The sequence below is a fragment of the Fistularia commersonii genome, chromosome 1, assembly GCF_037954325.1.
Source record: "Fistularia commersonii isolate RoL2024-O1a breed Wild chromosome 1, RoL_Fcom_v1.0, whole genome shotgun sequence".
NCBI classification, from domain to species: domain Eukaryota; kingdom Metazoa; phylum Chordata; class Actinopteri; order Syngnathiformes; family Fistulariidae; genus Fistularia; species Fistularia commersonii.
The window spans coordinates 24,970,700-25,114,878 of NC_141284.1; the positions used below are offsets into that span (position 1 = coordinate 24,970,700).

Below are 144,179 nucleotides of genomic sequence, written 5' to 3' on the forward strand. Positions count from 1 at the left end.
TTCTCCCTCCCGCCGGACAGAACCATTCTCGGAGGTCACGCGGATGCCAGCATCGACCTCTCCGACCCCATCAGTGACCGCTTCTACAAGGAGGTGTGGATGACCACGGCCGGGCGCAATGCCACTATTTATGAGAAGGTACTTTAAACATGCCTGTTAGAAATATAAAAGCCGGAAGCTGACATTTGGAGAGATTTAAATAGTGGATTTCCTCACAGGAAACATCAGCACAGCCGCAGACACCAGCCAGACCACCACCTTTAAATATCCATCATCATTTATTGGAAACGGGTGTGTTGGGGCAGCGGTTAGCGCTTTCATTTGCATGGGTTCCGTAATCTAAAAACATGCGTCAGGTTCAGTGACCCTAAAGAGACGCTGAGTTGTGTTTCTGAATGATATAGTGAACAGTTGTGTTATTGCATGTGAATGAGAGAATGAATTGCTGTATGTCGCTACGGCGACCGGTCCAAAATGTATCGTACCTCTCGCCCAATAACAACTGGGATGGGCGACCCTGAATGCAGGATAAGTGGTAGCTAATGGTTGAATGAATGAATGTGAATGGTTTGCATGTGATTATAGCTGGAGGCGCATGAAATGGTAACACGCACATCCAATTGGTTCATTGCCGTTCTTGCTCAAGATGAGCACTCCACTGAGAGATTTTTGAAGTAACCGGAGAACCTCAAGTGTTTGCGTTTGATACAGGGGCGGCGTGGCGCGAGGGGGGGGCGCGATCTTACTTGGAACCGAACATTCCTGCTTCGAGTCCCGGCTCCTCCTAGTGTGTCGAAGTGTTGTTGAGCAAGACTGAATCCGTAACGGCTTCCCTGGTGCCACTAGATGGTAGCCAACTGCTCATGGTTCACCCATGATGGGTTAAATGCTAAGAACAAATTTCCCGCAAAGGGATTAATAAAGTATAAATTATTATTATTATCTATCTGTTATTGTCTAACCTGGTGCATAGTTTTGGATAGAGCTCTAGAAAAAACAGGATGACGGGGCTTTGGTTCGCAGCACACAAAGGGTCACTGAAAGGACCGGCGAGAATGGAAAGGATGTGACTCATATGCCATCGCAGTCACCAGATCTCAACAACATTGAAAACAGGGGTTTGGATTTCCAGGGGCGTTTCATTCACTTTAGAACCTGGCCTACCAATCAAGGAGAATTTTTTTTTTTTTTTTTTGCAAAAACAGCTACCAAGATAACATCCAGGAAGTACAAGAAACAGCCTAAAAATTGAGCACTGCTTTGGACGCACCTTTTGAAAACTCCATTGAAAGTACTCAAATTTTAAAAAAATTAAAAAAAAATTCAGTTGTAGAAACCACATCCCTGAGAGCTCGACACTCTGGAAAAACATTTTTGTTTTTATTTTACCTTTTGAGATAAATATGTAGCAAACTACATTCAGACCTGACTGTCAGGGTTGCATTTCCATCCCGGGATATTTTTGAATAGAATTTGCGTTTATGTAAAAAGGACAGCTCTCTGAATTTGATACGTTTATTTGTTTGTTTCACGCAGGTGTTTCGCTGCCTCCCCTCCTCCTTGGTGCGGAACACGTCTGAGCTCGAGCAGTATCAGACCAGACCGGGTTTCGCCCAGACCGACCCGGCCCGCGCTCAGGAGGAGCTGCGCAAAATCCGAGGCTTCCTGGTTCAGTTTCCCCTGGACTTCCTGTCCGAGCAAAACCTCATGCCCTCCGTTGGAACAAAGGAGGCCATGGTTCCCACCGAGATCTGGACATGAAGGGGAAGTCACGTCCACTTAGTTCCATATCCGAACCGAGCACTTTTTTTTTCCAAGTATTGTGAGTCTCTGGGTTTTGACTGTCAGCAGACGTGTAATATTGACGACCCTTGCTGACAGTAATTCAGGGACGATAGGTGTGTTCGCGGCATTCAGCTGGATTGATAAAACTGCTGGGAATTGATAAATCTATCAAGTCTTTTAGAACAGAAGATAGTCAGAAGTTACAGCATGGCTAGGCGAGCACTTTTCAAAAAAAAAAAAAGAAAAAAACGGTGTATATTTAAGGACGACACAGTAAATGACTTTGACTATAACCCAACTCCAGGGACGGACTCCAACTCAGCAGTTTCAAGATAAAACACCTGATGTTTGTTTTTTGTTTTTTTTTGGGGTGGATCTGTGAAAGGAAAAAACAATCCACATATTAAACCCTGAAGGATTTTAAAGGGACCAGGAACATGCAGCCTTGAGATGTTCAGCTAAGGTGCTCATAAGTTAGTAAAGGATTTACACGGATATTGTAACGCGTGTAGTAGACGAAGTATATGACGTACACTCATGAGGCTATGAGGTCTTTAGCCTGCTTTTGTGCCACTTTGGATGATTTCCTCTAGTTTCAAAGCCGGTTATGTAAAATATCTCTAGTTGTCAGGTAAAAAAAAAGAAAATTAGTGTTTTAAGTCTTCCCTGTGGGGGTCCATGCAGACACTATCATTGTACTTGTTCGGTAGTGGTGAACGACGTGCTAACAAAGCTCAAATCTCCTTGACCCGATCGTCCCCCCCGTGCTCTTTTCCAGGGGGCCGACTCTGCATTTCCTCTCAAATGTGCTTTGTGACAATTTTTGACGTTATAATGCACTGGAATACCTAAACCCGGATACAGCTATATAGCTTATTTTTAATAAAACTGTGTATTCCTCTCAGTTTGGGCAGACACGAGCTCTGAATATTTGCAGAGTTGGATAAAAAGACAGTTAAAAAATTCAAAGGCCGGATGAGACAATCTGCCTTTGGATTTCAACAAGTAATTTTCATTATGAACAACAGGTGGTGCTAGTTACTTAGAAATTCAGTTTGTACTCAAGCTAGTGTAAGACTAGTCAATGAGGCTCAATCTTGGGCCTTTTCCAGTGCAGAGCCAACCTCTTGGGATTGAAATACCCTTTTATCTAGTTTATTTTTTAAATATCTTTATATACTGCACCCTTTGAATTACAGCTTCCCCTTTATACCATAGAATTTTATTCGAATAGTCGATGTACATAATATGTATATATGTGAATCTGTTTTCGTTTTGCAACCGAACCCCTACATTATGTGAAATTTGAAGCCCATCATCCTCCCGAGTTAGTGGTTCACCCGAGTGTCTAATCGACGCCATCAAACAATAACAGTACTGTGCTCGTCTGCAGTGTAAAAGTGTAAAACTGGTTTGTCGAACGGGACCAAGAAGCCGATGTATATAAAGCGAAGTGTTAAAGACTCAAGTTTCACCGTCTTTGTTGCTCTAAATGATGAAGGTTTTATATGTCTTGTTTTTTTTTTTTTTTTTTTTTTTTTTGACGTCACAGTCTGGCCTGTTTCCTCTTGCTCAATCCATTATTATAATATTTTTTTCAATGAAAAGCTAACACTTTAATATTCTTCAAAAATACAGAAAGAAAAAAAACACATATATATCTTTTAAATGTATGTTATTTTCTGTATTTAAAGCCATGTCTTCACTTCAGCAGGATTCACCTGCTTAGGTAGAATATATTTTTGTACAGATTGGTAATTCATGATTTAAATGTCTAATTTTTTTTTTTTCCTGTCCCATGAGCTCACTTCAATCCATCTGATATTAGCAAAAATAAATTAATACATAATAATAAACATATGATAACAATACACGAAAATGTCATATGTGTTATTTTCCTTTGCCGTTTTCAGTGACGAGCCTCTTGCCCTTTATAAACAATTTCTGACAATAAATCTCTAAACTTTTAATTTGGTTTGTATTTTTTAATGCTTAAGAAAGATACAACCAAAGAGCTGAGGTATAGGGTTAGAACAAGTTTTGAGCAGTCACACCTCTTTTAATCACATTTAGATGGAAAAGGCAGAGGTCTGTACCGTTAATATAACCCTAGGTCTATCAAAACCCTCAGTGACAGCATAAAAAGCTTTTTGTTCTTGCAGAAAATGAAATGGATTTTCTATTTTTGGTCGATGGATATTTTTTATTGAATACACCTTGACCGATTTACTGGGCCGTACCATCCGGCCAGATTGCCGGTCCAACCCCAAATAGGATCTCGGTGATGAATGACTCCCTCATATTGTCTGCCTTTGAATTGAACCCCCTGCACATTTTGATGGATTTTAATTGGCTGCCGGTACCTTTGTCATTTCTGGAGTTACGCAAAAAAGTGATCTTAATGATACGGCCTGACGATATTTCGGTCTTTTTAAAATCTCTACCACTGATATCCTTGTTTTTTTTTTTAAATCCGTTTTGAGGAAAAATGTAAACAGATGGAAAGTCAATAGGTAAAGCATAACCTGCCTGTTGTTAATTGACGTTTAACATTTTCATTTGAACATTTTTATTCATCATCCGTATTGTTTACCCTGCAGTCGGTTGAGGGGCGGAGCCTGTTGCCAGGCGATCACTGTGTAGAGTATGTCGAGAGATACAACCGTTCACTCTCATTCACACATCTTTGCAACTTAGGGTCTCCAATGAACCTACTGCATGTTTTTGGAAAGGTGGCGCAGTGGTTAAGGCTTCCGCCAAACAGCAAAAAGGTCTCGGGTTCGATTCTGACGGGGGGCTCTTCTTTGCTGACTCTCCGTGTTCTTCCTGTGTCCACGTGGGTTTCATCCCACAGTCCAAAAACATGGTGGATAGAGAATGGATGAATGTTTTTGGACTGTGGCAGGAAACCGAGGAAACCCCTTTGTGGAGCTCGAGTATTCTCCAGACTGAAAATCCCCTCCATTCGCAATTGAACCTGGAATCTTCTCTCTGTGGGGTGGAGGCGCTAACCGCCACGCCACCTCATTTGAAAATAACCTGAGCATAATCCTCCGAGGTTTCACCACATTTCAATAAATGCACACGAATCATGAATGAATCATTTGATTAAGTATTGTTTACTTTCTCCACATGCACAACTCGCTTGTATAAATTGGTGAATTCACAGAGGTGCTTTGTGTTTCTTCTCATCATAGTCTGATCATTTGAATAATGCATCAGTAAGAGGTATTTTGCGGTAGAAAAAAAAAACATAAAAAGATTCAAACTGGTTATTAAGTCTTCGAATCGTGGTCCTCGGGGGCCGCTGCCCTGCATCTTTTATACCTTGGTGAGTACATTGTGTTATGTCTGCAGTCATTCCCAGCACAGCAGCGGTATCCATGGAACCCATCATCAGCTAAATCTTTTTCTTTTCTACTCGAACGGACATATTACTTTTCACCGTCAGGTGCCCTGGTTTCTATGACACGATCTAGCGAGCTTCCATCTATCCGCTATCCCAATGGTCTGAACGCACCCTGTGGTCTGGAATTGCTTGTTTGGTGTTCAGTCAGACTTGGAGGCGTTGATGGCCTAAATATGAGAGGTAAAAATGTGAGCGCGGTGTCGACCGACGACCGATAAAGCTAGAGGCATAGATGATAAGAGTGAAGCGCTCCGTCTAAATATAGTTCTTCTCTTCAGCAGAAGTCCAAAGAATCCGCTAAAGGTTAGGCTAAGTGCTTTTCGTGGCTGTCTTTTCCATTCATGGAAATTGCAAGTTTAGATATATTTTTAGATGTACTTTTTTCACATGCTTTGAACATGATGACTTAAACAACGATGTGGCAAAATGATGGATTTTTTGGGGCTCAAGAGTTTCATGCCACCTAAACATTTAGCTTCATCACATCAGACCAGCGAGGCCGTTCAATTCCGACACCGAAGAAGACGACTTTAACGGTTTTAGTGCGCGGGAGGAAGACGAAGATAGCGATCAGCTGGAGTCGGATAAAGCGGGGATAGAAAATGGATGGATGGATGGACTTTTCATCGCGTTATTTATTAATTTTTTTCATCAGCCGTGTTACAGGCACTGTTTGGGAAAAAGCATTTCCAGTACGTATTTGTGTATGTATTTAATTGAAGTTTTTAACATTTAATTTAAATGTATTTAATAAACGTTTAAAAAATGTTTCTGTGTAAATACCTCATGTTACAACGTGGATACCTGTGGCTTATACTGCAGATCAGTCTGGCCTATATATGGACACATATATCTATTCATTTAGCTTATTTTCAGCTGCGCTCAATGGTCTGGAAATGACGATATTTACAGAAGGGATTCTTTCATAGTTTATTAAAAAAAAAAACATAATTCCTTTGCCATGCTAAGAACCCTTTCAACCAACATGACCCATATTATCTTGCAGCTGTCTGAGGACCTTTTCTGCCTTGTCATTGTTTCAATTCCAGGAACTGGCAGGCGCTCCCTGCCAGGGCCTAGAGTACCTCACCTCATGTCCAACACTGTAACCCTGAGGAGAATTATCAGCCTCTTTGTGAACCTCCTTTGTGCACCCTGCAACCTCCGGTGAGCAACCGGAGAGCCTGTCCCAAGTCCCTCTTGGTAAATGTAATTCCTAAAAGCTGATAAATCCTCATGTCTGTGGACCAGGTTACGACCTTTTACCGTCAATGGGGTTATATTTGTATTTACAGTAAAGTGTTGTTCAAAGAAAATGTAGTTCTTGGCCTTAAACCGCAACACCTGTATGACAGCGAGGACTTCCAGTCTCCTGGAGGGAGGCCAGCGCCCATTGTACAGACTCTCAGGTATCAACGCAACGGCTCTTTGCTTCTCTTTTCACAGTTGGAAATAAATAGCTCACAAACTATCCTGGAGAATCCTTGTAAAACCTGAAAAGTGAGTTACAACTTGGTTTGACAGAGCTCCTCGGGTTGGTCCTTTCACTTAAGTTTTTTTTGCTGAACGTTCACAGTCTTTCACTCGCAGGTTGGTTACATTTTGGTTCCCGACATCAGTGATATCAGTCACCCAAACTAACGCACCTGCTCACATCGAGTTTGGCCAAGCTTGGCTACATCTTCCATCAATGCGGAGAAGAAATCTGGTGAAATCTGGTCCCTTATAATAAACTGTTCTTCTTGTTCACGGATAAGAATGCTAAGCATGAACGATGCCCTCTTCTTTTCAATGAAAAAAACAGGGAGTGTTTCTACCAGGTACCACGGTTTCCTCCCACAGTTCAAAAACATGAAGTGGGTTCACTGGGAATCTTGAATTTGCCCATATCTGTGGATGGAAGAGTGAATGGGTGGATGTCTTTTATATGTTGGCTTGCGGAAGACTGGTCCAGGATGAACGGTGAATCCCCCACCCTTTCCCCTCTCGCCTGAAGATAGCTGGGATCGGCTCCAGAACTCTTGCGACCTTGAGAGCAGGGTAAACGGTACAGATAATGGATGAATGAATGAATGAATTATAATAAAACACATTTTTGGGTGTGTTTAAAGTGAGAAAAAGTGTAGTCGATCTGAGTTAGCTGTCTCCGAGTATGATAAACGAGATGGATTGAAATATCACATCAGTTAGATTTCTTGTAGTGATAAAAAAATGAATATGGCGCTGGCAATAATTCAAACTGGTACCACAGAAGTATCTGAAAGAGAATAAATATTGGTACTGGTACACATATTTGTCTTATTTAAGTTATTGATCAGCTCAATGTGATATTTTACTGAGATTGTAGTACTACTACTAAGTGCCCACAAAGTCATTTCAATACAGAAGTTTGATCCTTCACACCTTTGAGGCATCCTTTTCCAGGAAACATTTTTGGAATCGCTTCCGGGGATCATCAAGGTTCAGTCTGTAGGTCAACTGAGGAGAACCATTCTTGGCAATACCTTGAAATCCTCATCGACCGTTCCAATGTCATTTTGCCCATAAACTGTCGAAGCTGTGACATTTGAGATGGCAGCACTTTCCTCAATGCGTTGTTCCCGTTCTTCAGCGTTCTCCGTGTGTCGAGCGGGATTCGGTCACTCAAAGAGATTGTAAGCGCAATAAGAGTTTCCGTTTTGAAGAAAGACCCCGTGTGTTGGCTGTATACAGCAGCTGAGATTTGGTTTATTTTATATTTTCTTCTTGTTTTGAAGGACTTCTCAACCAACGTCACAGTTCACAGACCGAAATGGACTGCCCTGACCTTGACCCTGAACAAAACACACACGGTGTTGAATGTCAGCGAGCAGCCATGGCTTATCCGGACCGACCCCGCAAGGCTTCGTTCATTTAATATCCTCAGGCTGGTATTAGAAGGAGCTGCTTAGTTCAGCCAGGGTTCATAATGCATGTAACAGGAGCAACTCAGAGTCCACTCCACTGTTGAATTTTTATTTTTGACTTTACCCTGTCGGTTTTGCTTTATTTTATTTTTACAAATCATTCATTCATTGTTGTCTGTATCCTGGGGGTTAGAACCTACCCCGGCTGTCAAGGGGCGAGAGGCAGGGGTCACCAGTTGATCACTGGGCCACATACAGACATACAACCATTCACTCGATCACTTACGACCATTCGCGCCCTCCTTCACAAATCATAAAGAGACATACAATCGGTCGACATTTCATTCACATGCCACACGGGGGCATGTGTTTTAACATTCACTCTTTCATTCACATGTCCATGCAGTTTACGGTCTAGTTGCTCACTCAGTCATTCGGAGCAATTTTCCTAATTTTTTGCAATTAGTCTGTTTTTGGAGTGTAGGAGGAAACTGGAGAACCCGGAGAACCCGGCCGTATTTCTATTCCTTCATCTCCAACATCTGACAAGAGAAGATAAACTTTATTGATCCCCTCGTGGGAAATAATAATAAAAAATTATCCTTTATTAATCCTCGTGGGGAAATTCGTTCTCTGTAATTAACCATCATGGCTGTCATCCACCAGCGCCAGGGGAGCAGTTAGAGGTTCAATGTGTTGCTCAACACTCTTTGACACACTAGGAAAAGCCATGAATAGAACCAGAGATGTTTGGTTCCAAAGACGAATGCTCTACCTCCCGCGCCACGCTGCCCCAAAAGTCTTTTGTCACAGCAGCGTAACAGATTATAAGTGTCAAATAAATATGAATATAAATATGGAGACAATCAATAAAAACAAAGGCATCCACAAATAACTAGACACCAGAGAGAACAACAGCAACGACATCAAGGAAGACAGTATAGATGAAAGTAGACAACCAAACGTAACTGACAACATAAACAGAGCGATAATGGCAATGATAAGAATAAATAAAAACATGAATGCATGAATAAAAATGGCAGGACGTGAGTGGGCTGAGACCAACAGGATAAAAAAAGAGACTTGGGGCATGACACATAGGTGAGGAAGTGAATGGGGTGAGGTAGTGAAACGATCTCCGCTCCCTGCGGTCTCACCTCTCCTTTCATTCACAGTTTTTAAGTCATTGATCTTTGTGTATTATATTATATTATATTACTACTTGCCAAATTTTTGCGCTTTAGATGTCTGTTTATGTTCCAACTCCTGGGGGAGGAGGAGTCCCGACAATCCCCGCCCCGAAAAGGGGCGTGGTCTGCAGACGCTCCGCAGACCTCACCCCAAAAGTGGGCGTGGTTTGTAGAGGCTCCGCCCCCGAGCGCCTCCGCCGGCTGTCACAGCCGCGGTACGGAGCCCCGCCCACCTCCTCCTCCTCCTCCACCTCCCCCGCATCCCGCAGACATGCATCCGCTCCGACGGACCCGCACGGCGCCTTCGCTCCTCATCCTCCCCGCGCTCTAGCCGTGCGCTCCCCGCAAAAGGGACCGGTGTTTTATTAGTATTATTTTTATTTTTTTCCCCCTGCAGTGGGGCGGGGGGAGGGAGAGGAGGGGGGGAGAAGAGAAGGAGTCCCCCGTCCCCCCCCCACGACAGTCGTGATCCCGTGCGCGCCGCGTCCTCCCATCATGGCGAGCGACTCCCCGGCCCGGAGTTTGGACGAGATCGACCTGTCCGCCCTGAGGGTGAGCAACACACACACACACACACACACACACACACACACACACACACACACACACACACACACACACACACACACACACACAAGTGAAAGTGGCGCGGGTGTCTCCTTCGCCCGCACCTGATGGCGTTCCGTGATCAGCGTTTTTTTTCTTTATGCGGTGCGTGGAAGACGGTGTGGCGAGTAATAGGGCAAATTAAATATAGACACTCGCTGAACCTGTGTGTGTGTGTGTGTGTGTGTGTGTGTGTGTGTGTGTGTGTGTGTGTGTGTGTGTGTGTGTGTGTGTGTGTTAGACATTGAATTGAGATGGTAGCTGGGATTCCGCTGACCTGAATGTGCACGTGTGTGTGTGTGTGTGTGTGTGTGTGTGTGTGTGTGTGTGTGTGTGTGTGTGAGCGCTTTGTTTTTTTCCACTGGACCAGCCTATTATAGGCCCATCAGCACTGATGCAGACAGTGGTGGAATTTAACCTATTTCTCCCACACAGTTAAGCCACTCCAGTGTGTGTGTTTTCAAACACACACACTTCCAAAAAAAAAGTCCCCAAAATATTATCTCGCCTGCTCACGACCAACGGCAGTAAAGTCATTTCCTCTGGTGTTTTTTCTTTTTCCTTTTTTTTTCCCTCATCTGGTGCAATTTGCCTTTAGCGTGTAAGTGTGACTGCTAAGCTACCTGTAGTCAGCGAAGCCTCCTCCTCATCAAAGCTGAAGCCTTGCATGCTGCAATGGCAACACTCTTTTGTTCACCCAGTGTGTGAGGGACAAACAAATCACACACACACATGAAAAAACATGCACAGGCTTGCACGAATGCCCCCCTGCACTTGTGTTATGGTGTAACTGATTTCACTTTTATGGGCATGGGGTTCAGCTGTGTGTGTGTGTGTGTGTGTGTGTGTGTGTGTGTGTGTGTGTGTGTGTGTGTGTGTGTGTGTGTGTGTGTGTGTGTTTGCAGGGGTTGTCCACTGCATATGAGATGCTGCGAATAGGATAGGAGGGTTGCTTTAACGACAGACCTGTTTAATGCTATTTAGCCACAAAGAACCATCACTCTCTCAACCCTTCAGTTCGGCTGCTGTGTTTTGATGTTTTGATCTTTTTCTTGCCGCTAACCTCACGTCTGCACGTCCTATCTCATACCCACGTCCGGAACTGCTTTATATTTCTTCACCCCCCCAATTTTATGTTTGTTTGCCTGTGCGTTCGTCACCACAGCACATCCATCTTCCTCCTTTTTTTTTTTTTTTTACTCGCAAGCCCGACTCGATGTATCCGCTTTCCGTATCTCCCCCATTGCCGTGCGTCTTTTGGCCTTATCACCCGGCAAGCATCTAGACAAGGGAACGTCACAGCCGAATGTCGTGCAGCCACGACTTTATAAGGTTCATACAGATGTGGCACGTCTCCCCCCCCGGTAGAAGGGATTGCGGGGTTTAAAAAAGGACGAGCACATGTAGAGCCTTGTATGTGAGCGCCGTCTCTCAGATGTGCCGTGTCAAACTATTGGCCTTCATCCCGATAACTCGATTATCTGATTCAAGGGAATCTTAAAAAGGAAGATGTGCAGGCATGCGCGGTAGAAGCTACTTTGTTGCTTTCCGTGTCCCCGTTGTGTTGAAGTACATATCCAGTTTGTATCCATATTCAACCAATATGTAACACTTATGTTGAATTAATTCCAAGCCTGCTTGGAAGGGCCAAAGACTTCAGGATACGTATCAGATAGTGATAAACGTTTAAGTTGGAACATTAAATATCTTATCGCCATGTATTGCAGTCGGATCAGAGGTAAGACGGTCGCTGTTCAGTTAGGTTTATGACGTGGCGGTTTGTCTCTGCATCAGAGAGCCCCAATTTGTCAATTCGTTACTGTCTTGGAGAAAACAGGTTATGTGTCATTCCACCATTGCGCGGTGGCCTAGCCAGATCAGATATACGGTTTTCCTCAGACATAAAAAATGTCAGTTTTTCCTCAGGTTTTATTTATACGTTTAACTTTTAGAGTAGTTTCAATAATTAAAAAGCATGAAATAGTTCAGTCACCAGACACTTTTCCTGTTGAAGGATCAGCGCAGCTGCATCTAGGACGTCATGTATGTTTCATGTAGTCGAGGCTCCCTTCTGAAAGTCTGTGTCTGACGTGGTGCCAGGTCACCCGTCGGGTTCAGCGCTGCGCCGGGCCCTCCCACGCCGACCCCTCCCACGCCGACCCCCAGGAAGCGAGTGGTGAACATTCTTGTGGCCGCAGACACCAAACCCCGACGGTCCAACATTTCACAACCGTAGCTGTCATTCGTAACTCTGATTCAACGGAAACTGTAAAAGCCCCCATAAAAAGTAGAATATAATCTTGAGCACCCCGTCTTCATCCTCCTTTTTTTCCCTTTATAATGCTTTTATAATCAGATCCGCGCAGTGGTTTTATTTTGACAACGAAATGGCCGATCCCGTTTCCTTCATCTCGGACTTTTTCCCCTTTATTTTTTTTTAACACAATTTCTAAGTGACATCTGTTTAACATGGATGTGTGTTTGTACTCCCCGGGAGTATTTGATCTGTAATTACAAGCTTTGTTTTAAATCCGCATAACACCCCCCACTGACCCCAGACGCACACAGACACACTTTGGCTGTATGACTTTACAGTCATCCAGACAGGAAGTAGGTCAACTGGGTCTGACGTGGTGTGTGTATGTGTGTGTGTGTGTGTGTGCGTGTGTGTGTGTGTGTGTGTGTGTGTGTGCGCTAGACTGACCCTGGTGGTCATGATTAGGGATTGTATTTTTGTGCTTTGTGTGTATGAGTATTGTAACAACACAAATCACACAATTATAAAGAGACTGAAAGAGAAAGGCAAATTTTGATGTTTGCTGTGTCAGCACTTTTATTTGTTTCATCTGTTTGTCTCTTAAACCCTACTTCTTACGGCGCGTCAACTCTTTGCGACACTCGCTGGCGTCAACCCGGACCGCGCCCGTGTGGACGCCGCACGTCTCGCTTGACCGACGTGGGGGGTTAAAGGCAACCTCGGAGTCCTCATATTTACCTTTTTGCAACAGGCACAAGTAGAGCTTGAAATATTGCTTTTATACAGACAGCTTACGTCCAATGTGATTTCTTTTTTTTTTTTTGAACATTCTCACACTTGCAGGTCAGAGGCTTTTTAGTGCGCCGGTTCATTCAGTCAGCTGACGACAGCAACAGATGGTAAAACAGCAGGAAGTACAGACACAAGCCCCGCTTGCATACGAATACATTGGCAGGGAGACGAATGCGCAGCGTCGGGCCTCAGGTGTGAGATCTAGAATGAAAGAGCCGGAGCAGGTGAAGATGAAGGGATAGTAGTCCCTGCCAAGGTGGTGGGAGAGAGCCGGAGTGATGGATTGCGTGCAGAGATGAATGGCGCTTCGCGAGACTTTTGGTGCCGATGGGATGCAGGGAGAGAAACAAGAGACTGACTGAGGGTGTGATCGGGCTAAAGGTGGAGATGTGACCAGTGACTAAAGTAGTCCGAGGCAAAGAGCCCTCTCTAGATTTCCTCCCTCCCTTTTCATTCCTGTTGCCCAGTAAGGCCACATTCCTCGGCCCTTCACCATGGACGCCATAGTAACGGGGCCACAGCAGTGCCCAAGGCTTACACAGAGCTTATTCATGAATAGTCTATATACTGTATGGCAGTCTGTCCATGAGAAATGCCCCTGTCCCCTCCCACCCTCCGTTCCACTCTGCCTGCCTCCTTCTACTTGACCTATTTTCCCCCCCAAGTCACTGATAAAACGGCATCAAGTCTGTAATTCTGTGCTTAACCAGCACTAACATCTTCAACTTTGGTAGAAAAGGGGGGGGTGTATCTCACCACATTTTGAAATACGAAGTCGCTCTAATATGCAATCAATTATTGATCGCTGACTTTCATCAGGTCTGGTAAAGTTTTTTTTTTTCCTAAAAACGTGTGCTTCGGATGGGTTTCCTTGAGGTTAACGTGTCCTGATCTGATCCCTGGGATTTGGGGACAAGTCAGCGCCCAGTTGTTTTGATTAACTTGGACTTTTTTGTTTTTTCTTTTTCTCAAATCTGGTTCAAAAAATGTGGATTTGGAATCCAGTGGTTTATTTATTTGTTTACAAATGACATGCGAAAAAGGAACCAAAAACGAGTGCAGTATTAGTACATTTTCACCGATGCGTCTGAAAAGCTTCTCATGAAAAACGAGCAGCGCGGTTGAGAATTTTTCACTTTTACACCCGGGGCGGTTTATAGAGTCCATCCGAATCATGTGGAGTCGCTACCGTTGCCTCACCTCAACACAATGAGGTGCAAATGAACAGATTTGCAGTTTATTTGAACAAAATGCTGCACTGACTACTGATATAAACTGTAGTTTGATGTTTCGTATCTTTAGAGCTCAGTGATACTGAACAAACGTGATATTAATCTATGTAGAAAGTCAGGTTTAAATGACTTACCTTTTAGAAAACCTTAAAGTATTAGCTTTATTCTACAATTTTCCTGTGAATTCTAGAAATCCTGAGTAGAATAAAAAAAAATTTTTGATAAAGATATTCCAGGATGAAGGATGACCACAATGGTCCGTCTGATTATAATCGCCGCGTTTATGTAAATTTGTCATTTAGCCTTAATCTGGCAATAAAAGCACATTAGCTATGTATCACATCTTCTTTCTGTCTTCCACACACACACACACACACACACACACACACACACACACACACACACACACAAGCACGTTTGATTGCAAGTGCCCGAAGGAATTATCTCCACGTAAACATGTCCATAGTAGGAGCTGAATCCTTCAGTTGTTTTTGATTCGACGGTGCGGGTCTGAGCCAGGAAAAATGGATCGAAAGCACAGAGGGACGGAGCTGGAGGGGGAAAAAAAAAAAAAAGAGCTGAGAAGATGAATGATGAAGGAAATGGAGGGCTGGACAGAGAGATGACAGGAGAAGGCGTGAAATGACAAGTTGGCAGATATGGATGGGAGGCGAGTGGCGAGGAGCGGACGGCCTCATTAGCGTCGAAGAACAAACTCCGCGGCGTGTATCGGATTCAGGAGGCTGTAAAGTTGTGATGAAGAGTTGACTCCCGTTAATGTACTTTGGAGGCCTGGGTGAGATGTACTGGGAATTAGGCTACCACAGCATGTTATTAAGTGTAAGTGCTTTTAGAAGAGGCAGGCTCAATCCCGGCATGACTCCTATCATCCTCTTAGGGTCTCTAATTCAATCCACCTCACTTTTTTCTGTAATTCACCTTCTACAGAGGCTAATAGCACTCACCTGCAAGACAAAATGCGACAAAACAGACAGGGTTGATAAATTCTTTTGCTGCAGTTAGCGCCTACAGTTTAGGTTAAAAATCAAAAAAACAGCATGCGTTTGTCTGTACGAGAAGCAATGTGATACTGAGTAGATGTCTGACTTAAAGCCAGGATTCAGGAACTAATCCTAGATCATTAAATTTTGAACAAAAATCATTTCTTAATCCTGTCTTACACATATGTGCCTACACGAAACACAACAAGGTCATGTGTGCAGCCAACATACATATTAGACACTCATTTTTTATTCTACCATGTAGTATATTTATCTCTGAAGTACTCACATGAGCACTTATGAGATTTCGCGCCTTTGCATTGTTTGTTTGCCTTATTTTCTGCGGTGCCTCAGTGCAAACTTAATGCACCTTCAGTGTTTTTATCTCAGAGAAAATGTATTTGTTAAGCCAGTGTTTATCCCCGTTTGATAGAAATGTGGCTCGAACTGCCAAGTGAAACCTTAACAGATGGGCTTCCATCAACGCTGCATCCCGGAGGCCCCGGTGGTGAAGATCTTTAATGTCACCAATCAGAAAACCTTTTATTGTTTTTCAGCTAGTGCTACTCTCTCATTTTTTTTTTTTTGCCCCCCATTTTCACGATTGCATTTACCAAGACGAGCCGACAGTACGACATATTTCAAGGTAAAGGGAGGCGGAGAGTTCTGTGTTTACTTTGGATAAATCCATGAGCGCTAATGTGAATAAGGGGGGGATCAATTGATTTTGCACTAGTTGAGTCGTAACCAGGGTACACTCTCAGATTCAAGACTTTCACTGACTCACACTGGGCTTTTCTTTCAACGACAGCGATCATGACACAGCCAACGTCTGATGAGGGTGTCAGCAGTGGGAGAGGCTTAAGAAACGCAAGAAGAACGACAAAATCGAGTCGCATCCAATGATAACAACATTGGAAAAACACCCTCCAGCGATGTTTGGATGTGATGTTGTGAACGTTGGCCCCAAAAAATTCAAATAGAAATGATATAACATTGTACTTGCAGCTATGCCTTCCTGATGAATAGCAATTTAAACAGTTATATAGACTTTCAGTTTAGGGCTTCAGGTTAATGCTGATAGTTCTTGTCGCTGGACTCCTTAGACAATTGGGGTTGGGGGTGGATAGCCGATTAAAATCCCGTGACTCATCCAGCAGGGAAGAAACGCCAACTGTAATTACATCTATTTTACCTCCAAGTGTTGCTTCTGCTTAATATCCTGTTTTTTGAGGGCATTGAAAGCAGCAATACCTCACCACCATGCAAGCCCAATTGTGAAATACATGTCACTCCTATCCAAGATAGCATGACTTGCAGAGGAATGTTCAAAACAAAGCACCGATCAAAAACATTGTTTAGGAAATTCTGTGATCGAAGATGAATTTTCCAGGACATGTAGCCACGTGTAGTCAAATATACTTCAGTTTTTTGGGGGGAAATTCTTTTAGTTATGTATTTTATTCAGGTATTGCGTAAAGATTTATTAATTCGTTCATCATCTATACCGCTTATCCTGGATTCAGGGTTGTGCGGGGGTGGGGAGGGGGGGCGTCATTGGGGCCCAACATTATATTAATGAAAGTCATACAGTTGCATTATCAGGATGTAAACAAATAACAAGAATGTATATTTATAGGAAGGCAGGACTGACCCACTGCAAAGAGAGAAAAACAAAACAACCCTTAATACACTGGTTAAAAGCGGTGCTGGTTCATCATAAGCCATTGTTCGAGATGAGTTTTAAAGTCAGCATATGTAGGACACTCCCTTATCCTAAGCAATATGCCATATGTTGCAGCTATATATGGCCATATAACCATGTATGACGGTTTCTGACGGAAGATTTGCATACAATACAAGGATGGCTTTGTTTGCCTGTCCGCTCGCAGTCCGGGGGCCAGGCCAAGTGCTGGAACCCGGCCTGAAGGCTGAACTGAAAGGGGTGAACCCAAATCAAGACTCAGCATAATTATGAAAGAAGACCCCCTTTTTCTGTCCTAGATTTCTCTGAAAAGTAAAATCAACATTTGCAAAAAAAAAAAAACAACCTTTAGTTAAAAAAAAAAAATAAAAAAAAAAAATAAAAAAAAAAAAATATATATATATATATATATATATATATATATATATATAACACATAAAAATAATGAAATAAATTTAATAAATGAAAATTCGCTCGACTCTGGGAGATTTTTATTTTATTCATGGATTGATGCCTCTGACAAGGGTTTGCGGAATCCTTGTTATGTGTTCCACTGACTTGGAAGAATTCCGGAGACTTCCCCCGATGAAAGATTAATTCAGGAATCATCGCAGTGTCATTGCGCTGCATTACAAAACTATGATTTACAATCTTAGAAAAAAAAAAATGTTCTCCCTGTGTCAGCGTGGGTTTCCTCCGAGTTTCCTCAATCCAAACCAAGCAGGAGGTCCAACCAAGACCCTAAATTGCCCAAAATGTGTGGTTGCGTGTCCTTCTATGTGAGCCTGTGTTCAGCCGGCGACCGGTCAAGGGTGAACCCCGCCTCTCGCCCAGTGGCAGCTGGTATAGGCTTCCAGCCCAAACAGCCCAAACACCCCATCACCCCGACCCCCCGGGACCTATAGTGAATGAATAAGTATTAAATAAATGTTAACATTATAATCAATTTCAAATGTACAACAATTAGCTTCTGTGTGTTGATGGAAACACCGCCTATACACTTTTTGGTTTTGGAGACATTCAAGTTCCTAAGTAGCAGATGGGGTTCTGTGTTGTTGATTATCACATTGATAATCTCTGATCCCTTTTTAAAATTTTGTTGAATCTTTATTTTCAACATGATCACATCACCCGAGATGGATTTTTTTTTTTTTTCCAAAGAAGACTACAACTAAGATTAGACCCCGGTTAGGAAAGAGTTAGGCACAGGAATGTATTGAAGAGGATTAAGGTGCGGGGAGGAATGAAAGAAGAAACGTAGTCAGTAAAAGTCCTCACACATAAAGTGGCTTTCACAAGAAATACAGCCTGGCACTCTAAAACCCATTATTTGTAATGGCCTATGGCTCATAGACCAATATCCCCTACACGGAGGACAGAGGGATTTGAGCGCTGCAGCCAGTCATTGTCCAAAGCCTGGCCATTTCATCTCACTGCTCGCTTAGAAGGACAAACCATGTCTTGAATCTTATAAGTGTATTATGCCCTTCATAAACATCATCACTGTCGTGGTTTTGCCCTGCCCAATCTCCGAAGTCCTCCATGGGTTCGAAGACGGACGGTCATCCGTACCGTTGTGAGATAGGTGTGATAAAAAAGGTAAAAAAAAAAATAAAAAAAAACTGCAGAGGTTTACATAATTTTCGGTATGTTTACACTCACTTACTTCCCAAATGTCTGGTATCGGATTCAGCGCTTCCCTTTCCAGCTCTGTAAAATTAGCATCGTGATGTCGGGTTGCGGTCGCACTGTGATTCATCGTCCACCAGTGAGGTCACGTGGGAGTCATGTGATAGCGGTGAAAATCCAACAAAAGAAAGGAGAACTCATCAAGGGCTGAGATGCTTGCACCCGTGCAGTCACACACACACACACACACACCCGGCACATACAGAGAGCTCATTCTGCAAGTGGCCTATAAAATATGAATGATACCGTGCTATATTTTTATCAGCAAGCCTAAGGACATGTATGAACTGGAGCAGCAAAAATGTTCTGTTTCTCTAGCCACAGCACTCATTTGCTATGCCGTCTAAAGAGGAGTGGAAAGCTCCACATGCACGCCTAAATGATATCTCCTGCAGTGCTCGTGAAGTCTATATGCATATTCATATGGCTAGCCGACGCTCGTCTGTTTGCGCTTGCTTCGCTCTTCTTTTCCTTTTCTTACCGTCTCTGCGGTTCTGTTGTGTAGGAACAGAGTGTTCGTGTGTCAGTGTGTCTTGGGATTTCCTGTCAGAACTTTGCACGCAGCTGGTATTCTTAATTAACACCTTGGCTAACACACACACACACACACACCCACACATGCACGCTCAAAGAAAGCATAAAGGGAGAAAAATACTATTTCTGCCATTTCTGCTACTATTTTCTTCTTTGTTATGCAGTAGTGTGAGTGCTGATTAACAGTTTGCGATAACCTAACTCACCATGTGCGTATATAAGGAATATAAGGAAATAAAATTTTCAACATTTGATTGAGAATTGATGGTGTTAAAAAAAAAAATGAAGTCAAAATTTGGGGAAAAAATTGATGTAATGAATTATTCTTAAGATCAAATTTCTGTGTTCTAAAGTCAAGTGACACCTTGATAAGATCTGTTGCCACTTTTTTGTATCAGATTTTCTGTCAGCTTGTTTTGGTTTCCACTGCACTTGCAGAAGCTCATTGCACGATAGCCGTGCACGTCAATCGCACTGGTGAGATGCCGCTGTCTGCACACAACGCAGAAACAGGCACACACACACTCTCTCTCTCTCTCACACACACTTGTACAAGCATTTAGTTAGAGACACATTTTGTGCCCACTCATACTCATTGGAACATTTGAACACTAGCCCTTGTGTGGGAGTGCACTTCTGGCACAGTGTGTGTGTGTGTGTGTGTGTGTGTGTGTGTTTGGTTCTAAGTGTGTGAAAGAGCGAGACAGCAGGAGGAGGTACTTGAGACAATGTGTGAGTTTTGTCTCCTTTCCATACATGTGTTTATTACGCGGGGAGGAAGGTGGGGGGTGGTATCCGCGTATCTGTGTCTGCTGTGCATGATGGCGAAAGAGAGTCGAGAAAAAAAGAATAAAACAGCAAAAAAGGAAGAAGACAACAAGAAAAGCACAAGGCCCCGTCTGCAGAAGCAGCTGACAGGCTGACAGCTCTGCTGAGTCGTGCAAAAAACGGAAACTGAGTTAAAGAGACAGGGCGAAACCGAGACGGGAGGGACTCATCAGAAATCCTCATAAAGAAGAAAATCTAAATTTGAATTTGTCTACAGCGGTATGCACCTGATCACATTAAACATGTGCTTTATAGAACGCGTGTTAGACCTGTTCATTGTAAGAGAGAGCACAATCGGGGACAAGAAAGGGAACTACATGAAAGAAAAGCAACGGCAGAAAGGGAAGTGCCGAGGTTTGACAGCAGAAGGAATATAAATAATACATTCATGGCTTTTCTGAACATAGAGGGGGAAACTGCGCTTTATGAAAGTTTTTGTAAATTGGACATCAGGCAGTGTCTCCTCTACCTCCTCGCATTCAGCTGTACAGTTTATACCACCGGGTGCGTCCCGAAACCCGTCAAAAACCTAGATTTCATTCAAAATGAATGTCAGTAACACTAAGTGGACTCAATTTCTGTGTATTGGGATAGAATTTATATTGAATTGGACGTTACTGCTGCTTAAACCCATCAACTGTGATTGTATCAGATCTGAGTTAACTGGTCAAATCTCCATCCGGTGACCTTTTATTCATTGTTGTTCATAACCTATTGAAAATCCAATTGACAAAACCTTAAGCTAAAAGTCATCCGAAGAGTAACTACAAGCAGTAAGATGTTAGCTGGAAATGAGCTAGAATTAAAATAAAGTTGATGTTCATCGGATGCATGCATTTTTTTTTTTTTTGCAATTAATCTGAATCAATTAATTAATCGATTAATTAATTAATTCAGATTAATCAATCACAAGCCTATTCCCTGGTAAATTGAGGGAAATGCTCCCATTAAACACTAAAAATCAACACTAAATGAATGTTCCTCATAGCGTAAAGTATGGCGTTTTGATAGAGACACACGGAAAGTGATTAAAGCTTTGCAGTTGTTCAGGGAGTCCGTTGGAATGGGAGCAGAAAGGACGGGTCCTGGCCAACCCCAGTAATAACAAAGGCCAGAAAGGAATGTGAGCCAATAGAATAAGGGGAGAGATATAGATGGAGCTCAGTCGGTTTTGGAGCGGAGAGAGAGCGAGAAAGCGAGATGAGGTAGAGGATGAATACCAGCTATTGTTGGAATGCCGTAGCAACATAGGGGAGAACGAAAGGGGGAGGCCGTGTGTGTGCGTGCGTGTGTGTGTGTGTGTGTGTGTGTGTGTGTGTGTGTGTTCACGTGTCTTGGCAACCCTGTGAATGTGGGTTTAAAGGTGGTCTGGATACCAATCTAAAACAACACTCATACATCAGCACTGCTGAGAGGATTGCCTCTGACAGGTTTTCTCTCCCGAGTTAGTTAATTACTTGGTTATTTACACTGCCTGCTACATTAAACTCCAAAACATACTAATAAATACTTCCAGAGACTTTGCCACCTATCCCAGATGGACTGAGCAACATCTCCCCATATGCAAAACAATTAATATAAAGCATTGGAAAAAAATTATCTTGCAAAACCATGACTGAGTTAGTTCCGCTAACACCGGTTAGTTCGCAGTCTCCAAACAAGACTTGCACTTTCTACATCCGTGTTAGAAGCTCTGTGAAGATGCACAAAAAAGTGATATTTTTGCCAAAAAGGAAATTAGTCTATAGATATCTAGATACGAATAATGTACGCGAAACCTCCGACATTTGTTTAGCTTGTCGGGTCTGGAGACTGGAAGAAATTCAGTGGCTCAGCAAAGTCACCAAAGCAGAAAACAGACAATGAGCGGGATTTATCTGGCATACGGAGAGACGTTCCCCCGGATCAGACAAGATTTTTGTCTGAAATTGATTGTACAGGAGCATTGACTTGGACTTGGACTCAACTGGAGTTTCACCAGATGTTCGATCCTTCCAGGCCGCATCAGTTTAGGGCTTATAACTGCTGCTCAATTGTTCTTTGTTGAGTCAAATCAAGTTACAACTTATTTGTGAGGCGCCGTATCACAATAGAAGTGTTTGACAACACTAGAATAAAAGAAATAACAATGGCGGATGCCTGGCAGGACCGCTGTAGCGAATCACCTGCGAAAACATGGGAGCCCAAGGATGCAGGAGATGTGAGGTTACTGCTGTGAACATGAAGGAATTGTTTCGGAGTCACTATCCACTTGGTCTCTCGGATCGAGAGACGCACAGGAAGTTGTCGTCTTGCTAGCTGTCAACACACACACACAGTTTTTTCCAATCGGTCTCTTTATATTTACAGTTTTTAAAAAATCCGAATCCCGCGCATCCTAATTCTCGACTCTTTCTCTCTCTAGGATCCTGCCGGCATATTCGAGTTGGTTGAACTCGTCGGAAACGGCACCTACGGGCAGGTCTACAAGGTAAGACACGACCAAAAAAACAGACTTTGATTCACATCGAAGTTTCCGTTGGCGCTCCTTCATCCGATTCGGCTCTGCAGTTTGACTAGAAAACTGGAAACGTGCTGCGAGTGAAGAAAAGAGAGCGGCTGTTAGAAGCACGGAGGGGGAAAAGCATAAAACTGAGGCGTATTAGAGTGTTTACTCAAACATCCAATACTTCCATTTTTTGTTTTGCTCGCGCAAGGGTTTTGCAAGGCTAGATTAGCCCTGATTAGGATTATTACGGGGAAGTGTTTCTCTTGGCACGGCGATCACGCCTGTCGGTCCGGTGTTGTAACATCACAGTGGTTTTGGTGTCAGCTGGACTCGCCTGTTTCCCCGCCGTCTCACTATCTCTCCGTCCATTTTGTCGCCTTCAACTTCCCCTTCCCTCCACGACGACCCGCCGTTCCGTCGTCCTGTCCCGGCTTCCCTTTCCTGATATTGTTGTCTCCTGCCGCAACGCTGCAGGATGCGCCATGAACCGTTGGCACTTTGTTGAATCAACTGTGGGTAGAAGAATCTTTTATTTTTTTTCCTGCAAGTAGCTAAAGGTGCAGACACGTGAAGGCCGTTGAGGGCGCATGTGTCTCGCGCACGATAGTGCCTTCTCTAATGGAGCAGCGTGTCAAGGTCAGTCGGTGATGGAGAGGAACTCTTTCTTACAACAGATTGGACCTGATGAAAGGTCAGGCGGAGGTCCGACATGCCTTTTTGGTTCTCGTTTGTGTGTCTGAGAGAGCGAGAGAGATAGAAGGGATGAGAAAACACAAAAGGAACGGGGAGCAGGAGAGTTATGTGTATCCGTTTATTGCTGACTGCGCTGTCTTGGTGAAAGTCACAGCTCATTTACTGGCTGACATTCAGCCAGTCTGTTTCTATATGCATTACCGGGCCGCATGTGCAAGTGCCTATGGCAACAGCGCCGGTCTGTTGGGTCTGTAGGATCTCCTCTGGCATGTGATTGGCTGTCTGACGGTGCATTATGCTAAATAGAGTTGAGATTACCTCCTACGACGTTTGATAACGATAAATATCATCGTCGTCTTCGGTTCGATGATTTCTTTGGCGCTTTCCCCGCTTTAAGGGAGATTAGCTTGTGATAGCATACTTGATTAGCTTAGCGGATGCAACCATTGATTCAGAATGTGCTGTTGATCGTCTTACCATGAGGAAAATGGGGTTTCAGCAAAACAAAACCAGGAGCCTCCGACGGAATCCGACATCAAGCGTGAAAGATCACCATCTCTGACGCGGACGCCGACCTGAAGTACAACACTCGGTTATTGTGGTTATTTGTGAATCGGAATTGCTATCGATCTCCCCCGAACTCCGTCAGACACTTGTTGCGAAAGGAATAAATGAAGTGCGGTGAGACGGTGGGAATCAATGAAGAGTTGCGATGGTGGTGTGGAGTAAACCGGGGGGGTATATTAGGATTAAAGCACGCAGAGTGTAAATGTGTGTTTTTTTATTTTTGTTTATTTTTTTTCTCTCTGCTGTGATTTCAAAACAGAAAATCCAAATTTGCTCCGTGCCCAGGGGCCAGTTTTCCTCTGTGATCACAGACTGAATCTTAACAGGCTAGATATTTTCTACTCGTGCCAAGTGTTTGCTGTGTGTAAAACCGACATTGAAAAGAAAGCGGAGGAATAGGAAAAAAAAGAAAGATACAATTTTAGATAGATAGATTCCCAACCTTTTGTTTCTAGAATAGCACATTATCTGATCAGGCAAAAATACATTTTTGATATGCGACAGTCACACTTCATTTTATGGCAGAATCATTTGGAGCAATTTTAAAAAAATCAATGTTGTTGGAATGACTTGAAAATACTTACTTGATTTTTTTTTTGCAGACTTTTAACTAATTTCTGTCTAATTTTCAACTACATGTAAGGGTTCTGATTACTTTATATAAAACACACAGCAGAATAAATATGACATGCAGTATTTTATTCATATATTATATATATATATATAATATATATATATGATTTATATATACATATAATATATAATATATTATATATATATATGATTTATATATACATATATATATATAATCATATTATAGTGATGTGTTATTTATGATAGATCATTGATATATTTAAACACACATACATAAACATACACACATCTAATGAATTAATGAATCTGTTTGATATCCCAAAGGATTGATCTGTACAAACAGGGTTTCACATGAAAAAAAATCATGTTTTTTTTTTTTTTTGTGGGTTCCGAATAAACCTAAATCATCTAATGTCATCTAAAGGTTCCGCCACATCAAAACATATTGATATGTTGACAACAACGTAACAATAACCTGACTTTCGACAGCTACTAAATTCAGCTGCTATGAATCGGAAGCACCTGCGCTGCTTCCACAATTCCACAATCTCACTACCTTACCCCTTTTTTGTCCCGTTCTAACTCTGCTGTCTCTCTATCCTTGTTTGTCCCAGCCCGCACACATCCTGCTTATTTTTGTTTATCTATTTTATTTATTTTTGTCACTGTATTTATATCGTTGTTTAGTTCATTTTTTGTCTTTCTGTCTTCTGCCTTTCTATTTGTATTCATATTTATGTCCTTTTTTAACAAAACTGTCACGCTGCTGTGTCAAATGAATTTCCCATTTGCGGATCAATAAAGTCTATCTTATCATATCTTATCTTAACTTCAAACTTTAGGTCCTCCTGCAGTTAAAATATAACTTTTATATCAAGGGTTTTTTCTCACATGATGACTGCTCACAAATAAGGCATTTTGCTCAAATGAGCTAAACTGCAAACCAGATTTAAACACGGCTCAGCAGCGTGTTATTGATAGTCAATTTAGCAATTGTTTACACCCCTAAAAGAAGCATCAGCTAAAATATCCCAGTGTTTCTTGAGCTATGTCTGGATACAAAAAGACAGACTGTCTGCGCAGGAGATTTAAATTCAAATAGGGTACAATAAAGAATAAGAACGTTCATTATCTATACCGCTTATCCTGTACTCAGGGTTACGGGGTGGCAGTCATTGGGCGAGTGGTTCAGCCTTGCTAGTTGATCACAGGGTCCCATGCAGAGACAAACAACCATTCACTCTCATTCACGCGTCACATAGTGACATACAACCATTCACTCTCATTCAAAGGTCATCTAGAAACAACAAAAAAAAAAACATTATCACATTATATAGAGACTCACAAGCATTTGCACATCATACGAAGAGGTAGAACGATTCACACGTCGAGGCAATTTTGGGGGTCTCCAATTAACCTACTTTTTTTGGAAACCCGTGCAGACACAGAGGGAACATGCAAACTCCACACAGATGTAAAAATTGAACCTAGGATGTTTTTTGTCGTGAGGTCCAGGTGCAAACCGCTGCGCCACCATGCGGCGTGCATCAGAACATATGAACCGAGTGACGAAGAAAAAGAGACGGCCTTCGTTGGATACGGTACTATTTTATTTCCTGCAGCAAAACATGACTTTGAAAGCGGAGCGCGCTGCTGCAGTAGACTTTAACCCAGCGGACTGAGCATAATGGAACCAAAGATACAGGGGTTTATGTGTAACCATGCATGCATCTTTGTGCGCGCATGTATACGTGCGACAGTAATGGCCGGCACAGTTTTATGTGATTGGTGATGAAAGAGCCGGCTTCTGGGAGCGTGAGATAACGTTTTTTTCTTTTTTATTTTATTGTTTATCAACCATTCAATTACCCCCATCTAGCCGCATGATACAGATCTCTCTCTCTCTCTCGCTCTCTCTTTTAGTCTCACATCTCATCACAAATGAAAAAAAAAATTAGAAATAAATCCAGCCATCTCGAAAAGTTCCTCTAGCGAGATGAGCACCCGTGGCCGGGAGGCTCGTTTCAAGCTCGACCACAGTTTTCTCTCCCTCGGCCTCCCTTTCTCGTGTTTTTCTCTTTTCTCGCCTTACATCTCTGTGGCACGGCCGTGCTCGTGTTTTTCCCAGATCCGTCAATTCACCCGCTCCGCTTCTCTCACACTCCTCTCTGTGCATTTCTCTTATCAATATGTAATCAGGTTTTTTTTTCCTTGGTTCTCTGTTTTTTTATTTTTTTTATTTTTTTTTTGGACTGAAACCTCCCCAGTGAGATATACAGGAGGGAGCAACCTGTGTGCCTTCAGAATGTGTGTGTGAGTGTGTATATATAACTTTTATTGGCTGCTCTAAGAGGTCCATAAATAGAGAACACGGGTAATGTTGAATAATTAAACACTTTCTTTCTCCACTTTTCTCTCGCTCAATCTTTCGCTCTTTCTTAGGTTTCTCTCCCTTTTCTCTCTCCTGCTACTGTCTTTCTCATCACCTCACTCCTCATTTCCTTCCTCCCACCCTTGCAATTATATTTCCTCCCCTTACCTTTTTTTTTTTTCTTTTTTTTTCTCATTGCATTCCGCCTTATTTTTCTCTATTGTCTTCCCCTCTTTTCTTTTTTTTTTTTTTTTTTTTTTTTTTAGGGCCGTGAATGTTCGATGCCGCTTATGGGAATTGTAGTTCTCAGGATGGAGGAAGCACTCATACGTTGCTGCGGCGGGGCGAGCAAAGGCGGTATCCCGTTGGCCAGTTAATGGTCTGAACACTTAGTGCGACTCAATGGCAGGATGACTTATTGACGGACAGACTTACTGACTGGCAGATCTATTGATTGACTAATTGATTAATCAGAGCTTGTGGCCATTCCCAGAGGAAAAGTCATTTTTCTCCCTGATAGATGCAAGGACAAGTTGAGAGGACGGCTCATCATCTCGATCACGCGAACACAAACGTAGCACTGACACACACGTGAAGGATGTCACAAATATCGCTGCCTCCTCCGCTTTGGCCGTCACAAAGCATTTCTTGTGTGTGTGTGTGTGTGTGTGTGTGTGGTTGCTTCCATGAGTGTGTGTTTGCACAGTACCTCTCCATGACTGTGCTGTCTCCATGCAGCGAAGGAGCAAGAGAGACAGAAGAGGAAAAGAGGCGACCAATCTTTCTCTCCCTGATGACAGAACACATCCACTCTGCTCTTCCTCAGGCGAAGTGCTCCGCACACTTTAAATATTCACCAGTCGCTCTGAGAGATACACTCTCTCTCTCTCTCAAACACACACACACACACACACACACACACACAAAGTGAAGCAAAAGTGACGGTTGGAGACCTGGGCCCTATGGTCTTTATATGTTCACCCAGTCTGACAGCGACACAGTACAAAGAGCAGCTGTGTGGTGTCTGTTTACTACACCGTTGTGTGTGTGTGTGTGTGTGTGTGCGCGCGTGCGAAGGAACTGAGAACTTGTAACGGACATGTTCTCCTGTTACTGTTTGCTTCCGTGCGTGTCGATGTATTTCACGTACCTACGGTTTGGATCGGAGTATGTAATTACTTCTGCTAAGGAGGTAAATGTGATTGATTTGTTTTGTCTGTTAGTGGGACTTAACCAAAAAAAAAAAAAAAATGCATGGCTAATTTATATGAAATGTGGAGGAAGGGGCAGGCCCTCAGCCAAGGAAGGAGCCAATAAATTGTCAGGAATACCCAGGTCCTGGAGAAGATCCAGGATTTCCTTCTTTCATTTTTTCTCCATCAGTTTCTTTACATTTCTAAATGACATTGCATTGCAGTCAGGGTGTATTACACAGACCTCAGGCTGGATGTCTGTATATGTCAAATATCATCAACATTGACATTTTAATGGGGATTGTCCTGCTATCTTAATTGTCATTTGCAATTTTCCCATCTACTGTACATTCAAGCGTGTCTCCTTTTACTCCATTGCGTCAGCAGGTTCACCTGATTGTCTTCAAATAGGGATGAAAGTTGAGATACATTAAATCAAATTCTTTCTTTGCTTTGCTTGTTTAAAAAAATCTCCAGTATATTGTCTAAAAATCAGCAAGAAATTTGGTGATAATATAAAAAAATGATGTGAAAGTCAGAGATCTTTATTTTGCATTCATCATAGTGGAAGTTAATCTCATGGGATTAAAATATTCATGTTAATGGAATCATGAGTTATCGCTCATCATCAACCAGCAGGAAACTCTACGCTTGGTGAGTTAATGGAGCTATCATGTAGAAATATATTGAAATAAAAGAAGTTTATGTTGTATTTTATTTATGAGCTCATCATGATGTGATTGTGACCTGATGTTTACTTCCATGATGTTACGTGTCATCGCTTTTAAACAGCAATTTCGTTGTCTACGCACACACACTCACACACAAAAACCCATGCAGGGCTTCAATCTCCTGAGTCCTCATGAATGAACTGTGAACCGTGACTGAGGTGGATGTTGCTTGTTACCGTGGGAACAGCAGATGTGATCGTTCTGCCTGTGTGCAGCGACAAATGCGTACGCTCGCGCACACGCGCTCACACCTGGCGGTGTGTTCATTAGCCTACATCCACGCTCTGACTTCCCCAAGGCCACACGCCCCACTTACCCACAATGCACTCCCGCCACCCAGACCAGGGTCAATTAGCCGTGCCTGATGTCAATAACAGCCTCTCATTCTCTATTCGTCTTTCGCTCTCCGCCTCTCCGGTGAGACCCCTCGCTCATTAATTGATAACAGCCACCGTAAAGGGCTAGTTAGTGCTGGATTATCCCCATTTGAGTTATCGCTCATCCACAGTAATATCAATACAGTAATCTGTACGGATCCGAAATTTCTATTTGTCATTATTGTATATAGGGCTGGCGAGTTTGTAAATGTATAGAGAACAACATCACAACAGTCAGTGGATATCACAGCTCTATAAAATCATGAAACATTACTTTTCTGGCTCAACCGCACATATGTTGATATGTCTAATAATTGATAATAGGCCGGACTGATGTCTTGTTTCTTTTATTTTGACATTTAGGGGCTCAGGATTAATGCACGTCTTAAATTTCTCAGCAGTTTATGTTGTGTGGAGGCAATGTCTTACACACCCAATCAAAAATTGTGGAAAAATTGCGGGAAAAAATAAATAAATTAAAAAAGATATATATATGTGTGTAGATATATATATATTCATGTATGTGTATATATGTATGGGTATATATATGGGTATATATCCTCAAAGGGGAAATATATATATATATATATATATATATATATATATATGTATAAATGTTTGTGTGTGAGTGTGTGAGTGTGTATATATATATATGTATATATATATATATACACTCTCTACATATATATGTGTATGTATATATATATATATATTTACGTGTGTATGTATGTGTGTGTATGTATATAAATATGTGTGTATATATATATGTTTGTGTGTGTGTGAGTGTGTATATATATATGTATATATATACATTCTCTCTACATATATATGTGTGTGTGTATGTGTGTGTGTATGTATGTATATATATATATATATATATATATACTCTCTTCCTGTGTGTGTGTGTGTGTGTGTGTGTGTGTGTGTGTTCATTCATTTACATACACAACAAAAATAGCCTCTAAAATAGCTTCCCTTTTCCTATCAATTCCCTCTGCTCTTGTGTTGTGTAGCTTCACATCCTTTGGCTCAGCATTTTCATTTTCCCTCTCCCTGCTGCACCTTCACCCAGCTGTTTCGTTCTCTCTCTCTCTCTCTCCCTCCTTCCCTCTCCCTCTCACCTCCGGCCTACACAGTAAATCAGCTCGGCTGTTCGTTTGACCTCCAGAGCTGCTGGAGCGTAATGCCAATGTGCTAAACCTGCCACTTTGCTTCATCGCCGCAACCCTCCTCCTCCTCCCGTGTAGTGTTCCCTCACTCGTGGGCACTCTTCAGCTGCCGCACTCTCTCGTCCGTCCCGCTGCATGTGTCTGTTTGGTCTGCAGATGTGATGACGCGGAGAGTTTCTGTTGTGCCCTGATTCTGGCGGCGTTTCGGCGCTTTGATTTGGAATGAGAGATAAGTGGATAAGCGCGTGCTGAATGAATCAGGCTGCAAGTGCGTGTGTGAGCTAACCTGCCTAAACTGGCGAGTGATTCAGTGATTCTATATGCTTGTTTGTGGTATATATACCGATCGTATCTATTATTGGAAAAAATAAAATAAAAATTTTCACATGCAAATGTTCAGAGTATTGATATATGTCTCAATATACTCATTGGTAGATGAATTGGTATATCGGATACACCACACCAATGTATTACATTTGTCTCCAACATGACAACCTATATTTACATGATATTGGACTATGTCCAGTATAGGGTGTGTGAATGTATATGTAGGTGTGTGTGTGTGTGTGTGTGTGTGGGGGGGGGGGGGGGGTTCCTTCAAAATAACAAATTCATTTCTTTTCCTGTTTCTTTTTGTATCATTCTTTTAGACAGTTGTGGTTAAAAGTGACCACTCAACCACCAGAAAGCCGTTTTTATTCATTTTCAGAGGATTCAAAGATTTTTTGAATCAATACAGTATACAATATACAATATAATAAGTGTGATATAATATCACAATTTTTGATCTGATTTTAAACCAAAACCAAAATGCAAACTGTTCAGTGTATGTTTCAAGTATCGATGACAAAAAAAAAAAAAAATATATATTTATATATATATATATAAGTGTGTTTGTGTGTATATGTACATATGTATGTATGAATGTATATAAATGTATGTATGTGTATATTTATAAATGTGTGTATAATTATTATTAGCTACAAGACATATGATTTTATACATCTTGGGTTGCTTTGGCTAAATCTGGGTCAGCCTTTTTCGCCCACCATAAATAAGCTTTCTGTACGTGAACATGCACACACGAACACACACACACACCCACCCTCACACACACACAGAATTATCCAGTTAGTGGTTATCCTGTTAGGGTTGATTTACTTCCATCACATCAAAGGATATATTATGATGAGCACAAGCTTTTAGTGTTTTCTGGCCCTACATACATGTGTATACATGCACATCTAAACACGTGCACAAAAGCCAACGAGCCTTTTACATGAATAGCATAAAATTGAATTATATCTCATGTCTTCCTCTGCTTATCTATCCTGTCTTTCCTATCTCCATCACACTACCAAATAGGGATAGAGAGCTGTATAAAGCCCGGGCAATGTTTTTTTTTTCCTAAAATGATAAATTGTGATTAAAAATAATAAATGAAAAAAATTAAATAAAGATTTAAATAAATCCACGATATAAAAAAGCCTTGAAATAAAAGATTACTCCTAAAAATGACATATATATATATATATAAACATATATATATATATATATATACACACACATATATATATATACATGTGTGTATATATATACATACATACATACAAACACACACACACACACACACACACACACACACACACACATATATATATATATATATATATATATATATATATATATATATATATATACACACATACACACACTATATGGCCAAAAGCGTTCGCTCACCCATCCAAATAATCGGAATCAGGTGTTCCAAAAACTTCGATGGCCACAGGTGTATAAAACCAAGCAAATCAAGCATGCAGAGTGTTTTTACAAACATTTGAGAAAGAATGGGCCGCTCTCAGGTGCTCAGTGAATTCCAGTGTGGAAGTGTGATGGGATGCCACCTGTGCAACAAATTCAGTCATGACATTTTCTCACTCCAAAATATTCCACAGTCAACTGACAGCTATATTATAAGAACATGGAAGTGTTTGGGAATGACAGAAACTCAGTCACGAAGTGGTAGGCCAGGTAGACTGATGGAGTAGGGTCAGCGGATGTGCATAGTGGGAAGAGGTTGCCAGCTTTCTGCAAAGTCAACCACTACAGCCCTCAAAACTGCATCCAAGCTACACATGACAAAGTGTAATGCAAAGCGTCGGATGCAGCGGTGTAAAACTCGCTGCCATTGGAGCAGTGGAGACGCGTTCTCTGGAGTGACGAATCGCGCTTCACCATCTGGCAATCTGATGGAAGAGTCTGGGTTTGGCGGTTGCCGGGAGAACGCTACTTGTCTGACTGTATTGTGTCAAGTGTGAAGTCTGGTGGAGGGGGAATTATAGTGTGGGGTTGTTTTTCAGGAGCTGGGTTTGGTCCCTTAGTTCCAGTGAAAGGAACTCTGAAAGCTTCAGCACACCAAGACATTTTGGATACTTCCATGCTCTCAACTTTGAGGGAGTTTGGAGCTGGACCCTTCTTTTTGCAACATGAAGCAAGGCCCATAAAGACATGGATGACAAAGTCAGGTCAGGATAAACTTAACTGGCCTGCACAGAGTCCCGACCAAATAGAACACCTTTGAGATGATTTTAGAGCAGAGACCGAGAGCCAGGTCTTCTCGTCCAACATCAGTGTGTGACCTGATGTACTTCTGGAAGAATGGTCAAAAATTCCCATAAACACAATCCTGAACCTTGTAGACAGCCTGATATACCGACAACATATTGAACCCTATGGATTAGGAATGGTATCACTTAAGTTCATATGCAAGTCAGGGCAGGTGAGCGAATACTTTTGGCCATATTTTGTGTGTATATATGTGTGTGTGTGTGTGTGTATAAAATTTTATTGTGCTGCTGTTGACAATCCCAGCTGTGTATTTGCAGGGTGTCCGATCTTTTCCCAGACCTTAGATTAGTGTGTTTATCTCCGGGTCCTGAGTCCACTGGCCTGTTAATTGGCCTGTTTTATAGGATTAAAAGCAGCTGTAGTTTAGACTGTTGAAAGATTATTGCCTCACTCAGGCCTTAAGTGATAACTCCAGCCCGGCCAAAGCGGAAGTAAGGCTGCTGTGAAACTCTCTGCTCCCCACTTCCTACCTGCACACATTAATACCTGCCCTCCGGATTGTTCTATACATCATTGCCTTCATCTCCTGCATCTTTCTTTTGTTTTTATTTTTTTTCCCCAACACTTCTCACACTCCTCTTCCTAGCTTCACTTGCTCTCCTTATATCTTCTTTTGATTTTTTTTTTTTCTCTCTCTCCAATCCGTGTCTGTATGAGACAGAGAGAGAGAGAGAGAGAGAGAGCATCCTTGGGGCGTTTTTGAATTTTCCAGATATCTCATAGTAGATTGGAATGGAGCTTTTTCCCCTCTTATTTACTGCCTCACTGATTTCAAAAGCATCTGCGCGTGTTTGCTGGAACGTGTGAGCGAGCGTGTGTGTGTGTGTGTGTGTGTGTGAGTGCATGAGCGCTGCTCTGTTATATAGTACATCTGAATGTGGAAAAATTGCAGGTTTCAACTGCAGTGACATGTGACTGGGAATACTCTTTGTGGTCCTCCAAGCAGAACTGTGTTTTTATGTCCCCATTTGTTTGCTAAAAGTAGCTTTAATTATGCATGGCATCTGCAGCCCCGCACTCTTATTGTAATTCTACAGGTTATTCATACAAGGGTACGATGCTGAAACATTGGTTCTCTGAAATCCTTCAACCCTGACACAGCTTAGCTACAGATGTGTTTGTGTGTGTGTGTGTGTGTGTGTGTGTGTGTTTGTGAGGGCAGTGTGTAATCTCCCTGTAGGATTTGCTTGTCATAGACTGACAGGCAGGGAGAGAAATGTATACCCTGATAGTCCAAGGGGGGCATCCCATAGCCCACCTCTCTTCCCTAAAATAATGCGACCGTGCCAACGTGCTATGTTGAGTGTTTGGGACTTCAAATTGAAGATTTTACCTCGATTTATTGGATATATATTGCTACGTGGTATATCAGATGACTAATTCTTCAATTAGAAGTTGCAATTGGTAATAAATGATCAATTCCCATTTATTTATGTCAAATTACAAAAAAAGTGATACAAAACCAATATTTAAACAAACGAACATGAAAATAATGAATAATACTTTGATTCTGTTATTGTTCAAACAGTGACAAAGACAACTTTCCAACACGCGTGTGTATCGGTTACAGTGTATTGTCCATGTTTTTATCAATACAGTAATTCTTGTGTATGCAATTGATGTATGTAATGCTTCGATGCCATTCAGCAATTTCTGGTGTAATGTTGTTGTATGTTTGTGTGTGGATTACCATGATGCCACAGATTAGGATTAGGAGTGTGACCCATTTGCTTTTGACCCGAGTACTGGCCGCACAGTCTGTCACTGTTATATATGATCTGTGCACGCTTGGTTTCTGGATCATGTAAACAAGTGACATGCAAAAAGACTTATAATCAGAAATCATCAAAGCAATATTGCAAGGAATTTTCAACTTTCCAAAAGCCCCTTCCTTTAGCTTTATAAAGCAGCTTTATAAAGACTGTTTTTCCTTTAAGTACATAATGTTAAGCAGGTGGTTTTATGAATGGCTGGCCGATATTAACAAAAGAACTCCGAGGCGGCGGATCCCTGGGAAGTGTGATCAATCTTCATTACGGTTGGATTCAACGGGCCGGAGCGTTGAAATAGGATTCATTTTCAAAGCACAACAACATGCCATTTCACAGTCTAATCTCAGTGGTTGCTTCTGACCTTGCGATTTGGCGGCGCGGCGCGCACGCGCCACCGAGGACCGATGCACCGTGAAATTCAGTCCTGCAGGTGGATTACAATCCTGCTCTTTCACTCCATCATCGCCGAACCGCTCCTTCCTTTCTGCTCTCCCCTCCACACGTCCTCAATCACAAAAGCCTCCCATTGTCTCATGACCATTGTCTTTTAGTCCCTTTATTCCATCTCTTTGTATGTGTTTAAGTGTCGTGTCGACTGTACTCCGTCCAGCCCAAGACTGTTGCTAGGCTACAATTGGAAGTGTCCTGCATAGTAAATATGTCGGAAGGGGTGGGGGCGGAGGGTTGGGTCTATGTAATTGACTTGGCAAACATATGGACACTCACACCAACAACCACCACACACACAAACACATACACTGCAGGAGCATTTCATCATCACTCACAGTGCAACTTACACACACACACACACACACACACACACACACACACACACACACACACACACACACACATACACATGGACACCTTGCATGCCATGATCTCTACCAGCAGACTGCACACACTGCAGAGGCATTTTATCACCACACACACACACACACACACACACACACATACACATACACACATACAGACTCCTTGGACGTCATGATATCCAGCAGCAGGTTATATTAAGGCAGTGGTAGGTATGCTGGTCCCACCCAAGTGAAGCTGCAAAGCTGCGAATGATGAAGAGATCCCTTCCTCTGCAGCCTGTAACATGTGCGCGAGTGTGTTTGTGTCCTCATCATTTACCATATAGCAACAGGGGAGCAAAAAACACACACACACACAGCCCAAAACTCAGTGCTCATACCAGGGTAACACACACACACACATCCGTACACATGCAGCCAAACACCCGGGCAGCTCTTTCCATAGGCTGCGCTTTTGGCAGGTGAAATTAGTCATAATTATTACACGCTGATGGTAATTGCTAGAAAACGTGTATTTTGTATCAGTGTGACACCTCCCTCATGCTGCAGGTGAATTGGGACGGATGAGATCACGCCGTATTCCAAAATTAGTTTTTCATCATTCCAGCAAACAAAAATGCAATTATAGTTCGGAAGCATTTTTAACAGTTATCCAAATAATAGTAACACGACAGAACGATAACGATAATGGCAGATGTGAATTGGTTCGAAACTACTCTCCCCATGAGGTTGGCGAGAGCTACGACCAGTAGCGGTAATGGAATAACATGACATGGCAAAAATGTAGGGGACGCTTTCCAGGTACAGCCCAGACATCTGTCTTCATGATGCGAGCCCCGCGCCGCCATCTTTGAGTCTAAATGATCAGGTTGTTTTGTCTTAATGCAAGGTTCGATTTTCCAAAAATTCCTCCCGCCACATCCCTTTATTCACCAGAGTCGGCCAGGCCTCGTGTCAAACTGGCTTGTTACGTTGAAATTGGTCGTAATTGGCTCAGTGGTCGTGAAACCAGTAGAAAATGGGATAAATGAGAACGGGCGGCCAGATGGATCTGCTGAGATAAATGAAATTCCAGCCCTCGTTGGCGAGCCGGGACCAAGCGATCTTTCCTCTGAAATTAATGACTGTGTCAAAAAGTAAAAAAAAATGACAAATATTTATATTCTCTCACTCTTATATATACCGTAATTTCTGGACTATCGAGCGCACCTCAATATAAGCCGCACCGGCTAGCCGATCGCTATCTCGGGCTTCCTCCTGCGCACTAAAACCGTCAAAGTCGTCTTCTTCGGTATCGGAGTTGAACGGACTCAGAATTTCCCAGTCATTTCATCGGTCCGATGTGACGAGGATAAATGTTTTAGCCGCGTGAAGCTTGTTAGCCCCCCCCCCCCCCCCCCAAAAAAAGTCCATATATTAGCCGCAGCGTTGTTTACGTGAAAAAAGTCGCGGCTTATCGTCCGGAAATTACGGTATATATCCAGTTGTGTTCAAAATAATAGCAGTGGTGTTAAAGATGTGGGTAAAGCTCAAAATCGTCCTGATATTTTTATTTCCATTCACTGGGAACAAAATCAAGGTTAAGGAATGGCCAGCCCAATCCAATAGGGATCTTGTGATGTGACATCAAAAATGCTGTCTCTGAGGCAAAACCAAGAAATGCAAAGGAATTGTGGAAGGTTGTCAAATCATCCTGGAATGGAATACCTGTTTCCAGGTGTCAGAAATTGGTTGACTCTATGCAACACAGATATGAAGCAGTTCTCAAAAATTGTGGTTATGCAACTAAATATTAGTTTTGTGAATCACAGGAATGCAAAATCTTAGTGTTGTTTCGGTTCATTGAGTAAACATTTGAGTTTGTCATGAAAAATTCAGACACTGCTATTTTTTTGAACAGCCCACAACCACTTTTTCTTCGTTTTCTGTAAATTAATTCAAATATTGCTACCTTTTTCTTGATGCTTTCATGTAAGATAAAATATGCAGTGTTCCAAGTGAACGGAAATAAAAACATTAGAAGGATTTTGAGCTTTACCCACATTTTTCACAACACTGCTATTATTTTGAACATAACTGTACACATCTTAAATATATACATAAATTAACATTCATATTGATTATGTTGACATTGGCAGCTCGGTGGTCACATGTTTACCCAATAGAAAATGTTCCAGCTCATCACAGTAAGAGCCACTGCTAATAATATTAATGCTACCTAATAGGCGTGTGATAGAGAACCCAAATCAAGTGTTCATGAAATGTTGACATGTCATTTTGTATGTGAGTGTAATTGGCGAAGAAACCCTTGCTCTTAGGAAGGATGAAGCCCGGTAATGACGACTCCTCCTTGGTGCCGCCACCTGAAGGCTTATAGGAGATCACTCTGGTATCACTTTTCTGTCTAAATCATGGCATGGCCAACAAAGCGGAACAAACGTAGTCGATCCGGCGTCTTATCGCTCGAATGCACCTGGACCGGCAGCTTCGCGCTCCCCTCTCGGGCTCGCGTTGAGGTATGTTGCTGCGTTATCGCATTCGGTCTTAACAAAATTAAAGACGGAGGGCGGAAATGGATTGGAGATCATCTCACGAATGAGGTGAGGTTTGCTACCTCCCGCTGCCAAAGGCCCGGGTTTGTTTTGAGGAAACGAGACCGCGTGAGCCGCGGTTTTTGGAGGCCCTGCTCGACGCATCGGCAGACGCGAAGCGAAAGGCGCCTCCTCTTTCGTTTGGCCTGCTGTCGGGTCGCGGGCGTTGACGGGTTCGCCGGCAAAAAAAAAAAACACTCGTCATAAGTCTTCCGGTCTGAGCTGTGAGGCACGGCTGAGGAGAGAGGAAGCCCACAGAGGAAGACAAGAGCATAAGGAAGCGAGACGCTGACTGGGTGGAAGGGTGTAATAATGAAAGGCATAAAGAGGAGATTGTGAGAAGTTAAGAGGGTTAGATAATGAGCGAGAATCAGCGGGATGAGAGAGAGAAAAATGCAGATCTAGGTCAGAGAGGCAAAGCAGTCAACAAATGAGTGGAGGAAGGGATGAACATCCTTACGAGGCTCAAAGCTCCTTGTTCTGAATGGCACAGCGCTGGGAAAGAGCGGCTTATTCTTATTCAAGAAAGCGAGAGAGTGAGATGGAGAGATGACAGCAGAAAATTTAACAATTTGTGATATTTTTTTCTTTCATTTGTCATTTCTGGAAGGAACAGCCTGCCTAGTGACTCAGTCACATCGTCTCATCAACCAACCATCATTCTCCCTTCATAGTGTGTGTGTGTGTGTGTGTGTGTGTTCAGGGTGCCGTGAAATGTCTTGTTGTTGTGTGTCCTCCTGACAAAGTACAGCGAGCAGAGATCAGGATTCAAACACGGTACGACACAAGAGATACAAAAACCTCAACATCCCCCTGCTCGTCAGACGTCAGTCAAGTGTGTGTGAAAAATCATGTGAAATTGAGATGTTGTTGGCGGCAGCACGCCGGCGCAGTGTTTAGCAGCTCCGCCTCACAGCAAGAGGGTACCTGGTTCGACTGCGAAAGACGGGGCTTATATATATTTGTATTTAATTTTTTTGATTCTTTGATGTGTCTGCGGGGGTTTCCTCCCACAGTCCAAAAACATGCAGGAGGTTAATTGGAAAAAAATTGGGAAAATTGCCCCGAATGAGTGATTGAACGGTTGTCTGTTTTTGCATGTGGTCCAGGCCTCTTGCCCGATGACTCCAGCATCCCCTGCAACCCTGAGTGCAGGATAAGCGGTAGAAGATGGATGATTCTGAAAATATTTAAAATAGCAGCAGACATTAGATGCTTACAGCGGCAACACAAGTAATTGTATGATTGAGTGAATGAATGAATGAATGAAGTCTATCGGGTGATGTAGCTGGAGTTAAACAGAGTGAGAGTGACTGGTTTCGTATCTTCTTATGCTGTAAATGAGAAAGTGAATTGTTTTGTGTATTTCTTTGACACGTGGATGAGAAAGTGAAAGGTGGTTCCTTAAGGTACAAATATAACTGGTTCCAGGAGTGGGTTCATATGTTGATTTTTTTTTTTTTTAATTCATTTTTTAAATTATTTTTTCCCCATTTAAAATATCAGAAAACAACCCCCCTCACCCCAACACTCCCAAAATAAAGATATAAATATAAAAAAAAAACTGAGAAAGGAGATATTAATAATGTAAGGGACATCAAAAAGAAAAATCATGGTTAATGTTAACTAATAATGTTGTAATATTTAATAAGCACGAAGCACAAAAGATATAAAATGAAGATGCGGCTGCGTCATGAAGCATATTCGAGCGGGAGCTAACTTGGCGCATTCCTCACTCATGACATTTTTTTTTTTTTTTTGGTATTTCAAGGATAAAATTGGCTGGAAACACGCTTCATTTTTAAGAAAAAAAAATTAAATATTAAGTGATTCGTATCTTAAGGAGCCACTGTATGTCTCTATATGTGGCCCTGTGATCGGACTGGTGAACCCGGTTTTTCGGCCAACGACAACTGGGATCCAGCGCCCCCTCGTCCCCTCGAGTGTGCAGGATAAGCATTGTAGTTAATGAATAAATTAATGAATGAATGAAAGATGTAATTTACGGGAAGATCATACCAGAAATGTCTGCTGTTTGCTCAAAAATATTGCGAGTTGTCCTCCAGCTCCATAAGCTTTTAGACCCGATCAAGCAATTACTTTCTGTCCGAAACAGTCGTGATACCGAGTCTTGTTTGTTGACGACTGCTGTATTTCACCATCATTGTTTTGGAAATCAGCATTTTGATGATGAGGTTTACATTTTTTTTTTTTTACCCTGGAGAATCATGAATCATCAGGCTCCAGGAGATTGTAACCTTTCCAAAAAGCCTCAATTCTCAACCTGCTGCTGATGCTAGAGGGGGAGAAAAAAAGAAAAATGGCCACTAACCAAATTTGTTCTCAAGGGAATGACTGTCTTTCCAAAACTGTCTGGCAGTGCATTCAGAAATGGTTGTGTGTGATTTTTTTTGTTTTTGATCTTTGAGGAAAAAAACTGGAAAACCAGATTTATACAGAGCTACTCATGTGGAAACGCTGTCAACGTGCAGCCGCTGTAATAAATATGTATGCCAGCAAAACTGGCGGCAGATCACTTCAATGGCGCCTTGATTTCGGGAAATCAAACGTCATAATGCAGTTTCGGGCTGGAAAGGTATGATCAGGTTCTCCTTATGGGACAAACACGCTACTCAAGAGTTTGCAATTTTCGAGATTTATTATTTTTTTCAAATGGCCTGTTTTCATTTCATCACATCAATAAAATGTTCCCGATATGAACCGAGAATAAAAATAAAAAAAACGAGCTTTCCGAAGGGCTTTAACCCCTGCAAACAAGTGTCATTTTCTGTGTGACGAACGGCTTGTGAGATAATCGAACCCTTCGCCCGACAGATCGTCCGTCATCCTCTTTAGTGTTTTTGAGAATCCAGATTATAATTGATATTCGCGTAATCGCGCCTCAAGCCTGCGTTTTTTCGAATTTGCAAATAAATGAGCCCAGAGGTCAAAGACGGCGCGGGAATCGGGAGGCGGCGTTGGAGGGGGTTGAAATTTGAACAGACAAGGCTAATCCCTCTCTGCTGGTCCTTTTACGCTCGGTCATTTAATAAGGCTGGATGACATTACTGCTCCGGGAGGGAAGGAGAGATTGAGGTAGGTAGGCTGTCAGGAGGCTGAGATGAATGAATCTTTATCCAGCTCAGATGATATCCATGTCCAATATCCATTTGACACACTTTCTCTCTCTCTCTCACTCACTTTTTCAGTCACCCTCCCACCTCCCTTGCCATGTCTGTGCGTGCACATGTGCTGGTGTTTGCACAAGCTCTCATTTCTGTATGACTAACGGAGAAGGGGAAGATCCATGGTTTAGCCTATGTGTCCGTGTGTGTGTGGGTCCGTCCGTGTGTGTGTGTGTGATCGGGTTTGTAAGTGGCAGTAATTCCTTTGTTAGTCTTCAACAAAGCCAGTCCTTGTGCTTGTGGAATTGGGGCAGTCTGATCCTAATGAGAAATTCCTATTCAATCTTTCCAGCTCTTTTTACTCTCACAGAATCTTTAGTGTGTGTATCCGTGTGTGTGTTTAAAAAGAGAGAGAGAGAGAGAGAGGATCGTGGTGTTCAACCATCAAGTTTTTCTTAGTTTGCAATGCACGGCTGGGATTGTGAATCAAAGAATTAAAACCTTATTAAAGGCCCTTACTTTCTTTAAGCAATGAATTGGGTGGAAAAGTTTTCTTTCTTTCTCTCTTTTTTTTTTTTTGTCTAATCAAGAAGACCTCCTTTTAAAGAGAAGTATATCTAATGAATTTCTCATCAGTCGGGGACGAACATATTGTCAGTCATCTTGTGGGAACTTGCCAAGTGAAGACACGGGAGGGGTTTGTTTCATAACGACCTTCAGACATCCGTCGACCGCAGCAAAGTGTGACTTTCAGAGAAGAAGCTCCAGTTAAAGCTTTTTCACGGTATTAAAAGGAAACTGTCGATTCAAGTGGTTTGGCAGTATATCACTGCATGTTTTTTTATCTGTGCTATCTGATATAATATTGGGGATTATTTGATGTGAAATTGTGATTTTTATGTTTATTTCTAAACCAGACTTGAATTGCTGTTTTGTCTGAGTTTTCCCCCTCAGTATATTTTTGGGGGATGATTTGTGAATAATTTTTTCGAACTTATGATAAAGAGGTATGGTGAAGAGGTATCTGCTTTTAAAGACAATTATTTTGTATAAAAAAAATATGTATACAAAAAAAAATATTCCAGAAAAATCTAAATGAAAAAAAAACAGAAAATGGCTTTTGAATAAGCATGACATTTTGTGAAAAAATCAAGAACTCATCAGGAAATTAGTAACGGCTACAAAAAAATAAATTACCAGACACTTGCGATATATTAATAAAAAATCATAAGTAAGAACCAAAGATTGTGCAATGAAGAAAAGACTAACAAGTGGACGTAAACTCTTAATTAGCAAAAAAGTTTACTAATTATCAAGATATCCATTCTTTACGCGGTTCCCAGCCTTATTCCTGCGTTATAAACCCAGGCTTGGACGAGAATCTTATTAATCTCTTGTTCGGACTTTGAGACCTACTTAACACCGGCCGACTTCAACCGAACACTTTTCCCCGAAGGGATTTTTATCACATCGTCATCTGTTGCGGTGGAACACATCGAGCCGCTTTTCTTCTAACGCAGTTAATAACCGTACATGTTGAACCAGCCTCCGACCAAATACGAGTTATTCATTTTGCATAGCGAAGCCCGGAGAGTCTCTGCGCGCAATCGATCTGTTAAAATTACACAAAGCCGGACTGCGATGCGGGGGAAATTGAGTAATGGCTGACGGCGGGAGGAAAGTGGAGGGTGTGTTGGGGTGGGGATTGATGGGGGCTGACATGGTTTTTGCAATTGCAAAAATGACACCGGCAATGGAATTGTAAAGCCCTGACAGCGCCGGTTTGACAAACTCATACCGTCCTGTGATTTTCTAACTTCAGCGGGCTCAGTTCCGTCTTGGCTCCACTTTCCCTTCGATTAAAGCCCTCAGGAGGTGCGTTAGTGCCAGACCCTTAATACCATCTGGTTTATAACAGTTCAACCAGGAAAAGAGCCGTGCCCTTGTTTGGAGTTCTTGCCTGCATGTGTTTGTTTTTCTGTTGCCTGCTAAGCTTCTCTGCTCAGACCACAGCGTACTAATCACTTCACACCAGACAGGTTGGAAGTAATACCTGTTAGTAGGTTTAGCATCTTTAGTCCTGTTAGCTTCATGAGCTAATCATGTGCAAAGCTGCTCGGTTGCAAAACAACCCCCCCCCACCGGGGGTTTGCGTTTGTCCCACCGACCCCTCCAACCCAGGCATTATCGTTTTCTCATTGTCAGTCCTGTGCCTCCGTCATGTCTGATAAACTATCAGTTTTTGTTGTCTTTATTTTTTCTTTATATTCAATTTATCTTTTCCCACTTAGATATGGTTGGTATGAGGAAGATCGAGGAGGAAATCAATGTTCAAATCTGCTTGTGTGTTTGTGTGTGTATATATGTGCATAAGAATAAGAACAACTTTATTTATCCCAAAGGAAATTGTTGTGCCAGAGTTTCAAGTAAAACATAACAATAATAAATAATAGTAGGAAATTGTATAAACATTATAAAAAAGGGGGGAGAATAAGAAATACAAATAAAACTATAAAGTGTCAAAGTAATAAGTCAAGTCTATAAAGTGTGTGTATCTATGTTTATATATGTGTGTATGTGTATATATATGTGTGTCTTGTGTGTGTGTATATGTAGAAAATTGTATGTCTGGGTGTATAGGTATATATATGTTTATGTATGTATATATGTATGTGTGTGCGTGCGCGTGTGTATATGCGTATATATATATGTATATATACATATATACATATATATATACACACCATGACATCTGCTTGGTATGAAAATTATGTGCGGGAAAGAAAAAGCAGACTAAAAGTGTGTCAAGAGTAGTATGCTTTTGAATGTACTCATTTTTATTTTATTGCTCAGTGTCATTTAGGCTGGTTTCCATGGCGTTTGTCCTTCAGTTTTCTCTTATTGATCGCTAGACTATAAGGTCATGCAGATATATAATTGAATTTTCTCGGTTTCAAGTGGATGTCTTACACTTCTTTTGCTTGTGGAAATCCAGTGGGGTCAGAGTTTCATAGTGAAATCACGGTGTTTTTTTTTTGTTTTTTTTTTTATGTTCGCCGTCAGAGGCTCTCCCTGGTTGGCGACTCATCTCTCATGCTCATAAGGTGTTTATGTTGAACCCGGTCATGGGATAATCGGGAGGGACAGCGCATTTTCCTTTTCTGCTCGTCCCCGCCTTCCGCCAATCTGCCAATTCCTCATCTTTGACCGCATAGATTGGATAATGTAGGACGATGCATCGTTCACCTCTCATCACCCCTGGACAGACGAGGGGAAAACATCTGATTTAAAAAGTACAAAATAGTTGTTTGTCCTCAAAATTCTGATTGAATTACAAGGTGACTTGTATAATCACAGGTTTTCATCAGAGTTGTGTGTTATCAAAAATTAACAGTGTGATGTTTGCCTGCCCCGCATGACAGGATTTGTGTGTGACTCATTTGAGCTGCCTGAGATTGATATCAGATGATGAATACAAAATTTAAACAGCATTCACAAGACGCAGATAGCGTCTGGCTGTATCAGATGATTTTTTTTTTTTTTTTTTTTTTTTTGTATTTTAATCTTTTACAGATTTGTAAATGTATTTCGATTACAACAGTAAACAAATAATCATTCTTGGAAAATTGTGTTGAAAAAACATCAAGGATCATGAGTAATCAAAAACAAAAAAATTAACATGTTTTGGCTGCAAATTAAAATGTGATTTTATGATGCTACTACAACAGATTCACAACAAAAGCATGTCATGATATTTTGATAGATTTTGCATTCACTCAAGTTTAAATTATTTGATGATTTAATCAATTAGTCAGAGTCAAGTATCAAATCCCAACAAGAAACTTAGGTCTGCGATTATTATCCATCCAATCATTGGATGAGTCATTTAACATGTCATTTCATGATCGGATTTTTTAAGGAAGCATTTGACGAAGTATTTTAGTTCCTTCTTTTCCTTTGAATACATTAACATTTATTCCCCTTCTCTGTCGTCCCCTCTTCTCCCCTGCTCCCATTTCCTCCTTTCTTCAGGGTCGCCATGTTAAGACAGGGCAGCTGGCGGCCATCAAGGTCATGGATGTCACTGGGGTGAGACACGTATACACACACACACACACACACACACAGACACACATATTCACATGCATATTCACACACTCTCACACACACGTGGAAGAACTGACATATGGCCAACGGTCCGCAGTGATTACACCACTGCTGACTATTTCAACCAGCTTGTGAGGACAGACCTATCGCCATGGTAATATTAGCTGTAGGTATTAGGATAGTGGTGTGGTCTCGGGCTCGTCTATAACACAAGAGGGAATCGCAGCTATATTTGGATATCCTCTGGCCCCACGCCTCTCCGTCAGCACTCAGCTGCCTGCAGGACGGCAACGGGTCGGCAGCGAAGAGACAGCAAAGTCGCTGATGAGTGAATGAAGTAAAAGCGCCTTTATTAAGGTTTAGGGGTGAATGGAAGAGAGAAAAAACAAAAAGCGGGGGGGGGGGGTTGGAAGAAAAATGGATGTTTTATTAATTTCAGAATGAATGCAGGTCAAAGGGGAAACACTAAATTGCTTGTCGATTCAGTTTACCGTCATTTCGCAACTATGGAGCAATTTTTAGCACCCGCTTTTTTAGCACTGGCTAAAAATAACTACATGAATGTATTTGTGCATTAAAAGGCTGCAATTATTGTCCACATTGTAACATGAGATATTTACACAGAAAGATGTCACACAGAAACATTTTTTTCAACTTTTGATTAAAAGCATACCGGTAACATCCACAAATATGTACTGGAAATGCTTTCTTTTTTTTTCTCCCAAACAATGCTTGTTACTTTGTTACAACAAGAGATCAATAATAAATAACACAAAGAAAAGTCCATCCATCTATTAATTTTCTATCCCTGCTCTGTGCTAATCTGCAACAACAACATAAAACCCAGTTTTCCGGCTATGTCACTGCAGAGCTACGTTTTTAAGTTTTGCTTTGCGCGTCAGATTTGTAAGCAAAATGGTTTTGGGCGTCACCCCAGCGGGCTATTACCGCCCGATACGTACGAGTCTGATTCGATGTGAATGCTCTCCCTTTTTGGGTGTTCGCAACTTCTGACTGGGACATTTTCCCAGAAATCCCAGTTTGCATGTGCTAATCAAATAAATGAAATAAGCCATTTGGCCGAAAGCGTCATGGATTTAGTTAATCAAACCAACTCACCACATTTGATCAAAAAAACGAGATACAGAAGTCAATGTGTATATGACCAGGATGTTGATTTTTTTAAAATTTATTTTCCTATTATTTTCCATGTGTATTTGAATCCCCACCCTCACCTCTCCCCGCAGGATGAAGAGGAAGAAATTAAAGCAGAAATCAATATGCTGAAGAAGTACAGCCACCATCGAAATATCGCCACTTACTATGGAGCTTTCATCAAGAAAAACCCACCAGGAATTGATGACCAGCTATGGGTATGCTGTCAAAACAACGTCTTTTAAAATGTGTATGTGTGTATGTGTGTGTGTGTGTAAATCACGATGAGGCAAGAATAGATGTCTTGAGAAGAAAAAGGAAAAAGTTTTGATTTTACATTTTTCACTCCAACCCTGTGTGTAGTTTGCCATGCACACAAGTGTGTGTTTGTGTGTGTTTGTGTGTGTTTGTGTGTGTGTGTGTGTGTGTGTGTGTGTGTGTGTGCTTGAACGATAGGATATAAACGAGTGTGTGGATGGCAGGCTGCTGCAATATATCACCTGTTAATTTAATGCTAGTTTGCTCTCTTCTCTGATTCATAACCTTTATCAAGCAACAAGGGGAGGAAAGTCACAGAAACACAGTCGTATATTTGAACAGCAGCTCGATCTAACAGTTTCTTCTGAAGTAAACACATTTACATTTCTGCCGGTCTATCAATTGGCCTATCTCATATAACGTTGTTGACATTTGGTTATTGACAGACGGGGTCAAATAACCCCAGAAATCAGTATTTGTATGCGTAAAATACCTGATTAGGATTTTTCTGTTAGCATTTTAGCTGCGTCTCATAGCCGTCGATTGGTTGAATGGTCCGGTCCCTGACCAATTGCAAATGAATAGGATAGTGATGGTTGCTGGTGTAGATATATATGTTATTTCTAAATAAAAAAATTCAAAAATGACAACTTTCCGATTGGGCCGCTTCCCTCAGGGGTCGCCACAGCCAATCACCTTCCTCCATCTAACCCTCTCTTCTGCGTCCTCTTCCATATTCCACTATTTAAATGCTATTTAACAGTCCAGTCCAAATACAGTGTTTTTTTTTTTCTTTCTTTCTTTTTTTTTTTCTTTTTTGGATCAAGATTTGACTTGATTCATTCATGTGATCCCATTACTTGTTGAGTCACTCGCCAGCAGACTCCGCTGTCTGCGCTTCCAAGGCGACGGCAGACACTCTCTGTGTGCTTTTGTCGTTTACGGCTATTTTCCTAGTAATTTGCTGTTGTTCCTGCTAATGCCATCACAGTAATGCGATTATTTGGGGCATTTTCTTCGCAATGCGAGCCATTTTAAATACAGCTTATCCAATTCCGTGCACATGCGTCAGTCTTGGTGTGTAAAAGTAAATACGTCCCTGCGGCAATTTTAATTCATTTATTTATTTATTCATTTACTTTCTCAACACTATGGGCACTTCTGTTTGGAGTCAACAAGAGCAGTTTTTAGCAGCTGAGATATTTTGATAAAATGAATCTGAATGGCGTCACCGATTCGACATTTTAATCTCCTCTAATGAAACAATGAAACAGGGAAAAATTGTTCAGTTGCAGATTCTTATCAACTGCACAATATTATGTATTTTCTTACAACTGCTCATTTACTGAACATATTTTTTTGCTAATTTTAAGGTTGCTTATCATTCTCCAGGCTATTTCTTGATTTATTTATTCCTTTTTCTTTTTTTTTTAAACATTGTTTTTTTTCTCTGTAACGTTTTACTAAAACTCATCAAGTCAGATTCACAGTTATAAGAAGAGGTTTATTTATGGGATTTGACAAATACGAACCGGGCGATGATTGAGCTTTTATTTCTTCAGCTTGTCATGGAGTTCTGCGGGGCCGGCTCCGTGACAGATTTGATCAAGAACACCAAGGGCAACTCTCTGAAAGAGGAGTGGACCGCGTACATCTGCCGGGAGATTCTCAGGGTAAGTCACCGCGCTTCAATCGTCTCCATCGTAATTCCTAGACAAACTACTTCCCGGTTCCTGTTTGGACGTAACGCAACACCTCAGCTGGAGTATATGAACCCTCAGGCATCGACAGATCAGTTTTACATTAGTATCTGGATTAACAGAGCATGTTTTGTTTTTTCTGGAACAATACGTGTAACCTTTCATTGCGCAACTTGGTAACTTCTTAAATTTTTTAGAAAACCAATGACAATCCCTTTATTTTGTCTATTGTCCGATTCGACTGATTCGCACCTCCCCGCCCCCATGAGATCTATTTTTCATTTAAAAAAGAAAACTTTGTCTTATATGCAGCCGTGGGCTCGTCGTTGATTGTCATCGGCTCTACAGTAAACTCCCCGTGAAATACAGATAGTATTCTTTTATCAACGGCATCTGGAATGTCCATTTTTGTTTTCTCCCTTGTTCAAATACATCGAGAATTTATCGCAACATCTAACGCAGCACTTGTTTGTTTTTGCCGCGTGACATGTATATTTGGGCAAAGGAAAGCTATCTTCTTGGCCAATCTTTGGACTTCTCTGCTCTCTATTGTTGTTTTTGTGCGCGGAGGCCGATGAATGCAAAAGACAGAATCTCCTCGTCCTTCTCCTTCTCGCACCAGTTCATCTCCTTTTCACCCCGACGCCTTTGCACGTCGGGGTCCGTCTGACCTTCTCTCCCCTCCTCCCTATTTTCTTCCTTCCACCGTCTCTTTGCTTCCCGTCTCTTTTTGATTGTGTTTGTTTCTCCTTTTTCTGCCTGCTTTGCAATTCATCTCAGTCAGTTTCCAGCTGATATGAGAAACTCTCCCACTCCTGTATAAATTATGAGCAGAGCCGCCATTTGTTTCATTAATTCCTTCTGAGTTGGGTTTGGCTTCAGTTTAATGAAGATATTCATCTTATTATGACAGTCAAAACTCAGTATTATTATAAGATTAAAGAATTTTAAAGACCTCATGTAAAACTATGAGTGATTTATTCGAATGCTAATGACTAACTGTTTTACTATTAACCAATGCAGAGTTGGTATATTCTTGTGTATAGATTTGTCCACTTTGTGCTTATTTATTTTTTAATTTAATATTAATTTCACCCTTTCAAATGTCCCCTGCTCATTCCTTGTTTTTACTGTTTTTACTGAATTCTTCTTTGTATGCCACACCCCCTTGACAGTTTCCATCTTGATCAAAACTTATCTTCCCTTTTTCTCTTTTTTATATGTATATATATATATTCTTTTATTTTTATGCCACCCGTGATGTTGCTTCATTGCAGTTTCTCAGATATTTATTTTAGTATTTCCTCTTTTTTTCTTCATATTACCTATTTTGCAGTCTGTGCTGCGATGGGAAGAGGAACCGCTTGTATTGTTTGTTGTGTCTACTGCCTTTGATCACATGATATTAATCGTACAAATCAGATAGCTTATTGATCGAGCGATTGACTGATATCAATGCATTACATAGTATTTCACTCCAGTTTTGATTTAATTAACAAAAAGACACGCGCATGAGCGCATGGATGCATTTCATTATGTTTGGAAATCAAAAATGGGATGATGTATGTGATATTTGCAAAGAATTTGAATTTAACAAAGCAGGGTAGGGTAGCGATAACATATGAATGAAATGTGTGAAATATGACGTGAATCGTGAGTGTCAGGCCCGAAGGTATATTGAAAATGTTGTCATCGCTCCGGTCGGACAAAGCATTGTAATTTCAAATGTGTACTTGCACACCTGAGTTATTACACAGGATTACCGAAACGACAGTGAGCGCTGAACAGTTGAAGCATCATTTGATAAATAAATAATGACGTCGTGATTGATGAGAGGTGGGCGGAATAAAATATTTACCCCCAACAGTACGAGGGAGATGCTAAATATTGTCATAAATCTGTCACCTCTAATAGCGTATCTTCTACTTTTTCATTTGGTCATTGTCACATGTGCTGGAGACGTTCAAGGACGATTCCGTTTGGAAAATAAGCTTCTTCTTTTTTTTCATAACCCGGTAATAATCATGACTTGGCTCATTGCCGCGGTCGCCGTCCTTGACTGTGCGTCTGTGTCACGGTCTGCAGGGTCTGACTCATCTCCATCAGCACAAGGTCATCCATCGAGACATCAAGGGACAGAACGTCCTGCTGACTGAGAACGCAGAGGTCAAACTAGGTCAGTCCGTCATCTAAACCCTCCCAAAAATCCTTCAGGATTTTAGACGATAGTAGAAGGTGTATTTTTACCGATGTGTGTGTTTTCTGCACCCAAAACGTCCCTCTGTCGCTCTGTCCCCGTTCATAATGCAGAAGAAGTGACACCGTCTTCGATATTAGCTTTTCCCCTAAAACCCAGTGAAGAAGGGATTATAAAGTGTGTGTGTGTGGGTGTGTGTTTGTCTGGGTGTTTGATGGTGTGTAAATCAGAAAGCAGCGAAGCTATTATAGGTTGGGTAAATCGTTCCTGTTCAGAGTCCATTATGGGATTGTGCAGAGTCAAAATAATGCGCAATTATTGTGTGTGGTTGTGCACGCGTACACACACACACACACTAACACACATAAATACACTCATAAAATTGTATTTCCATGCGACAGGAGGACACAGAATTTTAATTTCCTCGGCACCTCTTTAAATATGACCACAGCTTTCCCTAAACTGTACCCTTAACCTTGCGTCAAACCTTCAGCCATATTTAATCTTGCATTGAAAATAAAATAAACGTATTTAGTATTCATGTGTGTTTTCCCGTTTTTCCTGCAGTGGATTTTGGTGTTTCGGCCCAGCTCGACCGCACAGTCGGAAGGCGGAACACGTTTATCGGGACGCCATATTGGATGGCGCCGGAGGTCATCGCTTGTGACGAGAACCCTGACGCCACATACGACTTCAAGGTGCCTTGACTAACTCGAAACCTTCTTTTAAGCTTTTCGTGTATCAGCTTCCATAAAAAAAGTCAAATCCAACCCCTTCTTTTTTTTTTTTTTTTGCACCCGCAGAGTGATTTGTGGTCACTGGGGATCACGGCGATTGAAATGGCAGAAGGAGCGCCACGTACGTACCCCGTTTCCTCCCACCGACTCCTCCACACCACACTATCTAGTACTAGAAGTTACTTTTAATCACACAGAAGAAGCCTCAATAAAGTCAGAGTAGTTGTTTAAATAAAGATACCGCCGAGTGAACATCTTTCAACCTGAATGCTATTGAAACAGTGTTTATTGAAGCGAGGATTTAAACTCTGGAACCTGTTTATTTTTATTGAAAGGGACAAGCAGCACAGTTATTTATTACCTGGGACAAAAATTAAATCCCGAGGTGAATGTCGGCACGTGTAAAGCATAGAGGAAGTACAATTAAAGAAAACTTACTGCTTTTTGTTGTTTTTAACCTGCAGCGTTGTGTGACATGCACCCCATGAGGGCCCTTTTTCTCATCCCACGCAACCCAGCTCCCAGACTCAAATCGAAGAAATGGTAAGTATTTATCGGAACCGCACGTGGTATTTGTTCATATCGATGGCTGGAATGCAAATTTTTCGATTTTGGGTTTTTGCATCGAACGGTGAGAAATGGGATGGCTCCATATTTTCAGTCTATTTGCAAGATAATGCCGCCCTTTCTTTTGACATAAATGTCACATGACAAAACTCCTGTTTTTATTTAAATTAAGGAATAAAACACTTATCTGCATTGTCAGTGGTAAAATAACTGCTATGTGTTTTTAAATTATAACATAGAAATATAGTCTGTGAACAATAGAATTCTTGAGTGTCTTTAACAAAGACCATACTATAATCAAATGAAACGTTTTTTTTTTTTTTTATTTCCTGAAAAAAGTGTTTTTTTTCAGATAGAAGGTTTTGCATTCCAGCCATCGATATGCGATTCAGAGCGGCGCCGCCACAAACGGGGAAGCGACTCTTAGAAAAGCCTGCGCTGGAATACATTAAATCAGCGACGTGTGTTTGCACAAGCATCTGTTTTTGCACGCGTGCCTGTTTTTTTTTTCCAGGTCCAAGAAGTTCCAGTCGTTCATAGAGAGCTGTCTGGTGAAGAGCCACAGCCAGAGGCCCAGCACCGAGCAGCTACTCAAACACCCGTTCATCCGGGATCTACCGAACGAGCGGCAGGTCCGCATCCAGCTGAAAGACCACATCGACCGAACCAAGAAGAAGAGAGGAGAGCGGGGTGAGAGACGCCCCCCCGCCCCAAGTGTCGTGTCAATTTCCCAGGCAAACCTTTGTACGCTTCGCTTGAAGCATTTTGACGGAGGAACGCTCTGTGAGGTCCACGCTCAGCGTTTAAAGTCAATGATTTGAAATGACACTTCAGCTGACGGAGGCTCTCACGCACACACGGAAAATCACCGGTCTCACCCCCCCCACCCCGACCCCCTCCCTGCGGGCCCCCAGATAACACCACCCGTTTTTCAAATGCTGATTTGGTAGGTGACTTAACCGCCTCAGATCAAGAAGCTGGGAGGATTTCAGGTACTTAGGGTCAACAGTCCAGAGCAACGGAGAGTATGGAAAAGAGGTGAAGAGACGGGTCCAAGCAGGTTGGAATGGGTGGAGAAAAGTGTCAGGGGTTCTATGTGATAGAAGACTTTCAACCAGAATAAAAGGAAAGGTGTACAAGACAGTGGTGAGACCAGCGATGATGTTTGGACTAGAAACTGTTACAATGACCAAAAGACAGCAGGCAGAACTAGAGGTTGCAGAGATGAAGATGTTGAGGTTCTCTTTGGGAGTGACCAGGATGGAGAGGATCAGAAATGAGTCTATCAGAGGAACAGCACATGTTAGATGTTTTAGAGAGAAGGTCAGAGAAGCCAGACTGAGATGGTTCGGTCACGTACAGAGGAGGGATAGTGAATATATTGGTAGACGGATGCTGGAATTGGAGCTGCCAGGCAAGAGGTCTCGAGGAAGACCAAAGAGAAGATTTATGGACGTAGTGAGAGAGGATATGAAGGTAGTTGGTGTGAGAGAGGAAGATACAGAGAATAGGGTTAGATGGAGAAAGTTGACTCGCTGTGGCGACCCCTGACGGGAAAACCCGAAAGAAGAAGAAGAAGAAGAAGGTGACTTAACCGCCTCAACTAGTCTGCTTACAAGGAAGTCTCTTTTGCAGTAAAAAAATAATTCCAAGTCAACGCGTTGCTAAAATGACAGTTGAAAATGCAGGAAACGCGGAATTTTATCTGTCGGGACAAGTGTTTGTGTCGCGCCTTTTCTTTTCGTTCCACGTCATCATAGGATGATGGTTTGTTCCTGGTTGGATCAGATTCGCTCATTTCTTTCAATACCAAACTGCCCCCTAGTATTACTCATCGAGCTTTTCCCATCTCAGGGTAAAATCCCGAATTGTATTTTTGCCGGAAGCATTGAGACGACGAGCCGTGACCTCGTCCTTAGCATGGGATGCTAAGCGTTTCTGCGCAACATCGCGCACATCCACTACAAATATTAAAACATTTAGCACAAGCCAACCGCCAGCTGCTCCTCAACAAGCAGGTTCGCACGACGCCTTCCTCCATTTCTGTCGTTTAAGGCCGTTCCCCAAGTCCTTTTACGTGCGTGCGAGTGACTTAGGGTTTCAGAAGAGACACACGCACTCATCTGGAGAAATAAAGCGGTGAATTTCCAAGAGGTTTGATTCACATTCATTGCCTTCTGCAAAGCTGGAACTTTACAGCGACAGACTTCCATGCCACTTTATCATGACAGCACGCACACAAACTCTCACGAACGAAGTCGGGGAGAGAGAGAGAGAGAGAGAGTAACCACTTCCGGGACACAAATCCTACAGGGCAGATGCCGTGGTGATGTATAGAAATGTCCTGTCACCGGAGAGACGTTGTCTCTGTGCATCTGTCACTTTGTCACATTGGAGGTTGCAGGTCCGCGCAGACGAGCGCCAGGAGCAGCCGGCCTTCTCCGGCCATTGTTTCTCTTAAAGCGAAGTTTGACTCAAATAGCTCCCGGGTAATGTTCTCCACCTCGCTTCACAGGGCGAAATTACGTTTTAACGTTTCTATTCAAAGTGGCCGCTGGAAAGCAATTTTGAAGGTGCCGGGATTGGCAAATGTCAGGCGCGTGAGCGGTTTAGTGATGCAAAATGAAACGCTGAAACGTGAAGTTTCGGCTTTTGACTGGTAACCCACTTTTATTCTCCTCGTTCTCTCCGCTCTGTTCGTCAGATGAGACGGAGTACGAGTACAGCGGCAGCGAAGAGGAAGATGAAGAGAGAGACATGGGTGAACCAAGGTCAGCGTCACCGCAAACGTATATTGCGAACACATTTTCTCCCAAAGCTACATATGTGACGTTCTTCCATCGCTTTCTTCAAGCTCCATCATCAACATTCCCGGGGAATCCACTCTGAGAAGGGACTTCCTGCGCCTCCAGTTGGCCAATAAGGAGCGTTCGGAAGCACAGCGGCGGCAACAGCTGGAGCAGCAGCAGAACGAGGAGCACAAGCGCCTTCTCTTGGCCGAAAGACAGAAGCGGATAGAGGAGCAGAAGGAGCAAAGGCGGCGACTGGAGGAGGTAAGCGCATGAAGAAGTTAAAGTTGGAGTCTCGATCAATACTCGGCACTCGAATGTTGCCCGTCCGCTGGACTTGGAGTATTTCTGTTCTTTTTCAAGTAACTTCATATACATTATAATAGCATTGCCATACCTGCACAATAATGTTTGATTCCTATTTATCACTGCACACTTGACGAATGTGAGCAGGGAGCAGCCGCTCATTAGCGGCGCGGTAGCATTTCAGCAAGCAAGGTGGAGCTCCAGAAGCGTGCCGGGCACAGGGCGATTAAATCAGATATTCCATATTTACACAGTGCAAGGTGCACGTTTTTTTTTTTTTTTTTACCATCTTCTCATTTTTCTCTTTTAATGCAGGGCTTTTCTTCGTTTTGCGTGTGTGTTTTTTTTTAAGTACGGCCATTTCTGGACTATTGAGTACACCTGAATATAAGCCGCACTGGCTAAAAATGAATAAAACAAATATATGTGTCCATGTATGGGCCGCAGTTATCCACTTTGTAACATGAGTTATTTACACATAAATATTTTCTTAAACTTTTAAGTAAATACATACCGGTAACATCCACAAATACATACTGGAAACGCTTTTTTTTCCTTCTTTTCCTGTAACAAGGCTGATCAAAAAGATATAATTATAAATGACACAGGGAAAAGTTCATTCATCCATCCATTTTCTATCACTGCTTAGTCCTACTCCAGCTGATCTCTATCTTCGTCTTTATCCTGCGCACTAAAATCACACTTTTTCAGTGTCGGAATTGAACAACCTCAGAATTTCACTGTAATTTCACTGGTACGCTGTGATGAGGCTAAATGTTTTGGCGGCGTGGAGCATGTTAGCATAAATTAGCCGCACCGTTGTGTAAGCCACAGTGTTCAACGCGTGTGGAAAAAAATAGCTGCTTATAGTCCGGAAATTACGGTAAAATGCAATTATTGGACCGTAACCTGAAAAATAAATCAGAACAAGGTAAACGTTTTGGTAAAAAAAAGAAAACGGTGAATGATATTGTCTTATAGCACCTTCACACCTTGGGGTTTCAAAGCACTGTAACTAGATATGATTCACCCATTTACACGAATGACAAAGAATAGTCAGAATGATCTTTGGATGGTTATATTTGAAGCCCCAAAAGGCACAAGTCATGCAGAGCACAAAGTAATCTTCAGGAGAATAAATGACACACACAGTTGGACTTGGTTTTTCATACATAGAGAGGAGGTACCGTCGTGGAGGTCAACATCCCATCAGTATGGAGGTTTGCTTGTGTGACTACCGTATTTTCCGCACTATAAGGCGCACCTCAAAGCCTTTATCTTCTCAAAAACCGACAGTGCGCCTAATAATAAAAAGAGGTTTTGCAATCTACGGGAAGCAGCCGCCGACTCCTTTTTCTCCCATAGAAGAAGTAGTGCGCGGTGCATGCTGGGATATATGACTGCGCGAAGCATGCATTTTCATTTCCATTTGTGTGTGTGTGTGTATAAAGACGCCAAAGCGGCTCCTCTCAAGAGACACGCTTACAACGCAGAGTTAAAACTCAAGGCTATTAGTCACGCAGCAGAACATGGGAATAGAGTAGCAGCGAGAGAATTCAACATTAACGAATCAATGGTGCGGAAGTGGAGGAAGCGACAAGATGACCTGCGCCAAGTAAAGACGACCAAGCAGAGTTTCCGAGGAAACAAAGCGAGATGGCTACAGTTAGAGGACAAACACGCAAACTTAACGTCAATGAATATAGAGGCGGTCCTTCTTGGTGCTTTGGTTTTATTAAACGCTTTGAACTGTTACAAATGGAGTTGGAAATAGATTGTTTTCAACAAAGGCGGCGCAAATACCAGTAAGAGCTACCAGTATGTACAGTACTGTATTCTGAATGCACTGACTTGTTTTGGGAGTGAACGGAGTTGTCAGAATGTTGGTTTGTATTCTATTAATAAAGTTGGCTTATCTGACTGTTTTGTTTACATTCCCTTCAGCGCAGCTCCATTTAGTGGATTCATAACGCAACCCTAGCCACTACTGTAGCTTACATTCTATGCGCCTTATAATGCGATGCGCCTTATAAATGCAAAAAAAATTTAAATAGGCCATTCATCGAAGGTGCGCCTTATAACCCGGTGCGCCTTATAGTGCGGAAAAAATACGGTAGTTGGTTTTACACATGTAATGGATACAGTGGATACATGCATACTGCAGTGGCCAGGGATAGAACCACCAACCTTCAACTTGGAGGAGCAAATATATCAAGGGGCCACTTCCCATAAAGCGGCACGCACAAAGACCATTAAAAGACCTCTTTTACGGCATTAATTAAAACTCTGACTCTTTCAGTTCACTTTACGAAAGCCTGGTGATCTCCACACTGCGTCACAATGCGGAAGGGAATCATTCTTTCTCACACACACACACACACACACACACACACACACACACACACTCACACACTACCTTTCCCTGGCGTGCCCTGCTTCGTTCCAGAGAGCAGGTTTACAGAGGGAAAGCTCCATTCTATAATCTGAGCGGTGTAATGGGTTTCCCACCGGTGTGCGTGCGGTTCCCAGCGCTCAGCTGAGCATCACGACTTGACTAAACTTGCGTGTAACACTGCGCTCAGGGAGAAGTCTGCGTCTGCAAGTGTGTTTTGAATTACCTTGGCCTGAGCTACAAGGAAAATCAAGTGTGCCTTCGTTTGCGCTTGCCATCTTGAATGTTCCTCTACGATTAAATATTATCCCAACTGAAGCCGAGAGCACGAATGCGGTATGCGACGTGTGTTAAAAGCGAGAGGGGCTCTCAGATTGCACAGATCTTTAAAAAGGCTAGTGGTCCGTGCACAAAAATATTATGGATGGAAAATAAATCCAACTCATTGATAGATATAAGGATATGATGGAATTTAAATAGGGACGGTGCGCTTTAACATAGTTTCATTACAAAGAATGCAAATTATTATTTTCAACTGTCATCACTAGATGTGATTTTATATGAACAATATAAAAACAAATTGAAATGGTCAATATGTTAATGCAGCAAGACGGTCTCTGGCTTGATTCTGATAGGGCCTTTCTGTGTGGGGTTTGCATGTTCTCCCCATGTAAGTGGCCCGGTGATGGACTGGTAACAAGTCCAGGTTGAACCCCGCCGCCTTTCGCCCAATGACAGTTGGGAAAGGCTCCAGCCCCTCCCACTCACCCCCACCCCCGAAACCTGATTGCAGGATTGGCGGTAGACATAATGCATGTTAATACCATGCCATTCAACATGATAGCATGCATGTACACGGTCATCACAATGAGCCTTTCACTGACAATCATAGAAAAAGTACATCACACTCAACATCAAAACTACTTAGCGGTATCACCATGACATCCCACAAGTCAAATGTAACTGCCATCGAGGCAGCTTTGTTTTGCTTTTAGCTAGCACTCAACCATCACTGTGTTTTAGATCTGGAATTGATTTAACCCTCGTGCGGTGTTTACTCCCCTTGTCCTACAGGTTAAAAATGACCCGAAAGACAATCTTTGCACCCTAGTGGTGTACAGCCCACATGGAAACATAAACAAAAAAGAAGTATCACTTTTTCTAATTATGGGGTCTCTTTAGGAAAAGTCATGAAATTTCAAGTTGGAAGAAAATAGGTTAAGGTGTTTTTTCTACAGCTAAACATGGTAGTGGATCACCCGCAAGACAATACAAGGGTTCATTTTCAGTTGGTAAAGTGACATCATCGTAAGTGTATTTATCACAGAGCCAACTTAGTCTGAAAAAAATCTTGTAAAACATTCCGAGCATACAATATTTTAAGGTAGAGACAGAGTTTCCCCAATACAAAATGGTTCTGGCTATCCTTTGACTGTCAAAGTACCACCCCTCCCGGAATGGCATCACACTGCAGCTGAAGGTGCAGTTTGAAGGGTTACCCCAGTTCAAACCAAACATCTCTGACCTAATAAACACCCATTCTGCTGTTTTACACAAAGAAATGCAACATTAGGGATTCGCATTCATTCATAATCACTCCAACTTGCAATAGCTCCTTCTGGCGCAATGTTACCACCCTACGTCAGGAATTGCACTCATCCCTGCACCCGCACTTTGGGAGTTGCACACCAAGCTGCGCTCAAATGTGTTATTGCACTGCCGCTGTTCTATTGCACTGTTCCTATTCATATCTATAATCATGTTTATAAGCTAATGTTGAATCTCTGCTGAGTTATGAGCTTGTGAGGAATGCACAGTAACGTTGTCCCCCTTGTGGTCACGATAGCAACAGCAACGGGAACGCGAGCTGAGGAAGCAGCACGAGAGGGAGCAAAGAAGGCGCTATGAGGAAATGGAGCAGCTCCGTAGAGAGGAAGAGAGGAGGCACGCAGAGAGGGAGCAGGTTTGTACGTCTTACTTGTAGCTTCTGTGCAAACGCAGATCTTTGAACAGATAAAATAACCTGACGGAAAAAAAAAAAAAACAGGTCAAATGACAATTCAAACCACCAGATCCAGATGATGCTAAAGGTCTTGCTCTGTAACCCATTGATTATCTTTATGACACAGGAACTGCTCTAATGTTTAACCTGCAGCTCAGTTTCTCCTCAACGTTTATTCTTCCAGACACTAAATTTGTGAAGGGTGGATTACGGTGTGTAACTGTGACATAACATTCGAGGCTCATTCATTTGCCAGTGTGCGGTATTATTTTACAACTGTTCAATAATGCTACGGTATAATGTTTAATATGATACATTTCAATATCATTTAAAAGACATGCTAGTGGAAGAGAGAACCAACACGAAACCCCAAGATTTGAGACAAACTTTGATATATTTATTTTCTTTTTCAACCTGCTGAGCCATGTCAATAAAATATGTTTAAAAAGATGGAAGACACCACCAGCATTACTGCTTAGTAAGCCTGGTTACATCTAGATTTATAGTATTCTTTGAACAGTGACATGCAGTGGGGGAGGCAGGGGAGGCAGTGCCTCACTTGCCAATCTTGGAAAGAAAAAAATGTAAAATGAATAAAGGAATGAAATGGTTATATTTATCAGTGAATCGCACTATAGGATATTTTTCTTTTTTTTCAACTTCACCAGCTTTAGGTTGCTTTATATTCAAAATTGCTGGATTTTCATATTTATCGCTCAAATACTTAGAAGAGACGTGTGGTGAGCCTGCTTTCTAGCTGTACAGGACTGTCTCTGAAAATTTGAATATTGTGATAAAGTTCTTTATCTTCTGTTATGCAATTAAAAAACAAAAATGACTTTTTCATGATATTCTAATATTTTGAGATAGGATTTCTGAGTTTTCTTAAGGTTTAAGCCATAATCAGCAATATTAAAATAATAAAAGGGCTTGCAATATTTCAGTTGATTTGTAATGAGTCCAGAATATATGAAACTCTGTTTTTGTAATTGCATTACAGAAGATGAAGAACTTTATCACAATATTCTAATTTTCTGAGACAGTCCTGAATGTTCCTCTTAAAAGGTTTGAACACTTTTTCTATATGAACTACATTTCCAATGTACAGTGTTATATTGTCAACAACTGTACTGTGTGGTACTAGTTTCTTGTGCTGAGCGATCATTAAACAACTGCAAAGGTCCACTAAGTGAGGCACGCAGTTCTCCTGCCTCACCAGCCACGAACCTCGCCGCACTTCACCGCCATTGGATGTAACAAAGCAAATATCACTGCAACACAACAGATGAAAAAATATTAATTAATATCATTGGTAATCTACCGTGACATACAAAAACCATTAATTCTGGTCATCAAACATGAGGCTTTTAATGCAATTTGGAACAAATCGCATTCAAATCTGACCATCCGAATTCAATTGTCTCGAACTCCCTCGAAAAGATGTGCGTGGGTTGGCTTTAAAATAGTCAAAATCGATTCACAGAGTAAGAAATAAATAAACACAAAAGAAGGCTAGAAGCTGCGCAGTAATCCAGCATTCCCCCCTCAGTTTCCCTGTGATCCTTTCATTGAAGTTACCGCTTATCTGCTGTGTGTATTTTTGTGTGTCCTGCTCTCTCTTTATTGCTCCGTTGCTCTCCTCCCACGCTTAGAAGGTGTGTTTCGGAATGATACCCCCCCCCCCCCCCCCGTCTCTTTGTCAATTTATTCCTTTGTAACACATTTCAATTGTTGAAGAATACGGTCTCGACTGCTTCATCTGGCTTCTGACTCATCCCTCCTCATTCACAGCCATCTCGGGATATAATCTTCTCTATTTCTGTCTGTGTCTGTCTCACTCCGTCTGTGTTCAGATGATGAGATTTTCTGAAATTCTTGTCCCTATTTCCTTGTGCCTATTTGCCGCTCAGGAGTATATCCGTAGACAGCTGGAAGAGGAACAGAGGCAGTTAGAGATTCTCCAGCAGCAGCTACTACAGGAACAGGCATTACTGCTGGTAACCATGGTCCTCCTACGTGTTACCGCTGCCCCCCGCCCATCCCGACCCCTCCCCGCCCAGCCATCACTTCGCTGTGTGACAACCCCCCCATTATCCATGCATGCTCCAGAGGCAGTTGTGCACAGGACCTGTTTGTGATGTAGGGCAGAATCCAATACTGAAAGGCTGAAACACTGCATGCCATATCTTTAATGCTCTTGTTTGATTTCGCAAAGGCACGCTTTGCATGCTCGGCGCACTTCCTTGTACTGGATTTCAAAAAGATTTCTCGGGCCGGGGGGGCAGAAATGACTTTTTCCCTGCCAAAATCATTTCTGGCCACCTAAGTGAGAACATGGTTTAAAGGAAACATGGCAGGTTTTTTTTTCTTTTTTCTTTTTTCTATTTAACTCTTCAGTCTCTTTTTCTTGTATTTGTGAACGTTGTCCTTTCATCGTGCACGAGTCGTGGCATGTCTTGTTTTCATCCGCGCCCTTTTTGCGTCCTCTTAAGATGCGAAGAGAGGAAACAAATATCCAGAGGCCTCGCTCTCTCCGAGCAGAGAAATTGCTTCCCTTTGCCTTCATATTGCATTCTGTCTTGCTCTGATCCCTCCTTCCCCTCCTTACATTATTGATAGGTTAAATTCTCCATCATTATCATATCTTATACCCTCTCTCTTCATCATTACGGCCGATGTTGCACTTTTGACCTGTAAAAAGTGTATATATTGACGTCCCAAAAAGTTCCCCATTATCACCGGTTGTGTTTTGCACGAGGAGTGAATACGAGGTGAATATTGTCCGTGACCGGCATGTGTCAAATTGGTATTTCACATAAATGCCAATCAGATTAGTTTAAAGAATATATCATACATTTTACATGATATTATGCCAGTATACACTGCTCAAAAAACAAAGGGAACACTAAAACAACACATCTCAGATCTGAATGGATGAAATATGAATGTGCTGACAACAATATCATACAAATATGATTAATAGAAATCAAAATGTATTAACCCATGTATTAACCCATGGAGGTCTGGATTTGGAGTTACACTCAAAGTTAAAGTGGAAAAACACACTACAGGCTGATCCAACTTTGATGTAATGTCTTTAAGTCAAACAAGTATAAATGAATCAGTGTTGCGTCCTAAGTGGACAGTTTAATTTCACAGAAGTGTGATTGACTTGGAGCTACGTTGTGTTGTTCCCTTTTTTTTTTGAGCAGTATATTATCGCAGTTATTGCGAGCTTCTACTGGGAATAGTTCTTGCAGTCCTCCTGAAGCGGTGAACGCACGACTAGGTTAATGTCTTTTGCATTGTGTTAAAAATTGCACAAAAACATGTCAACTTTGCAGACGGTACGGCTTTTCTCATCCGCATCCCATCCACCCTATATGCCTTAATCTTCTCTAATTTTGTTTCTTTTTCTTCTTTTCTCACTTCAGGAGTACAAGCGTAAGCAGATCGAGGAGCAACGACAGGCGGAGCGCCTACAGAGGCAGCTCCAGCAGGAGAGGGCCTACTTAGTGTCTCTACAACAACAGCAGCAGCAACAACAACAACAGCAACAGCAACAGCAACATCAACAGCAGCAACAGCAACATCAACAGCAGCAACAGCAGCAGCTGCAGCAGCAACAGGATGGAAGGCAAGCGGAGAAGAAACCGCTTTACCACTACAAAGATGTCATCAATCCCAATGACAAACCCGCTTGGGCTAAAGAGGTTAGTTGTGGCTCCCCAAATAGTCATGCAAGGTCTTGGATTCATATGTGGATTTTTCAGTGTTTGTCCAAATGTGAACTAATCTTTCCAGAATTGAGGAGAAGGGCTGCAGTGCTGGATATGTTATCCTCTTTGCAATTCCTCAGTTGCTAAACAAATCACATCCTGGAGGTCAAACCTAACCTACTATTTACACACCCTGTGGCCCTCTTACGATCTAGCCATATTTTTCTCAACAGATCTTGAAGTAGCGCTCCAATGAAGACAAAATGGAGGATTGCACTCATGAGATTTGACATCTGAATGTGTTGCTTGTGTGTCCATTTTTCTGTGGCTTACCCTCCTCTGACTCTGACTTCTAGGTACCCAAGCAGCAGCATGTTCACGGTAACCCACCCAGCTCCCACCTACGATATCACCAGTCTTTCAACCAACCAGTCTCCGCCTCCCATGGCCAACCCAGAGCACAAGCCCCTAGACGAACCCCATCCCACGGTGCCCAGCTCCCCATTATCCGCATTTCACTAGATCCCATGGAGCCCCTAGATCCCGGGCTCAAGCAGGAGATAAGTCAGCAGGTCAGAGAGTTTAGGGCCAAGAAACTTAGTCAGAGAGGGCACAGCTCAGGACCCTATCAGGAGCAAAATCAAGCTGCAGGTAAAGGACCCAGCAAGACCCAGAAAGAACATCCCGGTCAAATTCCAGCGGGCCAGCCGAATACAGCGCAGAACGCGTATCCTCTCGGGCCCAGTAATCAAAAAGAGAAACCTAGAGGCAGACCGCTCTCTGCACCCAATCAGGCTGGCATGCAGGGTTTGGGGTCTTCAGAACCAACCGGTAAAGCCCCAGTATCTCATCCGGTGTCCCAAGGACAGGTCCAGAAGCTGCAGGCTGGACCAGTCAAACTGGTTAGTGGTACTCCCCGTGCCAGATCGCACTCACCCAAATGTAGAATAGATGTAGAAGTAGAACCAAAATACCAGAGAGGATGGCAAGAAAAAATGAGGCCAGCCAACGGCAATTTATTGCTGACGGTACCTTCATACGATGAGGTCGATTTGCGTGACCCCATCGGTCCCCTCTCTCTTTCCCTCCCTCAAAATGCTTTTTGGTCCGCCCTACCAAGAAAAAGGAGCTCCTACGCATTTGGTTCCGACACTAGCAATATTCTTGAAATTCCCGACAACAAGCCCCAACCTTTCCCTCCCTACAATTTGTGCAAAAGTACTGGGAGTTTGTGCGACATGCTTAGTCGCTCTGCCCCAGGAGCTGTACTTTCGCTTTGCTTAAACGCGAGCTATCTAAAATGTAGTCGAGCCTCCGAGCGTTCGGGATCCAACTCTCCAACTTCTTGGATGGGCCTTTCTCATTCCCAAATCTCCAAACACCATCTTCATCGTCCCCCCGATTCCCTTTCCCTTGGGACCACTCCCAATGACCATATGGACCACGTGGCCTGCAAACAGTCTCCTACTTCAGACGCTATCTTCCGACTCTCTCCTACACGAGGCTTCCCCGATACCCTTTTTGATCACTAACAGATGCACTAGGTTTATATACACTCACAAACACCCGCCCACACAACACATGAACTTCTATATTTGTGACTGGAATAATTTCTCTCCCAGCTCTTAACCTCGACATTATCTAATATCGTCATGGTTATCGGTGCCAAGCGAATCCCAAACATTGATCCGAGGCGGCTCAGGTTTGAACAACCTCGATGGTAGATGTAAACTCTCATACGAAAAATAAGAGGAAAAATATTTTTGATGCTCTTGTGACGGATTGGGTTTCAGTACAATGCCAATTGTTCTTTTAGTCTGATTGTTGGGAGGTCTAACCCGCTGCTTCCAGAGAAGTGGTGAGTCTGCAAGTGATGCTAAAATCTGGCAGGAAGTGAGGGAGTCCTCCAACTGGCCGTGATATTATAAGATCAGTCGAATGGCGCTGTGGCTCGGACTGCTAGCCCACCCTGTGTGTCCTTCGTGTTTGTACTTTGGCTGTGTCTTTGTAATGTCTTGTTAATAAGGTTACTTTATATAATCTTGTTTGTGTTGCCATTTTTTTCTTCAATAGCCATTTCTCCCGCTCCCACAAGAGGCCCTGCCTTTTGCCGAGCCAAAGTTGTAATTAAGAATCTTCTTAATCTTTCCTGTCTGGTTAAATTCCATGGTTCGATAAGAATGAAAAAAAAAAAAAAGCTGATAATTATATATGACAGCGAACCTAAAGACAAATGTGATCAAGGCTATCAACACAACCGTAGTTCAAATTTGCCCACTTACTTATGAATGGATTCCACCTCTTGATTTAGATTTGATTTGAAGTGGAGGTTGTCAGTCATCCAGATCGTGGTTAATTCTTGTCAAAATCATCTTCTCATAGCAACTGGGCTTGATTTTGAAAGCATGTGCACGTATCCATACAGCGATCAAACATTTCAATTATTCCTCATAAATATAGAAGTACAAACATATATTTCACGTTACACATCACATTTTCTTAATCATTGCAACTCCTGAACGGATTTCAGTTTTATCGAAAATATCCCCCACTCGTACTAAGGTGAAGTTTCACCCGGATCCGAGAGTAGCTCAGTTCCAACCCGACGACAGCGGTCCGTCTTTCCAGCATCTTTGTCGCTCGTACCATCCAGTGGCCCAAATTCACAAAAGCAAGCCCCCCTTCCTAGATATATTCATGAAGACGTCACCGGGGAAACCTATGCATCCCAACTTCACTTTAGGTCAGTTAACCAGTCAAACTCGTACCAAATTGGTGATGGGTGCTGGCCGAATGGTGGCGGGATCCCTCACGGAACCCCGAATCCGCAGAGGACGGGGTTTTCATTCCTCATCTTTTTCTTCATCCTTTGCCAGTGTAGATGCAACACCGGTTGCATAGAGCTTTTCTTAAGAAAAAAAAAAAAATCTGTGCCATGGCAGGAAAGAGTTTTTGGATGGAGCAAAGACAATAAATACATTACGGACATATAAAGAGCTGCCACCCAAAGGTTTTTTTCTTCCCTGGCAAGATTTTGTTTTTCATGGATTTAACATATTCATTAAAAACAGGCTCTTGTAATTTGATCGACAGCTGCGCTAACCTCTTCTAGCCTCCACAGAAACAACATCTACTGTCCTGATGTTGATCGCAGCGGGAACTCTCTTCGATCTGTGTTTCCCTCCCTTTGGTTCTTCAGCGTTCCTCGCCGTCTGTTTCCATCCGTCGGTAGCTTCCTCGATCCCGAATTAACAACTAACGATGCAGCCGTTTTCTCTTTTTCTGCTTCCGTAGCGGTTGTAGCTGACCTGATCAGTAGCGTCATCGTAGACGACTCCCACGCGAGTCAAAACACAGATCAATAATACAACTAGCTTATTACTTCATGTGATTTTACAGAAAAGCCTTTCAAGGGGTCGGTACTCATTGCACCCAGATGTTTACCTGCAAGCTTTTGACACTGTGCTCTGCTGAGCCATGACTCAAACCTCCACTTAACATTGAGTGGATTGTTTAGAAAGGAAAAGTGTGATTTGGACAGCTGGGAGGCTTCACTCACTGCACACCGGATAATCGGATAATCTGATTATACTGGCCAGAGGAGCTCGCCGCCTTACGCAGCATGCATCGCCAATGATGCTCGCACACTCTCCCACGTAGACGGTCACCGTATACCGGTGTACGCCCATGCCCGTCCTCAATTCCATTATATCGGTTTGAAGTTTGCTAAAATAACAAGTCGCAGCTCCTGGCTACATGCAAACCCGGCAGGTATTCCCACTCCTGAAATGCATGTGAAGATAGTATAAACCACTTACCTGGCGTGTCAGACAAGCAGGTGAAATATCGTTTGATTCTTTTGCATTTGCATGGCTGTCAGTCAGGATTTTGATTATTGTGTGCAAAGTGAGGCCTCCAGTTCACAGCATTTGTGTATTTGTGAATGACAAAATAAAAAAAAGGCATTATAGGGGGTAACACATATAGATATATTCATTTCTGTGATGGATTTGACTCACGTTCTGGTCATATGTCAACGGTAGGGTTTTTTTTCGCTGTGCAGAGCTACAATGTCGAGGGTTTTTTCGGTGGCGTCGGAGCAGCAAGCGAATCCGAGCTGGTGATGCATTGTGTCGCCTGCCGGGCTTTTTCAGTGACAGTAGTCTGTGACGTGTCACAGGTGGAGGAACGATCTAAGCTGAACAGGCAAAGCTCTCCGGCGCTGCAGCACAAAGTGTCCAACCGCATCTCCGACCCCTCCCTCCCTCCCCGCTCAGAGTCCTTCAGCAGCGGGGGCATGCAGCCTGCCCGAACCCCACCCATCCACCGTTCCATCGAACCGCAGGTGTGTGCGCGTGTGTCGGGGTGTGCGCATACCCGTGCGCATGCGAGATAAAAAAAAAAAAAAAAAAGTGTTTTTTTTTTTTTTTATGTTTCTCTAACCATCTGGATTTTTTTTTAAAACCTTTTGTTTCTTCAACCTCTTTTATCTTTTCGCTCCGTTTTGATCAACTCGAAATCACATTCCGACTAATCCACTTTTTTCATTTTGTGCAAGAATGATATTCAAGGTTAACGTTAACCCAGCTGTCTGTCTGCTTCCCGGCAGAATGATGCAAATTATTTCCTTTTGAATTAAACCCTGTTCTCCCGCTGGCGCTCGGTTGTTGTTTTTTGGTTCAGTAGCCTAGAATTCTTACGTAATCAAGAACAAACATGAAGGATGTCACAGCAGAAACCCTGTTAAACCCCGAATATTTGGAGAATTCACCCAACATTGGCTCTGCCCTCACCTGATTTGAATGCACCAGTGCCTTACGCGCTACCAGTGCCTTACGCTTTACCAGAGCCCGACACTTTTCGGTAAAGCAACGTTATTTTGCTTTGATTTCCCAGGAATGCTACAAACTGAAGGCGCATTTGTGCTTATCATTCTTAATAATAAGCAGCATTTTTAGCAGGTCCTCCCTTTCTTTCACCATCTCTGCTGTCACCTTCTCTCTTCTTTTGGTCTAACCTCACTGTCTTCTACTGCTAATACTTCATTTCTGCCTCTTTCCAACCATTAATAATATCTTGGTACCCACAAACCGCAACCTATTCCTTGTTAATTGTCATCTTTTCCTCCGCCCCGTCCACAGATGGCTCATCTTGTCCCGGTGAAAACCCACTCCAGCTCTATGTCCGGCTCTCAGTCACTGCAGGATCAGTCGGGTTCAGCTCTGAGTGAGGGCGTCGGCCTCAGCTCACCGAGGCACGAGATGCCCCGCCAAAACTCGGATCCCACCTCTGACACCCCGACGCCCCCGGTTCGTATAATTGGCCGCGAGGAACGGGAACGGGATCGCGAACGAGACAGGGACAAGGATCGGGACAGAACTGCCTGGCTGAGAGAGGAAGACATGCCACCCAAGGTGACATACATGATGTCATAATTTATTTCATGACTTCTAACAAATTATATAGTCAAGCACCCCAGCTTTTTTTCGTCATGACGATAGACAGGAACATAAAAACAGTACGAGCGTTTTGCAAAACTAATTCCACGGGGCGATTACATAGTACGTGGCTCTGTGCTCTGCAGACATACTCAGATGTCACTGACTACCTTGATATCGATGATTCAATGGCGCCATGTTTCTTTTGGACGTTTTTAATGTTTAATATGATCACCAAGGTGTTAATCTAAGATGGGGATGGGCGACCTTTAACACTCAGAGCCATTTGGACCTGTTTCCCAGAAAACAGCGGGAGGCACACAACCCTTTTAAAATTTAAAATGATTTAACGCGGCAATTTTTTTTTTTTTTTTTGCCTTCATGCTATATTTGAGTTTTTAATTTTTATTTTAAATCCGTGAACAACTGCAGAGAAAACTAAATTACATTTCTGCATGCAACAAAACAGTTTAAACTCTGGAAAAAAAAAAGATGTGGGGTTGAATTTACTTTTAAGCAAAATACTCAAAATGCCGTCCTGTCTCTGTCGCATGCAGAAAGAGCGACAAAAATATTTGAACACGTTTTATTTAGATGTTACAAGATTGCCCTCTTCAAATTTAAAATTACATATAAAAAAGAAAAAAATAAAATAAAATACTTTTTAATTAAACACCGGTTAATTATTTTCAAAAGCCACAGGGAGACGCATCAAGAGGGAGACAAACTGGAAATTGTCAATTTTTCTGCTTTTGTGTGTGTGTGTGCGTGTGTGTGTGTGTGTGTGTATTTGTGTGTGTGTGTGCGCTTAGGTACCTCAAAGAACCACTTCCATCTCCCCAGCCTTGGTCAGGAAGAACTCACCTAATGGGGGAATGGGTTCGGGCCCTCGCGCAGGCTCTCAGCTCATACGGGCAAGGTAAGGTTCTTGTTATTCTCTTGAATCCAGCTGTAAAACACCAACGCCTGTGAGTTTGAGCTGCCTTGTCCGTTTGTATGAGATATGTTCAATGTGTTCCGTCACCGATCATCCTACGATTAAAACGGATTAAATCGCGGCGGAGCTTCTGACTGTTCAAATTTATAGTGACTATTTCAGCGTTTCAGAAATCTAAAATTGTGCGTTGTCGAGCTGCTGCCGGACAGTGACTGCCTTGCAGTTTATTTACTCCGCCGCCTTCCATATTAGTCACGTTACTGCGGAACAGTAAACCAAAATGGTTGACGGCTGGATTTCACTTTGATTAAAACGCTTCCTAACCATGAGCACATACTGCGAACAGACAAACGTCATTTCCAGCCAATTGTTACTCCTCTAATTTAACATTTGGTCGAGAAATGAAGCGTAATTCTCGTATACATTTCTAGTCGTATTTGTGGAAGGGCAGAGTTTCAACCTGGGAATAGTGCTCACTTTTCAGTTGCGAAAATTCATACTGCAGATTTTAAATGGCATATCGGAAACTGAAACTTACATGATGAGAAAGGGAAATGAATTATATGTTCTAGTAACCCGGACCTGAGACGCTCGGAGCTCTCTCTGGACGCCATGCTGCAGAGAACCTCCTCCAACTCATCGTCCTCCTCCTCCCCTTCGTCTCAGGGAGGCTCGGCCGAGCGGAGAGGTCAGACGCTCACCCGCACACTCCGAAAACAACATTAATTTCCCTTTGCAAACTTACACACAGCTATTCTGCCAGTAACAAATACACGCAGATTGGTCACGCGTGTTCCCGTATCCACGCGCACGCGAGGAGAAAGCGCCGTCGGGCTTAAAGTGCTTCGGCAAGTTTCAGAGCCTATCAGTAGGACACGTCAATCGCAGTTCTGCTCCGATCAACCCGTCTGATTTGCCCCGTTACTCGCAGCCTCCGGAGAGGTAGAAGAGGGGGAAATGAATGAGGGAGATAGAGAGGAGTGTCGAAGGATGTGTCAAACAAAAGGCCAGAGGGATATATGAGATATGCCAGGGCTTCTCCTTGAGAAGCATGTGGCTCAGTGAGAGAGAACGGGGTCGAGGGTTCGGATGGACGGACAGCTTCGCCTTCATCTTGCGGGAGTGTAATTACTATTTCACGGGCATATTTTTTAAAAGGTCGATCGGTAGCAATCGCTCAGTCGAGCCCGGGGAAAATACAACACGACATCGGCAGAAATGAAAACAGATCCATATACCTGACACCATTGTATACCATTATACCTATATTATACATATATATTCACCCATCTATTTATTGAAATGTTCCTAATTTGATGCTGCTACCCCTTGTGCCCCCCAGTTGACAAGTTAAGTTTTTTTCTGATTCTGATATAGGTGTGATAGACCATCTACGTAGCATTATTCATAGGAATAGAAAATTATTAATTATATTATTATTATTATTATTATTATTATTATTATTATATATAAAATTATATTATATATATAATATATAATATATATTATATATATGATTATTTTATTTATGTTTTATTATAATTATTCATATGTAATTCAGCTTTTTCTTCAAATTATTGATTCTATTGAAATCTAAATATTGATTTGAATCAAATTCAAGATATATTACCTCTGAATAAGCGCATTTTTTGAATTAGTCAATAAAAGATGTTCATGGGGAAAACGTGAACGTTATATAGGTTAATATATGATTTCTCTCACGTTAAGAGAATCATTTTGGTTGTAAAATTGTCACGGTCACTGTAATTGCTTTTAGGAGTTCCAGCATTTGACAGCCAACCCTCTGGCGCACACACCCCGCGAGTGTAAACACAAATGTCTTGCACTCAAATTGGCTGCAAAGTAGACGTTTTTGCCCCAAAAAAGACAACATCATACAATACTTACAATGTATGTGCAACAACATTATGTAATGCAACTGTTTACGATTCTTTATGGCTTGGTGACATTTATACTTCTGCTGTTAGAGAAGAATGATAATTTCCATTTCATCCAAAATAACACATTAAGTATTTAAAAAGCGGCAAAGTAGATGTGAAGTGTGCAGACGTAAAACCGTGAATAAGTCATTTGAGTTGATGATTTTTTTATTAGCGTGTTACCATGTTTCGTTTTTTTTTTGTTTTTTTTTTCCCATGTATGTAGGTCAAATATTTCACTGCTTCTTCTTCTGATAGGTCAAATCAAACAGGAAGGATCTCCACCCGCAGCCAATCAGGAATCAAAACCCAAACAGGAGGAGGGCCGTGAATCAGCCAGACCCAGCAGACCTGCAGTGAGTCACACCGCACACACAGATGCGGACACATACGTGCACGCGCGCGCCCACACACACACACACACACACACACAGTCTGTCCCGAAAGAGCCTCTATGAGCCCTGTGCTCCTTTTCTCTGCTATTCATCTCTTTCTGTCTTTCTCCTTCCATTCTTCAGAGCTATAAGAAAGCCATAGATGAGGTTAGTGACACTTGAGCCCGTTTTCCTTTATCTTAGAATCCCTTTGCCTCAGTTTTCAGAACCCCCCCCCCCGGCATGGTGGAGCTAGTGGGTCTCACAAGATGGCCACTTTTCATTTTAACTTTAAAATATGGCCGTGGCAGTGCACGAGTGCATCTACACAACTACCTGAGAGTGTGTGTGTGTGTGGATTCAAAGGTGTGTGTGTGTAGATATGCATGCGTGTGATGGGCGGGAGGGTATGTGTGACCTGTACTGCCAAACACCAGATTTTTTTCTGAATATCTTCTGTTTTTTTTTTTTTTTGTTGTTGTTGTTGTTGTTGTCACGGTTACTGGTCAGGAGGAGCTGGTAAGCCCACCGTGTATGACAGTCTTCCCACCTGTCTGCATGATTTGGTCTGATCCCTCGGGCGGGCGGGATGGAGAAAGGGGGGTTCGGAGGAACCGGGGAGGGACGTCGGCATGAGAGAAGAGGGTTTACCGATTGATGGTGAACTCCGGCTGTCCATCAAGCCCAATTGCCCTTCTTCTTTATACACATGACCTTCAGTTCCAAAGTAATATTTGCTCTGGAGTGCATAAAAAGTGCTGATCTGTGATCGCTCCGGATGTGTGATCAGCGAAGCTGCTCTTCAAAACCGGGAGAGGCGGGCGGGTGGTTTCGGGGATCCCAGATAAGCACTTTTGTTCTGTGAAACCTACGTCTGCTGCCCCGGATGTATGCGTGGCAACAAACCAGTTGTCCCCTTGCTATGATGCCAATGGTTTGTCCCTCTTTCTGCTCCGGTTGTCCTTATTCGTAACAACGTTTTCAAACTTCTCAAGCAACAGTGGGGGGGAAATGCAGACGAACTTAATGACTTTGCCTCCTCTTTTTCCTGTTTTGTCTTTTTTTTTTTTTTTTCCTCTTCCAGGACCTCAGCGCGCTGGCGAAGGAACTCCGAGAGCTGAGGGTAGAGGAGGGAAGCAGGCCTCCAGTCAAAGTAGGTTTTGGTTTGATGATCGCCCACAGGTACCAGTGTGTCGATGAAACATCAAATGTATTAAAAGTAATTTTACGTTGAAAGAGAAATACGGTGGAATATATGCGCACCTTCACCCGATCATCACTTTGTTTACTATGTATGGTTTTATTTGTCTCATTTGCCTCATCTGTGCACTATCTCGCCAATTATATTCCTCTTGTAGATGATTACAAGATCATATTACAAGATGTAACGGTCAAGCAGAACTAAAACCCTTGTGCGGTGAACATACTTGTTCAATGAAAATGACTCTGAATAAACTAACTAAAAGGGGATTATTTCACGTCTGCCAAGATTTCTGTGAATAAACAATCCCAAAAGAAGCTGACTCCGGCATCCTTTCCCACCTTTCTTGTTTTTTTTCCCTCTTCCTCGGCAGTGAGACATTTACTCCTTTTATCAAAATTGCTGAAAGGGAGTGATCGGGATGTCGCACATCAGGTCCGCAGAGGGGTTTTTCAAAATTTCGGCAAAGTCCTCGGCGGAAGTTTTAAGCAGATATCGGCCGTTTAAAGCATTCCTCGGCTGTACGGCGGCAGGGAGGGGAAATCCTGGTTTAAAACTGAGCAGCTGGTGTGGCTCATTAATCCCCCAGATTCCTGCCTAATGTCTGCGAGGGGTCAGATCCCAAATACAGCATGTATCAAAAAGCCTCCAGATTAATCTCGAGCCATAGGCTAAGAACAAAATCTCTCGAATTTGAGAGCAAATGCAATTATTCTGACCAGCGCCCCCCAGCGTTTTGGTTGTCTTGACCTTTTTTTGAACTTACGCTAATACCGATGGAGACGTGACGTAGATGTTAGATATGGCAAGTTGCACTTCTCTTTTTCATCGCAGACTGAATATCTCACTTCCGTTCAAGGATTCCAGACTTTTATTGTCGTTACGCAGTGTGCAACGAAATTTAGAGATAGCGGCTCTCAGCTTCAGTGGAATCAAAAAACAACCTTAAAAAGCAGGACACGGCCCAATAATACAACAATAGCAGCATCTCTGGGTTACAGATATATGATATAAGACAAAAATATAAATAACATCTAGAATAATAAATAGATAAATATGTAGAAAATAAAAACTGAAGTGGAAAAGTGATTAAAAAAAGGGTTTATTGCACTGAACTGTATGAAAAGTGTTCAAGCTCGTGCTGTATTTTGTGAATTTAGGGGTAAAAAATGTGCAATGTGATTTTACTTACACTGCGTTTTATTTGTTTTACTTTTATTCATCTTTTTTTTTTTTTTTTAATTTTAATTCTGTTCCTCAGTATGACTATGAAACGGCAACAATGCTCCATTTGTTGTTTGTTTCTAAATCCTCGCATAATCGCAGCTGATTTTATGCTTGTCGCTTTCTGACGAAGGTGACCGACTACTCGTCCTCCAGCGAAGAATCGGAGAGCAGCGACGAAGACGGGGAGACGGTGGGGCACGATGGCACCGTCGCCGTTAGTGACATCCCCCGCATCATGTGAGTTATCATTTTTGCTTTTTCTTTTTTTTTTTGGGACGGCCGATCTTGTCTGTTTTTATTTGCGTTTTGGGATACGCACGTCCGTGAAATATGCATCCTGCCAGCAGCGCCTCAGCCTAGTTGGGCCGAATTGCTTTGTGAATAATTTGTTTGTGAGGATTTGTTATGTATGTATGTATGTGTGTGTGTGTGTGTGTGTGTGTGTGTTTGTGTGCCACAGGCCAGCAGTGCAGAGCAGCAATGAGTCGTACGGAGGGCTGACAGATGACTCTCTGGGAGATGCCTACAATAGCTCCAAGGACGGAACTCTGGTGATGAGAGAGGTGATGAATGTTAATGCACACACAAGTCGTATCGCTGCGGAGGTATAAGAATGTGAACTGAGTGTAAAAATACTATTCCTATTTTTTATTATACTATTAAAAAAAGGATGTTACGCACTTTATAAAGTTATGAACTAATAAAACCTGCTCAGTCGAGGCCAGGGGTTGACTATATAAGTGTGTTGAAGACCTGGAGGGAGCAGATTTGAGACCGTAGTCCCACCACTGCGCTGGTGAGTTATCATACCTGTCGATATGCGCTACTTAGCATTTCTGCGCAACAAAGATACTTCGGTTACGACGCCTCGGTCAGGTTTTGGCCGAGCGGCTACTCATTTTTCTGGGTATACACGCAAGACCAGTTTAGTTTAGGTCATAACTTTGGTTTGGACCATGGAGAATGTGGTCCTGAAACTTCTTTCAATGGTACTTGAGCTCCGGAGTTACCGAACCTTTGGTGAGAATCGACGCTCGTTTTTAAATCATCTTCCTAAAGCATAAATTCCCGTTGAGCTTGTACACCGTGAACTATCCGGGGGGGGGGGGGGGGGGGGGGGGACTTTTTACAACCTCAGCAGTTATTATAAATTAGAGGTCCCCGGTTAATGCTAGTTCTCTGCACGCTCCAATGAAAAAAGGAATGCCGACAGTTCCATAAAGGGATTAGGCTCTAAGAGGAACTAATGCACACAACAAGGAGTGAAAGTACTAAATCAGGTGTGCAGTGGATGAGTTGGCAGGCGGATATGTGGTCAGCTTTCTGCAAAGCTATGGATTGGACTTTTTTTTCAAATGAAGCACCTTGGGCGAATCTTGAATAGGTACAGGGCGACTAAAGTATTTTGCTTCTCCATCACATCCGTATTCCGGTTCTCCTCGGCCATTTTCGACGTCACATCTTCTCTTCCCTTGTGTTTCCACGCTCGCCTTCCCACAACGCCCCGCCAGGCAGAGGAGAGGAGGAGAGGCGGTCACGCAGAGAGCAATGGATTCGGGAATCACAGTCACCACGGTAACTTGCCGGACCTGGTGCAGCAGAGCAACTCCCCCTCGGCCACGCCCACGGCCCTGCAGGAACTGGGTGAAATGGCTGAGGTTAGATACTCCGACACACCTTTGACCCAAGCCAGTGAATCATAAAATAACGTCAGAAGGGACATGATGAATTACCGTAATTTCCAGAATATTGAGCTCGCCTGAATATAGATATAATATGAAAATAAATGCAATAATATATGTGTACATATAGGGGCTGCACTTGTCTATAAGCCGCAGCTGTCCATGTTGTAGCATGAGATATATAGCGTAATTTCCGGACTATTGAGCGCACTTCAATATAAGCCGCACCGGCTAGCCGATCGCTATCTTGGGCTTCCTCCAGCGCACTAAAACCGTCAAAGTCGTCGTCTTCGGTGTCGGAGTTGAACGGGCTAAGAATTTCCTGGTCATTTCATCGGTCCGATGAGGCGAGGAGAAATGTTTTAGCGGCGTAAAGCTCGTTAGCCCTCCCCCCAAAAAGTCGATATATTAGCCGGAGCGTTGTTTACGTGAAAAAAGTCGCGGCTTATCGTCCGGAAATTACGGTACAAAGAAAGATGTTACACAGAAGCATTTTTTGAACTCTTAATTAAGTACATGCATCCACAAATATGTACTGGAATTTTTTTTTTTTTTTTTTTTTCCGAACACTGCCTGTAACACGGCTGATGAAAAAGATTAATTCTATATAACCCATGAAAAGTCCGTCCATCCATCTGTTTTCGATCCCCATTCTACTCCAGCTGATCGCTATCTTTGTCTTCCTGCCGCGAACTAAAACCGCTAAAGTTGTCTTCTTCGATGTCGCAATTGAACGGCCGGGGGAATTTCATGGTAATCTCATCGGCCCGATGTGACGAGGCTAAATGTTTTGGCGGCGTGAAGCTCGTTAGCCCAGAATAATCCATAAATCAGCCGCATCGTTGTTTCAGCTGTAGTGTTGGAGAAAAAGTAGCGGCTTATAGTCTGGAAATTACAGTGCTGTCAATCCCTAGCCAAGGAGTTGTAATGGTGATGGAGTAAATGTGAATTTAAGCGTGAGATGGGATTTAAATTGTGTCTCGCTGTCCGATAGTTTGGTTTGGCCGGATCCAAAGCATCCTTCACTCCATTCGTCGACCCGCGCGTCTATCAAACCTCCCCGAGCGACAACGACGACGAGAACTCAGCCGCCGGTAAGGAAATCATATCGGATGCAGAAATGCCAACCGCCCCGACTCGCTTCGCCCTCACTAACGGTCTTACGTACGTTTCTTTTCTCCATGCGGCGCCTCAGCCATGTTTGCCAATGAACTGCTGCGGCAGGAGCAGGCCAGGCTAAACGAAGCCAGGAAAATCTCTGTGGTCAACGTCAACCCCACGAACATCAGGCCCCACAGCGACACGCCGGAGATCCGCAAATACAAGAAACGTTTCAACTCTGAGATTCTCTGTGCCGCTCTCTGGGGTAAACGTCTCAGGGATTGTTCCCAACCTTCGATAGCCTCATCCGTCCTTCTAATACAATCGTCCTCCTTGTCTATGCGTGTCCAGGTGTGAATCTGCTGGTGGGGACGGAGAACGGCCTCATGCTGCTCGACCGAAGCGGACAGGGAAAAGTGTATAATTTGATAACCAGGCGCCGGTTTCTCCAGATGGATGTGCTGGAGGGGTTAAATGTGCTAGTCACCATATCCGGTTGGTCCAACACTCTCATCCATATAATACACAAAATGCACAAATGCACGTTGACGTATGCGGCGCAATATGTCAGGGGTCTTCTGTGACGATGATGATACGGGTAATTTCCCATCGAGGGATAATGTAGTCGTAAAAATGATGGCAAAACGAACAAGACATCAGCCCAATTCATCATTGTTTTATAAGATGATATTGGCCTATCACCGATATTATTGTAAGAGATGTTAGCGATTATTATTTTTTTTTTTAGAAGCAACTATTGGCAGTGCCTCAAAGTACTGGCCCAATTATGAATCATGATCACGCTCATTCCCTCTTCCCGCCTTCTTTTTTTCTTTTTTAGGAAAAAAGAACAAGTTGCGCGTCTACTATTTGTCCTGGCTCAGGAACAGAATACTGCACAACGACCCGGAAGTAGAGAAGAAACAGGGTTGGATTACAGTCGGAGACTTGGAGGGCTGCGTGCATTATAAAGTCGGTAAGTGGGATGTGTTTGAGTATTATTTTATGAGAATTATTTATATGGCGCCAAATCAGGTCCAGAGCAGGTCCGGACACACCGCGTTTTCAATGTGAGCGGCCTTCTGTCTCGAACAGTTCGGGTGGAACGATGATCTTTTACTCATAATACAAGAAGTGCTGACACTTACGTGGTTCTAATGACATGATACAATAATAGGTTTAAAAAAAAAACAACAACAACAATGGTGCGTGACTTGTGAGACCGCTGCAGCCGATCGAGCCCCCCAGGAACGTGCAAAATAAGCGCCCAGGGAAGATATGAGCTTCTAGTCGTGCACTGATGAATGGATGTGGGCGCAGACGGTGTAGGAAGAGTGGGAGGAATGAGAGTCCTCATTTTGACTGAGCTATTTGTGTTGGATGTGGCAATTAAATGTCGAAAATGCAGTTATTTGGGAGATTATAACAACATAGTACTTCCTCAGATCCCTAACCAGATGTCATATGTAATAAACCATAATTTGTCTTTTTTTTTTTTTTTTTCTCCAAAAGCTATTATGACAGTTCATACCCTGAGGCTTTTTTTCAGTGTGTGTTTACATGTGTGCGTCTCTTTGTGGTGTTTCCAGTTAAATATGAGAGGATTAAGTTCCTAGTGATCGCTTTGAAGAACTCCGTGGAAATCTACGCCTGGGCTCCCAAACCGTATCACAAGTTCATGGCTTTTAAGGTACAGCACGCCAAACGTGCGCATGTGTCAGACTCACGTGTGAAATATATGGTTTATATCCAGAGGGAATTTTCAGCGCGAACCAAAACGGTTCACGATTCAAATCTCCTCCGTGCCGTTTGTCTTTCAGTCGTTTTCCGAGTTACAGCACCGCCCCCAGCTCGTTGACCTCACTGTCGAGGAAGGTCAAAGGTTAAAGGTCATCTACGGCTCCAGCGTGGGCTTCCATGTCATTGATGTTGACTCTGGCAACCCTTATGACATCTACATCCCCTCACATGTAAGTTGACACAGTCCTGGTCTGATCATCCATATATGGTTTTGATTGATTGTCAAATAAGGGGGACCTATTGATTGAAACAAAATATATGTGTCGATTTCATTTTTTCATATATTTTGCAGAATATTACTGGAAAAGTCATGTTAAAATAATTAACTGTTTCATCAGGCATGGAATAAATGTATAAAAATTAGAGTAGTATTGCAATGCCAGATAAAGCAGAAATAAGAATAAAAAAAAAACAAAATCAACTAAATATCAAAAAAATCAGGAAGTGATTTTATTTCAAAAATAATAGTTTAGAACCATAATAACAATAATAATACTAGAAATCAAATGAGCACATAAAAGGCACCAAAGAGGTTTTGAAATGTACCTAAAATACTGAAGGAAAATCCTGAAATAATAACCAAATGGACAGATTATCCAAAAATGAATAAGGTATTTACCAGACCTCAACCCAGTCTTTAAAAAAATCAGGAATAAAAGTTCTAAAAGTTTAGAAAATTAACGACTGGTCAGAAAAAATGAAAAAGATTTGATTTTTGGGATAGAACAATTACACCATGCCACTCCTGCCTTGTGTTAGCACGCACGTGGGTGTGTGAGTTTGTGTGTGTCAATGACCATTTAGCCTGGAGTGCACAGACACGCCAAAAGCAAGGTTATAATTCTCGCCAGCGGTATCTTTGCCGTACCACCCCCAGGGTTCTCCCCATGCTCAGGCCAGCAACCGCTCACGCTGCACTGATATTTTTTAATCGGCTGATTTTAAGTCTGATTTAAACTCGCGCAAGAGACAGACGTCACCTTTTGCCTCTCTCAGATGTTTTAGCGTTTTAAAGATGAAGTGTCTGAGTCCAGGAAATGAATGGCTTACACGCGTAACAGAAAGAAAAATGTGGCCGCTGCCGGCTTTTCCACCGCAAATGTCATTAAAAGAGTGTTACAGTCAAAGAAGGGGCTTAATCTCCCAGGATATTTATTTTCCCCATGGGGCTTTGCAGGCACACATGTAGCCAGTCAGTCAGAAATTCTAGTTACTTCATCCCTCCTTTTTAGCAGGTGGACTGACAGGACTGTTTGCGTGTTTTACAGGAAATCTGTTTGCTCTTGTGCAGATTAGGCTGTTCCATGAGGGCTTCGCTAATCGCATGCTTTTATTCAATTCAAGCGGTGTTTATCCGAACCCTTGGTTTTTTGCCCATGCCGGGGCCGCTGGAAACAACAACCGGGCCTTCAAAATAAAACGTACCATATGAGCTCAACCCCCTAAATTCCAAATTTTTAGCGTCTTTTTTTTTTAATATATGTAACACCAAAATTCAAAAATTCCATTAATGAATGCAGCGAATGAGCCAGTAACATCAACAACAAAACAAAATGTATAATAAAGTTGTCCCTGAAGATTCAAATATAATTTGCTCCAGTAGTGGATTTGTATGTTTTTTTCGTTTCTTGAATGAGTGAATTTTCTCCATTTAAAATGTGAATTTTCCACTTTTTTTTTTAAGCATCTTTTTTTTTTTTTTAAATGAATGAAACACAAAAATTCAAAAATCCCATTAATGAATGCAGCGAATGAGCCAGTAAAATCAACAACAAAATAAAACCTATAATAAAGATCGTCACTGAAGATACAAATATAATTTGCTCCAGAAGTGGGTTTGTATATATATATATATTTTTTTTTTTTGAATGCATGAATTTTCTCCATTTAAAATAACAGAAAACAAACTAATTTCTTCCAACCTTCCCAACTCACAAAATAAGAATACTAATATAGAAAAACATCGAAATGTAATGTTAGGGACATCAAAAAGAAAAATCATGGTTACTGTAAACCTAAGAATCCTTATCTCAGACATAGATGGCGTCATGAAGCGTATTCGAGTTGTGGGATCTTGCTCGTTGCATAATGCGAGAATTTCGAATATAGATTTTCTCGCTCTCTTATTCATATCATGATTTTCTTTTTAAATTTCAAGGATAAATTTTGCTCCTATCGTGCTTTGCATCTTAAAAAAATTGTACATAAAGTGATTCGTATGCTAAGGGGCCGCTGTACTTATTATTTTGATGCATTTTTAAACGTACGGTTGGAACGACAGTTTTAGTTCATGTAGATTTTTATTCTTATTGTCATACATAAAGCGTGAGGCTCAGGGTGGAGTCAACCTCCATCCCTCAGGACGGAAGGTTTGGATTGATGACTGACAGTGCCGAGGCCGTGCCGGCGCGCGCAACCACTTAATAGAAAACACTCTTGACTCTTGGGGTGATTGTCTTTTATTGTTGCCACCTTTATCCATCTTCCTTTCTCTCTCTCCTTCCCTGCCAACTTCTCTTTCAGTGTGCCAAAGAGATGAAGGTGACATCCTGCCATCCACCCTTTAGACTAGATGAATAGATTTATAGTAAAACCTCCTAGTGGATGCCCAGCAGTATTAAATGTGTCTATGTGCAGTACACTTCATTAGTCTAGACGTTAAGAGATAATTTAGCCAAAAATCAGTCTTTATGAATAAATTCATCTTACCCACCGCAGACATCGCGAGGTTCCGACAGGATTGATTTACTCCCAGTCAAGGGGGTCCGGAACCGCAATAGTGAATTGCAGATTTTGCATATTTATGTCTAACTTAAAGTAAGTACTAAATATTACGTTATCACCAATATCACCAAAGCCACTTGGTGATTTTCCAGTGTGTTATTTTGTGTCCCGGTTACTTTCCCACCAATTTGGAACTGGTTTTGCGTTCGAGCGCGTTCGCCCGATAGCGAGCGCCGTTCGATCACAATGTCATTTCTTATTGGTTAAGATGAATTTATTCACCACATCGCCACTTGTGTTGCACTGATACCATCCCTTGTCGTGCCCCCAAGTCACAATTTGTGTATAAAGTGCACAGATTCACTCAGTCGTATGTCCCCGTGGGTGTCATTGTTTCCAAATATTTTCATGTTGTTGTTGTTGTTGATGATGAAGATGAGGGGAAAAAAAGAACAAAAAAAACACTCCCTCGTTTGCATTTTGACGCATTTATCCACCGGCTCGCTCAAAACGAGGCTTCTCGGATGACAGATACAAGCCGAAACCTTTTTACTGCGCTGTTGCTCCAGATATTTGGCAGCAGAGTCAGTCAACAAACATGCTCTTACAGGATTACCGAGCGCAAGCTGGGCCAGAAAACTGTCAGAGAGCCAGCTAAATTCAGCCGCATTAAACACCCATGATGAAACCTCTTTGATATTTTAATCAAAAGTGGATCATCATTAAATTATACAGCTGTCACTTAAAGCATCGGAGAGTTAGTTAGCGTGTATTTGTGTGTCTGCTTTAGATCCAGAGCCAGGTGACGCCCCATGCCATCGTGGTGCTCCCTAAAACCGATGGGATGGAGATGCTGCTCTGTTACGAGGACGAGGGCGTCTATGTTAACACGTACGGTCGAATCACCAAGGACGTGGTGCTGCAGTGGGGAGAGATGCCTACCTCTGTTGGTATGTCACACTCGTGTGTGTGTGTGATCTGTTGGTGCAAGTGCCTTTTTGTTTTGTTTTTTCTCACAAAACTAATTATGTTAAACTTATACATTAATTTTGAAGAAGTATAATGCAGCCTGGAAATGCAATTGTTTTGCATTCTTTTCACAGACACGGTATATTTCATCTCTTTTCTTCACATCCTTCCACAACCAAAGGTTAACGCACTTTTCAGTAGATTTGTTTATCAAGTGAAGGGCATTTTTACCCCCTCTTTCAGCCTGGTTGGATATGCAGAAAAAAAAAATGTGCCCTGAGGCTGCAGCCTCACTTTGAAAATTATTTGCTTTGTGCCTGTCAGCGAAACTCTCAAAATAAAATAAGATCAAATAAAATAAAATAAAACAAAATAAAATATATCAAAGCTGCAGCCTCACTATGAAAATTATTTGCTTTTTGCCCGTCAGCGAAACTCTCAAAATAAAATGAAATAAAATTAAATTAAATTAAATTAAAGTAAATTAAATTAAATTAAATTAAATTAAATTAAATTAAATTAAATTAAATATATCAAAATAAAAGAAAAATACAAAACAAAATAAAATCATAATTTATGATGGTATCATTGGGTGCTATGTAAAATCAATACTCCAATCATTCTCATATGTCTAGTGAAGCCCCTCCTATAACCAGCTCAAGTACCGATCGGGTAAGAAGTACCAACTAGTCTTGAAATATTACATCTATATTTTGCAGGCGAATTCCCTCCATGGATGTTATGTAATTCACATATCCCTATGAAAGTTTCCTCTTATTTTGATGAGTAACCATAAACATTACAGTCATTAACATATTCAAGAGCTGCATTCGTATATATTGTTCAGAACTTGAAGTTAAAAGAAACTACAGCAAATGTTTTACTGCTGATACAAGTCGCCCTGTGAGATCTCGAGAGAACGTAGCTTTGGGGGGGTTTGTTTAAGGTTTAATTACATTCAAATCTGGGTCTTGGAGATCGGCCTTCACAGGAAGCCTCGCAGAGGAGCGAGGAAGATGAGAGGCAGGGAAGGGAAACATTTCAGAGTTGAGATCTGCACAGCTGATAAGGGTGAACATCAGGGTGAGAAGCGGAAAACTGAAAAAAATAGTCAGTTTCTAGTATAACTGGATGCTACATAGATCCACATGTAAACATAAATGACTAACAACGCTGTTGTGCATCACTTCTATTAGTCGATATAGTACACGTGAATAAATATATAAATGATTTGATTCATTTATTTACTTTATTTAATGTTGTACACAGGAACGGCCTGGTCTTAATAATTCTAAAAGGGAAGTGCATTCAAAGGTCCAAGCCAGGGGTGTCAAACATACGGCCGGCGGGCCCGAAGGAGGTTCAATCGGGTCCGCAGGATAATTTGAAAGTGAAAAAATGCATAAAAGACAAGGATTTAATTTTTTTTAATGAAATGTAATTCAAGAATTTTTGGTCAGAGAAGAAGACAAGCCGCATCACTGAGACAGACCAATCAGCAGACGTTATCAATGCGCCGTCTGCTGCTTGTTACGATGTTGTTTCCGCCCTGTTCTCTACCTCCCCGCTACTCCCTCATTAGCCAAAATGTCATTATCAAAACAGAGAAAAGTAGATGAAGAGTGTAGAATTTTCAAAGAAATATGGTACAGGTCCTATTTATTTACTGAGACTCACAGGAAACCTTTGTGCTCAGTGTGTTTGCAACAAGTTTTGGTATTTAAGAAATGTAATATTCTGCGCCACTATGAGACTCATCACAGCGAAAAATATGACAGCTTGCAAAGACAACTGAGAAGAGGTAAGATTAACGATTTGCTGGTGGGTCACTTTCACTTATAGCCGAGAAATCAGTTAAGAAGCGGTAAAAGCAAGCTACCAATTGCTAGTGAAAATGTGCAATTTAAAGTTAGTCACCAGCTTCACTTCAAAAGAGTATGATGGAATTCTACTGTCCATGCAACTCCATACATTTTCAGTATGTATTGTTTGTGTATGCATGCTTCATGTATGAAGTTTACACATTTACAGGACAGGTGAATACTTTCTTCCTAACACATTTAATAGCACTCTCTTTAGTTTGTTAGGTGTAGGCAGGGATTCAATTTGGATTTCATATGCACATGTATAAATGGTGTAAAAATTCATTTCTTCATAAGTCTCATTTTATCTTAAAGTACATTACAATATTTTTCTATACCAATTACTTGTTAAAGTTTTGTACCTTTGTACAACCAGTGGGATCAGTTGCAATGCATACATGTGAATGATAAAAGTAAATTACACGTTTGTCTCAGGATATATGAGGCGTTTCATGAAATGCTTTGTAAAAGGATTGCTCATTAAATTCCAAGATCTGACATCTACCTCGGCCGTATGTGGCCCGCGATGAGAAATGAGTTTGACACCCCTGGTCTAAGCTTAGACCTATTATTTAAAACAAACAAAAAAAAATTGTTATTGTTCATTTATTGTTTCATCTTATATATGTTTAGAAAAAACTAGCAAGTTAAAATTAAACTTAAATTAAAAAGCGAAGCAAGAATCCTGGCTGATTGAGCGTTTCCGTACTATATGCTTGGATGTATCGCCATCATGTGGCAAAGAGGTAAAGTACAGCTTGTGAGAGAACCCTTCCGTTCTCGCCGATTGTAAAGATCAGCGCAGAATACCACGACCTTCCAAGGCCTTTATTTGCAGGACTCTGTCCTCCCGAAATGGCCGAAATACATCTCTGACAAATTATAATGTCTTTTTCTAACAAGCGGTGCTGTATCTCTTGCAGCCTATATCCATTCAAATCAGATCATGGGCTGGGGGGAGAAAGCCATCGAGATCCGCTCCGTGGAGACGGGTCACCTGGATGGAGTCTTCATGCACAAGAGAGCCCAGAGACTTAAGTTCCTCTGTGAACGTAATGACAAGGTGAGGAACTGTTTTATTACATGCGCTTTCCCGCATCAGATCCGTGGGCTTGAGCTTACCTAGTATCAAAATAAAAAAAAAAAACACGAAATATTGACATTGTTATTGCTAGATAAAAAAAAAAAAAAACTCAGCTGTTTATAGATTTAAAGTAATATTCTTTATGCTTTTTTTTCTTAATAAATGACTGGATAAAAACGCTGTAAAAAACAATTTTTTGTTAGCATTAATTGAAAAAAATGGAATAATGTCAAATGTTGCAATTTCTCATCTGTTTAATGCTTGATTTTATTTTCCTGTTACGTTAATGCATTGACTTGTATAAACTCATCCAGGGATTTTTATTTTTTTTTTCCTTCTCTTTACTCAGGTTTTCTTTGCCTCTGTGCGTTCAGGAGGCAGCAGCCAAGTTTTCTTCATGACCCTCAACAGAAATTCCATGATGAACTGGTGATGGCTCCTCCCGCCGCCTCCCCAGGCTGCCTCCCCCCCCCCCCCCCCCCCCCCGTGTCAAACCCGTGGACTTTACAGACCAACAGGCCACAAAGAGAACTCTTAAAAAATTAAAATAAAAAAAGGGTTTAGAAAACAATAAATATAAAGGTATTGCAGAGAAAAACAACAGAGCCCAGGTCCAGACGAGGAGACCCCTTACCATAGATTATTGCGGGTCATGCAGAAGCCATTGTTACTAATACTGACTGGCAAACATGGTGCCACTGACTCTCCGAATCGTCCTCTCTCTTTTTCTGTCTCCATTTGCAACTCTTCTCCATTTTACCCCCACAAGGACCAGTGCATATAACAATGTTAGAGTTGCACTTTACACCTGCCGCCCTTCTCTTCCTTTCGCCACCGAGCCTGAGCTCCTCTCCTCTCTTCCTTCCCACCGCTGGATCGAGTCATTGTTTTTTTTTTCTTTGACATCGAAACCCATCCCTCTCTCTTTCTGTCCTCCACGAGGGAGAACGGCACCTCGGACGCTTTTAAGAGGAGAGAACCGAGAAATCCTATTCAGTAGAAAGTGAAATATACGTTATACTTCTGATGACAGTGGAGCCGGGAGGGCAGCTGAAGGATGACAAATCTCTGGATGTCTGATTGATTTCATTCTCCTCTGTCGCTCCCTCTCCTCCTCCTCCTCCTCCTCCTCCTCCTCCTCCCTCACTACCTCCTCCCGTCAATCATCGTCGGCCTCGAGTAAAACGAATCCCGATTCAGCGTTCGATCGCGTTTCGCTAACAGAGATGCGGTGCGACGCGTTCGTCATCGGCAGGTTAAAACCGTATGCAAAAAGACGATTCCTGTGTCCCTTTAAAACGACATCGCAGGTCCGTTATGTCTTTCCTCCTCACGTCAGCATCCATCACCACGCCTCAACCTCACTCTTTAAACTCTCAAGGTGCTGCATCAGATATACTGTAATATTCAATGAACAACGAATAATTCTGTTCTTGATAAATACATATATATGTGTATATATATATATGTGTGTGTATATATACATATATATATATTTCTGTTCTTTTCCTTTTCTCCGTGTAACACTTTGGAGTCAGTCAGTCTTCGAAGCGTGACGAAATTGTACAGCACACGTGTGTCCCTCGAACCAAGTGTGTGTGTGCGCGTGTGTGTGTGTTAGCGTGTCTCACTTGTCGAGAAGAGTCCCATTCAAATCAAGTTCGAATCATAATGGGAAGTCGAAATGACGGTAGAATCGATTTATATTATTTTCCGAGTGTGAGCTGGTGTGTTCAGGCACCGTGCCAATGAAAGTAGGCAATATTCATTGTTTACTTCTTTGTTATTAGACTATGATTCTGTTTCCTCCCTCCTTTAGCACAACGACGGTAGAAAGTGACTGGCTCTCCACAAAAACAGCTTTGCCGCCGAAGGGCATTTAAAGATCCACATAAAGGAGAGACTGACCGATTAGCGATTGATGGAATTAAATGTAAGATATTCTGATATCAGTACATCAGTATTTGCCTATATTCAAGTTTTCGTTTTTAATGTTGTCTGTGTGCCGGAGCTAATTTGGTACAACTGTTGAAACAACCAGCTCCGCCGGCCGTTATGTTAACACCAGGAAGATCTTAATTAAGGAAGATGTCAGACGGAGGTTATATTTTAACGCAAAATAAAAAAAAATCACATTGATCACCAACTCCGGCACAGGTCTTAAAACCAATAAATTATCCTGTTACAATATCACGTTGTGCAAATATCAAAACAAGGACATTTTGAATTGTGACAGCTTATGAGCTGTTGTCAAAATGTTGACTAAATCAAGAAATGTTGACATTTTACACTCTCCAACCCAATACCAACAGCGAAACAGCGCTGATGTCCAACCAGTTGCCCGCAGAGAAAAGGCCAAACAGATGCTTTGCACACAAACTCTTCATCTGTTCTATCTGATACTGCTGTAACTTTAAAAAAAAAGAATACAAGCTATTACCAGGAATACTGCGTGCACGTGAAAGCACTCACTGGAATCTGCAGTTGAATCAAGCTTGTTTTTGAATGGTTGTCCTCGGTTTGCTGGCAGTGCGCCGCATCGCCCGGCGTGATGTAAGCGAAATGTCGAAAGGGATGTAGAAACTTATTCATGCCGGCGTTATGATCTTCGCAAATGACCTTACTGGCTTTCTTTTTGCTTTGATTTAACTTAAACACGTTTATAATGCCATTTGTCTCTCCTCAATGACATGAAAACTAACCCAATTAAGTCTTTATTTATTCTTCGAAAGGAGCAATTGAATATGGGAGGAGAAATGGTTTCGTTCTTAAGTATTTAGTTTAACTTAATTAAAATTACATCCTGTATTGATTCTATAACATTATTGACAATGCACAAATCCATGCACATTTTGTCAGTGTTGGAGAGCAATATCATCTGTTCATTAATCAGCTGTAAAAAAACAAACAAAAAAAAAACAACAAACAAAACAAATGACACTGTGTGTGTATAGTTGAGATGTCACAAGAGAAGAAGAATATGAGAATATGATCATCATCAGAATGACATATGACTTATGACATATGCATTTTTGTAGTTGTTCCTGTGCAGCTATAAGTTTGATCCACTGTTAGGGGGAGCAGGTTAACATTTTAGCAATAAAGAGCTGAAGAAGCACTGTCTTCCCTGTGTGTGTGTGTGTGTGTGTGTGTGTGTGTGCTTGTTTGTGTATGTGTGTGTGTGTGTGTGTGCGCAAGTGAGCGAGCGGGAGTGTGCATGCATGCATGCATCTGACCGGGTGGTTGATCGATCAGTGTGTGAATGGGGCATTATACTATATGTTAGTCCATAATGGAATCCACTCTTCCCTTTGGAAAACGTCATTACACTGAGGACTCTCCTTTCAAAGACAAAACCACTGTATTCTTTATTCTGTTTATTTCTTGCTTTATTCATTTTGAAAAGTACATTACTAATGTCTTGTTTTGGGATTTATTTGTTTTGTAAAGGAGATGCTGTAAGAGATGAAATAAATGAAACTAGAGCATTATAACTTTCTCTTATTCTCTTGGAATTGTGTGTTTGCGTGTGTCTTCTTGTTTCAGTGTTTTGTAACTGCACATTTCTCCCAGCTTCTATCTCAGACTTTGTCCACCAAGTATATCATTAACCTAAGTGTGTGCATGTTTGTTAAAGAGTGGCACACAGATGTCTAGTACTATTATCATCAAACTAAAAGCTAAAACAGTAGCCTACAACAAATAAACTGTCAAGATCTTTTTTTTAAAAAAAACAAAAAACAAGATAAATTCTCTTGAGGAATGCAAACATAAATGAACATGAATTAACAATTTGTAGCCTCATTGATATCTGGGGTTTTTCAAAACGTTCCAGACATTGTCATTGTTTTGTGTTTCTGCATTAAAAAAGAAAAAACAAAAGTTGTAATTATGTGTCTGCACAATGTGTGTTTTTAATGTGGCCGTCTGTTTGTCTGTTTGTGTGTGTGCGTGCGTGCGTGTGTGCGTGTGGTTGTTTGCGCGCACTTGCGAGTGGACACTGATCCCCAAAGCCATCATATGCATTAGACTCTGGACTGAGCATGGACCCAGGAAAGGTAGGCAAATTCTTGAAAAATATGTTCTTTATCTGCATTGCTTTAAAGTAACATACATTTCTGTAACTATTGTGTCAGCTGGAAAGCTGCTTCAATATACCAGCAATTTATATTTAGAATAAAGAAAAAAAAATGACAAAAAAGGGCTTTTCTTCAGTGATGATTCCTCATCTTTCTTTCTTTTTTTTTTTTTGCATTCCCAGTTGAATGAATCCTTTCTCAATAATTTTTAGTCAAAAAGCATTCTTCAATGACTTTAATCCAAATGTTTGATGCCAAAATGAATCTGCTCCCTGTTCAGCTGCAATCGAAAGTGGAGTCTATTTTTTTTTTCTTTGTGCATTCTGTATAAACAGACTATTTGCACACTCTTCTTCTTGCAAGTGCATGTTGAACTATACATGTGTTTCTGCATACCTGTGTATTCTTATCACACCTGCTTGCTTTCCTGCTGTAGCGAATAACAGGCACATCGGTGCTGACGGCGTTCACTGCAGCCCTCGGGTCCGTGCAGTTCGGCTACAGCATTGGTGTAATCAACGCTCCACAGAAGGTGGGCTGTAGGTTATTTCAAGGTTGGCTGCACCACACTTACCCTGCAAAACAGGAATTATTTGCAACATATGGAGAGAATTAATGTCAGTGTCACTGAGATAGAAAGATAAGATAAGAATCTAGGTATTTTGACAGCTCGGCTGCGATTTTATTCTCTAACGTTCAGCAGCTTTAGGCCTGATTTGCTAAGTTGACTAGCGATGATGTGATTATGATCGTGTGCTCAGAATCAAAAAACCAAGAGGAAGTTTTTTTCTCAACTTGTTTAACTGAAAACAAAAAGTTATAGATTACATTTTTTTCTTTAGATGGCAAAATGAACATTTAAGTCATAATTGAATGTTGCATAAATGAGGATCCCCAGGGATTTTTTTTGTCATTTTGGGCTATGGGACAAGAGTGCATTTAAACAGTTTTATTCTTGGACAGTGGTTAGCGCTCCTGCTGAGTAGTAAGTCCTGGGTTTGTTTCCGATGGGGGGGCGTCTCTGCGTGGGATTCCCCAGTGTCTCCGGGTTCCTCCCACAATCCAAAAACATTGAGTGGGTTCATTGGAGACCCCAAATTGCCCAAAGTCGCGAATAAGAGTGAATGTGTCTCTACAAGTGGCCCTGTAATGGACTAGTGAGCGGTCCAGGGTGAACCCTGGCAGATGGGCTAGCCGACCCCCCCTCCACCACCCAACCCTGACATGCAGTGTAGAAAGTCAATGAATAGGGAGAGTGATGTCGCTCTGGCTAACTGTAACTGCGAATCGGTGCGGATTAAAAGGCATTTCTATCCAAAAGACATGTTGTTCCGGAACTCATTGAGACACAAAATAAATGTCAATCACAATTTTAAATAAACAAAAATTCTATTATTAATGGTTATTACTTTTATTATTTTTTAAATTCTTTTAATTTATTATTACCAGTACTTCTATTCCTATGCTAATTTATTATTACTCTTGCTATTTTCCTTCTCACTGACCAAAAGCGTATCCATATCACAGATCATACAGAAGCATTATGGTCGGTCCCTTGGCGTCTGGGCGGACAAGGCTGCCGTCCTGTCAAACGGCACAGAAGAGGAGGACTCTTCTGCAGTAAACTCTTCTGTGGTCATGTACTGGTCTTTGTCTGTAGCCATTTTTTCCATCGGCGGCATTATATCCTCTTTTCTGGTGGGACGCGTTGCAGACCATAAAGGCAGGTGAGAAAGGAAAAGGTAAAAGTGTAGGATGTTTGAGGTTTACATGTCCATGATCCATCCCTCTGTAACCTCAACGTCTTCCTCCGTCTTACAGGGTTAAGGGCATGTTGATGATTAACGTTTTGGCTATAGCAGCGGGATTGCTGATGGGTCTTTGCAAGATGTGGAAACCTCATATCATGGTCATCTGCGGCCGTGCCGTTATGGGCATTTACTGCGGTATGGGAAAAGCTCAAATCACAGATTAAAATCAAAACATCCTGGACCAATACTGTGGAGATGACACTGATTTAATCACAAATACCGATGTCTGAGAGTATAAAAACAAGAGAGCAAAACGTATTTAAATGGCCCAAAACTAAATTACTTGTGCAAAAAAAAAAAAAAAACATAATTGCAATTTTAGTTATATTCGTAGCTTATTTGGTGTTGAACTTGCGTTCAAATGTTGTATAGTTGAACATTTGTATACGTCAGTGAGAAATCATTTTACAGCAAGGGAGACACGATGAATTGAACATGATGATCAAGTTCATGCAAAAATCAAATAATGGGCCCAAACACGTTACAGAAAACGACATGCCGTGTGTACATTTCTTTTTGCACGTCGGTTGTAAGACACCATCGATTATAAGACACCGGTTTTCATTTTGTTAAAACTTCGAAAAAAAAAAAGCAAAAACAAGTATATCTTTCTCTTACATTTGGAGTCAGATAACATAGAAAAACTTTGTATTCAATTCTTTTATTTATTCTTTTATTTATTAACCGCAGGCCATGATTGACCCCTGGGTCAGAATTCGACACGCCTGTTCACCGTCAACTGTTGTCAGTATTATTAATCAAATAGCGCGGCATCAGACATTGTTAGATGAAGCAACAGCAGCCGACAAACACATCGGTGTGCATGTTGGAGCTGTAGATGAACGTAGGAGGTACCATAAAATTACCGCAGGTACCAGTGTATCTGCAAAAGGTTTATGTGGGCAGACAACACATACTGATCGATATATCATTCTAAAAGTAAATTATTTTCTATTTTAGCAAACATCCAAACTATTAAAGTAATGATATGCCCCTTTCAGGTTTAATCTCTGGGCTAGTGCCGATGTATATGGGGGAAATTGCACCAAAGGCTTACAGAGGAGCTCTGGGGACTTTGCATCAATTGGCTACCGTCATTGGCATTCTGATCAGCCAGGTGAGGAGAAACACAGCATGTTTACCTCAGGAGACGCCTATAACTTAAACCGAGTATGCTTGTGTGTGTGCGTGTGTGTGTGCGTGTGTGTGTGTATGTGTAGGTTCTTGGCTTGGACTTCATACTTGGCAATGATGAAATGTGGCCCCTTCTGCTGGGTCTGTCTGGGGCTCCTGCCGTGTTACAAAGCGTCTTGTTGCCTCTGTGCCCCGAGAGCCCGCGGTATCTTTACATCGTCCTGGGCAAAGAGCAGGAAGCTCGAAGAAGTAAGCAACTCCTCTGCCCTCTCATGCAAAGCGCCATTAGAAAATTGCCGCTACTTCTGTATCGACTTTCGCTTTTGCAAAAGCAAATTATCTCATGGCTTTTAAAAAAAAAACTTTGCTACGCTATTGCAGGTCTGCTTCGTTTAAATGGGGCTTATGATCCAACTCCTGATCTGGAAGAAATGAGGATGGAGAAAGAAGAGGCAGACAAGGATCCTGGTGTCTCTATCCGGTCTTTGGTAGGTAAGAGTGAGGGAAGTGATTCTACTTTCACCTTTCTTGACCATGACATTGAAATGCGAAAAAATGGCAGGCTAAGATTTCAATCTGATGATTATGACCGCCGAGCCAGCAGAATCACTAATTAAACCGTAATTAAAATAGACGTGGATATTATTCCTCCCGTCCAAATTAATCAGCAACCAAAGTACGTTGGCTTTCTCATGAAATGATTCTCGATTTGTTTTATGAGAGTAAGTTGAGACAAGGGGCATGACTGAAAAAGTGCGACCGTGTGTCACACTTAAAAGGTTTCCTGATTACCGTCATTAAATACACACGATTCTGGTTGATTGTTTTTAGCTATCCATTTATGTTTTTTTGTGGTAACATCCTACTATTCTGTTTTCAACCCCAAGATCTGCTCCTCACTATACAGACCGCAGCTGACGGTTGGCCTCATGATACACCTCTCCCAACAGTTGTCTGGCATCAACGCTGTGAGTTCTGCCGGCTGACGTTCCTCATTCACTCATAATAATAATAACAATAATAATACATTTTATTTGTGGGCACCTTCCTAAGCCCAAGTTCACCTTACAAAAGGATTAGATGAACAGAGGGTTTCTGAGGTTGTTGGAGGAAAGAGGCCGCATTTCTGTTGAGTTCCAGAGCCGGGGAGCAGAGCCAATGAACCCCTGTATCTCATTGTGCTAAACAGGAGGTGAGGAGCAACTTTAGAAATAAATCTGACAAATATATGATCATATATAGAAAGGAAATCCCTAAGAACAAAAGTATCGAAATCAAAATCGAGAATAAAATGTTAATAAAGTAAGTGTGACGGGATATTAAGAGTAATATGCACTAAAATGACAGCAAAAGTACTATTTTCTTTAGACTGCCATTCTCTTCCATTATGCTACATGCTTTTTACATATATATATGCAAATAAAATGCAACAAATAAAATGCAACAAGACTAGCATCATCTATCTCAACCTTCGAGAAACAGGTAAAAACTGTTCTCTTTCAGGACTTTTTATTGCACTGATGCCCCAGATCAGGTTAGGCAGCAAGTTAGGCCATGCAGTGTGTGTGTGTGTGTGTACGTTAGTGTATGTCTTTGTCAAAAAAAGAAAAAAAAAAAACTCACTAACCCAAGCTTACTGTTCTGTATATTTCCTGTGCTTCATGTATTTGCAAGTGTATTTGCAGTCCCTATGTCCTCTATTGTAAGTCGCTTTGGATAAAAGCGTCTGCCAAATGCAATGTAATGTAATGTAATATATATATATACATTTCATATATATATATATATATATATATATATATGCTATATTTCATGCTATATATGCTATATGCTTTTTTTCTCAAGTCGCCACCTTATCGTGGTGGAGGGGGTCCCAGTGATCCTTGGAGCTAAGTTGTAGGGGGACTTTAAGCCCCTGGTAGGGTCACCCGAGGCAAATAAGTCCCGGGTGAGGGACCAGACAAAGTATGGCTCAGAACACCTCCAAATGAAGAAAAAATATAAACTGACCTGGACTTCCCTCACCCAGTCCGATCCTCTCCTGCAGAAGCGGGCTCCAGGTGCATGTGACGTTACCTGGATGAACCTTGAGCAGTTGGCTGCCATCTAGCGGCGCCACGGGAGTAGTTAGGGGTTCAGTATCTTGCTCAACAACACTTCGACACGCTAGGAGAAGCCGGAAATCGAACCAGGAATGTTTCAGATCCAAGATGTAATATAGTGTACCTGTGTGCAAACACAAAACTTGAATATTGTTCATTCAGAGTACTCTGAAGTACACATGCTCAGGTGCAGAAAAAGTGACTCTATGTCCCTTTGTATTGTAATATACTCAGTACACGTCCTTGATGTTTCTGTACTGAGCTACTTCAACCACTTCTATTTGTACTCCTTCCTTTAAGTTTTACGATCTCATTTGAGTATTGAGGCAAAGAGAAAAATCCTGTTTTTCTGTCTTCAAGATCTTTTATTACTCCACGGAAATCTTTGAACGAGCCGGCGTCGCTCAGCCGGTCTACGCCACCATTGGAGTCGGGGTCATCAACACTATATTCACTCTGGTGTCAGTGAGTGGCACACACACGCACACCCACATGGAATACAAAACACCACCACACACACACACAGATTAAAATGAACTGGCATATTTTCAGCAAGTATCCTCAAGTAAAGTTCCATGTGTGTTCCAGGTGGTGTTGGTGGACAAAGCCGGCAGACGTAGTCTGATTCTGGCTGGTTTGGGAGGCATGACCTGCTGTGCCATTGCCATGACAGTAGGCCTGAAATTCCAGGTTTGTCCATTTAGTCCTGCACAGACTCACATACCATTAGGGAGGAGAAAACTACCAACGGGGGGTTGCTAAATTTCTAAAGCTCCAGGAATCCAAGTCAAGGAAAAGCTTGTGATAAATTTGTCTCGATCCCGTGAATACAAAAAATGTTTAACAGTATCTTGGGGTGGTTTAAATTCTAAGTAATGTGTGACTTGGTGGGTGTCTGAGAAGATTTTCAATCATCCGGATCGTAGTCCCCTCATAGCCAACAGGGGTTTTCCAACTAATTAATCCAGGCATTGAATTATACAGATTTATTGGCCTATTTGTGTGTTTGGTGAAGCAGTGGATGTCTCTAGAGGGAACAAACGCCTGGTCAACAGGTCGCAGCATCTCCTCCAAGCCACACCATGAGTTGATGAAAAGGAGCCGGTTCCTTTGTCATCATTTCTCTGTGAGAAAAGAAATTACAAAAATGCAGGATGTTTACACAGAATGTAAATACGCCCATTGATTGGCAAGTCTGTCAAGGTTTGCCTGTCAGAGACAGAAGATGAGTCTGTGCTATCAGCAGGTCTGCAATGCGGATATTGACACTCTGCAGGTCAGAAACAGTGGGACAGGAAAACACGTGAAAAAAAAGTTAAAAAAATATATTAATATATATCTCTATATATATATCGAGAGATATATATTTAAAATATCATTTTATTATATTATATTATATATATATATATATGTATAACATTTCTGAGCTTGCAACAAGCTTCATTGCTAAATAGAAAGACAGAAACTATGGAGGATGGGGATGGCTGTTTCCTTTTCCTTTCCGTTTTTTGATTCCACAAATACTAGTAGACGTGTTCCTCGCAACCCGTTCAATCCATTATTTTTATTCAACTAAATAAAATTAGACATGATCCACACTACAAGTACCCAGTAGGCCCCTGCAGGTCCAAAAAACTACTCTATAGCGAATTCTAGCGGCAAAAACGATATAACACTCACAGTGGTAATCTTTTATTTTCTTGATTTTTTTTTTCTTTTATGAATGAGACCTACACTCACAGAGAGCAAATGTGATAAATATTTCCTTAACAGCTGAAACATATTATTAATCAACATCTCTTCGCTGTTTTAAGAATATGATAATTTTTGGTGGAGTATTAAAATTATAATATAGTCATGTCATCAGTTCCATTGAAAATGTATTGTTGTGAAATATATAGAGGCTATATGTCTAAGCTATGGGGTACGCACAAAAATTGAAATAAAATCACCTCTAGCAAGGGTGTCAAACTCATGTGGTCCGGGGGCCACATACGGCCTAATTTGATGTCAAGGGGCCCGGACCAGTAAAATCATTAACTAGAAATAACACTAAGTCCACATTATTCCTTTGTTTTAGTGTAAAGGAGGTAAACAGGTACGTAATAAGAAAAGATCGTTTAAACAATGTCACCAAACCTTTTTTCATCAATAAATAATTAGTTTCAAATTTTGAATCAAAAAATACATTGCAAAGTCACTTTTTCATTTTTTCCTTGCCCGTTTCTTTTTTAAACCCACTGTATAATACCCCCAGATCCATGTCAGAAAAAAACGCATGGGCCGCACTAACACAAAGATTTGATTTCAGGCAGGAGGGCCACAAAATATTGTTCCGAGGGCCGCAATTGTCCCGCGGGCCGTGAGTCCGAGACCCCTGATCCAGAGCCCTTTAGCACATTTGCATCGGGCAAAAAGAAGAACTTGCAGGGAAAAACTTTTTCACTAATGTTCTCTTTATACCAGAATGACTACTCATGGATGAGCTACGTCAGCATGACAGCAATCTTCCTATTTGTGAGCTTCTTTGAAATTGGTCCTGGCCCTATCGCATGGTTTATAGTGGCCGAAATTTTCAGTCAAGGACCTCGGCCGGCAGCCATTGCTTTGGCTGGCTGCGTCAACTGGACGAGCAACTTCATCATAGGCATGAGCTTTCCGTACATACAGGTAGGCAGTGATGACTCAACGTACACTGTAAACTTGCATAACGTGTGCATTTGGTCTTCGGTTAACACGTGCCTTTGCTTCATTGCCTTATTGGGAAACTCATACTGCATCTTCCGTTCTCTGCTCATTCCTCAGGAGTTGCTGGGCGTTTATGTGTTCATGCTGTTCACCGTGCTACTTTTTGGTTTTACCGTGTTCGTATATCTGCGAGTCCCAGAGACCAAAGGGAAAACCTTTCAGGAGATTGGTGCTGTCTTTCAAAAGTGGCAGAAAAAGGGGCCCCAGATTCCCAAATACGCTAGTGAAGTGCAAGAGCTCAAGACGGCGACAGAAGCATGAGATAACAGCTTTGTGTTTTGTCCATTTGTATGCTTGAATGGCAATGGCGATATGTCATCGCGTTTGTGAGTGCATCGGTAATTTGGTGAGTCTCTACCGAAGAGAGGTCATACATTATTAATATATTAATTATTGATTAACTTTTGGAAATATTCACACTTGTAATATAATAATATAATTGTACAGATTTGTTCACCACCAAGGGGTTTACATGATCTAAACAGCTGATGGATGGGGGTTTGGTTGCTGCAGACCCATACTGTATGTGAGACTTTATCAAAATGGAGTTTTTGATCACAGATCTTGATCAGTTCCTCGACCAAAACAAGCAGTTGTGCATCTTGAGCCAAGTGAGTTTGTACCCTAAAGTTCATCAGTTAGTTGCGCTGTCTGAATAGAAAGTATGTACCAATGCCATAACTTAATATATAAGAATACTGGGGCAAGTGACACTGCTATGCACAGTCCTATAAGCTCTTTAATCAGTAGTGATATATGAATGAATATTAAAAAAATTCAATGGCTAGGCTATCGTGTTGTTTGAAGTGATGTTTACATTTTTAATAGGAGTTGTTTTACTCTGAATTCAATTGATGAGTTACTTTTTTTCAACAGGTTTATCAGTTTCTCATTTAGACTTATCAGATCTTTACCTCTCATTTTCTAAACTCCATGAGAAATGGCAAACAATTTTCTCAACTGGCGGTAGAAATAAGATTGTTTTATTAAATGTCAGCTGCCTTCTGTCGCATGCCGATACAGTTTGATTTCAAAAGCTTAAAAGAAATATGGAATTTATTCATATCTTTATAGTAGTATTGAGCCATAGACAGTGAGTTTAAAGTAATTTAATGAACAGAATTATTACCATCTGATGCTGGAAACAAAAAAAAACCACATTGCTCACATCACCCTCAAAAAAAAATCTTAAAGTAAAACTGTAATTCATATTATCCTATCATTTTTTGTAAGCTGTTTCATAGGACCTGGAATCTTTATAGGAAGGACATTGAAAAGTTTTACAGACTGCAGCTGTTACAATGTCAAAGATATTAAGTTGATGGATTTTTCATCTGTTATAATGACCGTCACCTTGTCAGGTTAATGTTGGGAACATTAATTAAGCAGTTAATAAAGCCTCCTGTGTCTCTTCAAAACATGTAATCTTTACCACAGCAAACCACTCCATAACCATCAGAGAAGTTGATTGATTCAGAACTGGAATTATGAAGTATTATGTTTAACACAGTATTGTGACTTGGTTTGGTGAACAATAATCTCAGCCTGTCAGAGGAAAAATGTTGGCAAAGCAAGAACATGTTATATGTGTACATGAAGAAAGATAATTAAAATACATCTGTTAAAACTACCACTTCTGTTTATTCCTTATTTGTGATGTTAAATTACCTTATCTATCCATCTTCTGCAGCAGAAGATGGATGGATGGATGGATGGATGCCTTTGATCAGATATTTAAAGAAGTCCTGATGACCTGACCTTAACACATGTAAAGGTATTTGAGGATAGCACTATTCCTCCGTCAATGTTGTTTTCAAAAGATGTTCAAAAGAGGGTCCAATAACTTTTGTGTATTCTGTGGAAGTATTTTTAACTTGAAAGCAGGTTTCTTTCCACTGTACTTAAGACTTCACCATATTTTTATGACATTTGTAGTTACTTTTAAACCAGTTTTACATTCTGTTTTTTGTTTGACATGACCATGACCATATTTCAGTAAATTACTATGTTATCAGTTAAGAAATGCTTCACCAAAACATAGCCAGTTCACACCTTGAATTGGTTATGTTTTTTCTGATTTCACAGAAATATACATTTTAGAGATTCTGAAGACAACAATGCTACAAATTTTGGTGTTGGAGATTGAACCATTTATATGAGCAAGTCATATAACACCTTAAACTTAACAGTATTTAAGTGCAACAAAGACCCATACATAAACACAGCAGGGGGAGCACTTAACTTTCCTCTTTTTACCCTAAATAAATTTTTCTGATAATTAACATGTAAAGTTTTGAATGCAGCATGTTTAGACCAGTGTCTTTTTTGACCCATGGCACATATTTTACAATAGAAAAAATCACACGACACACTGCAAAATAAATTCTTCAAAATTATTTATATTGAAATAGAATTAAACTGTTGTCTCAGTTTACTTACTGAGTGTGAAATGTATCCCTATTTGGTTGAACACAAAGTTGATATTCTTGCAGGAACTGAGGAAACGCAATATAGCATTCATTTTATTCTCCTGAGCTCACCCTTTTTTTTTCTTCCTTCCAAACACTTGGGCCTTCATGGGGGTCAGAATGTTCTGAAGGACCAAAGGGTCCTGGTTGAGTATTTTTTCTTTTAAAATATTTATCCAGTGTCGCTTGTAATCACTAATTACTCTGCTGTTAGTGGCAGCAGGTAGATACACAGGTTAGTTCACTACCTGTTGCCATCTAGTGCAGTGACCCTGCACTGCAAAGAAAATCTTTCTTGGTACAAATCATACCTTCCAGGTATTATTTTGAAGAATGGATTTTTTCTGACTTTGCCTTATTGTTATTGCCTAATATAACGTGCCACTGTTGGATTCAGATCAAATTCTGTGAACCGACAAAAGTTTTTATTCTTTGAACACCCGCGCCTCACACTGGTCTAGTGGATGATTATTTAATTGTTCTGCCTGTCACACATTATTTACGTTGAATAAATTATTTTTGGACAAATTAGGTGAAAGTGGACCTTTTTCCATTGCACAGTCGATGGGAAACACTGCAGTAGAGAACTCCTAGCAGTGGTGGCTGTACTTACACACAGGTAAAAAAGTAAATACACTGTCAGCTGATTGTTACTGTTGGCCAAAGCTGTTTGGTCAGATGGGGGCGGGACTTCCGGGTTACGTTACACGCCTCTCGACTTGAGTGACGTCTAGCCGCACACCCGTCATCCGCCAAGCCCGTACCTGCTCCCTCCTCCCCGACGCGGTACAAAACCTCAACGCAAACGCTATTGCGATTTCCGTGTTGTTGTGAGCCGGAAAGGTAAGCAAATCTCCCTGAAAGTTAACACCTTTTAATTCTGTGTTTTTGTTACTCTGTGGCCAAGTTTTTAGTCGGGTAACGCTCGGCTGAAGTTAGCAAAGCACTTACGCTAACAACGCGCCGATGGGTGTGGGTCGCCAAAGGAGCTAACGATGACAGACAGGTGGAAACCTGAACCTGAAGGAAACTTCTGGGCTTCAGGGAAAGCTAACCGCGTCCTAGCTGCCACGTACCCTTGCTAGTTAGTGATGTTTGCGAGTCGGTGTTCGACATTCACAGAGTGTTCGAAAAGGAAACGGCGAATTAAAACGCCGTTTGGTGTTTCAGCTGCCATCTGTGACATCTCCCCAAGCTCATTTGCATATATCGTATCAGACGTTCTTGACAAACGCCAGGGAATAGCTGTTCTGATTATTTCTGTCAACAGAATAGAAAAACAACAACATATTGTCAAAAATAGGGTATTTACAACGTATAGGCTGTAAGCGAATGAGCGTGGAAAGATACAGGAAATAGTACTAATATTCTGTAATTCCGTTCTGAACCTATAACTTGACAGTGCTACCTGCTTTTACATACATAACAATGGTTTCACAAGCTAACCTATGCCGTAAGGTGGCAAGTATCGTCATGTTTAGGATTTCCAATTTTCATGCCATCAAACATATGCCACTATTATAAACTTGCTGATTTGTATTGAATATGTTCTCGAGACCAAGCATTAGGTCCAAGTAATGTTAACAGTTTTATTCTTTCATAGAAAAGGTCATGGATGCTGATTTTGAGTCTGGGGATTCCGGGGCCTCTGCAACATATCCCATGCAATGCTCTGCCCTGAGGAAGAATGGCTTTGTCATGTTGAAAGGAAGACCCTGTAAGATCGTTGACATGTCTACATCGAAGACTGGCAAGCATGGACATGCTAAGGTAAAAGAAAAAAAAAAAAATGGGGGAAATACGAATGTTCTACTTGGAATGCATTGCTTAAGGCACTTCAAAGTAGTATTTTTGCAGTTTTACAGGCACCCCTCGCTGCTCTCCGTGTTGAAGGACAGATGTACTCAATAGAAGTGTTTTTTTTTTTTTTTTTTTTTTTTCTCAGGTTCACCTCGTTGGACTTGACATATTCACCAACAAGAAGTATGAAGATATTTGCCCATCCACTCATAACATGGACGTTCCAAATGTTTCAAGAAAAGACTACCAGGTGAGATGTCCCTCTTGTTCCAATTGGGAAGAATGGTACAGGAATATGGCAGCTGTTGTCCTGACATAATTTGCACTTTATGAGAACATAACTTTGAAACACATCCTCATCATTCATTCTATTTCAAGCAGCTCGGATTATGAGAAGAAAGACGGCTGTGTAAAAATTGTCATACTGGAGCTTGTTCTTAAGGGGTTGTGAAAGAACATGCTGTGCAGGTATCAAAACTGGGTGAACAGGTTTTGACTTGGCGAGCAGCGTCTCCTCTTGATTATAAGACACTTTAGGCTATTACCTCTGTAAAATGGGAGCAAAGATGTGTTGTTGCGTTGACCAGGCATCAGATTTTTGGTTCAGTTGTGCTGCTGTTGCTTGATCTGACAACTGCAGTTGTGTTGGATCAAAAATACATTTCCAATAAGTAGGCAATAAGATCAATAACTACTATTAGAAATGCCATCAACTGAAAGTGTGACCTAGGATTTGCACACCTGTACATTATGAAGCACACGCCTTACATTACAAAACTAACCAGTCCTCCTCATGTAGTTTTCACAGCAGTGATTAAGGGCCACTGGCTTGTTGTTGTTCATGTTATTAGCATGTGACCTTTTATAGGGATGGGGATTACTGCTAATTCTTTGAGCCTCAAGAGATCAGTCATTTCTTTCAAGTATTGAACCTGGCCGCGGGTGGACCAGATATCGCTAAAGAAAGGAAAATGTTCAATGCGTTCGGAAATAAAATATATTGGAATATTCTGAGTTATGGAATTAAAAGACTGTTTGAATCAAAAGCTTGGTGAATAAAACTAACTAGTAATACATGCAAACATTATACGCAGAAAGAAAGAAATGTTTACACTACTGGTCAATTATAACATGTTTTTCCCTTTACCATGGTCTGTGTTTGTAGATTCATGGCTCTTACAAGGTAAATGTTTTAGTAGCTGGACTTCCCACAGAAACTGCATTTTACACTCTGTTTATTCAGGTTTTGCATCTGCATTGGGACTTCAAATTGCACCAAATGTGTTTGCATATTGGACATGTTAGCACCTCTGTAATTTACTGGGACTTTTTTTTTTTACTTTTAGGCACTGTTCGTCTCAGATGACTTCTTGGAGATGATGAATGATAGCGGAGAAGTGAGAAATGATCTGAAGTTGCCAGATAATGAATTGGGGGCAGAAATCCTTAAGAAGTTAAATAATGACGAAACATTTCTGGTAAGTCTTTATGACTAGGATGCCCTCAGCCGCCTGAAAAATAGAAAGACGGAGCAAAATGTCTGAAACTAGAAGATGGAAAAAAAAAAAACTTGGAAATTCTTTTTTAAGTTGTCTTACATGTCAAAATTGTTACGATATTCCCTGAAAGTAAGAACCATAAAGAATTGCATTCAATTATTTACTTTAAAAAAGACAATTACATGACATTTATATTCAAGTTCATGATTTCTTAATTTGACATTTCAGTCAAAGAATCAAATAACATTAAAAATGTGTATGCGTTATGTATGTTTTTTTATATAAATATGTGCTGATATTTATGTTTGTATCACATGAGTGTGACTTAATTTCTTTGTAATGTCAAAAGAGACATACATGATTGTATTGTAAAGCTTGTTTTGCTACGACTACTATGATTGTCCCGTAATCACGACCCAAAGCTCTTTCAGTTGACTTTCCTAGACTCCCAGACTATGGCTCACGAATTATTAGACCTCGAGGCTATTTTTCTTCAAAGGCCTGCCAACCAGATTGTGTTTATGTGAGCCTGTCATTAAGTTAGTCAATGCATTGCACTATTGGTGCAAAGGCTTTTAGAAGAGCAATCAATTTTTTAAGCTGCTCCTCAAGATATGTCCCATGAAGAGCCAGTAAAGCTGGTGCAAAAACCCTAACCTTAACTCTTCTTCTACCCATGGATCTTTTCTCACGTGTTGAGCAAGTGCAGGGGAACATTTTGAAGAATGGAAAAATCAAAATGTGCTGGGCAATTTTATTCAATTTGTATAAAATCTCTGAGCATTTGGACGTGCCCCTTCCCTCCCCAGTCGCTGTTTGGTTTTGTTGTCCGTATTAATGACTTCCAGTCTGTAAAAAGAAGACAAACTTGCTATGTGACGTACACAGATGTCTGATGGCTTTGTCAAAATGTGGTTTAGAACTGGAGGTCTTCATTGCTTATCTTTGACATTTTGATGAATTTTCTTTAGGTTTAAAGGTCTAATAATATAATGTATGTTGGTAAAACAATCATATTCACAAAAATTACCCAAGTGAAAGCATACAACTGTGACAATATTGATCCAAGATCTTATTTTTCCCCTACTTTTTCAGGTGACTGTCTTAAGTACTTACGATGAGGAGAAGATTGTGGGCACCAAGGCTGCTACTGTATGAATTCATTGATAAAGCTGAAGGTCTCACACTGCTCTTCTCTATACCCGTTTTGAGGCTTCACCAACGCAACTGCAAGTCTCTCAGCCTGTCCACCAGTTGCTGGCCAACTGAAATCAAGGTTGGGTCAGTTTCTTGAACCATTATGTTAGGAATAATAACTGCGAACATGAAAAGCATTCTTACTGATAGTTATACTAGTCTTGTCAACAAACCAAAATTCTATGGAATTATTCTTACATTTTAACGTTTGTAGTTTGGGCACAGTACCTTTTTTTTTTTTTTTTTTTTTTTTTTTTTTTTTTGTTTGTTTCGTTTTCTTTCCTGACCCTTCCTTCTAAATGAAATCTGTAGGTCATTCATACCGTTCGCAATACTTGCAATGTAAACCACAATTGTAAATCTACACTTTATCTTAGTTTCCATTCTGTAAAAACAGCATTATATTGTACATCATCACTTAAAAAAACGTACTACTGTGTTTACCAGGGTTTCAATAAGCTCTGACTTAATTGTTTGTTTACCTTTTCACTTGTGGCCGTTTGATTGTATTGAAAATTATCTTGTAAGGAAAAAAAACAAAGATTACCTATTCAACTAAAATATCTTAGTTTAGAGATACATTTTTACAAGTAAATCCATTCAGAAGGTTATGATGATGTCATTCCGGACAAAACCCAAAGCAAGGAAGTATATAGTCGGTCTTAAGCTTGTATTTTAGTTAGTTGGAATGAAAGTGGTGGGTAGTTGTCGTTCTCCACACATACCTCATGAGGAGACACTAGCCAATGGCAGGAAACCATAATGAGTTCATGCAGTAATGTTGTACTGCATTTTAAACTGAGAAAACAAGTTCTGTATCATGTTACTCTGAATTGTGAATAAGGATAATTGTGCGTTTGTCTACCTCTGAGAGCCACACGTCTTTTGCCGCATAACGTAATCTGAGACGGTGCATGAAACTCTTGCTTGCTATTACTGGTGCCTTCAGGTTCTGTTTATCTTTGTACTCTGCCAATTTTCTAAAGTTATCAGGAAGAGTAACTTCTGCTCACAGAACCTACATACATGGTTTAAAAATGCTCTACATTAATGACGTTGATGTTGAGTTATTATTTTGCCTGTATCTGGTTGTCTCTACCTCCACACCTGAGTTTTTCGATTTTAAGCTGTTAGTTTTCTGAAAACATTGGAAAGAACCTACATTATTAGAGTGCATGTCTGAAATACACCCTTGTCATTAACTGGAAATGTTTTTTTGAGGTACAATTATGGTTAAAGGCACATCTGCTTGTCCCAGACACCATTTTCAGGAGTGCATATGTGGTGTATGGGATCAGGTTTCTGTGAAATGCCGACTAATCCAATTTCTTTGTTTGTACATGTAAAATCAGATATTGCAATTGAGACATTCATTGACAAATCTACTTTGCTGTCAAGTAGGCATTTTGTGTAATTGAATTGTTAGGTCCTCCCTGTGTTTAGACAATATTCCCTCATTATTGTCGTGCCTTTCTCCTTGTCAATGGGCTATTGCATTACAGCTTGTGGCACAAGAGGGTACAATGGACGTACTCAGAATGACAAAGACCTAAAAACATGTGACTGTTTTTAAGTATACTAATTGTACATAATTAGTGTTTCATTTATTCAATCAGATGTAAGAATACATGAGATTTATAGCTTTTGCATTTTTTTTTTTCTTGAACAATCAGTCTTTACAGATGCATTCTGTAAATGCGGATCCATTTTCAGTCCGTGGTGCCTTAACTTGATCCATTATTCACTGCCTGCTATTTTGTTTAAACAAGGTTTGTTTCTCTTCTAATACTTGGCTGTACTTCCCAAAACATCTCAAGCCTTACTTTGGAATTTTGGAATTTCAGAATGGCCTGAAGGTTATTACTGGTTGTCTGTCTGTTTGCGTTTTCAAAGCTGATGTCATTGCTGCAAGCCATCTTTACGGAAAAGTTCTGTATCCAAACCATATGGACTCATGTAAAGTTCAGGTTGAAATTACATCCCCCTCTGATACAGTCTGAAATGCTGTGGGCTGTTTTATGTGTCCAGAGGACCGTGAGGGATGGGTGGATTGATGAATAAATGTTTGAGAGATGGACCTATTATGTCAGCTTCACATACTGATCTCAGGTCAGTTTTTAAGCAATAGAAATGCAAATTGGTCCTGTATCATTAGGGCAGATTTTTTTTCTCAGGGCTCTAGTTGGAGAAATGTTACGTAAACGCCATCCATCCGTCAGGATCATAAATTAGGTGATGAGCATTATTTCAGTTTTGATTCTGTTAATTTGGGTTATTTTTGTTTTAATCTATAAGCTGTGTTGTTCTTGAGACAGTTGTGGATTTTGTCTCAGTGTTTTTGTTTGAAATAAGTTTTATTTCCACATTGATAACTTAGTTACAGCATATTAACCCTCCTCATTTTCTGTATACACCCTGTGTCCTCTGGATCAAAATGACCCGTCTTCACTAAACCCCCAATATAAGCAGCTTAATTGAATTTTAAACACCAGATTTCCAATTGCTTGAAGAAACAACTTGTCTTTCACCACAATATGTGCGATATAGTTCTCCCTCTTCACTTGTATTTCTATAGCTCAAGAAAAGGAAAAAAATGTGCGAAAAGGAGTTTTGGATGCATTTTTATTCATTCCAATCATTAAGTTTCTGTCTTTTTTTTTCCTCCTGTGAACAATTTAAGACAATACAATACAAAATATGAAAAATAACATAACTCATTCAACCAAGTAGCACATGTAGCCCAGTATGCAAGTGCACAGCCTTTGCAGATATATTTCTTACACCTGCCGCAAACAGTATGTGTTTTACAGTCCCTCTTTTGAGGGCAGAACTAACATCTCTTCCTCTTACTTGCCCTAGCTGGGGAAGTGGCTGTGGTAGCTGGATCCTCAGGTTTATCAGGAGCTCCTGCACTCTGAATTGCTTTCAAAACTGCTGCTGAGGCTTCTGTGAGGGGGACATGCTTCCTTCTTGTGGAGTGGAGTTACAAGTGTCTTTCCTAGCTGCTCCAGTAACACCCTCCTCTTGTTCTTCTTGTGAGATATCCTCTTCAGGAGCTGCTGTCCAAGTTCATAAGATGTAAAGAAATTGTCACATGTCACATTGTAACCCCTCGCATCCCCTGGTTCTTCTCTGGGCATCCACTGGTCGGCTTTCCGGTATATACTTTCATTTTCCAAGCATAGCTTGATTTGGCATCGCAAGCCACCCATGACTTGATCCCATTTTTTGCTGGCTTGCTGGGCATATACTGCCGGAAAGGACAAGGACCTTTGGACAGAAGACATCAGCATCGGTGATTTGTATCAGTGTCACGGAAAACAGTCAAAGAAATCAATAGTGAAAATCACTTTTATTACAAATTAGAAAATAGTTTACCTCTAAATGGAACAAGTTGCTCATCCACTGTTACATCAGGCCCTGGATTGGAGAGGTAGTAAGAGGTAGATTGGAGAGGATTGGAGAGGTAGATAAGAGAGGTCTTGTCCCAGACCTCTCTTATGGCTGCCAGTTTGTCTGTCACACGTCTTGCCGGTCTTGACTCGCGGCCATCAAATCTTAGCAGTCTTTAGTAGGTGTTAAAGAGTTTGAGTGGCATTGTGGCTCGGAAAATTGCCCTCCCACTCTCTGCATCCCATAGACTAGCTGCAGCCTCACCTCGGGACCTGTATACACCTGCTAAGATTAGTAGCCCTAAATATGCCTGCACGTCAGTCTCATCCATCTTCTTCCAGCTGCCTCCATATTTGCGAAAACCCTCTAGATTTGTCATCTTCAGGATTATTTTTTCTATTGCTGGTGTGATAAACAGGTAGAATGTAGAGACAATGTCGCGGGCATGAGAAAGGGCATACCTTGTGGGTCCTGGGGTCATCTTTATGACGTTTTTGTTCTGCATGCCTGCCGTGTTGGTTATATGCTGCTGAGGACCATCTTATTTTTGCCTTTTGTGAAAGGAAAGTCTCTCTTTCAGTTTCACGGTTTTCTTCTTCTGAAGATGATTCATCATGCTCTTGGTAATATTCCTCCCCGTCTTCTTCTTCTGATACGTCCTCCCTTCTTCTGAATCAGACTTGTCTTGCTGGACATCATAAAAAATCAGCTCTAGAGCCTCTTCAACGTCATAACGCACACTCATGGCGTCAGCACAGAGAGAATTCGGGGTCCTGTCATCTGCAGCACCTTTATAACCCCTTTAAATCCACAAAGAAGAGCCCTGCCGTCTGCGAGAACCCCACCTGCTACTGTCTTGTTCAGGTTTACTACTAATTGATCTGAGACTGCTCAAAGGCACCGCAGTCTGTGAGAAGACCACCTGATTTGTCTTGTTTACTTCTGCTACTGATTGATCTGAGACACAACAAAAACATTGTCACATTCTGTAGTGTGTAAATAACTCTCTGACCAGAAGACCACCTTTATACTTTTTTTTTTTTTTTTTGTACAGCTTACATGGAAATGTGGATAAAAACATTTCATTTTTTCTACTATTGGGGCCAATCTAGGAAAAAGGAAAAGTCATAAAATTTAACATAAAAAAAAAATCATTTTGTGTTTTTTGTTTTTTCTTTTTGGTTTTTAACACAATGGCGGGTCACTTTTGTCCCGAGGACATCAGGAGGGTTAAGAATAATTAGACTTTTGTATATTGTGTTTGCTAAGGAATGCAGTTCTGCTACTTTGCTGTGCTCGACAGGCACTTTTTACTCCTTTTCTTATCAGGTTTTTTTTAAAAGGAACTCTAACCTGGAGGTGCCTCTGTCATAAAGATCCTTGAATGTGGTCAAAAAAAACTTAACTGCAGCTCCTGTCTTTAGGAGGTCTATTTTAATTGTGTGGGGGTGGGAGGGTAATAAACGCTACAACAAGAGCCATGCAGTTGTCTTTTCTATTTGCAAAATAGCAAAATAAAAGCTCATATTATAATCTGCAGTCTAACGTTTTATGTACCTTTATCGGACGTAAATATGCAAAGTGTTTTGTTACTGGGCAAGAGAGGCTTTTTTTTAAGCATAAATTCAAAACCAATTTGGATGGGGCTAAAATTATATACAGGATTCATTCTAAGAAAAGTTGAGCAAATAGGTCTGTGAGTTTTTTAATTTACAATTAATTACCAAAACAGTTGTTGTAATGTTCCAAAAGAGTACTGGAAGCTGAAAAATGATCAAAATTTCATTAGCTTGATTACTTGGGATGTAAAAGGCTATTATCTAAATGGCCTGACAATTTAATTTTCAAAGAGTTACTGCAAAGTAGCAAGTAGCACATGAAATTCTAAAACAGGCTTTTTTGTAAAGAAAAGATATCTTTAGAATTCAGTGAAATAGAAAGCCATAGGATGAGGATGAAATTTTTAATGCCAGTCAAACATCTTGCATATGTTTTTATTGTTTAAACTGAATCATTGTCAGGTATTTTCAGTGCAATAACCTTCCCCAATGACACTGTTTGTCAAGGTTTTGTTTACCCTGTCAGCTAATGAACTTTAACCATTGTTCTCGAAACTGTTGCAATGCGGGATATCAATATTCAATTTAGCATTTTGAAAATATATATATTCCAGTCGATTTGGGTACAGGGTAAAAAGACACACACATAAGTATATATTTTTTTTTAAATATTTTGACTTTTGTACGACTTTTGTACTGAAAGTCAAGTTTATGTTGCCAAAGTATCAGACTTGAAATGCATGTTTTCTACAACAGATATTGATTAATAATAGAGTGCAATACTTTCAAGAAGTTATAAAAATAGACAAAGCACAAAGGAGCGTCCGAAGCGTTCAGACCCCGGGTTGGGGATGAGCCATTGGCTGAATGAGCTGCCCATCAGCCACAGCTCATCGTGCAGGGGATCAGAATGATTGTCCAGGATTGCTACCGGTTTGTCCTTCACCCTCCCCACTGCCACCGATTCAAGATGGTCCAGGTTCAGTCTCACCACCGCCAAACGACCTCAGGTTCCTCAAGAAGAACATCCTGCTCTGACCCTTCCTGTTGTGTGCATCTGTGTTGTTTGTCCAGTCCAGTTTATTGTTAATGTGTACCCCAAGGTACTTGTAGGAGTCCACTATCTCCACCTCCTCACCTGGGATGGTGGTTGGCAAATGTCTTCTTTGATTCCCCCTGAAGTCCACAACCACCTCCTTGGTCATGGAGATGTTGAGTAGGAGGTGGTTCAGTTTGCTCCACTCAACAAAACTTGCAATCTGACCTCTTGACTCCTCCATGTCGTAATCGTTGATGCATCCAATGATGGAAGTCATTGGAGAACCTGATATAGAGACCAGTTATGTAGTGCAAACAGGTAGAAATTTGAATTTTACCTTGTAGCTTTCCTCTCGCTCAACACACTGGGTGAGAGGCGTGGCTTGAAATGGACAGGTAACCTTTCAATCACAGGGCGACATGAGAAGACCTCTTCTACTTTCGGCTGCTCCCTACAGATGTTGGAAAAAAAACAGATAACCTTGACCCACAGACAAAGGACACTTAGAGTCTTCAACGACCTCAGATCTGCGGGTGAAACCAGAGAATATTAGTGAAAACCAACACCGGCTCAGGGAGACTGTTGAGACACCCTGAGAGACAGTGGAGTCTTTATCTTGGGAGATGGATATGCTAAGCACTGGTCATGGCATGCCAGTTAGTACAAACCAGCACAGGGTTGGGATTTTCTGTTAGATAGGATTAGGAAATGTTATTCTGGGATGAAAACAAACCACAACATTAAAAAAAATTAAACACACACTTGGATTTCTGCTAATCGGGTAAAAAGTCATATATGAGATATTGTCATTGACTTCCACAGGGGTGCCTTTTTATTCAGTACCAAACTTTGGATTAACAACATACTATTTGGCGAGCTCAGACAAAACCACTGATCCAACCAATACAGTGAATTCTGCGGCCAAATACAACTACAGCAATGCTCCAATTGCACCCACACAAGTCTGTTACTAGATCACAGTGATGTTTTTTTGCTTGACAGGATAAGTTTATCTGGCAGCATGCTGACATCAAAACGACAGATAACACAGAAAGACTATATTATTTAGCGCAGACATGGGCACTGCCTCGTCCGCAGGCCACACCTGGCTAGTTGTCCTGATGGGCTTGCCAGGGCAATGAGACATGACACATAAACATAAATACTGCACACAAATACACATCGAACACTGCATTTTTTTTTATTTTGAAGGCACTATGATATTCATATTACGCAGATTTCTGTGTGCACTGTGCGCATATACTACCTTTGTCTCTATGTAAGACACAGGATAGTTTCAAAAAACGAAACACCTGCATTTAAATAACTGCACAAAAAATCAGGAATGTTACTGGTTGTCATCAAATTACCATATTTTCTGATAGCCATATAATGGTGTTCAAAATTGTAATCGTTGATAACAGCAATCGTAACCAAAACGAAATAGTTTTAAAATTGAAGTCAGTAGAAATTCCTCAGAAGTCCAGATCTTTACAAAAACTTGACTTTTTTAATCATTTTTCTTTTTTGATACTAGCTGTTAACTGCTTCCTCATGTCACAAAAAGATGGTATACATGCTAAAGCACACACACACACACACACACACACACACACACACACACACACACACACGCATAAATCTACATGCCAGCTAGCGTTATAAAGGTAAAAAAAAGATTAAGGAAGTCGAAAAAGTAACATAGTACCATATTTCATCATATCATGGGTTGAAATTGATCTATTTGAGCATCAACAACCATAATTGTAGTTTTCATGGACAAAGGGACACTTGATGGTTGTTATGTTCCCAGAGTACCCAATGATTACTAAATTTTGAAATTCTTGATAATGTAACCAGAGCTCCATCCATATGTTGATCAGCAATGAAAAGAACATATCATGTTATGGATTCTCATTTTCCTTAGGATGTTACTATTATCTTTTTAGATTATATTAATACACTAGTAATGCTACAAATATATCTTCAAGTAATTTTGACAAGATATGGTCAGTAAACGAAACGCTAAGACATGTATGATGAGTATTTGAAACCTTATGAATTGTGATGACAATATATACCTGTAAAAATATAATAAGAAATAAACTGCAATAAGAAAAAACAGAGAATGATTCGTCCGATATTTGTATCCAGATTACAAAGTACGAGCAAGTATTCATGTACACATTTTCCAAAAATGACCTGCCACTGTGCTTATTACAAGTGCACAGTAGGTGGCAGTGAAACACTGTAAATATTTGTTATACCTCTAAGGGGGTCTCTGCTCTGCGATTGCAAAGTCATTGTTGTCAATCACACTTCACATGTAAGTCAGTAGTCATGGCAGTGTTGGGAAATAGTTTTGAAGACGCTAACTAGCTAGGTCTAAGGCGTCAAACTCTGGCCTGCGGGCCAAATTTGCCCCGCACTGTAATTATATTTGGCCCGCAAAGCCGTACCAAATGACTGTTAAAGCTGGCCTGCTGGTAAAGTCTACAGTGGATGAATGGCTAACTCTACAAATCCCAGAATTTTCTGCTGGTGTTTTGGCAAGAAAATCACAACAAGACCCATAAACGCCCTCTCCTCTGTCGTCAGTAGTCATAGCAACCTTATGCTAATACTGGCAGCCTGCTACTTAGGCAGAAAACAGGATTTTGCATGTGTGCAATATTAAGTTATCTCTTGCATAGTATTAAGCTATGTTTGTTCCATATTTAGTTTTTAAGCAAAACTTGTTTGGGTCTATATGAAAAGATTCATTGCTATATCTGGAGGAAGATTTTTTTCAATAAATATCAATGTTCGCCCGCGACTTTGTCCCACTTTTGAATTTTGGCCCACTGTGTATTTGAGTTTGACACCCCACTGTTAGGTTATCACAAATAAATGAAAAACATTTATTTAATGATTTCTACATCTGTTTACAGAAATTCTACAGCGACAACTGCAATCGGAAAAAGATGAAGATAGAAAATAAAAACAAACCGAATGGAAAGATTAATATATGCCATCCACTTTAGCGAATATGTCTCAAGAGATCATTCAACTTCTCAGTGCCACAGCAGGAAAACAAACAATTGCTTATGATCTATTACCAAGTTTTGCCAGGATCTGCTGAACTCATTATAAGACTTGGTGAGGCGTTTGCAGTGTTGAATTGTGGTGAGGATTGGAGGAGGTTTAACAGGTCATTCCACAAAACTTTAAACCTGTTTATCCAGACAGAGAAGCAGCTGGAATTCTGGCAAGTATTTGGATGAGAAGATATTGTTTGGAGTGAGTACAGATTTTGATGAAGTTAAAGACAAAGGGGCTCCGCTTGTAAGCCACGGAAAACATTACTTCACTGCACATACATGTTTCATTTACATCACCAAAGGTTTATTGAGCTAATATTATTTATTGTTTTTTAATTGTTTTTAGTTGTATCAGAATTTTAAAATGTTTTCTTTTTTTCCGAGATGGAGTTAGCAAAATTATCTAAGGTCTTCTGAACATTTAAAAGTATCTGTTTAATAAAGCCACGTTTGAGAAATAATTGAGTCGCTTTCAGGCTGTCAGAAGACATATATAACCTTGTCTCACTCGATGCAAAACAGATTGTAAAAGTGTCTAAAAAAAAAGACGAATTTGAACTGGATCACAAACACCCAGGGAATTCTTTCTAGAAATACTGATAAAAATGCCCATACCCTTACCGCAGTGGATCAACCAATGACAAAACAGGTGTACTTTTCAATATTGAATTTATGGATAAACATCCACAAGATGTGAAATACAAAAAGCACAAAAGTAGAGGGAAATAATGAAACCTTTATCCAAGTATACCTACATAACGGTAGTCTGCTTCCGATGGTCCATTTTGCAATCAGGAAAATAAGGGGTCTTATATGTGAACTATCCATACTGAAAAGAATATTCTTGCTTATTTTTTGAACTGTGCTTATTTTCATGACATCTCGTATGATAGCAATGTTTATTGAGACACAGCATTTCTTGATAGTAGGTGCCTGCTTAAATTTTCTATACAAGTAAGCTGCCTGTTTGTGCGCATGTGTGTTTTTTAAAGGGTGGTCATTGCTCTCAGGAGTGATATCTATGGAGTTATTGAACCCAGGCAGGAGTCTAGAAATCGATGGAAAGCGCATTTTATCTTTGCCCGTGACCGAATTTAGAGAATTGTTGATGGGCGAGAAGGATTTGTTTTGCCCTTCTTTCATGTGTTCGACCCCGCAGGGTCCTTTCTCTGTGGGGTCGCAGGGAAATCAGCGGGGAAAGACTACATGTGTGGTGCTGTGTGTGGAAGGGGCTGAATACTGAAAACAAATCCCAGCATTGAGGAGAAGCAGTGGAATGTACCCCTGATCCCTGCTTGTTAGCTTGCAGAAGTGCTTGTTCTATGGGCCACACAATACAGATACCTAGAAGTCAAGCCTATTTGGCGTCATGCACCACTGAGCATCTCTCAAAGAAACAAATGGCGTCCTGCCATTAGCACCATATGTGGTTCTCTTTGTACATCCCAAGTATAACTGTTCTGTAACGCCCTAAGGATGACGTTTAATACACAGGATGGGCGTCTTGGCCACAGCTACGGTATAGCACCTCATTATCACCCGGCAATCTCCTTTGCACTGCATCGATCGCTAGAAGCAGCTTTTTCTTTGGCTTATAATTTAAGTGGTGTTAATTAATAATTTTTCAAAGGTTAAAAAAAGGATTAACAGATGTAACAACAAATGTCTCAACCATGGGAAAATAGTTTCATACAACAGCCAGTCAAAAAAAAACAAACTTGCCTGATGATTATGATTATAACTACTGTTGATGATTTGGTAACATTAACTTTTATAGATTTAAACTTAACACCAAATCACGCAAAATAAAAACAATAACAAACAATGAGATAGGATGGCAACTTTTACAACTTCCAGTAAAAAGGATTAAAATCAAAATCAGTTTCATTGTATTTTAAGCTTTCTCATACAGGGATGTTGCTGTGGCTTAAAAGTGCGCAATAAGATACAACAGACACAGCATTGAAACATATTTAAAATGTGATGTAAACACTGCTGCAAAGCCTTAAGTGTGTGTCCAATTGAAACAACAGTTTGACAATATCATTTCAGATAATCGTGCCCCTATTATTTAACACAACCCGCTAACAGTGTGTCACGATCAACTCTTAAAGAAAAGACAAATTGGGATTTGTCAGTCTTAGCTTCAAACCAAATAATATTCAAGTAATTATATGGCTAAAACTGTAACAGAATAAATGCAGTTTCAGCTTCTGGTGTTTGAACAAGACACCTCATTGCACCAGTGCAGCACCATGCTGCTATATAAAATAAACTTGTTCAAAATGATGGAATAATATAGATGGCCCCTTTTTGCAATATGAGTATTTAAATGTATTTACATGATGAAACAACACTTAGCGGTCACCGTCAGAGACAATGGCAGGATTGCTACACAGCACATTCACATTCCGCAGACATTGGCGCTAGCACTCAAGATATCTCCGATTAGCTGAAAACATAAACTCAACTAACAGTTAAACACTCGATTATTTCACACATGGACCAATTTGATGACCATTTAACAAGTTAAAAAGTATGCAGACCGCAAATATACTATTCAAATATACCGCAAATATACTATTAAACTTGTATTTTAAGCAATTCTGAGTGAGCCGGTTTTTCCTTGCATGGGCCATATTTATTCTATCGTAAACAGACCAGTGTACTTCACTCAAACTTCCTTCTTGGTACCGGATTTTAACAGAAAACCTGTTTGAAAAAAGTCAGGGACAACTTAACCGAGCTTATTTTTTCACCATTAGTGGAGCTCATTTTCACAGCTTTAGTGTGACTTTTTTGAACATGACTTTTTGTTACATGGTTACATTTGCACTGCACCATTTCTACTTTTTACCACATTTGTACCACAGGTGATACAAGCTATAAAATAAGGACCAATAGCCCAAGGAAAACATTGACGCTCACTCGCTACAATAAGCCCAGTGAAACTGCAAGGAGCAATGACATGAAGTCACGGGAGGCAGGAGAGGCTGTGCCTCACTTTTAAAATGGAAAATGCAAAAAATAATTTCATGGTCATATTTATCAGTGATTTGCACTGTTAAAGGTATTTTTTGTTTAACTTCATTAAATAGTTTTTGGATTGTTTTTTTTACGAAAAGCCTCAACGTAGATTGTGTAATGATGGTTGACTGCTGGCATGCTCTGCACTTAGACCATATTGCGGTCTCTGTATGTTGCTATTAAAGTGTTTAAACACTTTGTTTAAATTTCTAGTTTAAACACCATGTGAACTACATTTGTAATGTATTGTTTGGTTTTTTTTATCAACAACTGTATGTGTGTTACTTGTTTATTGTGCTGAATGATCATAAAACGGCTGTGAATAGCCACCAAGTGAGGCACGCAGTTCTCCTGCCTCATACTTGTGATTCCAGGGATAGTTCTTACGACTTCTCGGCTAATTCGGTGAATAAGCTATTCTGTGGGGTTCATTTCTTAGTAAATCCGATGGTGATGAAGTCACTCCATGCCTCACCGGCCATGAATCTCACCGCACATCACGGGCAAGGAGTTCCACACTTGGTGAAAATGTTCTGTAGATTAAAAATTGACTTGTAGCTATTCTGCCTGGGTATGGATTTTCTGGTTTGAGTGGCTTCCTGGCCAGACTCTATCTGGATGAATGGACTTTTAGCTTCAGGCTTTGGCCCCTGATGGACTTGCATGTTTATGCAGCATGTTGTCTCTGGCCACCTGCTCCCCTCTGGCACAGCTTTGAACTTCCCTGCGTGTGTGCGACCTCCAAAGTGTGTATGTATTTGTAAGAGATGTTAGTAGACTAGTAGTTGGAATGTTGAAAGGTTGTGTCCAACATCTGGATGCTGACTCCAACAGGAGGTGGGGAGATGGCCATAAAGAAGAACTGATGGGAGGTGGTTTAGAGCAGGTTTTTATTCAAACCAGATGAGACTAAATTTTCTGCCTTGAGGTATAAAACACTACTGCTAGTTATTTATTTTATTTACATCCCCCCCTCTTATTTAACAGAGAGTCATTATACAATGATCCTGGAATTGAAAAGACATGGTTTAGCTTTAACAGTTTCACCCCTACCCAGCCCTTGCTATCATTTTAGTCATCTCAAGGCTTTGCATTGAGTGAAATGAATCTCATGAGCACGGCAGGGTGAAAAATACAGGTACAACATAATGCAATTTTGATACCAACCTGATCCCTCACAGAATATGCACGCTTCACTGTTGAAAGACTCACTGATGTAAATTCATGATATTTCCTTGATGCTTCAAAAACAAGCAAACAGTGATATGCTAAACAGATTGGTAATGTGTGGTTGTTTGCTGTGATGTCAAGTAACAAAATCTAAAATACTATTTAATGATAGCATCCTTTAAATGTACAATTGCGTTTTTTTTCTGTTTTTTTTTGATAATATGCAAATTATATAATAATGTATTTTACCTTTTTGCAGATCATGGAAATGCCGGTCTCTTCACGTTTACCTATTTATCCTGACACAATGAATGGAAGCCCATTAAATTGGCAGCCTAACTTTATTAAAAAGACATTAAATACACATAACAACACTATGATATAAGGCAATGGAATATGAGATGAATGTGCCATACACATTTTTTTAGCTTGAACTCATTTGAATGGGTCCAGGTCCAATTATCTAACCAAGTTTTAAGTCACATTTTGTTCTAGAAAGTACAATTATGTTGTCACTGTAGTTTAGTTAGGTGTTCAGGTCTGGATGTCTTCTCTTTGAAACGTATAACATCTGACAGGAAACATGGCAAAGGCATGACTCACTACATGCACACAAGAGCATTTTTAAGAGCTGTAATTTGTGTTTGATGGCTTTTGAAAAGGGTAGGCCATCAATAAAATAGGCCTTTACAGGGCTCTAAACCATGTACATTTTAAACATAATTTGCCACCGAAGCTTTGCTGGGTTTTAAGTTAAGCGTCCACGTGTGTTATTTTCATTTTGAACAACCACACTCCAAATTGCCATAAGTTAAGGATTCACAAAGTGACTAATTTTGCGCCTGTGTCAAATAAATACTATTTAAATCTTTTTATCCTTTTAAAATCTGCTACACATTGATTCATTGCCCCTTTTTACAGCAGCGTGCCCGATCAAATGAATCTTACAATGCAGAGTGTCATTTTTCCCAGTGTCTTATTCTGAAGAGGTAGTCTGGGAGTGGTGGGGGAATGCCGAGGCACTGCAGTCATACTAACAAATAGGTGTCTTATCATCTTTCCTCCCACTCTTCCCTGCACAGAGCTGGAGCGCCTGGAATGTTGACAGTGTCTTACATAAGCCACTGGAAACAGAGAATACAGTGATTTCAGAATAGTATGAAATCTCAGAACCATAGGCATCTATTCATATAGAATATGTGTTGGTATTTGAAACATTTTTCAGTTCAATGAGAAAAATACGTGCCAAAAAAGCAGTTTCGATATGCAGCTCGTGTACCGAGATGTTTGACAGTAGACTCCTCCCTGTCTCAAAAACAGCTTCAAGGACACCTTGATCCGGCCTCATGAACACTGTTGCATTGTTTTGTTGATACAGTCCCTCTTTTCACAGTCTTGTCAGGAAGATTTCTCGCACAACAGATTTTCTCATCCCGATCGACCACTAGGGAATGATAAGGTGGTGTTGCTGTTCCTCTGTGTGGAGGCAATGGAGCAGCGCCTCACCCTTCTCGGTGGGGGAGTAGGCGGTTCAACATGGTTGCGCTCCACTGGGATTCAAAAATATGGCAACGTGAGAAGAGGATGAAGGTCGGGCGATAATATCAAACTGTATACATTGTGTTCTGTTTTTTGTGGGGCGGCTGAGGCTCAGCTGGTAACGCTGGCATCCCTGCAATAGAAAGTTCGATTCCGGGTTGCTCCACGCTTGCATGCTGAAGCGTCCTCAGGCCAGACTCTGAATCACGTGTTGCTCATAAAGGCATGATTAGTGTCTTCCGTGGCAGCTCTGCTGCCTGTATGTGAATGGATGAATGCTATCTAATTTAAAGTGCTTTAAACCCGAAATATGTGAAAACGCTTTTTAAGTGGAGACCATTTACACTAAAAATGTAAATTTGGAGTTATGGAATTTAGATTTTTACTTGAAACATGAGAATCAGGAAACACCCGCTGAAAAAAAAAAATGAAAAAAAAAACACGAAAAATAAGAATTTACATATTATTATTGAATAAAATAATGATATTATTATTATTATTATTATTATTATTATTATTAGAATGTATGCATATTTATTAGAGAATAACAACACAAAACTACAAAAAAGGCAAACAAAAAAAACATATTTGAATTATTAGAAGAAAAAATAGAAATCACAAAAATTAAAAGAGATTATCTGAAAATTAGAGGAGTGTGCAATGTAGCCCCAAATGGCATGATGTCTGGCATTAAACTGTATGACTTAATTCACTCATTTTCAATGTAGAAACCTTAGAAATTTGTATAAGACATGAAAAAATGTTTTACATTCTTATGGATTGAACAGCCAACCTTGTACCGTCTGTTCAACAGAACCAGAAGATATCTTCAAGCTTTCACCCCAGATGTCTGTTGTTGTTCACCTGGTTTAAGTTTTTCAGTAAATCTTGTACTAGAATACAAACACATTATTACATGCAAAATAAATTATCACGCAGACAACTTGTGTGGTGTGTTTGGAAAATGTGCTCTACGGCACAGGATGGACAGAGGAGGTTGGCTTATATGTTCATTTATATGTGTACGTTTACTTTCCTATGTTACTGCAACTGCACACACCAGTTTCCTATTCAGCCATTGCATGAATCATCTTTGATGAGTGTTACATTGTACCAAATTGATAAAATTGTGTTCATAGTCTGGGTTTTATGTTTCAAGCTGGCACGTTATGTGTGCACGCGTGAAGCAAGAAGTGACTGTGTAATATGCTACATATGTTCTGTGGTTCTGTGTGTTTGTGGATGGAGAACTGGGAGTGGTTATGAAAACAGCGCTACCCAAAGTACAGTTCTCCTGGATCACAGGTTAAAGCCCCAGGAGGTTGTAGAAGAGGCCGGACCGCTGTGGGGAGCGGATAAACCTGACTGTGACTCCCAGGGAGGCTGTGAGTGTGTATGTGTGCCATATTGACCCCAAATGAGAGTTAATAGGAGACGGATGTCAGTGACATCATGGTAAAGCAGAACAAGGTCCTTCAACCTGAAGCTCTAATCCTTGCTGACACTTCTATTTGTATAAGTATATGGTTATGTGTGTGTGTGTGTGTGTGTGTGTCCGGCCTTAACCAACACCACCTGCAGAGTAGATGAATGGCAAATATTCACAATTGCAGCATAACAGTATATATGTGCGCGCGCACACACACACACACACACACACACACACACACACACTCTTCTTCTTCTGGCTTTTCCCTTCAGGGTCGCCACAGCGAATCAACCTTCTCCATCTAACCCTATTCTCTGTATCCTCCTCTCTCACACCAACTACCTTCATATCCTCTCTCACTATGTCTATAAATCTTCTCTTTGCTCTCCTCCCGTCTTTTCATCAATGTCACTGTTCTTAGTCCATACGACATCACTGGTCTCACCTCTATCTTGCACACCTTTCCTTTCATTCTGGCTGATACTCTTCTACTGCATAGTACCATAGTACCTTTCTCCACCCATTCCAACCTGCTTGAACCTGTCTTTTCACCTCTTTTCCACACTCTTCCACTTTCTAGAGCATACCTCCCCCTCTCTAGATTTTCCTCAACCTGTTCTCTGCTCTCACTACAGATCACAATGTCATCTACAAACATCATAGTCCATGGAAATTCCTGTTTAACCTCGTCTGTCAGCCTGTCCATCACCTATGCAAACTAGAAGGGGCTCAGAGCTGATCCCTGATGAAGTCCCACCTCAACCTTGAACTGTTCTGTTACAACTACAGCACACCTTACCACTGTCTCATAGCGAGCATACATGTCCTGCACTAGTCTAACATACTTCTCCACTACTCCAAACTTCCTGATAAAGTGCCAGAGATCTCTGGCACCCTGTCATATGCTTGTTCTAGATCTACAAAAATGCAATGCAGCTCTCTGCTTCCGAACACAATTTCCACTGGCACCCTGTAAGGTCATCCGTACCAATGGGTGGGGGTTATTGTTAACCGGAGCCTCGACCGATCCGGTGTGAGGTTTGGCTTTGGCAAAAGTTATACGCTGGATGCCCTTCCTGAGGCAACACTCTACGTTATCAAGGTGTCTATCTATCTATCTATCTATCTATCTATCTATCTATCTATCTATCTATCTATCTATCTAGCTAGCTAGATAGCTATATATACACACACACACACACATTTATACATGCACACACGCAGATACCGATATACACACAAACACGCACATCTATTGATTATCTTGAGGGAGAGCTGGATCTCAGCTGTCATTGGTTGAGAGGAGTTCATCCTGGACTGCCACAAATAGACTGATAGAGAGAGTCAACCATTCTCTATATATACGTGTGTGTGTGTGTGTGTCTGTCTGTATGTATGTATGAATGTCTGTATATGTATGTGTGTGTATAGACAGACAGACATGCAACTATTCAGCCATTGATTATATTATTACATACATACAGTACATACACAGACACAAGCACAAGCACATATATATGCATTCACACATATAAGTTATTTACTTATTTATTTGTTGTGAAGAGCTGGAGGGATATTATTTTTAGCTTCACATGTTGTATGTACTTTTCTTACCATACAGCAGGTGGTGTTGCAATGCCAAGTGTATTTAGTACTGTCTCGTCCATACCAAGCTAAATTACGAATGCCTATAGCCTTCACAGGACAAACCTTTATTGTCATAGATTTATTTTCCAAAACAGTGACGTGCTGAGCAGACTCTAATGTGCTTTCACTAACATAGATCATCCTTTATTGAAGTTGCAGATAATATTTAAAAAAAAATTGAAAATGTGAAAAAAAAAAAAAAAAAAAAAAGAAAAAAGACAACTCTGCTCCTAAAATCAACAACAAATGTATTTGTAGTGAATCAAAATATTTGAAAATACCATATAAAATTAATAAATGTCGTATAAAAACTCTTTTCAATCCCTGTGCCTTATTACAAGGCTTGGGTATGAAACAGTATCTTTTCTTTTGTTCAAGGCCCAGCTCTTGACTCAGATCTCTTCTTTTCCAAATCCATTTCTATATTTCATCATAATTTACAATGTGTTTAGAACTATTTCCAGCCCCCCACACCCTCAAATCTTATTATTACCTCATAGATTTGTCTTTTGCCATCACTTTATATCATACTCTCGTTCCCTTTCAAATTCTCTTGTAACACTACATTTTTTCACATCTGGGAAGCACCTGTCAGTTTTCCTTGCGAGAATCCTGTCCTTGTGAAGTTCAACACCCCACCACCGATTTAATATATCTAAAAATGTAGCTGTGATAGCAACATGTACAAGGTCTGCCGTCCTGCAACTTCTTATGGGAAATCTGAGCACGGAGAAAGTAGAAATGAGAACTGATGAGTGTGTGAACATTTCCGAGCCTATGAATATCTGTGACGGTCGTGCGGTAACTTGGAACATCAAAAAGTCCTCCCATATGTGTTGTCTGTGGTTTGAACAAAAAACAAAAAAGTAATTACTTTTACGTATTTATTATTTATCATTATCATACGAATTTTACGCATTGCAAGTCCCGTATTTTTTCACCTGTTCTGGCTGTGTGTGTGGCCTTGCATCCATTTCAAATTTACTTTCAGTAACTACCGACTACTAACCCTCAATTTTCTATATTTCATTGATTATTTCTTATCATATCCAATTAGTTAATAATATGTATGTTTGACGTTCAAAGAAATGGTTGTAATGCTTGTGTTTTGTCTTCAAGTTGTATTATAAAGCTAAGGTAATTCTTTGTATCAATAACAAGTAATGTCAGACAAAGATGTTTTGGATGTGTGTGTTTTTGGGTGAGCGAAATCCATGTCAGTGTGTGATCATCACGCAGATACACAAGTCTCAGCTGTCATGTGTGTGTGTGTGTGTGGGTGTGTGTGTGTGTGTCTGTGTGACAGGCTGGATCATACCCTGAGCTGCTCTGAATCATTGTTTCCAAACCTTGTTGCCGCGGTAGCAAGAGGACTGAGGGTTGTGACCAGAATACAGTCTCGTAAATCTGCACATGAAAGGGATCGGCCCGATCTCTGCATCCCACTTTTGGTTAAATTCATGAGCATGTTTGTCTGTGAACCTGCATGCATGCGTGTGTATTTAACAAACAAGTCAATAGGTAATAACTTAATCACTTTATAAGCAATGATGAGCATTTTGTTTGCATTGCAAATTGACATCATCGCACAAAATCCTTTTTTTTATTGGTTAGTACTGATAGCAATCCTCACATTTTCTATATAATGGCCACGGCGGGGAGATTAAGTTAGCATTAAATCTTCCATGAATAAAGATCTGGACCCAATATGAGAGGGCACAGAGGAAATCTTGTGTCCAACAGACAAAAAGACGAAGCATTGATGACAAAGACTTGATACCTTGCATGGCTCTATGGGTAAAACCTGTGAATATGCCCTGCTCCTACAATGCATTGAAAGCCAGTTACATATCGATTGGGAAGCGTCTCCCTGCACTCTGTTTTCAAACAATCAATTGTCTTCATCCACCGATAAACATCAAAAACAGTATGTGTCCCATCAGACAACACGGTCACTATGCGGCCTCTCTGTGTGTTACCCAATTTTCAATCCAATGCAATTCCAATTCCATTCCATTCAATTAATTCCTAACATGAAGGAGGAGGCTGTGATGTTTAGAATTACATATAATTCACCATTCTGGGTGTGTGATACCATTTTCCCACAGACACAGCAAGCTGGAAATGCCGAGGTATTTAAAGGAATATAAAACAGGAATAGATGTGCAGTCAAGTGTTGAACAGCAAACCAATCTGGTAAATGTTTCAATTATATAGATATAAATTAATACATATATATTCACATGACCATTTAAAGAATATTTAGATAATTATCAAAATATCTGCCAGGTGTGGAAACATCAAAATACAAGCATAGTAAAGTGACTTTTTTATGCAGCATGAATAGGGGTAGTTATATTTTACCGTCATGTAATTGATTACCTCTTTGCAAAGATAAATCGAATTCAGATTCAAATCTAAATACATGCTGATTAAAATTATAAGAAATATATACCAAAATACTCACATATTTTCTTTCCAAAATTTCTGCTTTTTTAAATGCATGTCTTTTTGTAATGTTTCTGAAGTTTTATTATAACTTCAAGATTCAAAGCTTTTATTGTCACATGTACAGTATAGAAATGTATTTTCATGTACATTGAAATTCCTACTTTGCTGTCCGCAGTGCTGGTAGAAGAGTGTAAACATTGTTACAAATATGATTATAGATATGAATGAGAACATTGCAATACAGCAGTGAGTAGATCCTACTTCCTACTGTAGTAGTACAGTGCAATAAAACTTTTCAGTGCAGTTTGAAGTGCAGCTCACAAAGTCCAGGTGCAATGATGAGTGCAATGTGAGTGCAACTTAAGCGGCAGTTACTTTACATGTGCATTTGTTGGTATTCTATCCTGCTTATCCTTGCAGCAGGGGTTTACTGAGGCTCTCCCAGCTGTCAAACGGGAAGAGGCAGGGGTTGCCAGTTGATCATGGCGCCTCATATGGAGACAAACAGCCATTTACTCCCTCATTCACACGTTAATTACAGACATACAGCCGTTTACTCACACATTCAAACATATGGAGACATGTCACCATTCACTTTCTCATTCACACGTCATATAGAGACATATTACCACTCCCGCTCTCATTCACACATCTGGCCAATTTTGGGTCTGCAGTGAACCAACTGCATGCTTTTAGACTGAGGGAGGAAACCGGGCCTTGGAAAAATCTCAGGCAGATACTGGGAAAACATGCAAACTTCACACAGAAAGGTTGGAGGGGTCTGTTGAAATCCAGACCCCGAACCTGCGCCTCCATGATGCCCCTAACAATAGCAGTTTTCTTTGAAATTCAATTAGAAAAGAAGCATGAGAGGCAAGGAAAGATTGTATAACGAATTTGCCGAGAGTATGCATTAGTAGGAATTTACTTCTCTCTCTGTGCACTGTGACGAATTAAAATGCAAATTAAATGGAGAACTTTCTCAAGAGAAAGGAAAAATTACACTGGTTGGGGAACAATGCTGCTTGTTTGAGCCTATTTTGTTATCTCCTGCTGTCTGTGGAGTTGCTCATAGCAAACAAAGCATCCAGTGCAAAAGACAGGGGGTGAAGCGTGAGAGAAGACAGGCTCCCAACGCTCAAAGGGAGCTTGCGAAAAAAAAAAAAAAAAAAAAAAAGTGCGATAGTACATGAACTGTAGCTACTATGAAAGGAGGATTGTCAGGGACTTCTGAAATGGGAACAGCAAATTAAGTTAACAGATATCAAAGTGTAACAGCTGAGAAATGTAACAGAAGTTTGAGAATGGTCTGAAACATGCAAAGATCTGACCTTGTCCCCATGTCCCTCAACACTGGACATTCACTTCACTTCGCCCACATCGGCACAAAGTAGAACAGTAACGCTGGTCATAACAGTAATTTAAGTAAGTCAGGATGAGTGATCATAGCTCATTCACTCATTTATCATCTATACCACTTATTCTGAACTAATGGTGGTTCTGGAGCCTTTCCCAGCTGTGATTGGACAAGAGGCGCGGCCACATACAAATTCAACAACATACAAAAAACCCTGTCAAATCCACATCTGTGCAATTTAGGGCCTCCAATGACACTATTTTATGCTCATTCCCTATCAGGATCAAGCCACAGACCTTCTTCCCGTGAGGCAGAAATGCAAACTACTGCTTCACCATGCCATCGCTTCTGTCATTTTTGACACTTTTTCGTCATGCTTAAATATCTCCGGATACTCTGTCTATTGAACTGGAAGGCCCACTGGATTCAATCTGCCAATTTTCATTTCTCTACAGGAACTTCTCTCTTTTGTTGTCTTCAAGTATCCTGCTCTTGTGTTCTGAAATTACATTTTGAAATATGGAAGTAGTTTATGTTGGAGACTAAACGGGCAGGGCAGGTTAATGTTCCCATTTATCTCTTTGTAATACAAACACTCAGTTACTTTTATCAAAAACAGCATTTTTAGGACGAAAGGCAGTCAAAACACCGGTTCACAAAAAGATGAATTTCTCACCCGTCCCCAATCATTCGATCTGATAGCCATCGCTGTGACAAATCCAAGGCTGGATACGACCATTTATCCCAGTTGGGGCGGTTTAACATGAACTTCATCCAAAAGATACCAAGAAGCAGAAAAGGTTAAATGCAGGAAGATTTTTGAACGCAACGCAAGATCCCGATTCAATTTAAAAAGATGAATGGGAGAAAATTTTGGCGATCGATATCGTCGTCTGCACATCGAGGGAAACCGTGTCAGATGGTTTTCGGACAAAGCGCTGCACTGACATCAGGATGTCTGACAACTACATTCTGTCTTTTGCTGCTGTGATTGGTCGATGTGTTAGGTCAACAACATCGAATGAGCGAATCGTTCTTCATTTTCATTCCTATTAGCATGTTGTTATTGTGAGAATGAATTATGATGAGCTACAGCATGCCTTCGTCCAAAAGCAGAAGAGTCGTTGACCGCGGCTACATCAGGATGAGTATATGAATGTAGCGTGGCGGTCGTCACTCCTCTATACCAGTGTTTCCCAACCACTGTGCCGCGGCACATTAGTTTGCCGTGAGAGATCATCAGGTGTGCTGTGGAAAAATGCCCACTTTCACCTGATTGGTCCAAAAATAATTTATCCAACGCAAATAATATGTCTTCCTATGTCTATGTGGGCAGCGTGCCCATTCGATGGCAACGAGTAGTGAATTAACCTGTGCATCTGTGTATCAGAGTGATTAGTGACGCTTTGCGTGATACATTTTTGAAATAAAAAGTACTTGTATCTGCGTAAACAAACAGGCAGCATTGTTGAAAACTACCAAGACGAGTGAGAAAGCAGTGAAAGCTTGCTGCAAAGTTGCTGAACTCATCTCTAAATCCAAACAGCCACACATCGTAGCAAAATGTCAATACTACCTGCTGGCAAAATCACTGTAGAAGAAATGCTCGGCTCTGGCGTTGATAAAGAAATAGCCAGAGTTCTCTCATATATTACCATTTTCAGACATATTGATGACATGTCTTCAGTCATTGAAAAAAGTGTTCTGGAAAAGTCGCACATCAGTGGGAAATTTGCATTGCAACTTGATGAATCTACAGATATCAGATATATTAGAATTCACACTAAGCAAATTGAGACTACCGTTTTATTCTAATCCATTAAAAACTGTTTTTGACATATTTGTTCGGTGGTGTGCCATGTGATTTTTCTAATGTAAAATATGTGCCGTGGCTCAAAAAAAGTTGGGAAACACTGCTCTAAACAACCGCCCGATCCTTGCATGACAGATAGACACAAAAAAATGTAGCTATAATTCATGATGGGCGCAAAAAGAAAATGGCAACGCTGTCCAAAATAAGAGGCAACCAGTTTGAACCAGTTTTAGTTTGATTTGGTATGCTGAAACGAACATAGAACAACAAGAGTTGAAATGGAAAGCGGAGCTGGGCTGATACAATCTTGATTACAATAACAAAAAAAAAAAAAAAGACAGGACTGCTCATATAAGATTATTTGCAAAAAAGTTCAGTGGTCAACCAGATCAGAAAAAGAAAAATCTGTCCATAAACCGTTCACTGGTGAAGAGTATAATGTTGTGCTGCATCAGGATTTAGAGCCTGGAGATCATTCCAGCGCATCCGTTAGAGGGATTTTATTTGCGGAGCGGCCCGTCTCAGTGTGTGTTTGTGGAACAGAGTGTACATGCATGTATGTGTGTATTGTGTGCGTGTGTGTGTGCGTGCTTATCTCAACATGCTCGCTATGAACAGAACACTCAAATTGAAAACATGTTTTTCACTACTGTGAGAGAGCGTAGGATGGAGAACACATGGACAGACACACACACACACACACACACACGCACAAACACACTGCGGTTATCGGTTAGATCAGAGAATCCACCAGTGGTCTTGCTTATTTTGGCCCCCGAATCGCTTTCTTTGTTATCCCTCCCTCCATCCGTCTACTTTGTTAGCCGCCTCTCTGTCCATCCTCTCTCCTTGCACAACCTCTGTCTCTCTTTTGTTCACGTTCAAAGGATTTGAGCATTACGACTTGAAAAAGTCACGGTACTTTCTTTGTTCCTACCTAGAATGCTAGAAAACGATTCTGCATACACGATAAAAGCTCTCTTTCCATGGAAAACACCTGTTGAACTAAATCATAGATTTGCAAGTCTACAACTGTGTTTGAAAAGGAGTCCAGTGTTTTGTTAGGAATATGAAGAATATGAGGAGTATCGATGCTGTCAAGTCAAAACACTCAAGTTGCTTTTTCAACTTAAAACTACTGAACTTGATTATTCCGATACACAACATTATCATCTACTGGAGATATATATGAAACAATTTCAAAGGCCAGTTGTTTTTAACACTGACGCCAACAGGTTGTGGGGATAAATCTTTTTTTTTTTTCCAAGTACCTGTCTTTCTTTTTCGCTTTTGATTAGCCCTGCGCTAATTCCAACGTTTGCTATTTTTATGGGAAAAGAAGCTATTCAAACCCTCGCCATATGTCAAGCAATCCCTTCAAACGTTGGAATTGCCCATCTCCTTCAATACCTTTAACCCTCTCTCCTTAATACCTTCAGCCTATCGTGGGAATATCCTGCCGTAAGATGTATTACATAATAGCTTGATCTTGCGGCAGCTATAATGCCGAAGGATTTCTGGGCAGCTCTGCAGGGCTATGAGCAAATATAAACTTAATTTAAATAGGCCCTGTGCTCCTTACTAGCAAAGCAGGAGAAAGTATTTGAACCGCGATGCCAGACCTTTTCTTGAAAGGAAGCTACAGATTCTGTGTTTGCGGTTTCTTGTCTCTGTGAAACAGTTGAAGTTTACATCCATGACAGTCAGGCTCGGCGTATATGAAGATGGCCGATAAAAGGGTTTTTGCAGGACATGATCATTTCGCTGCGAATGTCTGTGGGGATTAGATGGCTCCAATTTATATTCTTGTGTCTTCTTTTGTGCAAAACCTTCCGATGTCATCGTGCCATGTTTTCAGACAACAACTAAAACAAAAGACATGAAGAAAATCTCATGTTTTCCAAACAAATTGGATGAACGTTGAGGAGGAAGGAAAAATAAAGAAAAATGAGATTGAAATTCCATAAGTATTACAAAAGTGTCATATCAAGTTTACTACTTAGTTTTGATGTTTTTTTATGCACTAAATATTTTAGAGACACCCCAGTTGGATTTGAACAGGAAGCCTATCCCTGTGGATGAGAGGGTGAATGTCTGATGTGTGAATGGGGGAGTGAACGGATGTGTGTCTCAAATTGAACTGTGACCGAGGGGATGGCGGGTTGTCTGCTGTGAAGTGCAGTCGGTAGAGGCAGGGGAGGCCGGGCCTCACCTGTCATCATGGAAAGAAAAAAATGTGAAATAAAAAAAGATAAATTAAACGGTTATATTTATTCAGTGATTTATACTATAAAGTTATTTTCCACTTAGCTTCACCATGTTTAGTTATTTTTTTCAAAATCACTTAAAATAATTCACATTTACCCTCCGAATATGAAGAAGAGACGTGTGGTGACGTAGCAACCAGCTGATCCAACTATGGACTGTACAAGGATTATGCTAACTGTGCTGGCATGCTATGCATGTCACTATTAAAAAAACATATGAGCTAAATTTCCATAGTTTAGCTGATGTGTCTAATGCTTTTCGTCAACAATTGTAACGTGTTTCTCGTGTTTCTCGTAATCATAAAACGACTGCGAAGAGACATTAGGTGAGGCACGCAGTAATGGTGCCTCATGGTAGGGGCACCGCTGATCCAAGGGATTCCTCTTACTACTCGGCTACAGGATAATAGAATTAGCAATAGCAAGCTACAGTAAACAGTTTGCAAGTTAAGTGCAGCCATCCAACTATTTTTTGCCGATCTCATCGGGCTGTATAGCTCACAAACGGTGAGGGATGAATGTACTCATCCCTCACCGCTTCTCAACTTTTTGGCCCAGAAGGATCTCAATCAAACTGTTCCTGAGGCGACAAAGTTGCTCCGGCCGGTGGTCACCGTTCCAACTACAACAGCATCGGTGGAGCGCTCATTCTCGGCAACGAAAAGACTCAAAACATACAGTCGGAACAGGACCGATCAAGGATGACTGTCTTCACTGGCAGTGATTTCCATTGAGACAGAGAGACTTTTAAAACTGAAGAAAGAAAAGTAAGACTGCTACAAGCAAGTTATCGATGCGTTTCTTCAGAAGGAGCGGCGCATGGACTTCATTTATAAGTAAAGGTAAGAGATAATAATGTTTTTTTTTTAAACGTGTTTTTTTTCTATGCAACAGTTTGTATACGTAAAGAATGCTGATATGATATTTTAAACAAACCACGTCAACTGCTGCTAATAAAATGGTGAATAAGCAACTCTGTAGGGTTCATATGTTTGTAAATCTGACTGTGATGACATCAGTGCCTCACCAGCCATGAACCTCACCGCACGTCACTGGTTATATGTCTTTTTGTGAATGGAAGAGTTGATGGTTGTATATATCCATATGTTGCCCAGTGATAGATAAGCTGAATCCCGCTTCTCCGTCCCACCCGCCCCTTGTGTGGTATACTGGTATAATGACTATATTTTTCAGTTGGCTCCGCCTGTTTTACGTGCATTAAATACCTATAATGCGAGTGTACATTCAGACCAGGGGTGTCAGACTTGCGGCAATATTTTGTGGCCCCACTGCCTGAAATCAAATCTTTGTGTTCGTGCGGCCCACACGTTTCTTTTCTCATATGCATCTGGGGGGTTTATACAGCGGGTTTTAAAAAAAAATGGGCAAGGAAAAAACTGAAAAAGTAACTTCGCAATGTATTTTTTGCTTCAAAATTTGAAAACAAAATGATTTTTGGATGAAAAAACATCTAGTGACAGAGTCAAAATGCTCTTTTCTTTCCTTTTCTTTTCTTTTCTTTTCTTTTCTTTTCTTTTCTTTTCTTTTCTTTTCTTTTCTTTTCTTTTCTTACTTCTATAAAAACCACAAAGACAATAGCAGAAAAAAACTGCCAATATTAAAAAGATTAATTTGATAACCAGAATAGCCACCATTAGCCTTGTAAACATTATACCTCCTCTTATACATGCTAACAATCCATTTTCTAATAAATTCTAGTGGCAAATTTTCCCACAGTGAGAAGATTTTCTCTTTTATTTCAACAACAGTTTTAAGGTGCATTTTCATCAATTCTTTATTAATATTTATTTTTAACATTAATTCATCATTGTATTGTATTTTTTAGAGGAACAGTTCAGTACATATAAAAAACTTTATGATTTACTTGTTTAACTCCTTTACACTAATACAAAGGAAAAATTTGGACATAGTGTTACTTCTAGGTAATGATTTTACTGGTCCGGCCCCCTTGACATCAAGTTAGGCATTATGTGACCCCCAGACCAAAATGCCTTTGACTACCCAAATTTGGACAAACGGCACGTAACCTCATCTGAAATACTGTCATTAACAATTTTCCCCTAAATAATTCCTTCAATGAACCGTACAAAAGCAGAGGTAATTGTTATTGAGGCTTAAGACAAATAATAAGAAGGTAGGATCGCACTTCAATCCATAACAGTAAAAATCAAATAATATTGTCATGGATTCTGAGATAAAGCTGGAAACTCAAGCAGGAAAGTCACATTTCTCCATGTGTGAGATCATAATTTTTTTGATGCTTACAAAAGAATCACTGAGGAAAAATACTGTTAGTTTAGAAAACACTAGATGGTTTAAGGCTGCTATTGATTACAGATCTGCTGTTACCTTAATAGCTATCTATTCCTCAAAGCAACAAACCGAGAACAGCGGATTCTATCCAATGCCTTCGATAATGAATACTGTTCTCGGCACTCACAGTGCAGTTATTATAAGTTTACATTTTTAACCTTGCATATCATACAATTAGTATCATATTCTTTTTTTTTGGATGAATTTCCTTGTTGAAATATGTCACACAAATAAACTTGCCATGCAAGAAACTTAAATAACTTCTGCTGATTTAATAAACCAAAAGCTTGGGTCTTTTTGCTGTTTTTCAAAATTTCATCCTTGAGTTTTAATAATTCAGCCATATATTTCAATTGAGCAGGACAGTTTGATCAGAGAGACGGCTCTATTCACACGTGAACACACGCACACACACGTACACATGCATAAACGTGACTACTGCCTCTATCCGAGTAAATGTTTTGCTGTGCCGAGGTTACTTCTGGTGAAACCCGTGTTGGATACTGCTTGGCTGATTCCTCCTCAATGTGTTACAACAGAAAAAAAAAAGATTGAGCCAACAATCTTAACTTAATACAGTGAATCGTATCATGATCCAGATAAGCAACCGTGAGCCCTGAGCTTTCGCTGCAGTTTAATAATGTTCCTTTGTCAAAGGAGAGTGTGTGTGAAGAGTGAAGCACTCATCTCTGGTGATGATATATGCCCTTTGCAGAGGTAACATAGATCCTTTATCTTACTATAATGAAAGCTTTGAAAATTGATTTCATGTTGGAAATGCACTATGATCTAAGATCGTGTTTGAATTCGAGGAGACTCTTATATATTGGCGTTCTTATATGTTTAATTTTGCATGGAGTTATGTGTGCATAAAGTATGTGATTATGTTGGCAGGGTGTGTGTTGTGCTAGTCTAGCCCCAGTGGTTTTATGATGTATATCAGGCAGCTGCTCAGTCCAGCTTCCAAAGATCAGAAATAGAGCTGTTATTCGAGCAAAATGTTAACTGGGAGGTACAGTTTCAACAATGTACCCCCACGCACTCGTGTCCCGTACAGGAGTGCACTGTGCACGGTCAGAAGACGTATACAAGCTCGTTGCCTCGTAGGTTTCTTGGTCTTTCTCGGTGCATTCTTCAGTCTGCGCTGACCTTTCAACCGTGAGGTCAGATAACATCTTGGTGGATGTTCTCTGCAGTATTAGTTTCCCTGAATTGTTGACTTAGCAACGGTAATTGGTTTGTATTGAACCTCGTGAAGGAGATTCAAGGAAAGGTATTCACTGCACATATTTCACTGACTTGGCAGCTTGAGGGATTTTGCTCCCCAATATTTTAGATTAGTTCCCCATGTCAGGCTTTGTCAAGGAAAGGCGTTCGTTTAATGTATCGCACAACTGCAGTCACATGCTGTGCAAGTCAATATCTAATAAATCAATAGTTGCTGAGTCATACATTGATCAAGGGAGAATTAGCACTAATTAAACAATCCGGATCCGTTACTCCCTTCTTCTGTGCATGACTTAAAACAATAAGGAACTGTTGAAAAAACACATGCCAAACTCTGAAACAAGTTCGCAGGTAGGAAAACGCCAGGATTGATAGATACTTTGATTACTTTTATGGGGAACCTACACACACAAACACACACACAGTCACACACTCAGTTGGTGTAAGACGATCCTTGTCATCTGGCTTTGGTTTAGGACGGAGGCCGGTTTCAAGATCTGATTTGATCTGAGTTCACCCCGTGGTGTTTCTACGCTTTTAAAGGTCTATGTGACTCACTAGCACGCTGTTTCTCCAGTTGTACTCACACACTCACATGCGTGAACCGGCAGTGACAGCAAAGGAGATATTTCCTGTACGCTCTTGTCACTTGACCCCGTGTCCCAATATGTTAATCATTTCCTGCCGTATAATCCAATGAAACGGTTGAATTCACCCTTTTATTAGATTAGTCGGTCTGGCGTCCGTGTCGGAGAAACCAAAGCACATCCGAATCTGGACTCAATTCGAGGCGAGAAATCCTTCCGTTTTGTCCCACTTTCACGAGCATACAAACTTAAAACCTTCAAATGTAGTGTTTTCCTGCCAGCTTTAAGAAGTGCCGTCTCTCCTTTCCTTTTTTTGTACATATCACTTGTATCATTGCCCAGAAACACAGCATCGACCATGTCATTTCTCCAGTTAAAGTTACAATAATTGTAAGATAAGAGTAAGAGGACATTTCTGCAGAGTCAACAAAGAAATCTTTTTCAAAGCTAACTTGACCTGTCCTCTGTAGCTTGTTCAAATTTTTTTTTTTTTTCAAACTTCTTCATTTCAATTGCTCACGGGAAATAATAAAAAAAAAGTAAAATAAAATCAAAATAAAAATTAGCACCCAATGAAACATCTTTGATTCAATCACATCAATAGCGATGTTGATAAAGTGATAGATACTCGATATCAAAGTGAGGAAAAAAGATTAAAAAAAAAACACAATAAGATCATTCCAACTGATTTGTGTATTGGACAGAATTAGTTATAACTAATATTAACGTAAAAATCTAAACTATGAGCAGACTACTGTGTGACCTGTATGCATGTATAGATGGATATCCTTTGAACACGTGGTCTCCGCAATTCAATAAAACCCATGTCAAACATTTATTAATACATGTATCATGCCACTCCACAGAATGCTGATCGTCCCGTCCATTTCATCCTCAGTTCATTTACTCTTGACCCCAACGCTGCCTCCTGTTGACCTCAGTGACAAACAGATATCTTGTTCCCTGTTTCATTGCATTAACAGTAATTGGCGTTTAGTCTGCAACCTCGGTTTGATGACGCCCTCAAGGCCAAAGAAAACAAATGTATTTTGCAAAATGGACCGGTAAAGGAGATCGTTTCCTCATGAGTTTAATTTTCCTTTTCAAGTTTCCCCCTCAAATATATTTCTTGAATTCAGCTTTCCATTGATTAAAATCTGTATACTGTCGATTTTGCACATCCTGGCTCAATCATTCATTCGTCTTCTTTGCCCCTCGTCCTGCGAGAACAATCCAAGGACAATGTTGACGTTGAAAGCCAGAATAACAAAAAACACGACGTTTCACGCAGCTTGCGAGCCTATAACTACATGCATTCTTGACCAGTAATGATGGTCCGTGATGTATAGAGGCTGTGGTTTAAGGTATGGTTAAATTTTGTCACTGAACACTTGGTCTGGGTTAGGGAAACACTGTGGCTTGATGTGAAATGTGCAGATATGAACTTTACGGGAATAGAACAACACTCTCCTGCTTATTCTGCAGAGAAACTGTCAAATTGCTATGTTTGCTCTCCTCAGGAATCTTGATATAAATGCATATGTACACACACACACACACACACACACTTTTTACCCAAAAGTATTCACTCACCTGCCTTGACTCGCATATGAACCTAAGTGACATCCCATTCTTAATCCATAGGGTTCAATATGATGTCGGTCCAGCTTTTGCAGCTATAATAGCTTCACTCTTCTGGGAAGGTTGTCCACGAGGTTCAGGAGTATCTTTATGAGAATTTTTCAGAATTCTTCCAGAAGCACATTTATGAGGTCACACACTGATGCTGGACGAGAAGGCCTGGCTCTTGGTCTCTGCTCTAAAATCATCCAAAAGGTGTTCTATTGGGTTGAGGTCAGGACTCTGTGCAGGCCAGTCAAGTTCATCCGATCCCCACACTATAATTCCCCCTCCATCAAACTTCACACTTGGCAGTCAGACAAGTACTGTTCTCCTGGCAACCGCTAAGCCCAGACTCGTCCATCAGATTGCCAGATGGTGAGACGCCATTCGTCACTCCAGAGAACGTGTCTCCACCGCTCTAGAGTCCAGAGGCAGCATGCTTTAAACCACAGCATCCGACGCTTTGCATTGCACTTGGCGATGCATTTGGTAGCTTGGATGCAGCTGCTCGGCCATGGAAACCCATTCTATGAAGCTCTCTGAGAACAGTTCTTGAGCTAATCTGAAGGCCACATGAAGATTGGAGGTCTGTAGTGATTGACTCTGCAGAAAGTGGGTGACCTCTTCCCACTATGACCCTCAGCATCCGTTGACCTCGCTCCGTCAGTCTACCTTGCCTACCGCTTCATGGCTGAATTGCTGTCGTTCCCAAACTCTTCCATGTTCTCATAACATAGCTGACAGCTGACTGTGGTATATTTAGGAGCCAGCACATTTCACGACAGGATTTGTTGCACAGGTGGCATCCTATCACACTTCCACACTGGAATTCACTGAGATCCGGAGAGCGACCCATTCTTTCACAAATGTTTGTTAAAAAAAAAAAAAAAAACAGTCTGTATGCCAAGGTGCTTGATTTTATACACCTGTGGCCATGGAAGTGATTGGAACACCTGATTCCAATCATTTGGATGGGTGAGAGAACACTTTGGGCTGTATAGTGCAAATATGTGTATATATGTGTACTGTATATGTATTTACATACATAATTCAGTGACGTGCGGTGAGGTTCATGGCTGGTGAGGCACTGATGTCATCAGAGTCAGATTTACAAACATATGAACCCTACAGAGTAGCTTATTCACCATTTTATTGGTAGCAGTTATCTTGTTTTGTTTAAAATATCATCAGCATTCTTTACATATACAAACTGTGGCATAGAAAAAAGCACATTTTAAAAAAAACTTATTATCTCTTACCTTTACGTATAAATGAAGTCCATGCGCCGCTCCTTCTGAAGAAACACATCGATAACTTGCTTGTAGGAGTCTTCCTTGTCTTTCTTCAGTTTTAAAAGTCTCTGTCTCAATGGAAACCACTGCCAGTGAAGACAGTCATCCTTGATTGGTCCTGCTCCGACTGTATGTTTTGAGTCTTTTCGGTGCCGGGAATGAGCGCTCCGCCGAGGCTGTTGTAGCCGGAATGGTGACGACCATCTGGAGCAACTTTGTCGCCTCAGGAACAGTTTGAATGAGATCCTTCTGGGCCAAAAAGTTGAGAAGCTGCCCAGGAGATTTACATTCATCCCTCACTGTTTGTGAGCTATACAGCCCGATGAGATCGGCAAAAAATAGTTGGATGGCCACACATGACTTGCTAACTGTTTATTGTACCTTGCTATTGCTAATTCTATTATTCTGTAGCCGAGTAGTAAGAAGGATCCCTTTGATCAGCGGTGCCCCCTACCATGAGGCACCATCACTGCGTGCCTCACCTAATGTCTCTTCACAGCCGTTTTATGATTACGAGAAACACGAGAAACACGTTACAGTTGTTGACGAAAAACATTAGACACATCAGCTAAACTATGGAAATTTAGCTCATATGTTTCTTCTATAAGTGACATGCATAGCATACCAGCAGAGTTAGCATAATCATTGTACAGTCCATAGTTGGATCAGCTGGTTGCTGCGTCACCACACGTCTCCTCTAAATATTTGAATGGTAAATGTGAATTTTTTCAGTGATTTTGAAAGAAAAAACAGCTAAAAATGGTGAGGCTACGTGTAAAATAATTTTAAGTACAAATCACTGAATAAATATAACCATTTGATTAATTTTTTTAATTCCTTATCGTTTGTGAGCCATAAAGCAGCATTAGATCGGGAAAAAATAACTGGATGGCTGCACTTGACTTGCTAACTGTTTACTGTGGCTTGCTATTGCTAATTCTATTATTCTGTAGCCGAGTAGTAAGAAGGATCATTGGGATCACCAGCGCCCCGTTACTGCGTGCCTCACTTAATGTCTCTTTGTAGTCGTTTTATGATTACAAGAAACACGTTACAGTTGTTGACAAAAAAACATTACACACAGCTAAACTATGGAAATTTAGTTCATATATTAAAATGTTTTTTTTAATAGTAACATACTCTGTGCATATCCAGCATGCCAGCACAGTTAGCATATTTTTTGTGCAGCCGATAGTAGTGGGCTTAGCTGGTTGCTGTGTCACCGCAAGTCTCTTCTTCATATTTGAACAGTGAATGGGAATTTTTATTCAGCGATTTTGAAACAAAAAATTACAGAAAAAAAACTATTAATGATGAAGTTAATTGGACAATACATTATAGTCCAAATCACTGAATAAATATAACCATTTAATTTATTTTTTCATTTGATATTTTTTTCTTTCCATAGTGACAGGTGAGGCCCAGCCTCCCCTGCCTCTACTGACTGCCCCTCACTGATATATATTACTATTACACATATATATTCTATTTCTGTTGTTCAAAAACATTAGGACTACATGAATCTCCACAGAATAACGGTTTTGATATTTTATTCCAGTTGCTGGGTACAACTGAATATTGATCCTGGCAACTGACGTCAGTGGTTATGGCAGAAAAGCCCCTGGGCATTATTCTGTAGCTTTTAATAAAAATGCATCCAATAACAAGGACGTGCTCGAATCACAAGTGCCTCCCTCAGTTGTAATTTGAAATGAAACAATTTAACACAGCGTGATTACACTTACATTGTATTTTGCTGTGTATTGCTTTTTGATGATTTTGCTCTTGATACTTGCCATCCTTTCTGCTACTTGATCATTTCCAATTTGCCTACCCTGTAATCTGTTTGTTTTACCGTTTCATACAAAAACATTCAGAGTTAAAAGGAAGGCAGATGAAGATCATAAAACTGGAGCAGCGGTAATCCGGAGAGGGGGAAGCAAAAATTTAAAAATGTCCGTCGGCTAGAATTTTTAGTTGTTTTTTTTTCAAATCAAACTCTGACAGCTTTTTGTCCTTCCGCACCTGGCTGGGAGTTGGTGCTTGCTCCCGAGGTAGACGTTACGTGAACTCCTCTATTGTGTGAGTGTTCCTCTCTTTTTGTGTTTGGGGTGTGTTGCTTGACAGGGATGCTCGAACTCTGTCGTGCACCTATAGCAAAAGCAAATGCGAATTAACTGCCGTGACAGTTAATGTTCGAAATTAATGCGTAAAGTCAGATTTCATACATAAAGCGCCAAAGTCACAACACTGTCGTTAGATGACACTTTCTATGAAAAGCTCATTAAACTGATCTACAAAAACAGAACTTTCCCTTGTTGAGTTCTGACTGTTCTCCCGTCTGCGTGCGTTTCCTCCCACAGTCCAAAAACATGCAGGATGTTCCTCGGAGACCCGTAATTGAGCAGACGTGTGAATGAGAAAAGAAATGGTCGTATGTCTCTCTATGCGCCACCCTTAACCCCGAGTGCAGGATAGAGAAAAGAAAAGTAATGAATGAAATGAAATAACAATGGCAGCACTGCTGCAGTCGGTCAAGACACGGCCCCTGGGAACCTGAGAAACTGCAACATTAGTTGAATTAGGACTGAAACACTATGGATTCATATTCTTATGCACAGTTCACAAAACAAGTGTACTCTTCCATCAACTTATTGGAAATGTTTGCACTAAAATCTGTGTATAAGATTCACACTCATATGTTATACATATCATATTCATCTTTTTAGTTTTATCTTTCGTACTCAAATGCTTTTTTTTGCTTACTCTATCTATCTATCTATCTATCTATCTATCTATCTATCTATCTATCTATCTATCTATCTATCTATCTATCTATCTATCTATCTATCTATCCATATATATATATATATATATATGTATATAGTAACTGCAGGAGAAAATTATGCTGTTTTATTGCCCCCTGTTTAATAAAATAAATATCTGGGTTAATTGTAAACCAAGAATTTATATGAAAGGGAACTTTCTAATTAATAATGTGAAAAGCGTTACATGAGGATCTATCTATCTATCTATCTATCTATCTATCTATCTATCTATCTATCTATCTATCTATCTATCTATCTATCTATCTATCTATCTATCTATCTATCTATCTATCTATCTATCTATCTATCTATCTATCTATCTATCTATCTATCTATCTATCTATCTATCTATCTATCTATCTATCTATCTATCTATCTATCTATCCTAGTTCACAGTTCCGTCTGGGTTAGTTTGGTGGTGGTGAACTTTGCTATATCACATGCCGTTTCCAGTCTGAAGTCTCTGGTTGATGGAAGCATTTTATGACCTTTTAAAGCACCCAATTATAAAATATTTCATTTCCTAGATTGAGGTCAAAGACTGCTTTGGATTTTGTACCGAAAATATTTTCCGAGTCTTATTCCTGGGCTTGTGAAATGTCACCAGAATGGAAAACCTCTGCAGCCGTATGTTCCCCATCTCTGCAAATACTGTCAACCAATTCCGAAAATTGTATTATTTCCTATTTTTTTCTCTCCCGCCCCCATTAGTGTGTGAGCACAGCTGTTCTACTGTGTTTGCACAAGTCTCGGACCTCTCATTAGCCTCCCGTTGCAAGTCTGAAAAATGTAATGCAGGCAGCGCAAACAGAAGTGTGCAGAATGCAGCAGCTGCCTGTCTCAACAGAACTGCCTTTTATTATCTGCTTTTTCTGGCTAATAAAAACCTTTAAATCATGACAATAATTAACATTAGTTCATTATAATGAATCAAATTCATGAGTACGAGTACTGGTTATGTGTTTCTGAGTGTGTGTGTCTGTTGGGGGAGGGCTGTGCTGATTCAGTTTATCATCAAATGCATATGTTCAGTCCAGCAACAGCGAACTAAAAGCCAAACAGGAACTGCGCCGCGGTATCGAATGGAGTTTGGCGTCTACAATGTTCATCCCTGGACTCCAAATGCTCAGATAGATAACAAATAAAACCCTAGACAGATTGATCACAGGGCCACATATGGGAAGATACAGCTATTCACTCTCAGATTCAAACAATCACAGGACCGCCGTGTCATCCTGCTGACCCAGAGCTTTATCTGTAAATGCATGTTTTTCAACACATGACTTCAAAGAGCATGGAAAATTAACACTTTAATGCAAAATTTTATGTCAAACCCTACATTTTCATTGTATATAACTAATGACTTCAGTGGAAAACAGCATGATGTTAATATAGCCAATGAAAGACCGATATTTTCATCTATTTTCAATTTTGTTTGATATTAAAATGGTCTTACATGCTTATCTCTACAACATCATATTGGCCAGCTTGAAATGAGAAAGTACCCAGAGGTTTTATTAAATAGAAGTGGTTCAGAAAACAAAAGACTGGTTAATATTCCCACCTTGCACACAGATAAATGTCCTCTTGTCAGAATACAGGTGGGCCAAACAGACAAATGAAGTCAGTCACACTGAAACAACACAAGAGGGAAGTCCTAAAATAAAATCACAGCGGACATTCCCGAAACTTAAAAAAATAAAATAAAATAAAATGAAATGAATAAATAATGATATTTAGAATGAAACTAAAATAACTATTCCTTGGGATTTACAGTCTAATGTTGGATGCAGTGACTTCAAGATCTCTACACAACAAAAAAAAAGGGGTATGGTCTAAATCACCCTTGCAAATGAACCACACAAAATCTCATTACAGGGAATATCAAATAATGATCCCACAGAATTATGTGTGCATACATGGATGTATCACAGTGCATGCGTGTGTGTGTTTGCATGATGGATGTCGAGGACATTGCGTTATCACCAGGGGTAAACACCGAATGAATCACTGCTGGCCTTGGGTAGATTTCATTAACGGGAAGCTTCTATCTTTAACTCTGCTGTCTGAGAACAAGATGAAGAGACAGTTACGGAGGAATCAGCGGAAGGAGACTCAACCCTGATGTCAAAAATGGCACAGCGGCAATTTGATGTTGTGAGGAAGGTGAGTATTATGGATGTTCAAAATACACGACGGGGGGAAGGAAGAGAATATTAGGACCATAATACTGGGAGACATCAGTCGTGTTTCGTCTATGATTTCATAAAGCAGAGGGCACTCCCCCGCCTTATCTCCCATCTCCATGGTGACCTGTGTGTGTGTCTCTTTGTGAGTGTGTGTGTGTGTGTGTGTGTGTGTGTGTGTGTGTGTGTGTGTGTGTGTGTGCACGCTCCTGCCCGTGTCTGTCTTAATGTTGCTCGAGTGAATGGGGGAACAAGGAAATAAATTTAAAGGGAAAAATTAAGAGGGTGCAAAAAGAAAATGGTTGATTTCAGTTCACTATTTTCTGATCCCCACCAGGGCAGAAAGACCGCACACACACACACACATACACACGCGCACAGACATTTTTAATGTTTTATTTATTTAAAGGGAGTACGACAGGAATGTTTCAACCCCCTTCTGTAATATTAAACCATATTTTCCCTCATTTCACAATTGTTTCCTTTAACTCGGCCTTTGTATGGCTGCATAAGCAAAGTGTCAGCTTCATATCGTGGATACGAATTAATTACACCCAGAAGTTGCTGTTGGGTCATAGTGGGATTAAATGTTCTGCTATACAAGGATAAAGCATGATGTACACACACTCCCATGTAAACGAACAAGCAGGATAGATAGTTTTTGATTCATCAAACCCTCAAGAAAAGTTTGAATCAAGGGGAGAATTATTGTTTTTCATGCGCAACAAATAGAAATAACCTCATAGTGATGGCCATGTTGATCATATGTTTAAATTGTGCTGTATGTATAATGTATAGGAGTTAAATAAAATGTATTTATACTGTCTGTCTATCATATTCCAAAAAATGTGATTCTCTGAGCTGAACCTGAATCTAATGCAGAATAAATAATAGTGGGGGAGGTCCCAGAGCAATTCACTCATATAGACCCCCCCTCCGAACACACACACACTCACACACGCCCACACACACACACACTCACACACACACGCATACTTGATAAGTAAACTTCATATAACCTTAAAGGTACGATATAGTATTGGAATTTCAGCTGAACACGGTGCCTGGAAGGAAGGCAAAAACAAACAAAAAAAAAAACACATTCATCATCTTCACCCAAGTGTATGTGCATGTGGGTGTGTGTGTGTGTGTGTGTGTGTGTGTGTGTGTGTGTGTGTGAGAGAGAGAGAGTGAGTGAGTGAGAGAGAGGGGGGCTACAGTGCGGCAGATGTCATTATTTTTCACAGTACAGTAATATATTCCTATACTTAATAAACTTTACCATACTACATTTTTTTCAGCCCGCAATTTCTTTGCTATTGCTGGATCATTCAAATTAATCGGGGGTTTAAAACTCATGAAATTTGTTAATGTGTTTGTAACTGGATAGTGAAAAACACCCATGCATGGATGCATCCATCCATGCAGGCAACACAAACACACATGCAGATGAATCACTTTATGAATTTCTTTCATTGCACTTGCGGAGCAGAATCTAGTCTCACTACAAATGTCGAGATCTGACTAGCATCACTCAAAGAACGAGGTCGGTTTTCCCTCCTAGTGCAAAAAAAAGGGAAAAACACTTCATGGGGAAATCAGTCAGCAGTGAACTCATTTCGGAGTTTGACTCTCTCTCTGTCTCACATTCTGTTAGAGCCTTTTTTGAAGCTGAACCCAGAGCATGAGAATAGATCTGAAAAGTGTAGAAAGAGAGAGATGTGGACTGAGAGGAATGAGAATCAGAGAAGCTGCAATGAGGATGTATGTTAATCCAGATGTGCTGCTGGTATATTGCAGTACAAAGCAAAAGCAAAAAAATTCTTATCTACTTGCGTGTAACATAACGTAATCCCTAATAATCCTTTTTTACAAATAGTCAGCTTTGCATGTTGAATGGTTGTATGTCTCTATAAGAGAGGGCGAATGATTGTATGTCTCTTTATAGCATGCATGGCCAAAGTCCGGCCGGCGGGCCAAAAGCGGTCCGTTTTCAAATTTCTACCGGCCCGACAATTAAATCCAATCGGGTTCAGCAGCCCGTTTTTCTATTTCTTATTTTTGATCTGAGTCTAAAATGGAAATAATGAAAAACACTGCATTTCCCCTTTTTGAAAAGGAGTAATACAAGGATTCATTTAATGGTTCTTACTTCTGAATAATATCACTGTTAGAGTTATTTTCCTGTCCACAACAAA

General features: G+C 40.9%; 4 protein-coding genes across 17 annotated transcripts in view; all 4 read left to right on the plus strand.

Moving 5' to 3' along the window:
- The window catches only part of pld1a (phospholipase D1a), a 43,124-nt gene extending 40,692 nt beyond the window's left edge, over positions 1-2,432 (plus strand). Inside the window, exons 25-26 of the mRNA XM_086156376.1 lie at positions 21-138; positions 1,537-2,432. Coding sequence (XP_086012502.1) covers positions 21-138; positions 1,537-1,761 — 343 coding nt within the window. The 3' untranslated portion in view covers positions 1,762-2,432. The remainder of the gene's footprint in view (positions 1-20; positions 139-1,536) is intronic.
- Positions 2,433-9,561: 7,129 nt separating this feature from the next.
- Positions 9,562-88,784, plus strand: tnika (TRAF2 and NCK interacting kinase a). 14 transcript variants are annotated; one of them, XM_086156386.1, is made up of 36 exons: positions 9,562-9,821; positions 22,318-22,383; positions 45,060-45,116; positions 46,382-46,507; positions 48,110-48,220; positions 50,333-50,423; positions 51,012-51,142; positions 51,248-51,302; positions 51,646-51,724; positions 52,263-52,438; positions 54,453-54,519; positions 54,603-54,801; positions 59,082-59,198; positions 61,148-61,234; positions 62,672-62,950; positions 63,313-63,858; positions 67,137-67,301; positions 68,098-68,370; positions 69,207-69,313; positions 69,904-70,019; positions 71,530-71,627; positions 71,790-71,813; positions 72,730-72,798; positions 74,204-74,310; positions 74,534-74,636; positions 75,585-75,731; positions 76,750-76,849; positions 76,951-77,121; positions 77,208-77,351; positions 77,698-77,832; positions 78,446-78,546; positions 78,677-78,826; positions 81,180-81,197; positions 82,171-82,330; positions 85,135-85,274; positions 85,645-88,784. In XM_086156386.1, exons 1-36 carry the CDS (start codon positions 9,765-9,767, stop codon positions 85,726-85,728), a joined length of 4,656 nt encoding a protein of 1,551 aa, XP_086012512.1. In that variant the 5' UTR covers positions 9,562-9,764; the 3' UTR covers positions 85,729-88,784. The 14 variants fall into 14 exon arrangements, with proteins under 14 accessions (XP_086012512.1, XP_086012520.1, XP_086012530.1 ...); XM_086156394.1 differs by lacking the exon at positions 81,180-81,197; XM_086156404.1 differs by lacking the exon at positions 71,790-71,813.
- Positions 88,785-89,307: 523 nt separating this feature from the next.
- On the plus strand, positions 89,308-98,799 carry slc2a2 (solute carrier family 2 member 2). Its single transcript, XM_086156506.1, has 12 exons — positions 89,308-89,353; positions 89,811-89,906; positions 90,902-91,101; positions 91,196-91,320; positions 92,187-92,302; positions 92,406-92,568; positions 92,701-92,807; positions 93,207-93,287; positions 94,782-94,886; positions 95,010-95,111; positions 96,888-97,091; positions 97,227-98,799. The coding sequence occupies exons 1-12, from the start codon at positions 89,339-89,341 to the stop codon at positions 97,428-97,430; spliced, it is 1,518 nt and encodes a 505-aa protein (XP_086012632.1). The 5' UTR covers positions 89,308-89,338; the 3' UTR covers positions 97,431-98,799.
- A 1,583-nt stretch (positions 98,800-100,382) lies between these two features.
- On the plus strand, positions 100,383-109,003 carry LOC147237952 (eukaryotic translation initiation factor 5A-1-like). The gene is made up of 5 exons (XM_086156517.1): positions 100,383-100,480; positions 101,241-101,407; positions 101,583-101,687; positions 102,784-102,915; positions 104,032-109,003. Exons 2-5 carry the CDS (start codon positions 101,249-101,251, stop codon positions 104,092-104,094), a joined length of 459 nt encoding a protein of 152 aa, XP_086012643.1. The 5' UTR covers positions 100,383-100,480; positions 101,241-101,248; the 3' UTR covers positions 104,095-109,003.
- Positions 109,004-144,179: the final 35,176 nt, after the last annotated feature.

Excerpts from the sequence above, each read along its gene's own strand:
- tnika (XM_086156386.1), top strand. The coding sequence starts at position 9,765 with ATGGCGAGCGACTCCCCGGCCCGGAGTTTGGACGAGATCGACCTGTCC. Across the intron at positions 77,122-77,207 it reads TCTCTGTGCCGCTCTCTGGG|GTGTGAATCTGCTGGTGGGG; the intron begins GTAAACGTCTCA and ends ATGCGTGTCCAG. Across the intron at positions 85,275-85,644 it reads TCTGTGAACGTAATGACAAG|GTTTTCTTTGCCTCTGTGCG; the intron begins GTGAGGAACTGT and ends CTCTTTACTCAG.
- LOC147237952 (XM_086156517.1), top strand. The coding sequence starts at position 101,249 with ATGGATGCTGATTTTGAGTCTGGGGATTCCGGGGCCTCTGCAACATAT. Across the intron at positions 101,408-101,582 it reads GCAAGCATGGACATGCTAAG|GTTCACCTCGTTGGACTTGA; the intron begins GTAAAAGAAAAA and ends TTTTTTTCTCAG. Across the intron at positions 102,916-104,031 it reads ATAATGACGAAACATTTCTG|GTGACTGTCTTAAGTACTTA; the intron begins GTAAGTCTTTAT and ends CTACTTTTTCAG.
- slc2a2 (XM_086156506.1), top strand. Across the intron at positions 92,808-93,206 it reads GTGTCTCTATCCGGTCTTTG|ATCTGCTCCTCACTATACAG; the intron begins GTAGGTAAGAGT and ends TTCAACCCCAAG. Across the intron at positions 97,092-97,226 it reads TGAGCTTTCCGTACATACAG|GAGTTGCTGGGCGTTTATGT; the intron begins GTAGGCAGTGAT and ends CTCATTCCTCAG.